Genomic DNA, 144,179 nt, shown 5'->3' with positions numbered 1-144,179 from the left:
ATAACCTCACATTTTGTCAATCTTGAATAAGTTACGCATTGGACTGGCTATGATACAAATTTCAAGGCCTGGTTAGTGACTCAGGGTAAATAAAATCTCAGAACCAAAAGTTTTCTTTGGGGCTCTTTTACAACACAACGTATGTAACAAAAGTAACTCCCACTGCTTGTTTAAATAATACCGATATTTTAGTATGTTTTGTGAAACGATGATTTATATCATGACTTAGGGACTAAGGGAATTTATATGGTTGTTAAATTAATCAACATACTGTCAAGTTCATTGAAACATCTGTTTCTGAGGGAAGAGCTTGTTTATAATAAAACTGCTCTTCCAAGCATAGGAGGATCAACTTGTTCACAATATTTAAAAATGTAAAAGTATATGTCAAAGTGCGGTTACAGGGGATTCATATTATGCCCCAGTGCTGGCTAAAGTCTTTTCAATATTTTTTTTTTATCCTTTTTGTCACTCATATGAACTGCAGCTTATAGCAGTGGTAATCATTTCCTGTGTTTGAAAAAGAGATGAAAGCATTCATGGATGAAAGCAAGTTGGATTTAATCTCCTTCGCTTGCATCCAGTGCACTGTACTGATCATTTTCAAAAAAAAATGAGAAAAAAACACAAGACTTAAGCTCATTTTTTGTCATGACAAAACTAGCTTCATAATAATCAGATGGCAATACTTAGAGTACACAATTCTAATATAATTACCAAGAGGAAATATAGAGGGGGTTGCAGGTTTGAGATAAAGAAAAGCCTGTGAATTTTTTGTATTAATGCCTAAAACTCTCTTATTTGTGCAAGCAATCAATCTTTCGGGGAGTAGAATAGTAATTCTAAGCAAAAAAAAAAATGACAAGCGTATGAGAGAGAAAGAAGATAATCTAAGTTTCATTCTGCACACAGCAGGTCAACGGTGATTGACAAAGCTCATCATAAAAATAGAGCTCTCTGTATAATCCCAATAGCCGAGTTCCATTTGTAGCTGTTGCGGTGCTAATGACATGTTTAACAGCTGCTTGTTGAGGTTCCAAATCAGCATTAACCTGCAGTACAGGGAGACAATATTTTTTTTAAAAAAACCCTTTAATATACTGACTTGAGGAATTATACACTAACCCTTCCAGCAACAAAGGGGTATATTATTCTTAAGAAATGAGTAGTAGAAGGTACTTGTGCACTAAAAACTAAAATCTGTGTATTTGCTCCAACCAGACCAAGATTACAGATAAAGAATACTATGCATGAATCTAAAAAAAGCAATTTGTAAGGGGTGCTTTGAAAGACAAATGGACTGGGCCAGTGGCGGAACTACCGGGGTTGCAGGGGTCGCGACTACGACCGGGCCCTGGAGTTCTGCCAGTTAGGGGGGCCCAATGGGTGCCGAGCGGTTGCTGAAAACGACCGCTCGGCACCTCTTGGGCCCCCCTGACTGACAGAAATCCAGGACTCCTCTGCTCCCCGCCGCTGCCGCCGCCTGCCTCAGCACTGCCCAGAGTACAGTGTTGGGAGCGTGAGGCGTTTGTCTCGGGTGCCGGCGCTTCACGCTGAGCGCCGGCATATGACGTCATATGCCGGCGCTCAGCAGTGAAGCGCCGGCACCCGTGACAAACGCCTCACGTTCCCAACACAGGAGTTGACGGTAAGTGACCTACAAAGGGGGGTAGGGAGGGAGAGGGGAGACCGTGAGAAGGGGGGTAGGGAGGGAGAGGGGAGATAGTGAGAAGAGGGGGGAGGGAGGGAGAGGGTAGATAGTGAGAAAGGGATAGATGGGTTGGGGGGGCCCTTAACAGATTCTCGCACCGGGGCCCTGAGGTTTCTAGTTATGCCCCTGGACTGGGCTTAGAGGTGGACCCACTAACTCCTGTAAAGCATCCAATTTTTTAATGCATTTTAAGAATGACCCATCCATGCTTTGCCTACAAAGCATGGATTGGTTAAAGCTTAAGGTTGTGCAGTGGGGAGAATGCAGTCACCTTTGTGCCTTGGGCAGCCTGGCCTGGTTTACATCCCTCATTCAGCGCCTGATGTATCCTAAAGGCCAACTTGTTGCCTGCCCATGGCACTGAGTTGATAGGAGGTACTGCCGTGAGGTTCTTTCCTATTGTTAATTGGCAAGTACCTGCATATATTCACTTAGTAATCCTAGGGTTGGCATAGTCCACATCACATATTAACAACTAAGCCTATGATTATTTATAACTATTATGGTTCAAATAGAACTGTCCGTATTCATAATTTTGTGATTTTAAGCACTGAAGAATAAACTCTAACAACAATTTGTGTCTTTTAGCGTAACTGCCCCCTCTCACCAGTATAAAATGTTTTCTTTATTTTGGGTGTCTTACTGTTATAAGTACCGTATTTGCTCGATTATAAGACGAGGTTTTTTTCAGAGCAAATGCTCTGAAAAATACCCCTCGTCTTATAATCGGGGTCGTCTTCTAATCAGACCTCAAATAGAGGTCTGATTAGGAGACTAAGATCCAGATCCCCCGCACCGCTGCAGGGGACCTGGATCCTCCTGTCGTCGCCCCCCCCCACTTACCGGTGCTTCCGGAGGTGAAGTTGGCAGCGGGGGTTTGTATGCGTCCGTCGCAAATACCTTCCCCGACTGTCAGAGATCAGAGTTCCAGAGTTCCTGATCTCTGACAGCCGGGGAAGGTATTTGCGACGGACGCATACAAACCCCCGCTGCCAACTCCACCTCCTTCCGGCTGCCGCGGAATGAGACGTCAACCCGCTGCCCCGGCAATACAGCAGGAAATTGGAAGCACCGGTAAGTAAGTAAGTGTGTGTGTGTGTGTGTGTGTGTGTGTAGGGCATTTCTGGAATGCCTTACACCCCTATATGCCACTCCCTATATGGCATATAGGGAGGTATAAGGCATTTCAGGAGGCAGAGTGGCGTTAAGGGGGCATTTAATAGTGCACTCTGCCTCCTGAAATGCCTTATACCTCCCTATATGCCACTCTGCTCCATAATATGCCTTTTAACCCCCTAAATGCCAGAGTGGCATATAGGGGTATAAGGCATTTCTGGAGGCAGAGTGCTCTATATAATGCCTTTTAACTCCCTTAATGCCACTCTGCCTCCTGGAATGCCTTATACCTCCCTATATGCCACTCTGCCCCATAATATGCATTTTAACCCCCTAAATGCCAGAATGGGATATAGGGGTATAAGGCATTTCTGGAGGCAGAGTGGCACATAGGGGGTCAAAAGGCATACCATGGGGCACAGTGGCATATAGAGGGTTAAAAGGCATATCATGGGCCACAGTGCCATATTGGTGTGGCAAGCCTGGGGGCAGATGTGCGTAACTGGGGGACAGGTTGGAAAATACAAGAAATAAAAACAAAAAATATATATTTTTCTCAATCATAGCTTTTATTTAAAAAAAATAGTTTACATGAATTAACATTTACTGGTAAAACTTTTTTCCTTTGGGGTCGTCTTATATTCAGGCTTTTTCTTTTTTTCCTAAGTTAATATTCAGATTTTGGGGGGTCGTCTTATAATCAGGGTCGTCTTATAATCGAGCAAATACGGTATTATTGGAGGAAGAGGAGATAAAACACATGTATGAATGCTCTTGGTAAATGAAAACCAACAGGCACATATCTTTATAATTGGGTAAAAGGGCATGTATTAACACTAGGGTTTGATTGATTCTGTTTGGCTTCTCTCCTTATTTCTGATGTTCAGTATGGGAATAAACTGCACAGAGTAAACCTGATCCATATAACACTGCCTTTGCAGCCTGATGTACATATGGATTTAGGTTTAACAATGGGAAAATGGGAGTACTCCATGTAAAATGTGCATATGGTTGTGTTTGTTTCATTTATACCACCCTGTTCTTTGGTCTTTTCCCATAGTCAATGAACAAAATTTGCTGTTAAGACAGAGAATAATTGTACTTAGAAGTATAATTTGATGGCTTAGTCTTTTTCGGAAAAATGGGAGCAGTGCTGCTTGAAATAGCAGATCTCTCACTGTGATATTATATTTACTTACTTGTAGCATGAGATTAATTAGTAATCAGTCAGAGTTGTGCTTTTTGTGCCACCTTTGACCTTGATTACGATAATGATCCAGCGTTAAAGACACAGCTGGCACTGTGTTATAAGAATCGGGGCTTTAAAAATACGAATAAATTACCATTTTTTTCCTTAGAAAACAAGACCATTTTGTCATTTTCCCTGAAAAAAAGAAGTACTCTGGGTTCCTTTGTTGTTCCTTTACGCAGACAGGCTAAGTAGCATTGCAGTGTACATCTGTTTTTTTTTCTTCTTGTAAGTATAGTACATGCTTTGCAGAAAAATGAGCTTTATAGGCGCTATGCGTACAGTAAATCCTACATTATCAGATAGCTCTAGCCTGATATGTACATCACCAACATTAAAAAAACACATAGATTTATATCTTATGAGGAAGCTTTAGTTAATGCCCATCTAGTTAAAACTATGGATTAAAGGATCTTTCATCCTCTGTTGTATGTAGCCTGACTCACTATAATTCAGTGCTGTGAGCTCTTTTTATTCTAGGTAGTTACTTGAACATAATATGTCTATTAACAGAAATATTTATCTTATATATGATACAAAGATTACATTTCCATAACTACAAAGTTAAAGGAATACTCTCTTTAACTGCATGTTCCCTCATATGCATTTACCTACCTCAAGCTATTTGCCATGCAGGAGATGTGTTCAGTTGAACATACCTCCCAACACGTGATATATGTACCACCAGTCAGCTTCAGTGCTGGCTCTGTGAGGTTTCTGGGGAGGTTTTTCAAGACCCCTGCAGGGCCAGAATGGGCCGGCCACTCTAGGGGCCAACAGAACAACATTCAAAGAGTTTTGTGGCCACGAAATTCAAAATGGCCATTGTGCGACCGCGAGATTCAAAGCAGCCGTTGTGCCACCGCGAGATTCAAAGCGGCCACTGTGTGACTGGAAAATTCAAAGCAACCGCTGTGCATGCACCATGACGCCTAGTGGTAATGCCTTAGTGAGGCTCCTCGCCCCCCCCCCCCTTTTCAAGACGTGATGGTCAAGGGGGCGGAGTCACACGGAACAGCTCCTCGTGACAGGGAGAGCATTTTCATATCAGAGGAGAGCAAGAAACTAGAAAAACAAACATTTATTTCCAAAGACTAGTTAGAGGAAAGTGTCTGTGAGTCTGTGTGGTAGAGCCTTTCCTGGTGTGTGTGTTTTTGGGTGTCCGTGTGGAAGAGCCTGTCCTGGTGTGTGTTTTTAGGTGTCGGTGTGGCAGAGCCTGTCCTGGTGTGTGATTTTGGGTGTCAGTGTGGAAGAGCCTGTCCTGGCATGTGTGTGTTTTTGGGTGTCGGTGTGGCAGAGCATGTCCTGCATGTGTGTGTTTTTGGGTGTCGGTGTTGCAGAACCTGTCCTATTGTGGATGTCAGTGTGGCAGAGCCTTCCTGGCATATGTGTTTTTGGGTGTCTGTGTGGCAGAGCCTGTCCTGACGTGTGTGTTTTTGGGTGTTGGCATGGCAGAGCCTGTCCTGACGTCTGTGTTTTTGGGTGTCGATGTGGCAGAGCCTGTCCTGGTATGGGTGTCGGTGTGTCAGAACCTGTATTGGTGTGTGTGCTTGGTTGTCGATGTGGCAGAGCCTGTCCTAGTATGGGTGTCGGTGTGTCAGAACCTGTCCTGGTGTATGTGCTTGGGTGTCGGTGTGGCAGAGCCTGTCCTGGTGTGTGTGTTTTTGGGAGTCTGTGTGGTAGAGCCTTTCCTGGTGTGTGTGTTTTTGGGTGTCCGTGTGGAAGAGCCTGTCCTGGTGTGTGTTTTTAGGTGTCAGTGTGGCAGAGCCTGTCCTGGTGTGCGATTTTGGGTGTCAGTGTGGCAGAGCCTGTCCTGGCATGTGTGTGTTTTTGGGTGTCGGTGTGGCAGAGCATGTCCTGCATGTGTGTGTTTTTGGGTGTCGGTGTTGCAGAACCTGTCCTATTGTGGATGTCAGTGTGGCAGAGCCTTCCTGGCATATGTGTTTTTGGGTGTCTGTGTGGCAGAGCCTGTCCTGACGTGTGTGTTTTTGGGTGTTGGCATGGCAGAGCCTGTCCTGCCGTGTGTGTTTTTGGGTGTCGGTGTGGCAAAGCCTGTCCTGGTATGGGTGTCGGTGTGTCAGAACCTGTCCTGGTGTGTATGGGGGTGTCGGTGTGGCAGAGGCTGTAGTAGTGTGTGTTTGCATGTCGGTGTGGCAGAGCCTGTCCTGACGTGTGTGTTTTTGGGTGTTGGCATGGCAGAGCCTGTCCTGACGTGTGTGTTTTTGGGTGTCGATGTGGCAGAGCCTGTCCTGGTATGGGTGTCGGTGTGTCAGAACCTGTTCTGGTGTGTGTGCTTGGTTGTCGATGTGGCAGAGCCTGTCCTAGTATGGGTGTCGGTGTGTCAGAACCTGTCCTGGTGTATGTGCTTGGGTGTCGGTGTGGCAGAGCCTGTCCTGGTGTGTGTGTTTTTGGGAGTCTGTGTGGTAGAGCCTTTCCTGGTGTGTGTGTTTTTGGGTGTCCGTGTGGAAGAGCCTGTCCTGGTGTGTGTTTTTAGGTGTCAGTGTGGCAGAGCCTGTCCTGGTGTGCGATTTTGGGTGTCAGTGTGTAAGAGCCTGTCCTGGTGTGTGTTTTTAGGTGTCAGTGTGGCAGAGCCTGTCCTGGTGTGCGATTTTGGGTGTCAGTGTGGCAGAGCCTGTCCTGGCATGTGTGTGTTTTTGGGTGTCGGTGTGGCAGAGCATGTCCTGCATGTGTGTGTTTTTGGGTGTCGGTGTTGCAGAACCTGTCCTATTGTGGATGTCAGTGTGGCAGAGCCTTCCTGGCATATGTGTTTTTGGGTGTCTGTGTGGCAGAGCCTGTCCTGACGTGTGTGTTTTTGGGTGTTGGCATGGCAGAGCCTGTCCTGCCGTGTGTGTTTTTGGGTGTCGGTGTGGCAAAGCCTGTCCTGGTATGGGTGTCGGTGTGTCAGAACCTGTCCTGGTGTGTATGGGGGTGTCGGTGTGGCAGAGGCTGTAGTAGTGTGTGTTTGCATGTCGGTGTGGCAGAGCCTGTCCTGACGTGTGTGTTTTTGGGTGTTGGCATGGCAGAGCCTGTCCTGACGTGTGTGTTTTTGGGTGTCGATGTGGCAGAGCCTGTCCTGGTATGGGTGTCGGTGTGTCAGAACCTGTTCTGGTGTGTGTGCTTGGTTGTCGATGTGGCAGAGCCTGTCCTAGTATGGGTGTCGGTGTGTCAGAACCTGTCCTGGTGTATGTGCTTGGGTGTCGGTGTGGCAGAGCCTGTCCTGGTGTGTGTGTTTTTGGGAGTCTGTGTGGTAGAGCCTTTCCTGGTGTGTGTGTTTTTGGGTGTCCGTGTGGAAGAGCCTGTCCTGGTGTGTGTTTTTAGGTGTCAGTGTGGCAGAGCCTGTCCTGGTGTGCGATTTTGGGTGTCAGTGTGTAAGAGCCTGTCCTGGTGTGTGTTTTTAGGTGTCAGTGTGGCAGAGCCTGTCCTGGTGTGCGATTTTGGGTGTCAGTGTGGCAGAGCCTGTCCTGGCATGTGTGTGTTTTTGGGTGTCGGTGTGGCAGAGCATGTCCTGCATGTGTGTGTTTTTGGGTGTCGGTGTTGCAGAACCTGTCCTATTGTGGATGTCAGTGTGGCAGAGCCTTCCTGGCATATGTGTTTTTGGGTGTCTGTGTGGCAGAGCCTGTCCTGACGTGTGTGTTTTTGGGTGTTGGCATGGCAGAGCCTGTCCTGCCGTGTGTGTTTTTGGGTGTCGGTGTGGCAAAGCCTGTCCTGGTATGGGTGTCGGTGTGTCAGAACCTGTCCTGGTGTGTATGGGGGTGTCGGTGTGGCAGAGGCTGTAGTAGTGTGTGTTTGCATGTCGGTGTGGCAGAGCCTGTCCTGACGTGTGTGTTTTTGGGTGTTGGCATGGCAGAGCCTGTCCTGACGTGTGTGTTTTTTGGTGTCGATGTGGCAGAGCCTGTCCTGGTATGGGTGTCGGTGTGTCAGAACCTGTTCTGGTGTGTGTGCTTGGTTGTCGATGTGGCAGAGCCTGTCCTAGTATGGGTGTCGGTGTGTCAGAACCTGTCCTGGTGTATGTGCTTGGGTGTCGGTGTGGCAGAGCCTGTCCTGGTGTGTGTGTTTTTGGGAGTCTGTGTGGTAGAGCCTTTCCTGGTGTGTGTGTTTTTGGGTGTCCGTGTGGAAGAGCCTGTCCTGGTGTGTGTTTTTAGGTGTCAGTGTGGCAGAGCCTGTCCTGGTGTGCGATTTTGGGTGTCAGTGTGTAAGAGCCTGTCCTGGTGTGTGTTTTTAGGTGTCAGTGTGGCAGAGCCTGTCCTGGTGTGCGATTTTGGGTGTCAGTGTGGCAGAGCCTGTCCTGGCATGTGTGTGTTTTTGGGTGTCGGTGTGGCAGAGCATGTCCTGCATGTGTGTGTTTTTGGGTGTCGGTGTTGCAGAACCTGTCCTATTGTGGATGTCAGTGTGGCAGAGCCTTCCTGGCATATGTGTTTTTGGGTGTCTGTGTGGCAGAGCCTGTCCTGACGTGTGTGTTTTTGGGTGTTGGCATGGCAGAGCCTGTCCTGCCGTGTGTGTTTTTGGGTGTCGGTGTGGCAAAGCCTGTCCTGGTATGGGTGTCGGTGTGTCAGAACCTGTCCTGGTGTGTATGGGGGTGTCGGTGTGGCAGAGGCTGTAGTAGTGTGTGTTTGCATGTCGGTGTGGCAGAGCCTGTCCTGGTGTGTGTGTTTGGGTGTTGGTATGGCAGAGCTTGTCCTGGTGTGTGTGTGTTTGGGTGTCGGTGTGGCAGAGCCTGTCCAGGTGTGTGTATTTGGTCATCTGTTCCCTGGCAGTTTACTTGTAGGAATAAATTGAACTATTACATTTTTACTTATCCGGAGATAAAACGCCGTCCTGAATTTGCAGTCACTTCAGAGGACAAAACTTCCTAGGCCCAGAAATCAGTGAGAGGAAAAGGAAAGGTTTTGTGTTATTTACTCTATTTCAATAAGCAGATCTTAAGGCCTGATTTCATTAAGCTCTACACTGGACAATTCCCTTTGGTTTACAGTCCTTTCCCCTTAAGGGAGAACCTTTTACATACAGACAGGCAGTACTGGAACTTTTTCATCTAAAAGTTTTTGCAGTAGCAAATGTTTTTTATTTGGGCCTTTTAACACTTTTGGTTTCTGGGATTTTAATATAAATAATGTGATAAAATAGAATGATTTATAGTTATTTGGATGGCAAATAGTGTGACTCGGGTATGTATGAGGGGTGTGTGTGGGTACAAAAGCTCGACCACAAGATAAAATATATGGGGCTGGTCCAAATGTTTTTAGGGCTGCTTTTTACTCCCGTCCGGCCCTGGACCCCTGTGTACATCCATAGAAAGAGCGCCCATTAATTTCAACGCAAGAAGTTTCCTGCCACTAAGAAGCCAATCAGTGTTGTGAAATTCCAGACAACAGAGACGGTCTTCTGCTGCAGTTTCTCTCTGAGTAATTTTTGGACAGATTAGATCATTGCATATGAAATTACTTTAATATGCAGCGGCTGCTTTGGACACTAAATTGTCCCTTTAACGTATTTGAGTATTTGAATATTAATAGTACTCACTGGAAATTCACTGTTTCAACAAAATATGTTTTAATTCAGACAAGACATTTACTCATCCCACAATGTTAAATATCAAAGCATTGCTACGTATTGCAGCATTATCACATACAAAACATTAGAATACAATTTTAAATGTGTCAGATGCTAAGTCAAAAGTTACAATGATTTATGGGAATTTCACTATAACCTGTGTGAAATACATTTTAAAAATGATAGTAATTTTAATTTTAATCAGAATGGTTACTTGAAAAGCATTTTTTTTTATTCTGGAGTTTGCGGCTGCTTTAATATAACATAAGATCATTATAATTCAGACTGTTGGTGCGTTAATACATTTTCTATAGGCTAGTGTATTAAATAAGGTAATTAAGAATTTATGACAGGCAAACAACTTCATCACCTATGCACATTAAGATATTTATATACAGTATCTCACAAAAGTGAGTACACCCCTCACATTTTTTAAATATGTTATTAAATCTTTTCATGTGACAACACTGACGAAATGACACTCTGCTACAATGTAAAGTAGTGAGTGTACAGTCTGTATAACAGTGTAAATTTACTGTCCCCTCAAAATAACTCAACACACAGTCATTAATGTCTAAACCTTAGCAACAAAAGCGAGTACACCCCTAAGTGGAAATGTCCAAATTGGGCCCAAAGTGGCAATATTTTGCGTGGCCACCATTATTTTCCAGCACTGCCTTAACCCTCTTGGGCATGGAGTTCACCAGAGCTTCACAGGTTGCCACTGGAGTCCTCTTCCACTCTTCCATGGCGGCATCACGGACCTTGCACTCCCCCACCTTTCATTTGAGGATGACCCACAGATGCTCAATAGTGTTTAGGTCTGGAGACATGCTTAGCCAGTCCATCAAGTTTACCCCTAGCTTCTTTAGCAAGGCAGTGGTAGTCTTGGAGGTGTGTTTGGGGTCGTTATCATGTTGGAATACTGCCCTGCGGTCCAGTCTCCGAAGGGAGTGGATCATTCTCTCCTTCAGTGTGTCACAGTACATGTTGGCATTCATGGTTCCCTCAATGAACTGTAGCTCCCCAGTGCCAGCAGCACTCATGCAGGCCCAGACCATGACACTACCACCACCATGCTTGACTGTAGGCAAGACACACTTGTCTTTGTACTCCTCACCTGGTTGCCGCCACACACGCTTGACACCATCTGAACCAAATAAGTTTATCTTGGTCTCATTGGACTACAGGACATGGTTCCAGTAATCCATGTCCTTAGTCTGCTTGTCTTCAGCAAACTGTTTGTGGGCTTTCTTGTGCATCATCTTTAGAAGAGGCTTCCTTCTGGGATGACAGCCATGCAGACTAATTTGATGCAGTGTGCAGTGTATGGTCTGAGCACTGACAGGCTGACCCCCCACTCTTTCAACCTTTGCAGCAATGCTGGCAGCACTCATAAGTCTATTTCCCAAAGACAACCTCTGGGTAGGACGAGTGCACTCAAATTCTTTGTTCGACCATGGCGAGGCCTGTTCTGAGTGGAACCTGTCCTGTGAAACCGCTGTATGGTCTTGCCCACCGTGCTGCAGCTCAGTTTCAGGGTCTTGGCAATCTTCTAATAGCCTAGGCCATCTTTATGTAGAGCAACAATTCTTTTTTCAGATCCTCAGAGAGTTGTTTGCCATGAGGTGCCATGTTGAACTTCCAGTGACCAGTATGAGAGACACCAAATTTAACGCACCTGCTCCCCATTCACACCTGAGACCTTGTAACACTTAGGAGTCACATGACACCGGGGAGGGGAAATGGCTAATTGGGCCCATTTTGGACATTTACACTTAGGGGGGTACTCACTTTTGTTGCCAAGGTTTAGACATTAATGGCTGTGTGTTGAGTTATTTTGAGAGGACAGTAAATTTACACTGTTATACAGGTATATACTCACTACTTTACATTATAGCAGAGTGTCATTTCTTCAGTGTTGTCACATGAAAAGATATAATAAAATATTTACAAAAATGTTAAGGGTGTACTCATTTTTGTGAGATACTGTATATATACATATACTACCAATACAGACCATCTTTACAGAGTAAGTCCCCATAGAAAAAAATATCCTTGAATATAAAATACAGTGTTGTATATTGTAATAGAGGTTGACATGGTTTTAGCACATTTTGTTTCGATGAACTTATTTTATCCCCAGACCTGGATGCCGCCATTGTTGTCAGCCATGTGATATTTTGAGTGACTTTCCCTCCTCAGTCACCACACTGATCTCATTCTTTATGGCCATTTTATTATTTGCCACAGGCAGTATAATATGAAGTCAGGCTGTTTTTTCTAGTAGAACACAAAAAGTAGAACTGTTTTACTCAAATTGTCAAGAACAGATTGCAAGCTTTCTCTAACAACTTGCAGCACGACACATGTACTCTATTATATCATTTAGGTCCCAGATTCTACCTCCCCAATCATTGAAAATTACACCGAAACTAGTGAACATCTAACTGGTACAGCTTATGGTATATGGTGCCATTTCAGTTGCCTCTGCTGCCATGGTAAAGAAAGCGATGGAGGCATGGAATTAATGTTTCCCTTGCAAAATAACTTGCTATTGAACCATATAAATTCTCATTTAGTACCTCTGTTTTTATATGCCAGCAGAAACAAAGGATGGTTTTCACTCAAGGAAACAGAATTTCATTTAATAAAGATGACAGTTAATAATTTAGCCATAGGTACAGTATACGTAGAATTCACGGCTAGTGCTATATTACATGATAATAATGTAATTGCAATAGACATTGTCTTTCTCACATGAAAAAATAGATTAAAATAAAGACAACTGGAGAAAAATACAATTGGTAATATTTGAAGAGAAAATATTCTGGCAGCTCTGAATATCATTCAGTAATAAATCTGTCAGAAGAGTTTTATAAAATCAGTGATTGCAGAAGTCAGATGATGTATTAACGCTTAATCCAAAATATCAAATTTGTCTTGTAATTAATGAATGACTGGCTGGCAGAAGGGAGCAATGACATACAGCATTACATTGACTGTGATAATACCACAGCTAAGAACAAGGGATTCTTTATTTTAGAGTTTGTTGTTTACTAGTAAGCAAAACAAACAAAAATATATTGAATATTTTGTTGTAATGATGCTTCTTTCATTGTCCTGGGATTATATCTAAAAGACAAAACCCCACAGATTCAGGCCACAATTCCATGTCCTTGTGATGTATAGCGATGTAGGTAAGACACAAACATGTTCCATTGGTACCTTCTTCCATGGCATGGATGCTGTAAACCAGTATTGGACTGATTATCAGTCTGACATTCAAACTATTTGCACACTTTAGTGCTTAAGAGTGTTTTTTTTTTAGACCCACATGTTACCTTCATATATATTCAATTCTTGGGCTCCAAGTCTTTGCCTAGGCAAAGTTTGCAATCCATTATTCATGCAGCATGAACAATGCCAAAAGTTAAATTCTTACTGATGTAAGGTACAGAGAATGCTGGCATATGCAAAAGCAATCTCTCTACCTGGTAGGCTGGAGGCCTCTACCTCTGTCTGTCTAATGGGAGAACAGGAGCACCTGTGTTTCAGGTGACACAGTAGCAAAGCTTAGGTAAGCAGGTCGGGTAGGATCACAGTTGTAGGGGATACCTGAGGCTCCATCTGTAATCCATTACATACAGTACATTCTATATTACAGACTGAAGTGTTTTTTCAATAACTTACACACCTGGGAACTTCCTGGCTCCAGCTACTCGGAGCTCCCCTTCCAGGAGGTGGGTAGGAGGTCTTGTTGACGTCAGTGGGCCATCCCACCGCCCTAGCCGGACAAGCTATTTTTAATGGGGAAATTGGGGTGGAATAGGCCGTGCCACAACGCTGCTTCCATGACCCATTGTTTCCCTTTAGTAACCCGGAGAAGTAGCACTTCACACAGAGTCTCTGGGGGAAAACTGGGAAGTGTAGTGGTGTTGGGCTTACCGGTTCTGCCACGGTCCCACATCGGTCGGCTGCGGGTGGGCGGCACGCTCGCGAGTACGCGCGTGCGCCCTCTCGAGTACGCGCGTGCGCCCTCTCCGAGCGACGTGCATACTGCACGTACACGGAGCCCTTACGATAAATTACTGCAGTTTTTCTGAAGTACCGTATTTGCCCGATTATAAGACGACCCTGATTATAAGACGACCCCCCAAAATCTAAATATTAATTTAGGAAAAAAACAAAAAGCCTGAATATAAGACTACCCTATAGGAAAAAAAAGTTTTACTAGTAAATATTAATTCATGTAAACAATATTTTCATATTTAATAAAAGCTATGATTGAGAAAAATATTTTTTTATTTCCTTTTATTTGCCAACCTGCCCCCCCAGTTATGCACATCTGCCCCCAGGGTTGCCACTCTGCCCCCAGAAATGCCTTATACCCCCTATTTGCCACTCTGCCCCATGATGTGCCTTTTAACCCTCTATATGCCACTCTGCCTCCAGAAATGTCTTATACCCTCCTATATGCCACTCTGCCCCATGATATGCCTTTTAATCCCCTATATGCCAGAGTGGCATATAGGGGGTTAAAAGGCATATCATGGGGCAGAGTGGCATATAGGGGGTTAAAATGCATTTCTGGAGGTATATATCTGCTAACAGCAATCACACTCCTATCAAGCCAAGGCAGCCAGTACATGCTGGAACCTGAGGATGATAGGGGTGTGAGTACAGCCTCCCTATGCCATGCTACCACCACCACCACCCTTACACATCCATGCTATCACACACACACACACACTCATTCACAAACATTTAAATACTCATTCATTCCATTAATCACACATACTTCACACATTAATCACAAAAACCCTCCCCCACCCCCTTACCTGAACTGCAGATCTCCCACTAGAAGACTTCTGCAGGGTCCCGGATGTGCATGCAACTTCTCTGGCCCCGCCCCCAGAGGAAGGAGGGGGGAGGCAGAGTTATGTGACACGCTGCTTGCTTCTTGTTCTCCTGCTGCTCGCGACCAAAGCCCGGTAAGTAGCATGGCCCCAGCAGACATTTGAGGTCTGATTAGAAGACGACCTCGATTATAAGACGAGGGGTATTTTTCAGAGCATTTGCTCTGAAAAAAACCTCGTCTTATAATCGAGCAAATACGGTAATACTGCAGTTTTTTGGACATGAAAAAACTGCAATACTGCACTTTTACTGCAGTATTACTGCACATTTACTGCAGTTTTACTGCATTTGTACTTCACTGTACTGCAGTTTTACTGCACTTTTTTTTTATATTGCAAACCTACAGTTGTGCTTCAATGCACTGCAGCTTTATTGCATTTGTACTTCCGTACAAAAATAACTGCAGTAAAACTGCAGTACAGTGAAGTACAAATACAGTAAAACTGCAGTAAATGTGCAGTAATACTGCAGTAAAAGTGCAGTATTGCAATTTTTTCATGTCCAAAAAACTGCAGTATTACTTCAGAAAAACTGCAGTAATTTTTTCGTAAGGGGGGGCGTGCGTGTAGACGCGGCGTGCTCACAGCGGTCGCATTCGTCTATGTGAACCGCCGTGAGCCGCCCACGACGGCAAAGTACTACTCCTAGAGCTGCCGCGGCGTGCCGGCAGCACTTGCAGAGTCATAAGTGAGGTGCTGCGGCACGCTCGCGACGATCTACCCCTGTTGATGGGTGCCAGACCCGCGGTACTTGCGGGTTTAGCACTCGTTTACGTGTTTTGTTTATTGCACCAACGCCATTCTTTGGCGCCGGTCGCAATTACGTCACGGCCTCTCCCATTGGTCCCCAGTCTGTTTTCCCGCCCTTGTTCCTTATTTAAACCCACTCCTTGGTTCTCACAGTGCCCGTTCAAAGAGTCACTGTATGTTACTCTGGGTGTTTGTGCTCTCTGCTATATATCTCATTTGCCATAATTGTGTACCAGACCTCGGATTGTTTCTTGACCTCGCTCCCATGCTGCCTGCCCCGACCTCGGATTGTTTCTTGACCTCGCTCCCGTTCTGCCTGCCCCGACCTCGATATCTCCTGACCGCGGTTTTCTGCCTCTGGCCCTGTATCGTTCTTCCGCCTTGGACTTTCTGCCTGTACCCTCCCTGCCGTGCATACGTCTCTGCATGGTGGTTCCATTACCTGTGTTGTCTAGGTCCCGACGTAACAGGTACGATTATTTATATAGTACAAAATAACATCTTTTCCCCATGCCGCAAACAGTTGTAGTATGCTTTGGTACATTAAATACCAATCTGCTCATCACGATAGGTTGAAAAATTTGAAAATAAGGTTACTTTTTGCAGTAACTGGCAGGCATTCATTTAATAAATAGAGAAGAACAAGCATTATTTACATTCAACTAGATAATACAAAAGGAAGGATTGATATTAAAACAAACAAAACCCATCCAATAATTTCACACCTTATTTAATGCTTATAATAAAATCTTTCCCTGCAGAAAAAGTCACACAATACTAAAATACCGTATTTGCTCGATTATAAGATGTTTTTTTCAGAGCAAATGTTCTGAAAAATACCCCTCGTCTTATAATCAAGGTTGTCTTATAATCAGACTGCAAATAGAGGTCTGACTATGAGACTAAGATCCTGAAAAATACCCCTCGTCTTATAATCAAGGTTGTCTTATAATCAGACTGCAAATAGAGGTCTGACTATGAGACTAAGATCCAGATCCCTCGCAGCACTGCAGGGAACCTGGATTCTCCTGTCTGGTAACCTCAGCTGCTGCCGGCACTTCCACCGGGGCTTTTATCAACGGAGAATTCTCTTCTCTGGCAGCCGGTGAACGCCTGCTTGATGGACACAGACAACCCCCGCCACTGCTGATACTTCCGCCGGGGCTTCTATGGCGGAGCACCAGCGTCACATGACCTTCCGGTGCTGAGTCATAGAAGCACCGGCAGAACTAATGCCGGGCCTCCACCCGCTGCCCCCACTAGACACCAGGGAGTCAAAAACACTGGTAAGTCGAGGGGGAGTGACATATAGGGGGTAGAAGGCATTTCTGGAGGCAGAGTGGCATATGGGGGTTAAAAGGCATATCAGGGAGGTAGAGTGGCATATAGGGGGGTATAAGGCATTTCTGGGTGCATAGTGGCAAGCCTGGGGGCATTAAATATGAAAAAATAGTTTACATGAAGTAATATTTACTAGTAAAACTTTTTTCCTATAGGGTCGTCTTATATTCAGGCTTTTTCTTTTTGTTTCCTAAATTAATATTCAGATTTTGGGGGTTCGTCTTATAATCAAGCAAATACGGTATGTAGCCCAGTTTAATATCGTGCTCAGATTTTAAATATTTCATATCAACTTCCCATGCATAGGGCTACATTGAATTGAAAAAGAAAAAAAAACATACTTTATTCTATAATACCATTATACACTTAATTTTGCACAGGTTTGAAATAGTTAGTACACCTAGCACTTTTTCACAGTAGTGTAGATTCATGTTAACGCCGATTGTAATATTTTGAAGTTTCCAATTATACCCATTTTCAATATTGACATCATATATTACGACTTAAGCACAAATTATTCCTATTGAGCAAACACAGGTGATATGCCTTAAAAGAAGAATGAACTGATCATCACAGTTGTATCTTTTATATGAGTTAATAGCTTAGAAATTGAATTTTTAAGGTGAACAATCTATAGAATCTGCAGCACTCAATCTGGTTCTTCTAATTCATTTAGAGAATGATAAAAAGCTCTGTGCAATGAACCTTGCTACTTTATGTGCAAATGGAAAGTAAAATTACGTATGCATCAAAATTAGTAATAGTAAATGTTCTGAAATGTTAGCGCTATGTTATTTTTATGACTTTGCTGATGTATATTCTGAAAAGGAATAGCTGTAGTTTATGGTTCAAGACTCATCACTTAAAAATCAATTCATTTTCAATACCAAGCATACCAATGCATTTCCTCATGCAAGAGTGACACCTAGTGGAAAAATAGTACACTGCAATAAAGATTTTCTACGACTGTGCAATTTGATGTTATTATTAAAATACATAGAAAGTGTTTGAGTATTGTATTTTGCTACTTTTACAGCTTCAATGTTTACATACACCATATATCTATATATCTATAAGTCAGAAATATAGACAAACACAATACAGTGTGCTAATAACACAACATTGATAATCTTTCACATCTTTACTGAATACGCCCATTAAAAAATCACAATGCTGTTGCAAAGGGTAGTTTGCTGGTCCACTCCAGGGAAGATTGGCAACTGTCTTTCCACTTTTGAATAATCTTTCTGACTGTAGAATGATGGACTTTAAGTTTTTTGGATTTGTGGGCAGCAGCAATTGCTCCTCTAAGATCATTGCTGATGCATTTTCTCCTTGGCATTTGATTAGCAGCACCTGTCTGCTATTAGCATCTTTTTTCCTATGGAAGCAGCAAGTGTGTACTTATTTTTGGACACATTGACATGGTGTAATATGTCTTGTGTTGTTTTACATCTTAGGTTGTATTTACTTAATTCTTAGAGATGCTAAGGAACAGATTGTTATTATGGCCTTCTTTATTCACAAGACTATATATATATATATATATATATATATATATATATATATATATATATATATATATATATATATGTGTGTGTGTGTGTGTGTAATTGGAAAAGTCCCCCTGGGAAAATGCAGTTATTAGTTACTTAACCCCTAAATGACAATTAACTGGCAGGAACATCACCCGAAAACAAAGGGTTAACGACAATTGAGGTGCCAGGGCCGTCATGACATCAAACGGGTGCAGAAATCGATCGACGACGAGGCATTCAGCAACACCGCGATCGGCATCAGGGGCCATGTCTGGCCCCTCCCCGGGGCGTCAACGTTAAAAGAGTCACAAGGCATTCAGTGACACCGAACTCCCACCCTAAGAATCGCGGTGACCGCTCCGGAGAGCAGTCACAACCGCCACTGCGAGTGATTTTGCCACTCGCAAGATGGCAACGTCCTTTAAAAAAAACCAATGGAGTTGAAAAGAGAATCTGGCTCCACTTGCAGGTTGAATACAGGTACTGCATTCAACCATGCAAGTCAATGGATTATTTATTTAACTTTTTTTTTTTTAAACTATTTTTTTTTAAAAAAAGAAGAAAAAAAATTGTTTAAAAAAAAAGTAAAATATAAAAATAATTCCTCACTGATATCACCATCAGGAGAACCAAAAAAATAATAAGTAAAGGCAAAAAATAATTTTATAAATATATATATATATATATATATATATATATATATATATATATGAAAATATTTTATGAGCAAGTTCTAAAATTAGCACTAAAGTTCTAAAATTAAAACAATTATTGCATGGAAAGAGTTAAAATACTGACATGTGAAATGCCCACGGGGTGTCTATTTTCAACAAATTTATGATTTGATTTGCTGGGTTCAACAATGTCCCAATTAACACCAGTGGAAATTTCCAATTTGAAAAATCCACATGCCCCAAATGTGGCCTTTGAGCTCCCCCAAAAGACCATGCATATGGGGTATCACTGTACTCAGGAGATGTTGCTGAACACATATTGGGGTGTTGTGTGACAGTGACATATACCTAAAGTACATGTGTGGGGAAAAATACACACAAAAAAATACTACTGCAAACTTTGAAAAAATGCTGGTGGTTAAATGTGTGCATGCAAAGAGTTCAAATACCAGCATTTGAAATACCCTGGGGTGTCTAGTTGCCCCCAAGCAGCCATGAAACCCCATTCATGTGGTGTATCACTGTACTCAGGAGATGTTGATGAACACATATAAATAATATAGTAAATAATATGATACAATCACAACAATGACATCTAAAGAAAGCCCTTCTTGTCCTGAAAAAAACCAATATATAACTTGTGTAGGTTTAGTAAACGGGAAAGAAGAAAATTACAGCTAAACACGAGCACTGCAGAAATGTTAAAACAGCCATTGTCACGAAGGGTACAAAAAATTAAATCAGCCATTGTCACAAAGGGGTTAATAGTAAAGAACAAGTTTATTTACTAGACTACAAACTCACTGCCAGGAAGGAACCCACCAAAATGTGGGTAAAATCAGTATAAAAATGACCATGCTTTGGCAGTACTAGGCAAACATTGATGAAGAGGCTCTGCCACAATACGTTTGTATTATATTCTGAGTGTTTGGAATTTGGAATACATTTTTAATTATATTTTTTACCGTACAGGGCTGTGCTATTGTTGCTTTCTTTTGTTTTCTCCCCCATATATATCCAGTCCCAATTCCTGGTGAGATTCTGAGAGAAGGGCGCATCAATGACTCATCTAAGAGAACATAAAAACCCAGACTAAAATGTTAAGAACTGCAGGCCTCAGTTGCTTCAGTCAAGGTCAGTGTTTACAAAGAAAGACTGACATCAATGGGAGAGTTGCAAGTCAAAAACCACTGCTGTCCATGAATTTGTTATAAAAAACACCTGGATGACCCCCAAGACTTCGGAGTATAATATTCTATGGACTGATGAATCCAAAGTGGATTTTTTTGGAAGACATGGGTCCCGCTATATCTGCCGCAAAGCTAACACAGCATTCCGAAATTAGAACATCACACCAACAGTCAGGGCCGGCCCAAGGCAAAATGCCACCTGGGGCGAATTTTAAAATGCCGCGTTATCTACCCTTCCTCTCCCTCTGTCCCTGCCCCCCCCATTATCTACCCTTCCTCTCCCTCCCTCCCTATTATCTACCCTTACCCCCCCCCCTGTACTTACCTTTCAGCAGTCGTGCGGCGAGTCTCCCTGTTCGGTCTCGGTGCCGGCTTGTAATGCTGAGCGCCGGAAATAAGGTAATCTTCTGGCACTCAGCATTACAAGCCGGCACCGAGACCAAACAGAGAGACTCGCCACAGAGCAGAGAGAGAGGAGCGGTTGCCCCACTCGGCTCCATTGTCGGGCCGGTCCTGCCAACAGTCAAAGACAGTGGTGGTAGTAGTGTGATGGTCTAGGGCTGCTATGCTGCTTCAGGACCTGAGGGAACATACCATAATTGATTGAACCATGAATTCTGCTCTCTGCCAGAAAATGTGCAACCATCACATCGTTATCGAAAGCTCAAATGCAGCAGGACAATATTTTGAAGAACCCAAGCAAGTTCACCTCTGAAAAAGGCAAAATTCCTCCATAGCCTTTGATAGCAGTTGTTGCTGCCAAGGGTGGGACAACCAGTTGTTAGGTTTAGGAGGCAATTACTTTTTCAAACCCTTTACCATAACTAAATGAAATTATCATTTAAAAGCTGCACTTTTTGTTACTTCATGTTGTCCTTGTCATATATTAAAATTAGTTTCATGATCTGAAACATTTAAATGAGACAAATATGCAAAAAAAGAAGAAATAGGGAAGGAGCACATGCTTTCTACAGCAATGCATGTCTGGACTGTTTCCTTGAAGTAAGACTGGAGGTTCGAAGATTGCCTTTTAGGTGCCTATTATTAGAATAAAGGCTATTTATGTCTCTACAAGTTTCTAAGAGATATACATCAGTCAGACAAACAAGGACTTCTGTACCTTCCTATGGGTGGATGAATGACCTCTTTCCTCCTATGATTGGCTAGTTGGAGATTCCCATCAATAACTATATGATAAATGGAATACTTTTTTGACAAATGGAGATCTAAAAAAGGCCCATTTGTAAGAGCCTAATCAGAATTCACTTGCATTATTCAAATTTGCTTTCTTTTTTTATATTAATCACTGAAAATTTAGTCCATATATACAGCGGTGTGGAAATGTTTTGACATTGCTGCATTTTTTTGGTATTGAAGGTTAGTGGATCTTCAACCAATCATTCAACCAAAACCCAAGTGAAGAAACAACGCACAATTTTTACATCCAGTCTGGCTGTTTAAAAAAGTAATTACACCATGTGGAATAATCAATACCTCAATACCTGCATTACTGGACAGTTTTAACTCATGTACTGAGTCTGACCATCATTTCAAAGGACTTTAGGCACTGGCGGAACTACCGGGGTCGCAGGGGTCGCAACTGCGACCGGGCCCTGGAGTTCTGCCAGTCAGGGGGGGCCCAAGGAGTGCCGAGCGGTTGCTGAAAACGACCGCTCGGCAACTCCTGGGCCCCCCTGACTGACAGAAATCCAGGATGCCTCTGCTCGCCTCTGCTCCCCGCCACTGCTGCTGCTGCCGCCGTCGCCACGCTGCCCAGAGTGCAGTGTTGGGAGCGTGAGGCGTTTGTCTCGGGTGCCGGCACTTCACGCTGAACGCCGGCCTATGACGTCATATGCCGGCGCTCAGCAGTGAAGCGCCGGCACCCGAGACAAACGCCTCATGCTCCCAACACAGGAGTTGACGGTAAGTGACCTGCAAAGGGGGGGTAGGGAGGGAGTGGGTAGATCGTGAGAAAGGGGGGTAGAGAGGGTAGATCGTGAGAAGGGGGGTAGAGAGGGTAGATCGTGAGAAGGGGGGTAGGGAGGGAGGGAGAGGGTAGATTGTGAGAAGTGGGGGGGTTGGGAGGGAGAGGGTAGATCGTGAGAAGGGGGGTAGGGAGGGAGAGGGTAGATCGTGAGAAGGGGGGGTAGGGAGGGAGAGGGTAGATCTTGAGAAGAGGGGGTAGGGAGGGAGAGGGTAGATCTTGAGAAGGGGGGTAGGGAGGGAGAGGGCAGGTCGTGAGAAGGGGGGTAGGGAGGGAGAGGGGAGATCGTGAGAAGGGGGGGTAGGGAGGGATAGAGGGGAGATAGTGAGAAAGGGATAGATGGGTTGGGGGTTGGGGGGGCCCTTAACAGATTCTCGCACCGGGGCCCTGAGGTTTCTAGTTACTCCCCTGACTTTAGGCCTGGGTTTTGAATAGGCTACTCCAAAAGTTCTTATTTCAATATATATATATTGTTTAAACCTTCTAATGCACACTAGCTAGATTTGTGGTGTGATGCAATTGCACAGAAAAGAGTGGAATGGCCTGATTTTGAAGAATTCTCTGATAGCAAAATTGAGGGTTCTTTCAATACAGCGTGATAGCAAGTTTCTTAATGCCCCAAATACTTTCCATTTGGTCAGTATGGCTCTGACAGTAGATAAGAGTAGTCTTTCGAAAATTGCATGATGTGGCTATGGAACTTTGTGTATTCACAAAACCAACCATATTGAGTTTACAAGAAAGGGGGGCAATATATTTTCACACGTGAGTACTGCATATTTAAGTTCCCAGTTTATCATGTTAATGAACAATCAACACACTTTGGTTTCATGTGTTTTCTCAGACTTCTTCTATATATTACTACAATGATGTGACATATTTTAATGCAGAAAATCAAAAGAAATGCTTTACACAACTTTATATGCAGAGTGTCACTCTGCTATACTTAAGAGTCCAAGGACTATTGTAAGCTAACAGGACTGACACAGAGGTCATATGAAACTGAGAGGGACCAGCAGGAGCATTTTTTTTAATATGTAACAAGGATGGTAGGGTTTATTTTAGTGTTATGGAATAGGGGGTTTAGGGGTTTTTCTACTGCACCTATTGATGGGGATAACTGCAATTGCCAGGCTTTATTAAATTAACCCCTTGCATACATGGTGTGGCACACTGTCTGCTTTGAGGATGTTCCTGGGCACCCCTTTTTCTAGGGTTTGTTTAGGGAGTTTGAAAATGCATTCATGGCTTACAAACACTGTAGGCCTTCATGAATTGTTCAGCATTGTTTTTAGGAGAAGACTTTCTCAAATGTGATCATTTGCGTTGCTTGATTCTAATAAAAACTAGCGTAAATGAACTAAAGAGATGAAGAGTAACATAAAAAGGACTATAACCATTTTTTTATTATCAGAAATCGTGTTTACAGCAGAATACAGCAGACATTCAAGAATATACAGACCTATCTGAAACAAGAATATAATTTATACATATTGTAAATGATGCTGGACCCCCATTTTCTGAAAATTATTGGGACTGCAATTTTACAGTGACTTACAGGGTTTAGTTGTAATTCCCTACTCCCTTCACCTCTGTTGTGTATTCACCAGTAGAATGATTGAGGAGAAACATTGTGTTGTGTCAATTGTATTAATCCTTTCCCGTTTCCTGTGTTTGTCAATTTCCCCTCCCTTGGTAAAGTAGCTATATAAACTATGCCCAAGCCCAATAAAGAGTGTTCTCTTGCATTGTGACTGGTGTGTGTCAGGGCTGGTGGAGCTGAGGATCACCTTTAACTCTAAGAACCGGAGCTGCTACCCATCTTACAGCCATCTATCGCTAAAAGGAAGGCAGCAGCGGCAGCCAGAGACGTCCCGCTAGACCCCCTCGTTCCAGTTACACATTTATTATTCCTTAAATATTCTCAGATTTAAGTGGTGAGATAATAATGGTTTTTGCTGATAGATTTAAATGGAAACTTTCAAAGCTTTCAGCATAGCTATATGTACTAAATTGAAGCTGCCCATAGCATGTATTGTTTGTCAATCAGTTTAATTGTTTTAGAAATGTTTGCTTTAATATTAGCTTAATGAAAAACAGGATCAGCGACAGCCAACGGTATAGTCTGCATTATCTAAAATATTTCCTGTCCTTAAGACAACTCCCAATCTCCTCTCTCTTCACCTTCCTTTACAAAGGCTTCATGAACCAATTGGCAACACTCAGCAACTTAACATTAAGGTAGAGGTAACTTCATAGGGAAAATAATCATGGAGAGCTTGAGAACAAGAAGATAACTTAACCCATGGTATGCATGTTGTTCATACTGTTTATTTCAATATTTGTGAACCATTTTGGGCTTATTTATCATGTAGAGCCCTAAATGTGGAAAACTGTTGAGACAGATCCACTTTAAAGTAACATTTTCAAAAGCATTCCTATTTCTACCTAATTAGTTTGAAAGACTACAATATTCTACAAGTAATCGCTAAATATTGGTTTTACAATGACAAAAAATTGTACAGACAACTAATACTTAACAAATATCATGTATTGCAAGTTAATGTATGTATTAAAAAGTATTCTGCTTATGCCAAAAGAAAATTATTTTGAACATCTAATTTACTTTTTCAATATAAATATATTAAAATTGTATGCATGAACAAACAGAAAATTACAGTACTAATACTACACTAATGTAAGTCTCTTTAATTCTGCATTACCAGACAAACTTAAATACTAACTATACATGGGCATCCTGCCTCAGAACCATTACACTTGTGATTCATTCTTGCTGACACAGGGACCAGCTGAACAACTGTATTCTATTTTAAGCACTATGTGTAGGTTTATGTGAATTCCATGGCAAGAACCAGGCTAACAGACAGGCTAGTAGCAAATGACCATATGAAAAGACACGGTTTCTATCCTGCATTTTTAAGAGAGCATTAACATGTATATTGAATTATATTATATATATTATATGCTTTGGTCTAATTCCAATAAAATTAGAGAATTAAAAAAGTATATGATTGTATTTATAGTTTAGGTTACATACACATAGATAAATGATTGGGTAGTGGCAACCTTTTGTTTATGTCGAATGAGGACTGTGTCCTTTAGTGTCCAGTGGAAGTGAGGTCTTGTAGATTTCAATTTCAAGCATTATTTGGCATGCACCAATATGGTATGCCCAACTAACAAGAAGAGCATTCCTGCAAAAATAGAGAAAAAAATTCCGACTGGAGCCAACATGAAGGACCATCCGTAACGGGTAACGACAGTAAACTGGGAGCAGTCTTGTTGTCTTGTATCCTGGTAACTTTTCAAATCTGACACACTCTGGACCCAAATCACATGCATGACAACAACTAGAGTGAACAATATACCTAAAATAGAAAAATGATTACTGATCAGCTTTAGGTAATCCATACACATTTTTTTTTATTAGTATTGCCATAAAAATATCATTTCTTTTCAAGTTGCTTTTTTAAATGGCTACCTCTCTGTAAGGCAAAAGGGGAGAGTGTTAGCCTTCTTGTGACCCAATAATTTCTTGAGTTTCTTAATGCCATCACCATTAATTAAGATTGATATTTAGAAAAAAGTAATCAAATGGACTATTTGAACACACACGACAGAGGAAGTCTGAAATGTTTTCAAAAAGGCATGAAATGTTTAATTAGTATGGCTTTTAAATAAATTTCTTTTTATATACTTGTTAGTGGGTTTCCTTTCAAAAACATCACTAACTGTAAAATGTTTTATCCTGTCTTGCCAAAGCTAGTGGAAACATGTCTAATGAGCCGAGACCCCAAAAAGATGTTGACATTTCATTAAAAAGGCCTAAGATGTAAACAGATAATTCATTAATGATCTTTCATGAAATGTTAAAGACTTAAATGAAGTAATGAGTGTGAACTTTAAATTCTCAGTTTTAAAACCAATGTCTCACCTCCTGTTCGCTCTATTTTAATGTCATTTATATTTTATGAGCACCTAAAGTAGATAATAACAGTGACTTTAAGCGAACTTAAATGGGTTTGCCCAAAATGGTCACTTTTTAAAAATATAGAACACCTAAATCTAAGAGCTGATAATCAATTTCTGACGTTATTCCTCAAGAATGTTTATTTATTTGGTGTTACTATACAAATATCTAAAAAATAAATGTATAACTACACAAAATACACTCAAAAAAGATATTCTTATTTAACAGCCAAGATGGTCTGGGTTTTTTTTTATTTCATTTTGAGATTTAACATACCAGTCTTGAATGTTATCTTAAGTGGTCATATATACCTGTGTGTGTTAGAGGCAACATGTGAAATCTGTATTTTCACAAATGCCTTGCATTCCTTTGGACTCAGTATGGCAACTCCAATTGATCATTCCATTGCTTTCCCTGTTATATACAAACTTCTATAACTATCTATAATATTTGTAGGGGCAGAACTTGACCATAGCAAGGCACTGCTTAGAGTTGTACTCCAGCTCCACTTAAACAAAGATTGTTCATGGTCCTAGATAGTGTACCTAATTAGGGACTGCCACGTTAGCGACAGATGGCTAGGAGCCTTAGGCAGTAGCCTACCAGGACTTTTGGGTTATCCCAATAAGCACATATTTTGAAGTCTTTACAGCTTGCCATTAGTGAGCTATAATGCCTCTGGTTTTGCAACTGGGTAACCACTAAATCCAGAACCACTAGTGGGCTTTGAAGAAGAATCATTATATGTTTTATTTGTAAATTAAGTAGATAAATTCAAGACATCAAACAATAATTAGTTTTATTTCACTGAAATGTGCAAAATAGTCACCTACCCGACGTGATAAAAAGGCCTCCTCCTGCTTTATAGAGTCTGTGATTTGTAAATGGAGCTGCACAAATAATAAAGAAACCTCCTGCTACAACAGTGACCACACCAAGAAGCATGAATACTGTCCAGAACCCACGGTACACTGGAAGACAATAAAATTACTTTTAGAAGTACCTAAACCAAGACAAGTTATAGAATCTAAATGCATTTGAACTGATAAAAAAGAAAAACACAAATTACAATGCCTTTCAAATACTTTGGATCTCATTTAATATTCTGGGTTTCTTATCGTATTGTCACTGTGGGTGATATTAAAAAAACCTTTGGATGTCAAAGAGAGTAGCTATGGTGGTTTAGTGACAGATTAAGTAAATATGTAGTGAAGAGTGAGTCAGAGAGCCAACTGTATGTTATGACACTATAAATGGGTCTGATGAAGTTATACATGGCATTAACATACTGTATGTAACCGGTGTAACGTTTTATAGTCAGGAAAGAGAGTATTGATGATGTAATTCAAGACTAAAGAAAATGGAGCAATGGCAGGGAAGGAAAATTAGTGCAGAGATGTACCTAGGACTACTAATAACAGACGACATTGTATTATTATGGATATGTATGTGATTTGTCGAAGTATTAATACAACTATCATGTGTTTACAGGTAATTGAAATTCTAAACATACCGACTGCAGAATGATAAGCTGCTGATGTGTTGTTATTGGTATCATCTCTGTTCATTGGAAATGGCGACAGGTAAGCATGGGTGCAGTTCTTGGTTGGCGCTTGGTTGGCTAAAAAAATGAATACCATATAAACAACTAGCACACTCTTCAAAAAATAGTAAAACATAATGCACATGAAACAGATTCCCTTTAGTATTGCTTTATTGATGAATAACGACGGACTCACATTTTGCAGGAATCCTTGAACCGAAATTAAAATTAGATTAGTTGAAGCAATATCAGGCTGGGCCAAAGTAGAAAAAAGACGTATAGTTCCATATGCTTTCGGTTTCTTCAGATTTTTTTACTACAAATGTTCTATTTTTTGTGAAAATTCATGCAAACATTTAATAAGTAAATTTCAAGCCAACTCACAGGTGTGGCAGCAATTTCCCTGAGGAGGCAGAAATTACCATTTCTGTAACCATTAACTACTGTACTAAGATGGGGCATAATGAATATGATACAAATAGTGACAAATATATAGTCTAGTATGTTTCAGGTTTAATTTATATGATGACCTGGCAGCTCCCCATTGTAGGTTATGTCACTATTGGATGTCACTCAAATAAGATTTCAGTCCACCTCAGTTACAAATTTAATATACCTTGCTTATCACCAGTACAGTACTAAAAAAAATCACTTACCCAGCAAAATTTACTAGCGTTAGTACATAGAGCAGTTAATACACGCTGTTTTGACCTTTTGTATTAGATGAGATCGGGCCTTAGACTGGACTAATTTTTAGTGAGTATACTTCCTTCGTCGTCATCATACCTAGGAACTCTCCAGGTTTGACCTGGAGAACTCCAGGAGAAGCGCCGCTTCTCTGGGTCAAGAAACAAATCCTCTGGGTTGCGGGAGCCCCACTCCCGCCCCGCAATGTTGTCATAGTTCCTCAGCAGAGGATTAAGAGCAGCCTTTTTCTCCTTTGTGTCATTCTGACTCAGCTGTTCCTTAATGAGCAGTGGTACTTCTCTGTTACCAGGCTTTTTTAGCAGCTAGGCCCATTTCCTCCATGCCCTTGTGTTTGTTTCCTGTTACCGAGTGCACTTCATTGTTCCTGTGTTCCCGTGTATTACCTAGCTTTGCATGACTACTCTTCTGGCTCCTGACTACTCTTCTGGCTCCTGACTACTCTTTTTTGTTTCCCGACCTTCATATTGCTGACCCAGCTTGTCTGATTACCCGCTCTGGCTTGATTGACTCTGGCTTGTTATTTGGACTTCGATTTTTGTTGACAAGTATGCTATTCTGCCTGGTACCTTAATAAAGGTTTTTTGCATTTTACCTTTTTGTGTCTGTCTGGTTGCTGGTCCCTTACGGATGTCAGCGGGAATGGCCATTGATGTTGGCAGGAACTCCCGCTGACATCAGCAGGAACACCCGCAACGTCAGCGGGATCGGTCACCAACGTCAGTGAGGAGTCTTGGCCATGTCCTGCAAGGGTAGGCTCCGGGTAGCCGGAGCCAAAAAGTTTCCAGCTATGCTCGTCTTAATTTAACTACTCTGTATTATATCAGTGAAAGTTCAAAAAAAGTATATCTTTTGGACAAACAATTAACAATGGTCTGGTCTCTTAACAAAAACAGTAAGTAAAATCTGTGACATTAAGACCACTATTGTACCTTGTATTTGAGTGACATCTGCAACTTTTATAACTTCACTGTAATGTTTATAATGAACAAAAACCTGTCCACAATGTCCTTGCTAGGGCCTACACAGAACATACATACGGGTTATACGCAACTATTTTGAATACTTGCGGCTTATATGGTACTGTGAGCCTGCCCTTTTCTTTTACATCTCATTGGGAATGAAATAACAAGGTCTTTTACAATGGAGATCTTTTACTTCAGTGAATTTAGTCCATTACATTTTAAAGCTTTTTTTTAGGAGCCGATGTACTTTAATTTATAGAAAATCTTTTTGACTTTTGTGAAAAGAACCATTAACCAGCTCAACTATTCACTTAATGGGGTATATTAAATTGGGTAAATTTGCTATCTGCAGGCCTGTTGACTTTGAGAAGGAAATAATTTCATCATTTTGTATTACAACATAATGGAGATATGAAGTTTATCTGAAACGTGATCTTATTACCTTCAGTGGAATAGTTCACTCAAGTAAGAACTGCATTGATTGCTATCAAAAGAGCTTCAAACGTTTAAGTATAATCACTATATATATATATCATATATCATGCAAAGATAGCTATTGAAAACAAAAAATCTACTTTTCAAGTACTCTTGCACTTTGCAATGCTGCTTTGAATATCTTGTCCAGGATATGTACAACTGCAGAAACAAACACCAACTGCAGCAATGCCCACATGCATACATTTGGCATGCACTACATACATACACAATTATTACAACAGAGACTAACACTTTTTACATAAACTGAAACAAGAATTTCAACTTCTACCGTAGGGATTTAATGGGAAACATTATTCCCTTCCATCTCCAGCTACATTAGCAACATCCACACTTGCTGTGCAATCTGAGTGAGTTCAACTGGCATAAAGGGTCCTTTCAAAGCTCAATTAATTTCAAACATGCGGTTTTCGGGACCCGGTTAAACTTTTCCTAAACACTTTATAGCATTGTAACAAATACAGCGTTTGCAGGAGATAGCTTCCTAATTCCTGTAAAATTATCCTGCTACTTTATAAAGTAAACACATTTGTTAGGAAGTGTACACATTATCCTTAAAGGGTACGTCTATCAAAGAATGTATAAAATATTAAAGATCAGCTCCACTTTCTTATTACCAGATTTGAATAGTTCAAATACATATATAGTGATTCCCCTACATAAACCCCTCCTCTTGACTTATAGGGTTTGCTATTTTACTAAAGTCTACTGTTGCAAATATGACAACTTGTTCATCTCAAAAAAATAGGTTTAAATGACTTAAATTCGATTTTGATTATTTAAAGATATGTTATGGTAAATACTAAATATCTTACTGAACCAAAAAGTCTTCATGCTGTTTGTGTCATTTTTAATAACGCCGCTAAACCAACATCTCCAAAAGAAACCCTCATGGTGCAAGAAGACTGGGTGATTTTCATCGATCTGTAGGTAACATAGAAAAAGGAACAACATTAGCTTTACAATCTATATTTAGTTTCTAATGCAGAAATATAGATTAGCACAGATGAAGAGACGTAAATTATAAAAGCTTAGAAAGCTCCTTTTAAAGTTACCACAAGTTGGAGAGCTGTAAGAAAATCCATGGCATTGCAAATTACCTGCTCATGGAAGCTCTGGATAGAGCTCCAGTACGAATGGTTGAGGTCTCTAACTAGACCAGAGGTTGTCCAACATTAGAAAGGCATTAGGATTCAAACGATCTACTGTGTGCCACTGGTCATATGTAACAAATGTTCATAGTTTAGAAGCCTACTGGATAAAAGATAAGGAATTCTTTTTTTCTTCTTATATTGTATCCAGTCAACGAAGTCTCTAAAAACATATATTCTCTCATTTCAACACTCTTTTTTCAGGTCAGCCTAGAGTTCTTTGAGTGAATTTAAAATCCATGGGCCACTGCTTAAAAAGTACTGCTTTACATAATGCAACATTATAACAGGTATTTTGGAATTAAAAGAAAAAATAAGGATAAGCAAATACTAACCCCTTCTTTATTCTCAGAGCAGTTCTCAACTTCCATGGCAAGAAGCCAATAATCTGTTCCAAATGCCACCAAAAAGATCAAAATTCCTAGTGCACCAAAAAGACCACCAAAAAATATACCAATACTCAGCTTCATTTTTAACCCACAAAATAACAAATATAGCTAAGCAAAGGCAACAAAAAAACCAATTCCTTGGGCTAGTGCAAAGAAGTGCTGGTAATGGAAGTTCTTCTGTGTTCTGTAGTCACTAAATGGGCAAAACTGTTTGTTACGAAGTAGTGGTCAAAGCACACTCCAAAGGGACCTATTTCAGGACTCTGATTGAGCAGCATTGCTATGTTGCTGTGACAGGGTGTGGCAAGTCAAAAATAACTGACCTTTCTGAAGAGTCACAGAATGATATGAATGATGATCAGTTGCTAGGACATGCTTGGAGAAGATGGGCTCAAATGTCCAAGATAAGAATGCAGAAGCATCTGGAGTACACAGTGTTTACATTATCACCAAGCAGAATTGTAAAAATATGTGCACATTTTCATTAAAAAAAAATTGTAACGCAAGCAACAGTAAGCTTACAGTAAAGATAAACCATACTTTATGCTTTTATGCCTATGAACTATGGAACACTTAAACTCTCAGTAAACAAATTAAAAAAAAACAAGCAGCTGTTAAACACTTTTTATTTTTGTTTTTTCGTTTACGTACAGATCATATACAACGTAATCTTGACATGCTCATCAAGAAAATTTCAAAATAAATATCAGTTTTGTTTCAAAACTGTTATCCTCAGCAATTATTTATTTAGTTATTGCAATAAACATTCAAATTAGCAGACAATATACAACCTAACGAATAATTTATGCTGTTTAGTTGCATTCTCTGCAAATGAAATATTTTAAATAATGATGACATAAACCCATATTTGTTGGTTTATTTGGAAACTTCCTGAACCAGGATCTCCTTGTGATTATATGAGAGAGGTATGGATAATCTCAATCTAGGGTTTTAGAGGACCACTTTGGTTACAAGGTTGACGTGTCCATACCTCTATATCAGTCATGTAGGGTAAAAAGACACATGCATGATGTTCATGATGTTTGATCTTCAAACTTCATAGTGGGGGCCATGAAACAAAATGTGAATTGTTGGCTGGTGGGAAGGATTGAGATGGTATCTCTTCTTTAAAGTTCTTCATAGAACCACATCTGTTCACTTATTTCCAAATACTCACATATTTGTTCCTTCTGCACATACAATGTCCACTGGTCCTCTGCTCGAATCTCTTACTATCATGCTCCCATACAAGACTTCTCAAGGGCTGTTCCTATGCTACATAATGAAGTCTGCTTATCAAACTCTACCCTAGTTTACCCTTCAAAAAAATCTTCAGTGAAACCTAACCAATTGACTCTCCTCTCCCTACCTCCCCACTCTTAGTCGAACTCCTGCAGTCAGGTCTTTTCTGACATCCCATCTTACTCTTCAGTTAATCTATACGATATCAGCATACCTGGGAAGTCTCCGGGTTTGACCTGGAGATCTTTGGGTGAAGCACGGCCTCTCCAGTTCAACACCCGAACCCTCTGGATCGTGGGAGCGGGGTCTTGACACGCCCCACTCCCCGCCCATTTCCCCTTTAAAACAGGGTGTTTTCAGTGGGCAGTCCTGGCTGCGTCCCCCAAAAGGGAAGGCTTTGGGTAGCCAGAGCTAAGAAGTTTCCAGGTATGGATATCAGGGCCGACTTGGAGATGACGAGGCAGCTGGGATATCCGCAGCTGCAGCTCACATTTTTATGCTCATGCAGTGTACAGCCATGCATATCCCAGCGAGTATGGAGCAGCAGGTCAGGTGTGCCAGACGGCTCGATGCATATTTAAATACTCACAGGGTACATTCTTTTATAGGGACAGGGTGCAGGGGTGTCTGAGTCATTAGACTGTCCTTTTAAGCATTTACTATATTATCACCAATCCTGATTCTCTTCTAAAATGGACAAAGATGAGATTTGGAGGGTTGGCCTAGTCGCTTACCCTCTAGTTAGGTACTTGAGTACACTCACTACCTAAAATGATGATGTCAATGTCATATTTAATTTTTAGGGCACATTTTTTTTTTTTGTTTTCTTATCTTTACTGTCTTCCATTGTCTATTTCTGTAGGGTAAAATGACTGGGACATGTTCCCCTGTAGGTGAGGAAATTAGGAGGTGTGCAGCCCTGTGCTCCAGGAGAGTGATTTAATGTCTAAGATTACACTTTTCAGAAAACTTTCAATCAAATCTTCAAAGATCAAACACTTCGCTGCTGCTGCAAATGGTTTATTCCAACCTCATATACATGTCTATACAGAGGCAGAAAATACACCCATCATTACATTCATCCAGCAACCTCGTACACCAAAGCTTCGCACGTCTCCAGTTCCTGCATAAACTGTTACTACTAGTTCCGGGATCGCGATTACATCACACTGACCACACACCAATTACGCAAGCAGGATGTATCCTTGCCGGTAGCCCGTAGTCACCACAGCGCAGGCGCGGTAGGGATCGGTCGCTCGTGTTTGCGGCTGCTCGGGCTCGGTGTCACCGGACTGGGGCATTTGGTGGCAGAGGATGGAGAATGGGGACTACCATACCTACCAAAACATCAGGGGAGAGTGTGAGCCCGGGTGGGCGGAGCTTGCAGACCTGTCTACACGTGGTGGGCTTCCTGGTGAGGGCGTCGAGTGTGAGAGGGTTAATGAATGAATGAGTAAATGAATGAATGATTGTCATTGACAATATTAATACTAGGTGACAATCAGTATTATTGACTTCCCAATGTCACTGTAGGGGTATAGAAGAGTCACAATTACGGCCAGCCAAAAAAGTAATTCATATTTTTTGTTAATTTTTAATGTTCTATCCCCTTGGTAGGCCATTCGAATATTTTCAGTGACAAGTATATATTAAGCTTTAACTTTAATAATCAGACAATTAACATAGGTTACCTTTTATAGAGAGTGCATTTTGGGTAGTAATGTGGCATCCATTGTACAGCGCTGCGGAATATGATGGTGCTATATAATAAATAACAATAATCTGTGATTAAGCGCTGACACAGACGAGAGGTGGAGGTGCTGGAAATAAGAGATCTGTGCAGCCAAAGAGACAGAGCATCAGATACTGGTGATTACAAAGTGTAGGTCATTGTGAGAATGTTGTGTAATTTGTTCAGGAGGTTGCCTTAAAACACACAGGAACAGGTGTTTCGGAAAACCTTAAAATCCTAATTTAGTGTAGAAATTAAAAGTGTTTTCTGAGCCTAAATTGCTCACAAATAGCTGCAGTTTAACATCTTTGTATCCAAAGGCTTTGCACGTATTTAATCCTAAAAATATAAATTTTTTTATTTTTTTCTTCAATGACACCCCCCGTCATAGAAAGTACGTAGAAAGGATTTTCCTGAGCCAGCTATAGACCATGTTTTTTGTAAGGGGGTGCTAGAAATATGTATTTCCCTTTATTTGCCACTCTGCCCCAGTTATGTACATCTGCCCCACAGATATGCCTTGTACCCCCTTTATGCCTTTTAATCCCCTAAATGCCATTCTGCCTCCATGACATGCCTTTTAACCCCCTATATGCCACTCTCCCCCTCCAAGTATGCTTTATACCCCCTATATGCCACTCTGCCTCCCTGATATGCCTTTTTACCCCCTATATGCCACTCTGCCTCCAGAAAACCATTGAACCCCACCCTCATGCCACTCTAAACTTACTAGTGCATCCCTTTACTTGTGACCCATGTTCAGACTTCCTGGTGTATAATGGGGTAGCCAGTGGGCGTCTGTGCGATGCACACCTCCGCTGCTGGTGGACAGTACTTCCACCGGGGCTTCTACGACTGAGCGCCAGCATCACATGATGTTCTGGTGCTCCACCATAGAAGCCCTGGTGGAAGTGCCGGCAGTAGCAGAAGTTGTCTGTGCGCATCACGCAAACGTTCACCGGCTGCGGGATCCGTGCAGACAACCTCTTCCACCGGGGCTTCTATGGTTGAGCATCGGAACGTCATGTGCATACCTGGGAACTCTCCAGGTTTTCACCCAGAGATTGCCGGGTGAAGCACTGGTTCTCCGGGTCAAGACCCAAATCCTCCGGGTCGCAGGAACTGGGTCTTGACACGCCCCACTCCCCACCCATTTTCCCTTGAAATAGGGATGTTTCCAACAGACGTCAGCGGTACCTCGCCCTTGACGTCAGAAAGCTGTCCTGGCCGTGTCCCGCAAGGGAAGGCTCTGGGTAGCCAGAGGCCAAAAGTTCCCAGGGATGCTTCAACTAGACACAATGGGCCTCTCACAATGTTACAAAAATCAGTAAGGGTCAGAATTCAGAAACAAACTGAGATTCTTTGCTCTGCTGCTTCCATACAGATGGTGTCCAAGCCCATGATGAGCAATAATGCTAGCCAAATGGGCAAGCTCGGTAAATCCAGTGGTGCTTTGTGGGAGCAGGCAGCAACCAACTTTAAACAAGTTCTGTCACGTATTCTGTTTCACTGATGAGTGAGAATAAAATGGGATTACTGTCCCTTTAAGGAACAGTGCCAGCAGTTTGAGGTTAAACAGAAGTTAGATGTTTTTTTCCCATTAAAAATAAGAATATTTCACAGTGGATTCTGAATAAATTCTGTGGTATCCCAAATGTATAGGTAAATCCTATTAATAATATGAGTTAAATACCTGACCCATCCATAATTGTTATGTCTCATACGACAGAGAAGACATGGTTCATGCTTATACATACTTGTTTTTGTAAATTAACATGATTTTTATTTCCTTCTGGAGGGCCAGTAAGTAGTACATGGCATTCTTGTTCCCAGAACGTGACTAAGAATCCACACTAACAAGCAGTCCTCTCTTGCGCGTGCCAAGCTGGATAAGGTCTGGCACAGTATGCATACCTGACCTTGTGCCTGACCTGGCACAGCGATATTTTTATATTTGCTGTTTGACGCAACATTTTACAGAGGTCACGAAAGGTATTTTCTTGTTGCCCTGCTTTTAGACTTATTCCCTTTCTAGGACATAGTCTGAGAAATCCACTTGCATCTGTTGGTTGTAATTTTTTTCGCTTGTCATATGAAAACCAAACTTTATTAGCGATGCTATTTAAGGGACTTAACAGAATACAAGGCTGGAGAAACTCCAAACCACTGGCTATTAACTGGGGATAATATAACCAAATGTTATGGGACTGAGTCTCTGAATAATGATAAAATATTGTTATATAAGATTATTACCTCGCATTATCATCAGTACGGGGGTATGATTGGCAAGAATTTTGGATTCACTGCTCTCGTCTGCTCTGATCACATGCTGTTCATATTGATGTATTTTGAAGACAGAATGGTACCTAATAGGACTGATGATGATAAGGGGTATGGGAACATATTGGGCAACACATTGGGGCTCTGTAATCGTAAAAAGGTTAAAAACACGTACGCTGAGAAAAGTATAATCATAAAAATGAAATGTGCTTGCTGAACTAAAAAAAAAAATAACTTTTTACAAAACTTGTTATCTTGTTATGAATTAATTTCCAACTATTTCACGACTCTGCAGCCCTTTTTTCTCAGGGAATTCTAATCTGTTAAGACAGTTTTCAGCTTTTATGCCATTTAGAGGCCTGTCACAAGCAACAGATTTAAATACAAACTGAAGTAAATGATACAGATGTTTATAATACATTATTTTGTTTTTTGATAAGTTGTCACTGTTTTGTTCTGTCTTCTCCATATTCCGATGGATGCCTGTGAATAAATTTGGTCCCCAAGCAGCTGCTTTCAGGGACTGTCCGCATGAATGTGTGTGTGATTTTGTTAGTGGGTTTGAGTGTGTAAGTATTTGTGTGTGAGCATGAATGTGGTTGTGTGTGTGTGTGTGTGTGTGCAACCATAAACATGTATTAGTGAGTGTGTATGTTTGAAAAGTGTGCCAGTAGCTATGTGAGTTACTGGGAGGGGGGGCACAACGCTTTTTTTTTATGTGTGATGTGTTGGTATACTACTCATAATATTTTATTTTCTTATAGGATTTATTTGGTGTTAGCATGATTGTGCCATTGTTAAATCATCATGTGAAATCACTTGGAGCAAGCCACACTACAGCAGGGATAATAGGTAAAGTAATAATCAGCTATTACAATTTGCAGATAATGTGGTCAACATGCAATAAGGAGGCAAATGTGTGAATCTGTATGAATTTTGTACACTAACATCTCTCCATCTGGGAAACACTATATATCAATGTAGGCGCCAGAGTGATTCTCAAAAACTCCTAACACCATAGCAATTGTTTGCTTAATATAGTACGTTGTATATTGATTTGTAATGGATGATGATTTTTACTTTACTGACAAGTGGAACAGACTCCCAACAGAAGTGCTAGAGGCTAATACAGTAAGGGAATGTATATATGCATGGGATAGGCATAAAGCTATCCTGAATCTGAGAGGAGACCAATGATTAAGGTTTGAGTCAGAAAAAAAAAACAGGCAGCCTAGATTGACCGAATGGTTCTTATCTGCCCTCAAATTTTTGTTTCTATCTCCACAACCTCAGAAATGTATACTTGAGATCATATACCAAATTACTAAGGCCTTAGTAAGATTTTTTGTGATTGCCTGCTGTGATTAACATGGTAATAAGTATGGTAATGTGTATTTTGTGAGTGTACTATATTCTATGAATTAGAAACAGCTGGGTTTAAAGGAACTAACATATTTCTTGGCCAAACCTTTATTTTGAAGACATCCAAAAATATATCCACGTGCAACCTAGCAACCCTGAAACAGCAGGATGAGAGGGGTATACTCTAGAGCTGCTATCGTCTTTTTCTTGAAGGGGGGCTAAGCAAAAGACTGCAGAGTATGTAGTTGTCCAGTGTCTAGAAAGTGACCTTGATGGTATTGTGAAATAGCAGGTGATAAGTGGCTGACAGACAGGCGCACATGGAGTTCTAGGCTTCAGTTAGCATAAATGTTATACTATACTATTTTGAGCCTATTAAAGATCCTATAACTAATGTAAAGTACAGTCTCAATATAATACTCAAAACAACGCATCATAGAATCCTGTTATGCTGTGTTGATGTGTACTCTTTACCCTCTCTTAGGTTCCTGCTACGGCGTACTGCAGCTGTTTTCCAGCTCTATAGTGGTAAGATTTCTGCTCCCAGTCTTAGATTTATTCTTATTCATGTAGTCTGCATTATGCTTTCTTCCCAAAGAAGCATGACACAAGACATAATGTGCTTTATATGTGGAAATAAAAAGCAATATATCTTATGTATATACAGTGATGTAACTACTGATTGTATTATTCATTGGAATGATGATTTTGTAAGTGGGTGTGAGCTTGTATGTAGAAGTATAAATGTGTATGTGTGTTAGCATGAATGTGGTTGTGTAAGCATGTGCAACCATGAATGTGTATAAGTGTGTGTGTTAAGATGAGTATGTAAGTGTGTGTTAGTGAGTATCTGTGTGTTAGCATGAGTGTGTATGTGTGTAAAGTGTGCCAGTGCCTATGTTAGTTACTAGGGGGGGCACAAGGCTTTAACTGATTGAAATTCAGCAAATTAGCCATTATGCAGGGCCAGTTCTGCACATCTAGCAGGAGAAGGTTGCTTTTTTTGACCCTTCATTATGTTGAAACCACAGCTCCCTTGCAAGCTCATCTGCCATCTTTGATTTTTTTCGATTTAATTCCTATATATAACATTGAAATGCTTGGGGTTGGTGCATGATTTCATAAAGTCTTCTTAAATTTAGGAAAACTTGAATTTGATTGTTTTAAAATATTAATCAATAGGGATGGAGAGTGCATTTAATTTATAATATATTGTTTAAAGCAAATCAACCAAAAGCATGTTTTTTGTTTTCTTTGCAGGGAAGTTGGAGTGATGTAGCTGGAAGACGGTATTCCCTAATTTGTTGCATTGTAGTCAGTGCTTTGGGATACGCTCTTCTTGGCGTATCCACAAACATCTATATATACATTATTGCTAGAATACCTATAGGTAAGTAAACATTCAGAAGGCATTCCAAATATTTTTGGATTATGTATTTAGATTTGTTTTTGCTGGGGGATGTTTTTACTATGAATGTGTGTATCAAGTTATATTTTCTAAAGATTGCAATTTTTGGGCATTTTGTTCTCCTTTTGTTTCAGTTTTCTAAATCAAGTGTTTTAATAATGTTAAATGTTCCCTCTTTTAAGTTGAATATATGCATACCGTATTTCAAAATAACCTTTTTGTCTCCTCCATAGGAATTTTTAAGCACTCGCTTTCTATATCAAAAGCATTCCTTGCGGACCTGGTGTCAGAAACAGAGCGCCCCCTGGTAATGGGAAGATTTAATGCTGCTTCCAGCATGGGTTTCATTCTGGGTCCAGTGGTTGGTGGTTGTCTTACAGAACTGCCTGGTGGATTTTATATTACCTCATTCCTATGCGCTTCCATATTTGTTATAAATGCAGGTAAGTGGACACTGTGGAAACTCCCAGAAGTTTATTAAACCCTGTTTAGCTCATTATTAATGTGTATTTTCATAACCCAAATGCATTACTTTATCAATATTTAGTAACGTTGGCCATTCCCCAGATTATTCTCACAATTGAAACATTTCCGAAAACCAACATTGGGGCAAAGTTTATAACCCAGCAAAATTTACAGTCTTCAAAAAAGAACGTGTTTGCCGTCAACGCTTTTCTAGGTCCTTTAAATGGCAAATGGTGTATGTTTTCCAGTCTAATAGGGTGAGCGGCTAATCTACATACAACCCTTACTACCTTCCTGCAGAACCAGATTTAACATGCAAGACATCACCTGTCCTGATCGTTCTGGAGAATCTCACTCCCAAATACACTGGGGCACAATATTAAAACTGCTCCTCTGCCCGAGTGCATGGTAGCTCTCACAAAAGCAAGGACAAGAGTAATAGTGGGCAGAAACTGTAATGCTATGAGCAATGAAATGATATATGTGATGTATACAGCGACAGAAACTTAGGTGTAGGAATAAGGTGCTTCCGTTGATATTTTCTTTTTTTGTTGCGTTTTATTCAACCCCTCTGCTGTAAATAAGTAACAGCTGATTGCTGTGCCTGGCTTTATTGACGAGCCTTCTCCAGAATGGCATCTACATTAAGAAGACATTCATAGCAGCCCAACACTCACACAGTGATGTGCAGTCCTTTACAGGACATACAGCACACCCTGTCATAGTTAAAGACAAATCGATAATACTAAAGTGACTTCCCATTCATAATTTTATAGCTTAACCTTTAGTTTGTTTCGTAGAAGCCAGGCAAATCTATCCACATTCTAATGATTCCTATCAGGGAAACTTTCCCTGCTTACAATATTCTCTTAACTGCAGTTTCGCTATGCATCGGACGCTTCTTATTTATTTACTTGTTCACAATTACCCCAGAACATGTTGCCAGACGTTTCCCTGCATATCTTTACTTTGACACTAGTACGTTCATACTTGCAGATCTGTAAATGATCTGAGTACTCCCACCGCTGGGTATTAGTATGATCACCAGCTGGCCAAAGAAGCAACAGATGGCATTTTGATTTCAAGTACAGCTATCAGGCTAAAAATGAACCAAGAAAAGAAATGGCACAGGCTAAGCAAAAAAAAAAGGACCTCTAGGAACCTTAAGGGATCCCCTTGCATGAAAGGGTTTTCATCCCTATTCTTATGGTACATAAATACGCAAAATCTATACAAATATTGTCACATTTTTTTGCTTTGATAGTGTGACGGTCAGATTGGATTTTTGTGTTTCTGATTATGTAAATGCATTTTCTTGTTTTACTTCTCTTAACTGTAATTTATGATTATTTCTTGAAGGCTTAATTTATTACTTGGTTTGTGTCATTTCCAAACAAACTTACTACTTGCCTTGCATTCTTCTAATACACAGCTTAACACATATATATGTGACAAACTCTGTAGCATGAGGGCCATACATGTCACATTTAGGGGTCCTAAGCACAGTCCTCTAGGGCAATCAGAGTGAGGAACACCAGCTTTGAACAAAACAGCACTTTATTTTAACTCAAACCCCCCCAAAAAACAAATCATAAACAGAAAACCTAGCTCCCAATTGGAGCCCTCTCTAACTAAGCTATGCTGGTCCAGACTGACCAGCCTAATCACCCACTAACTCGACCTCCCAGCCAGACCCAGCTAAGCCAGGCTCTGGTAAACCTCCCCCAGGCAGCACCTCCCCCAGGCAGGTATTGCCTCACTTGGCTCAGGGATGGTCTTCTTCAGGGCCTCTCCTTACCCTGGGAGCGCAGGGAAACTTCCTCTTCCCCTAACAGTCTCTCTGATTATCAGGCTCCAGGGGTTTTTAATGTCCAGCACCTGTGCCTGATGCCGGCTCCATAGGAATCCCTGACTGGATCCTGCAGACTTCTAACCTCCTGGAAAAGCCGGCATGGATTTTCCACAGAATGGGGAACGGAGCATTGGCCCACCCTGCTCTCCAATTGTTCCACCCCAGGGACCCTTATTTACGATCTGGATAGCACCTGTACCCAACTGCCACACTAAGCATCTCCCTGGGGTTTACACTGTCACAATATAGAATTACATTTGCTTCCTGAGCATCATGGGAGCTGTGGTGCTAAAACAACTAAATACCCCATTATATGGAATCAACAAGTATTAAACAAAACGGTATTTGTAACTAATGAAAATATTGTGTATTTATATAGCATTTATCTTATTACACAGGACTGTACACAACAAGTAGTTCAACACAATATTGGACTTAGACACAAAAAAAGGGAAGAGGTCCCTGCTCGAACAAGTTTATCTAGAACAAATATTATTAATTAGCACTGGAAATAATAATGTAGTTTAATTATTTGCAGGTCTTGTTTGGACAATGCCACGGGCTGACCTAACAAGGGATACATCCTATTCCAGTCCTTCAAGTATTAGCAAAAGGACGACCAATATGTCTTCTGCAAAGTCTGACCTCCTGTTGAAGACTTCCGAAGAGAATGGCAGAGCTGTCAATACTTACTCTGCACAGGCTATTTGGACTCAGGTGGTTTCTGCATCTAGGAAAGTTACTAGAGTTGCTTTGTCTGATATGTGGGACATCTTTTTAGTACGTTTGCTAAGTGCTATTGCTGTCATGTTGTACTACAGCAATTTTTCCTTGGCGATGGAAGAAAGATTCCATATGACTCCCAAGATGACTGGCTACTTAATAAGCTATGGCAGTGCCCTTGGAGTTCTTGCTGGCTTTTCACTTGGACCTCTTTCCAGCATTTATAAGCATAACTCATACATGATGCTGTTACATTCTAGCATTGTTACATTTGTATCTATACTGGTGTATTCACTGACACCAAAGATGTGGGTGGTTGTCTTATCATCTACCTTTTTGGCATTTTCTACAACTGTAGGGCGGACATGCGTTGTGGATATAGAACTTACCCAAGGTAACAAACATGGAAGTGGTACACTTATAGGTGTTGGACAGTCTGTAACATCGGTGGGGCGCATAATTGTTCCGCTCTTCTCGGGAATAGCACAAGAATATAGTCCATCTGGACCACCCCAGATTGGTGCAATATTGGCATTATCATCTATGTTTCTTATGTACAAAAGTAAATCACGCTACTCTGTCGATTCAGGCAAAAGAGTGAAAGTGGAATGAAACATCTACATTTGAAAAACAGCCAAGATAAGTTAAATCTTTGACTCTCAGTAATGGAGAAAGAAATGCATTAAGGGATAATTCCTTTACTGTTGCCAACCAGTCATAAAATAGGTAGCAGCGAGGACAGAAAACATCACATAACTATATCTCTCTATGTGCACATTTGCTAGGAATGTTACTAGCCCGATGTGCATATATGTGAATGTTACAATCTACCTATCGCAGACCAAATTTGTGTTACTTGCACGAATGCCGATAGATTGAGTTCCTGATATTTTATTTGACTGTATTGTTTTGGATTTTTAGATAAGAGTTTTCAAATGGAAATATTGTATGTTAATATAATCTACAATCAACAGCTTTTATGTAAAAGAGAAATTGTATTAGTGTAATTGTTAAAATATTGGTTTCTGTGAAATCTGTATGCCATGCTATATAAAATTATAATATATTCCCCCTGATTTGTTCTCATGTTCTGCTTAGTTTTTTAATAAAAAAAAGTCCTATTTATTCTAGTAAAATGTGATTAGCATGCCTTTTAATAAGATCATGATAAATTGTTAATCACTGAACTTCAATACTATGGGTATTAAAAGGAGGATATAAAGAGTAGAAATTAGTATTATTGACCTGTCCGGGATCAAATGCTTACGTTACATTTTTTTCTACATTTGCCCAATAAAAGGTATAAACAACTAAAGACCAATACCGCCATATAAATGTTTATATAGCCATTAACAAAATATAAAGATTACATTATATGTAATTTATGTTATTGTTTCTCCAACAAGCCCCAGTATCGTTTACTTCCTTCTTGTGTTTGAGGATGACAGTATGTACATAGCCTATAAGTATACCTTTCCTAGTGTCAATAAGGCCCCTAACAGCTTGCATGGGTAGGGCCTTGCCACCAGCTGGTATGATCTTTACATATCACTTCAAAAATTAAGGAGGGATTCTCACAATTGTTTACAATATATTTTTTTAATAAAGCATTGTATGTAAGTAATGCATAATGATAGGGGTTTCAGCTAAACCATTATTCATTTTTCACATACCAAAATATTTCACGTGGCTACTCGCCTACCTGTGCTTGTGAAGCTTGTCCTCCTGGAAATCAGAACACTGACAAAATTACATCACATGCAACATAGCATGCAGCATAATCTCATAAATATGGATGACATACACAGCATTTTATAGTGTCAGAGGATCGATTGACTGCTTCTGTACTTAATGTAATCACAAAATGAGTACTTTTTGAACCAGCATTTCTGGACAAAGGATGAAAGGGCAATAGCACCGGGAGCACTCGAATTGGCATGTATAGAGACTAAGTGCTTCTGTCAAACAGGCTGTTACGGGTCAGCCACTGAATAAATCTCTGAAGTCTGTTCATCCCAGGGAATGTTGGCAGGAGATTTGTGGCTTCAACTATCTCACTTCACTTTTTATTATGAAGGGCCAACACTGGCAGGTTTATCCAGCTAGAAGGGCTAAGCTTTACCATGCATAAGGTATAAATTAATAGATGAGGAGATTTTGAAGAAATTCTCATGCCAGCTCTCCCTTTAGTGAATATTCCCCATTATTTCTTACTTCCCTAAAAAAAAATGTAGGTGAGGATACTGAAATTAATGAACGCATGTTTACTTTCTACTAACATTTTCATCTTAGTGTGGTTTACACTGTAGAGTGCACATGTAGTGGTGACAATAGCTTCTCAGTAATACAATGAACCAACCAAAGTGTAAAATCTCATCTCATTGAGTCGTGGCACTCCAAGAAAGGTGGGGGGTTGGGCTACCACCCTAGGCCTAGTCGGCTTAGGCCAGGATAGGTCATGGCCCCTGGCCCCTGGATAAGCTGACATATCTTTCAGTAGGTTAACACCCCCTGTTATCCCGCAATAAACAACATAACTTGTTTTTCTCCTGCTTTTTTATTTATAGCACAGCTTGTCAGGAGTAATTACATAAGTTACAGTTTTAATCAGAACAGTATCACAGTTCTCTTCATATTGTGGCTACATTTCACAGGTTTACAAAATACTTGCACGTCTTTCACAGGTTATTTGGAACCTGCTGCAACTCATTGTCACAAGTCGTACATAGCTTCGTGGTTTTGGATAATTACGTACAAATATGCACACAGAAAATTTTACTTCCTCACCCCTATCAGAAGCAAAGCACCTACGTAATGTTTTTGTTTCATAGCATATTATCCCAACCTTGCAATTTAGAAAATATCAGAGAGAGAATAAAAGTTATTGATTGTGCTTGTAACATTTATGAAAGACTTAAACAAGACCAGTGTATTTAGAGGTAACTATTCAATAAATGACTTATTAGGAGTGGAAAACATCTATTCTATAGCACTTTCTCCCCCGTACGCAAATTTCAAAAGTTCTCTAAAAACCCACCTTGAGTGATTTTAAGTCGGTTCAAGGATCTCCCTTGAACCCGGCTTAGAATCACTCAGGGGAGCCGGAGGTCTGTTAAAGACCTCCGATACCGCTCCCTTGCGATCTGCGCGGCAACTGCTGCTGTGCGCCGGGGTTTGTTGTCAGATCCCGGCGCACAATACTGAAGCCGCGCCCACCGCCATCTGTGCCCTCTGAACCGGAAGAAGACAGAAGAACTGAAGAAGAGGAACGAAGAGGAAGAAAAGGAGCTGACTGCTGTAAGGAGAAAAGAGGAAAGGTAGGAAAGCATTCAGTTTCAGTGAGAGTGGGTTGGTAAGTGTGCATTGGTAAATGTGTGAGAGTGATGGGTGTTATGCTGTACCATTTCCAATGTCTTTCATTATATAATTATGCTCTAAAGTACATCATAACTCCCATCACTCTATACTGTTCCATACAGTGGCAGAGCTGGGAGACAGAGGCCTTGCACCCCCACCGCAGGACTCCTGAAAGGTAAGTGAACTTCAAAGGGGGGAGAGGGTAGATAGGAGGGGGTAGATAGGGAGAAGGGAGTGAGAAGGGATAGATAGGGCAGAAGGGAGTGAGAAGAGATAGGCCAGAAGGGAGTGAGAAGAGTTAGATAGGGCAGAAGGGAGTGAGAAGGGATAGATAGGGCAGAAGGGAGTGAGAAGGGGTAGATAGGGCAGAAGGGAGTGAGAAGGGGGGAAGGTAGATAGTGAGAAAGAGGGTAGTAAGTATATTGGAATAAATAAACAGCGAGAATAAGTGAGAGAATAAATAAATGTGTGGATACATTGTGAGAATTAGGGAAATAATTAATGAGTTTGTGAGAATGCATTAATGAACAGTGAGAATGAGTGAGAGAATGAATTAATGTGTGGAAAAATTGTGTGAATGAGTGAGAGAATAAATGATTGTGTGAATTAATTATGTGAATGAAAGTATGAATTAGTGAGTGACTGTAAAAGTGTTTGTGTGTATGATAGATGTATAGTTGATTTGTGGAAAGGCAAAGATGGCACAAGCAGGATGTTTGAGCCTTGGGGACCAAGATAACACAGGCAGGGTGGTTATGGGATAAAGATGGCACAGGCCGGGCTGTTTGGGGACAAAGTTGACTCATGGTAGGCTGTTTGGGGACAACGATGGCAGGTCCTATGTGTGTAATCTGGGTGCTGGTCAGGTTCTATGTGGGCAGTGTGGACGCCAGGGCTGGCTTTGGGTTGTGCAACCTATCATCTATGCCTGTAGTTTTATCTCTACCTTTATTGCTAAGTTTTTATATGATTTTCAGTTGATCTATACCTGCAGTGCTATGTTTCCATACATTATTATTGTATACTTGCAAATAGGGCTGAAACAACTAATCGATAAAATCGATAATAATCAATAATTAAAATCATTGACAACGATTTTCATTATCGATTATTCGAATCGATTTTTATCGATTATAGAAAGAGTTTTTTTCAGAGCAAATACTCTGAAAAACTCCTCTCCTTATATAATCCGACCTCAAACAGAGATCGGATTATAACACTAGAATCCAGATCCCCCGCAACGCTGTAGGGGACCTGGATTCCCCTCACTGTCGGCCGGTGGGTGTCCGTGCGATGCGCACAGACAACTTCCGTCTCTCCCCTCCACTTCAATACACCCCTCTGACTGCTCCCCCCTCCCATACACCGCTCTGCCTCTCTCCCGACTCCCTGGTGTTTTGTGAACCTCCGTTGCTGACAGGCACTTTCACTGGAGTTTCATAGAAGCCTCAGCGTAAGTGAAGGTGAGTAACGGAGGCTGTCTGTGCGCATCGCGCAGAACCCCACCAGCTGACAGAGAATCAAGGTCTCCTGCAGAGGATCATCCTCTCTGTCTGCTGGTGGGGGTCTGCGCGATGCGCACAGACAGCCTCCGTTACTGCCCTTCACTTACGCTGAGGCTTCTATGAAACTCCAGTGAAAGTGCCTGTCAGCAACGGAGGTTCACAAAACACCAGGGAGTCGGGAGAGAGGCAGACTGGTGTATGGGAGGGGGGAGGAGTCAGAGGGGTATATGGGAGCCACCCTCCCATACACCACTCTGGCTCCCCCCTCCCATACGCCAGTCTGCCTCTCTACCTGGCTCCCTGGTGTCTTGTGAACCTCCGTTGCTGACAGGAGGCAGAGTGGAGTATGGGAGGGGGGAGGGGGCAGAGTGGTGTATGGGAGGGGGAGGAGGCAAAGTGGTGTATGGGGGGGGAGGAGGCAAAGTGGTGTATGGGAGGGGGGAGGAGGCAAAGTGGTGTATGGGAGAGGGGGAGGAGGCAAAGTGGTGTATGGGAGGGGGAGGAGGCGGCAAAGTGGTGTATAGGAGGGGGAGGAGCCAGAGTGGTGTATGGGAGGGGGGAGGAGGCAGAATGGACTATGGGAGGGGGGGAGGCAGAGTCGAGTATGGGAGGGGGAGGAGGCAGAGTGGTGTTTGGGAGGGGGGAGGAGGCAGAGTGGTGTATGGGAGGGGGAGGAGGCAGAGTGGTGTATGGGAGGGGGAGGAGGCAGAGTGGTGTACGGGAGGGGGAGGAGGCAGAGTGGTGTATGGGTGAGTTATAGTGGTGTATGGAGGGGTATAATGAATTTCAGGGTAGCAGAGTGGTGTATGGGGGTGTAATAAATTTCAGGGAGGCAGAATGGCATATCTGGGGGAGTTAGAGTGGTGTATAGGGGGAGGCAGAGTGGTGAATCAGGGAGTATAATGAATTTCAGGGTGGTGCAGGGCATTTATGGGGGGCGGAGTGGCATATCAGGCTGCACAGTGGCATATAGGGAGGTATAAGGCATAAATGGGGCAAGTGGCATATTGGAAGTTATAAGGCATATAGGGGGTATAAGGCATATTGATATTAGGCATATCAGGGGGGCATAAGACATATCTGGGGGTAAACTGTATATCAGGGGGCTCAGTTGCATATCACTGGCATATAAGAAGCATAAGGCATATCGGGGGCACAGTGGAATCTCTGGCATATAGGAGGTATAAGGCATATATGCGGGCAGAGTGGCAAGCTGGGGTCAGATGTGCATAACTGGGGCAGTTTGGTAAATAAAAGAAAATCTAAACAAGGCTTTTTTCTCATAGTTTTTATTAAATATGAAAAATATGAAAAATAGTTAACATAAGAATTAATATTTACTAATAACTTTGTATTAAAACCTAGTTTGAGAAACACTGTGTTTGGGTTCTTGAAGCTTTTATTATTATGCCACTAAAATAAGAAGGTGAATAGAGAGAGAGAGGCCATTGCAATAAAGAGATGAAAGTGTAAATTGTACGTTTTTATTACATTATTTTAAATTTAAAAAAATTGCATTTTTTTATCCGATTAATCGAAAAAATAATCTGCCAACTAATCGATTCTTAAAATAATCGTTAGTTGCAGCCCTACTTGCAAATACGGGATTTGTATGTCTGATTCTATGCCTCCAGTGCTGAGTTCACATGTGAACAATAAAAATAACAATATTAATATATATATGTGACAGCAATCACACTCTTATCATGCCCAGGCAACCAGTACATGCTAGAACCTGGACATGATAGGAGTGTGATTGCTGTTAACAATTATATATATATATATATATATATATATATATATATATATATATGTGTATATTAATATTGTTATTTAATTTTTTTGTCCTATTTTGGTGTGTTGCTTTAAATAAGATTTTTTTTTATGGTGGGGGGGTCATATTCGGTTTCGGACAGGTAAATGCTGCATTTTCAGTTTTAGTCCAGAATTCGTTTCGGTGCATCCCTACTACTAAGCCAGACAATTAAGTGGTAGGCCTACACCACATCAATGTTTGGCTTAGTATATAGTGATAGGAGTTATGCTGCACTATTGTCAATGTCTGGCTCAGTGTATAGTGATAGGGATTACGCTGTACCACCGTCAATGTATGCCTCAGTATATAGTGATAGGTGTTATGCTGTACCACCGTCATTGTCTGCCTCACTATATAGTGGTAAGTGTTATGCTGTACAATCGTCAATGTCTACCTCAGTATATAGTGATAGGTGTTATGCTGTACCACCGTCAATTTCTGCCTCAGTATATAGTGATAAGTGTTATGCTGTACCACCGTCAATGTCTGCCTCAGTATATAATGATAACAGTAATGCTGTACCACCTTCAGTGTCTGCACCAGTATATAACGATAGAAGCTATGCAGTTTTAAAGTGTGTGTGTGGGGGGGGGTGCCAAATACAGGATCCGCCCCAGGTGCCAAATACTCTAGGTATGCCCCTGATGCCAGCCTAGGTAGTAAAACAGTTGCTTAACCCTTCGCCTAAGCTCTAAATAATACAAAATAAGACCAATGCCTGGCTTTATGTAAAGACTTTTCCCATATTTCTATATAAATAAAATGCGCATTACCTTTCCTGTGTTTTTACTTAAAATTTGCATTTAATCACTCACTCCCCAAGATCCCAAAAGTTTAAGCCTTGCTTTATATTAAAGTCCATTCTCCAGTAATAGGTTAAAAGTATGCATGCATGTTATTGAAATAGAATGCCTATAAAATTACTTAACTATAGGACGGTTGTTTGTTGTAAATTTCCTAAGGTGGTTCAGGTTTATCTCTATAACAATACATTTATTTTCCCTGCCACTCCTAGGGGTGGAGATCCATGCACACCTAAAATACAAATAGTATGTTACTATGGCACACTATCTGATGTTAACATATGTATAAAATTATTTGTAATTTGATGATACATTAAAAAAAATACATAAGCAAATTTACAAAGGAATATTAGAGTGTGAGATAAGCTAATTCTATAGTATCTGACTTCTAAGAGCGCCACAAATCTGACTGTGTTGGAACAATTATAATTTTTGACCAGATAAGCATGGCCACAAACTGGATATGATGTCTTGCCTTATGTTGCTGTCAACACAATTGCTTTCAGCCATAAACCTAAGAAAGTTGTATATATATATATATATATATATATATATATATATATATATATATATGTATGTATATATTTTAATTTGGCACTAATAAGTGTACTTAGTGCTTTACAGTGTACAGTATAATAAATATATACACTATATAACTGAACTGTAAGAACAGATGTTTTGATCACAGTACAATAGGTGAATGCATTAGGAAAGGTAGTCCCGAAGAGCTTACCTAGATAGCTTGGAAGTACTAAAACATATGCAATGTGTGTTTTAGTGTTAAGAATTGAATACAAAATCGCTGATTTAATGAAACCTTAAAAATGAGAATGCAGTCCACTTCCTCTAGGTGGTACTACAACCCTGATTTTCCAATTCCAATAATTTCATGATTTTCAAGGTACAAAATTAAGTCTATATATACTATATGGACGAAAGTATTAAGACGCTTGACCATTACACCAACAGGAAATTTTATGGCATTGCATTCCAAATACACATAGACGTTAATATGTAAACGACACAAACAACATACTCATACCGTGAAGGAAAAGATTTTTTGATCCTCTGCTGATTTTGTACATTTGCCCACTGACAAAGACATGATAAGTCTATAATTTTAATGGTAGGTTTATTTGAACAGTGGGAGACAGAATAACAACAAAAGAATTAGGAATAACGCTTTTCAAATACGTTATAAATTAATTTTCATTTTACTGAAATAAATATACAGGTAATGAGCTGAGATTAGGAGCATACTCTTAAAAGGAGTGCTCCTAATCTCAGTTTGTTACCTGAATAAAAGACACCTGTCCTCAGAAGCAATCAATCAATTAGATTCCAAGGATGTCAGGGACAAGATTGTAGACCTACCCAAGGCTGGAATGGGCTACAAGACCATCGCCAAGCAGCTTGGTGAGAAGGTGACAACAGTTGGTGCGATTATTCGCAAATGGAAGAAACACAAAATAACTGTCAATCTCCTCCGGTCTGGGCACCATGCAAGTTCTCACCTCGTGGAGTTTCAATGACCATGAGAACAGTGAGGTATCAGCCCAGAACTATACAGGAGGATCCTGTCAATGATATCAAGGCAACTGGGACCATAGTCACCAAGAAAACAATTTGTAACACACTACGGCGTGAAGGACTGGAATCCTGCAGCGCACACAAGGTCCCCCTGCTCAAGAAAGCACATGTACAGGCCCGTCTGAAGTTTACCAATTAAGTGAATGATTCAGAGGATAAGTGTTGTGGTCAGATGAGACCAAAAGCTATTTGGCATAAACTCAACTTGCCATGTTTGGAGGAGGAGGAATGCTGCCTGTGACCCCCAGAACACCATCCCCACCGTCAAACATGGAGATGGAAACATTATGCTTTGGGGTGTTTTTCTGGACAACTTTACCGCATTAAAGGGACATGGGTGAGAACCTCCTTCCCTCAGCCAGGGCATTGAAAATGGTATTCCAGCATGACCCAAATCACATGGCTAAGGCAACAAAGGAGTGGCTCAAGAAGCCGCACATTAAGGTCCTTGAGTGGCCTAGCCAGTCTCCAGACCTTAATCCCATAGAAAATTTGGAGAGAGCTGAAGGTTCTAGTTGCCAAACGTCAGCCTCGAAACCTTAATGACTTGGAGATGATCTGCAAAGACAACTACAAGAAACCTCTGACCTCTGTGATGGCCAACAAGGGTTTTGCCACTAAGTACTAAGTCATGTTTTGCAAGGGGTCAAATACTTATTTCACTTATATACTTAAAATGCAAATCAATTAATAATTTATTTGAAATGCGTTACTCTGGATTATTTTTGTTGTTATTCTGTCTCTCACTGTTCAAATAAACCTATAAACTGATCATGTCTTTGTCAGGGGGCAAACGTGCAAAATCAGCAGGGGAATCAAATAATTGTTTTCTTCACTGTACAGGCTATGGAGAAAACAAGCTATTTTAGCTAAATAACTAATCTAAATGTAGTAGTTTCATCACAAAATATTATGTATTCATAAGTTGTACATACGTGAGCTTTTGGTAGTGTACAAATAGCATTTCCTTCACTAGTTAATAATAATATTAATAAACTGACGATATGACTCAATATAGGCATAACTAGGCAGCAACATGGTGCCATAACTGAGGCTATTGCTGACCACAAGAATACCCTGTGAAAGGCAGCAGGATGACCTGCCATACATGAGATGAATAAATTCTCATATAGGAAGAATGCACACAGAGCGCTGACTCAGTTTGGACACCCCCCCCCCACCAGGCAATGCCCTCACAAATCTGCAGGTAGTGGGCTCGGTGCCCTCCAAGCTGGAGACTCTCAGGCAGTGCTGCAGGTGCTGCTGCTTTTTTTCTGGTTAGGAGGAGCAGTGGCACCTGGATAATACACAAGTATCCATTCTAATACTACGTAGAATCCCAGATGGCAGTGTAAGCATCTTCTCACAGGCTACTAATATAGGGATGCACAGTCATCAGAACATGGTTGTAGCAGCGTTAGTGGGATGTAATAGGGTGGTATGTGTCTTCCTCAACCTGGTTGCCCAGGGGTCTGGGAGTTTGAGGGTTCTGTGCAGTATCTTAGCTCTTCCTAGCACTGCACTCTCCTGGACAGAGTGTTCTGATGTTGTTCCTGGAATCTGTTTAAGACACTCTCTCAGCTTAGAAGTCACAGCCCTGAACGCCCCTATGACCACTGGGACCACTTTGGCCTTCACTCTCCACATCTTCTCTAGTTGATCTTTCAAGCCCTGGTACTTCTCTAGCTTCTTATACTTCTTCTTGCTGATGTTGCTGTCACTTGGCACCACCGCTGTCCTCTGAACCTTGTCTGCTACCACAGTGTCGGTTGATTGGCCAGTGCCTGCTTGTCCGTTTGAATCTGTGCTATTCTTCACAACTTTCTGTGGAATCTCCCATTTGGACTTTAGTCTACACTCTGTGTATATGTTCCTGTACACAATGCCAGCTACTTGGTTGTGCCGTTCAGTTTACGCTGTTCCTGTGAGCATCTTACACTCCACCACTATGTGTTGGACTATCTCAGAAACCTCTCTAAATAGTCCGCAACTTAGGTCCTGTCTGGTGCGGTAGATGCCTGACGCTATGGATCTGGTGCTTAGTGCCTCCTCATGTGCTGCCATTATTAGTGCTTCAGTTCTGTCTGGCCCTGTTCTGCCACTGGTGGTATTTCTCAATGTAAGCCACCTCAGATGTTTGCCAGTGGTACATTCTGTGCAGGGTCTTGGCTTGCCATGGACCTTCCTTCCATGTCTGTTGCTGGTTTAGGCATTCTCTCAGCAGCTCATGTTTGAGTGCCACCTTACTGAGATACTCCCAGATTCTCTGGGTTTCATCCAAGACGGTGGCTTGACGCTTACCAGACCCCGACCATCTTCTTTACGGCTGGTGTACAGTCAGACTTGGGGTGGAAACCTGCATACATTTCATCGGCAGCCTCCATATCCTCTTTTGGCCAGCTGATTGTGCCAACAGGGTATCTGATGACTGGCAGGATGTATGTCTTGTTGGCACAGACCTTGTTCTTCCCATTGGGCTGGCTCTTCAGGATCTGCTTTACCCTTTGGTGGTACTTGAATGTTGCTGCCTTCCTTGCCTCCTCATCATGGTTCCCATGTAACTGTAGGATACCAAGATACTTGTAACTGGTTTGTATGTCTGCTATGTGCCCTACTGGTAGTTCCATACCATCTGTCTTAAGTATCGCCCTCATTTTACTACAATCCGGCCATACTTCTTGAGTGCGAATGACATCCCAATGTAAATTCGTGTCAGTTGGATCAGTGAGTGGATGTCTCGTTCACTCTTGGCATACAGCTTGTGATGAGTTGGCTGAGGGAGGTTCAAGCATATGCAGAACAGCAGTGGGAACAGTGCATCACTTTTGTATATGCCGCATCTGATGGTCACTTGTGCTAGCTGCCATTGAGTTCTTGAGGAAGGTCTTTAGTATCCTGTTGACTTTGTGCATATATATATATATATATATATATATATATATATATATATATATATATATATATATATATATATATATATATATATATATATATACATATATATTGTATATTGTTATTGAAAGCATTAATCACAGCTATGCTCACTCATTTCATGCACGAAGTTCAGTGAACACAATGGTAAGTATTTTCACCTACCTTGTACAAAGCAAAAAGCCACAACTGCTAAGGATTTTCAATAAAACACCCTCTGATCCTTGTAGGATTCTGGTGGAGAACATGACCAACCACTCCTGTATCATATTAGTGGCAGCCTCTTCAGTGAAGCCACATGTGTTTGCTGTAAATATTTCTGTAGTATTAGCAATCTACTAATTATTTTATTTTGATTGTGATTATTTTGATTGACATGTGAACCTACGGTAACATAGTCAATAAAATTAAGCTATTTGCAGGCGTAGCCTTGTTTTCCCACTTAACTACTAATTCATTGGGCATCAGGAATGCTTAAACAGATGAGTTGTATTAGTTCAACAAGAACAGACAGAACAGAGGTAATCAGGGCCATAACTAGAAACCACCGGGCCCTGGTGCAAATAAATTGCCCAGGGCCACCTAACTTCAACAAATGGTCCATGCCTTCTTTGCCCCTTGCCCACCTTCCAACATACAACATATGTAAACACACTTATACAAATTACACACACTTACTCATACTCACTAACACAGACTTCATCTCACTTACACAATTACACATCCATGCTCATACACTCACGTACACAATTACACATCGATGCTCATACAAACACACAATTACACATCCATGCTCATACAAACACACAATTACACTCCCATGCTCTTACACACACACAATTACACATCCACTCTCTCACACGTACACATCCATGCTCACACACATATACAAAAGTACACATCCGTGCTTACACACACACACACACAAGTACACATTCATGCTCACACACAGACACGTACACATCCATGCTCACACACACACACACAAGTACACATCCATGCTCACACACATACACACAAGTATACATCCGTGCTCACACACACACACAAGTACACATCCATTCTCACACACACATACACACACAAGTACACATCCATCCTCACAAACACACGTACACATTCATGCTCACACACACAAGTCCACATCCATGCTCACCCACACATACACAAGTCCACATCCATGATCACACACACGAGCAGCATCGGTTTCACTGCGGGGGCATGTTATGTCATATGACCCCGATACGTTCCTGTCTCCCCGTGACGGTTTAAAATAGTTTAGCAAGGGCCCTTTCAACCTGGATCGGTGCAGTCCAGGTCAGAAGGACCTTTTCTAAGCAATTTTGAACCGTCACAGGGCCAAAGGAAGAAGGGGTCTCCTAGGCCCCCTAGAGGCACGGGCCTGGTCCCAGCTGCGACCCCTGTAGTTACGCCAGTGGAGGTAACGCAGTTGCACACAACATATTAAATGTTACAAATATCCCTTCTTAATGGTGTAGAGGGAAAGGATCTTCCCTACACATCACCTTTGCCTATTAGTTCACTAGGTTGCAGAAACTGAGGATATAAATATATAGGGCCATACCACATGTCCAAAGCCACTGAAATATAGATGTAAGTGAGCTGTGAAGCAGACAGACCTATAATTTGATGCATGGACCCCTTCTTCCAGTGGTTGCTCCACAATATTGAAGGAACTAACTGGCCTGTTGAAAATCTTGTTATTTGAAGTACAACATATAATGCTAATTAAGGGAGGATTCTGTTGTTTTAAAGTGTAAAACCAGTTCTATAGCATTCTGTATATTCTATGTCTGGCATTTTTCCTGGATGATACATAGCACGTGGCATCAGTAATGATATTTTTTTTACACGTCAATGTTCCATACCCTAGAAATGTTACCAGATAATAGCTCTCAAGTATCAAAGTGTGTGTTAATGTTATAGCATATCCATTGTAGAGTATACTAACAATAATTCATATTCTGCATCTCCTAATTATATGTTAAAAGTTTAATGAGTATGCAAGAAAATGCTATATAAATGAAGGAAGCACAACAATAAAACCAAGGTAGAGGTAATTTATATTTATACAAAGTCATAATATTTTAATTCAAAGCTTATATAATGTTCTTCCAAGACACGCCTGATCTTTGGGTTTATAGCAGCTCCACCACAAGTTTAAAAACTCTGTGCTGTATGTACTCACCTCTCGCTCATCCACAAGAAAAATCACCAGAATTGCAATAAGTGAGCTGTACGACGCTTGATGTTTTGCGGATCATTTTAGAGGGGAGGCAAAAGTTTGCCTGACTGTGAGTAAGGCCCTCGGACTAAAGTACAAAAGCCTGCATACAAACAAGGCACCTGTGGCACATGCAGTAGCTGAATACAGGCACTCAAAAGGGAAGGCCTTCCATTCATTTACCTCTTTAGGACCCACAGAAGGGTGGAAGCTGGCGCTACCTATAGGTGTCAGGTAAATATAAGGCAGAGTCCGGTATGCAAGCCAGGGTCAGGGTATCCAGAAAAGCATCAAAGTCTATTTAAACAAGCCGGGTCACAACGATTAGAAGCTCAGAAGAAATCAGAAACACGCAGAGACGAAATATACCGAGTTTTGAATGTTCCTGGGCTGGTGACGTCATCGGGAGCGTGCACGGCCTCCTCCTTCCTGAAGCAGAGAAAAAGGAGGCGGGGATCACCCGCGCCGACTAGATGCGGCATGGACGCGGCGGATGATTGACCCGCGTCCATGCCGGCTCGAGACGGCGAGGACGCAGAAGAGGACCGACCCGCAGGTATTCTGGTGAGTGGCTGCGGGTCAATCGTCGGTATGATTGCTGACAATAGGCTAGGTAGGCGCAGGCCTAGAACGCAGATAGCTTGGAGGGGCGCCTCCTCTGCGGCAGGCTGGTTGCCCGCTGCTGGAGGAAAAGGGCCTGTTGGGGGCATCATTGATCTCCCTCTTACCGGCAGTGCTCCAAAACTTATTCCTGAGCTCTTACTCACCTTGGATTTCATTGCTCCCTCGGGATGCTGCCGGTGAGTGATCATGATGCGCCCAACTATAAAAATAAAACATACTGCCTTGTTGACCTCAGATACAGAATGATACAGGTGCATAGCGACAGTATTCTGTAAACTGGACTGCTTTACTAGAGGCAGATCGCTCTATAGGTACACCACATATATATATATACAGTATATATACGGTGTGTGTATATATATATAACATGCACCCCCATCTGTCCTGATTTACGCGGGTCTCACCTCCGGTGCAGCTGCGGGGGGGGGGGAGCACAGCCATCCGATCAGCAGCTGCAGCCTGCAGACTAGCTGGGAGAGCGCAATCTCCCTCTAGTCGACTCAACATTAGAGAGCGTGAGGTCTGTCACTTCAGACCTCCCTTTACTGCTTTACTGCTCCCAATTGGTCACACAAATTATGCCAAAATAGTATATACAAGTATATCCAAGCACATATATTAAAAAGGGGGAATTAGGTAGTACATAACTGTCTTATTAATAATGTGATTTTATATAATTTAGGAGCCTCAGAATGAAAGGGTGGAAGGATCTCTCTCCTTAGATTACTCCAAAAGGTACCAGTGACAATGTCACCAACAGCAAGTGCACACAGAACTAAGACAAGATGACATCCTTATCCACAACAACCCACACGCATAGCCTATGATCATGCTTACGCTTTAAAAACAGTATAAAGGTATATCTTATCATCAAGTTGACTAAAGCTGAGAAAATCACTAAGAGGGGACAGAAGGATTAAAAGAATCCATGCCATCTCTGGTGGGGAAAACATAACAGAGAATGTTATTTGGCCTGCTTCAGATCTTCCTCCTGCTATTCTAGTTACCCTACAGGTACCCTTTATTTCAATTTCTCCTTCTGAGACACAGGCTGGTGGGACAATTTATTTATCGGCAAGGATGTTGCTTATGACTAAAGTTCTAGGTATTTAATACAAATATATGTGTCTTTATTGTCACAGTATCTTCTTTTGGTTAGTCTAATGGGTCTACTCACTAAAGGAAGAGTTGGCAAGCGAGTGTGAAGGAGAATTGTGTACTATTAAGAAGATAGCTTAGCTGGTCCTGGATAATGTATAGTTAAATCAGTGAGATGTCCCCACCCTTTCACTTATGCATTATGCAGGGCCAGCTCAGCCATTTGGTCCATCAAATTGGATAGTGGATGAGGGAATTGAAACCACAACTCTCCTGGCAACTATCCCTTTAGTGAGCAAACCCCACAATATTTTCCTCTGTTGAAAATGTGTTGGCAGATAGAGTATTTGTAAAACAAATTCATCAAGAATCAAACTGACATTTATCCAATATATTGTCATATTTAATATTTATTCTTTTCAATTTCCTAATAATAAATATATGCTACTTAATAATCTTCTATGGAAGAAAACACAATTGTTAATATTTGGGTGGCCTTGGGTGTGGTTTAGTATCTTTGTATTTTCTTTTCTGATTCTCCGCTTCAGAGGCTCGTCTGGTTCGAGGCGGTGGCAATGGTGCTATGTTTTCCATGTCTGGTCCCTTGTCCTCCCTTAAAGTTTCAAACCTTGTCTTGGGCAAAAGAGGTTCTCGAAAACCAGTAGGCATTTGAGTTTTGTTTAATGCATGTGTTTCTTCGTCATTATCATGCATTTCTCTCTCATTTCTCCACTCAAAACTGGTGTAGGGCTTCCGCTTTTTTCTTTCTTCTTGTAGGATTGTTGCTGCTCTGGGATGAAAGTTTAGTTCTAGGGCAGAGTCACCCTGGTCAGAATCTGTGTCTCCAACTGTAAAATATAAACAAAGAGAACAGGTTGTACATATTTGCATTTATGTTTGTATGTACATATTCAAAATGAATAGTGCTAAAAAAAACAGGAGTCTACAGGGGACAGGTAGTTACTATGGTTGTCCAATGATCCTTTTAATGTTTCCAATAAAAATGCAGAGTGAAGATTTATTACTATAAAATCTCACACATAATACCGTTTCTATGATGTTCCAGAAGAGAATGTAAAGAAAACACCAGTTATGTTATGGTTTTAAAGCAGTAGCTATACTAGCTATAGTAGCTATACTATAACATACTTTATACACACAAATAGAGCATAGATTAGTATCTGCAACCTGCAATATTTCAAAAACAGCACCTTAAAACATGCTCCTTTTCCTGGCCTTAGTTAAAAGATGGATAACAAAGAGAACACTAACAAATAAATTAATATCATAAGATATAAAAAGTGTAATTGTACTTATTACAATTAAAGTACTTGAGTGTGAAAAGCCACGCAGAATAATATTCAACAAAACCAAATAATGTGGTACAATGAAATCTAAAAAATCTTACTGTATATGTGTATATCCAAAAAAGATGCAATTTTAAACTACAAGAACAGAAATAGAAAATGAAAACATAGCTTAAAATCTTTAAGACTTTTGTAGTTGTAAAAGGGATAATAGTACACAAACGCGGTGGCACTTTTAGAGACTGATAGGACAAACGGGGATAGGAATAACACAAGGTCCAATGGTTAGGTAGCCAGGTAATATTAATATGGTGATATTGTTTATATTTCATTTTACCATATAATTTTGTTTTGTTGAATATTGAATATTTTGTGTGGATTTTCACACTATAGATGTTGAGTAGGAATAAGTACAATCACAACTTTTTACATCTTCTCATAATTTTTTATGAATAGTGCACATTTTAGTGTTCTCATTGTTTTCTGTTTCTAACATGTTTTAAGTGATTGTAGCACCATTATTACACTGTGAAAATGTTATCGTCACTTTGACTATTCTGTTTATTATTCTTAGTTAAAAGATGTTAGAGTAACTTCATACTACTGCATAGTTAATTTGACCATCTCAAATTTAGATCGAATAAGATTTGTAATTAACTCCGTGACATCATTAGTAGGTATACAATCAAACTGGAGAATTTACTGATCCATGTTTACATTATAGCCATTAGACAAGATAAAGTGTTGCCAAGGATCCATAATGTAAAACAGCAGGCACACCTAACTCATCATTAACAAAGTATCTGCTTACCAGTAACCTAAACAGAGCAAACTCATGCAATTAAATTACAACTCTCAAGATAAAGAAAACTTTTTTTCCATTAACATCTACAAGTCTGTTTGTGACTGACCTGTAAAAGACGTTGTCTTTCTTTCAATTGGTGCGTCAGAAAGCTTGGTATGACCAGGAAGCGACAAGTATCGCGCATGGTGAGTTGTCGCCTGAAAGGAAAAGGTCACAAATGGTAGCAATGTTTATTCCTATCACTCTATTAACTAAGAAACTAAGATCTGTGAGAAAAGTGGGCCGTTGATACTTCATTGCTAAGCCCCTTCCGTCCTTTAAAAGGTTCAGCAACTTAACTAGCGAGGAAGAAATAACTCAATGGGGAGAAATGGGCAGATCCCAAGACAAGACAGTTATGATGGTGGTTCCTACTTGTATACACAAGCTCACAAGAAATACATTAACTAAAGAAATCCAAGAGTATTTTATAGGAGGTTGGTAAACTTTTCTAGGTTGGGGCAACAGTAACCTGACTCATGGAATTCCATGCTCATGGCGTCCATAAAAGGCACTTCAAATAGCATGTATCAGTCAAACGTAATAACGTACTGGCCTGGTCCTTGACAAAAGGCTGTTATGTTTCTTCAGACTCTCCCTCATACTGTGTCGACGGCGAATAAGTATTTCTTTGGCTTGTTTCTCATTAGTCCCTGCTGCAAGGTTGTGCCTGTTATAGGAAAGTGTCTGGATCCAAAAAAAAACACATCCAAGGTAAGAAAGATGCATTTGTTACGGCTTTTCATTGTGAATACTGCTGATGATCAATAAGCCATTTTTTTAGTTCACCATTATCACCGATAAATGATCTGAAATGGAATGAATGGCTATGTAATCGAGGCATATACACTTACCCGTTGGCGTATTTGGTATAGGTTCTTTGTTAACATATCTCGCATTTCGTTCACCTCAGTATGGGAAAGGCGTTTCACCTTCTGTTTTTCAAAGGTTCTGACAAAAAAAGAACATAAGACAATTACTGTGGAGTATATATAACCACATTAGCAATAGCATTTAGGATATCATTATTCCTGAATGGCAAGTGCTGCACACTGTAATTCATAAGGGGTTTTTAATGTAAAGCTTTCCTCCAATAGCTTTTCTGGTTGTTAGAATAATTTAGAAATAAATATAAATATATAATGCTCTTAAATCTTACACCATACTGACCAGTTAAATGGAATTTTGAAGGGGTCGCGGGTCGGTCAGTATTTACAAAATCTGGACTGATTATACAACATAAAATGTGTAATACACTGAAATTACTTAACACATAAAAAATATAGCCATTATCATGTCACAAAGTCATGTAATAGATTCTTTTAGGTCACTGAATTTGCAGTTTGTGTCACTTAAAGATGGTACTTACACCAGTGATGATAATGATGGATCTCTGCTCATGCCTGTCTCTGCCATCTCAATAGCTTGTTTTATCTCCAGCTTTTTATATAGTGACACTATACTCGATGTTGGCTCATTATCCCGAATCAAAAGTTTTCGCAGATACTTGTCAAACTTTTTAAATCTGTGTAGGACACAATTAACACACGATTGAAAGCACTGGTTAGACTTGTAAGTTTGATGGTTAAGAAAAAGACTGAAACACAGTGGATATTATATAAAAGAAGTGATTCTGGTGCACTTTGAAAAGTGGTCTCATCAAAACATAAAAAAACAATTAGTAGAATCCACCTAGCAACCTCTGTATATAGCTTTTCCTGCTTTCATTTTGTTTAGTGCTCTGATAAATGGAAAACAGCTCTTTAATGAAATTGTATTTATTTTACAAAAAATCTATTGTAAATCTACATTAAAACCTGAAAATATATGCTAAAGGCAAATAGAAGTTTCAACTATTGTTTTATAGAGCATTCACAAAATATTACATACTATGGCTATTTGTATATTATGATACATATACTTATCAGCTCTTAAAAAACACTCCAGCTATCACATGCACTACAACGCATTTGCTGCATGGTCCTTTTACATTTTTTTTCGTGATGCTGTCTTTGCAAATGCATGGGGGGATTCTGCGGAACACATCTCTCTGCGCATGATATACTTATCGCCAGTCATCTCCAGTGCCGCTTTGGCGAATGCTGCGGGCAGAGTTCTATTTACCTAATTGATATCAATGGGAGCAATCTCTTGATTGGCTTCTTGATGCAAGAAATGTTGGCTCACTGAAGAGAAGGGCATCAGAATGTTTTTTTGAGGGATACATAATAAAGTAATCACAGAGCACCGTAATATGCATTCTTCTTTAATGGGAGCGTCAGGGACATTTGATTCTATACAAATATCCTACATCATTTTACTGTAATAATTTACTTTTCCTGAATTTAGAATTTGCCTGATAGTTGGAGTTGTGGCCTTAGTAATACCCCACTGACTTACTTGTCTCTGCAGTAGTTGTGTCCCCAATGCCCGCAGACATCTTCAATACCAGCCTTTACATGGTCCAAAAACTGCAATTGGAAATAGAGGTTAGCTTTAGATTATTAGATCATTTAGTACTGTATCTCATTATGCTCATGAGCTGATGTCACGCCTACTCAGTAACATATGGCGCTCTGTGGAGAGGGAAGTAAACTGCCTCTATACTGTGTAGTCTATATAAAAAATCCTGTATACAGATAGAGGTACAGGGGAGAGATACAATAAGGTAATGAAGGGAGCAAAATATTTGCAGTTGAAAATAATTTATTGGCACAGAAGTGGAAGCCATTTAACCAGAAAATAATATTGTTGGATAGTCCTTGAGAAGAGAAAGTGTACAAATGAGTGAATACATGATATTGTTTATAATTTAATGTGTGAATCCCTAAAAAAACACTCACCAATGAAAATCTGCACCAGTGAATTAAAAAAAAAAATTAAATGTGGTCCCTCATAGTAGGGAGACAGCAAAGTGTATTTAGACCATGTCCCTGGCCAGAAGCAAAGGGATTAGGACACAATGGCACAAATACAATTCGACTGAAACCTAGGAATTTGGAACAAAACTAAAAAAATCTGCCCAATGCACAGAGTGAGACTTAGCTAAAAAGTTTTATTACTACAATCCAACAATTACTTTTTAAATGGGGTTCCCCTTTACCGCCAACAAAATAATTCCTTTACTAACAGATTAGAGCAAAATAACAATGTTTTTAATACCCTGTTATGAATTTCTTCACTTATAATCTGCTGCTTCTTGTTTGCTTTTTTCACATTTAAAAATTCCACCAGTGGACGAATAGTTATTCCCTAAGAAAAGAAAAAACCCAGAAACAATAATTATTTTACAATCTTTGATGATAGTATTCCTCTAGTTTAAATGGAAATGTAGAAGTATACAGTATGTTACTTTTGTTATATTATGATCACTGTTGGATAGCTAATATTACTGCAACAAGGTTTCAGAATGAACATTGTTGTGGTTCTGGGCTATTTTTTTGTGATTTCTTGTGTTCTCGATTTTACATTGTGTTCTAGATTTTACAATATGATGTCATATCTCAATGCCCTGCATCTGTGTACTTGTTTTTTTACATATCCAAATTTTATAAATTTAGTATAGCGTTAATTCTATTACACAGAATAAAACAACAAAGCGTTAATTCTATTACACAGAATAAAACAACAAATGGTGTAAGGCAGTGATGGTGACCCTATTGCATGCATGCCCCAACAGGCATGCCAAGTCCTCTGTTGTGGCTTGCGCCCAAGCAGCTGAGTGACCGGTTAATTTTTGAAATTGTACCAGAATAGAGGGGTCATACAGACCTCTGCTTCACTGGTCCCTCTCAGGCTGTTGATGCTGAGTACTGGGATATGATGTCATATCCTGACGCTCAGCACTGAAGTCACGTGTACCGGGATGGAGCGCTTATACAGAGGTCTGTAGGAACAGACCTCGCTCTCCCATTATAGGAATTAAGAAAGGTCAGAGATGGGGAGACATAGTAAATAAAAATGAAGAGGTAAAGAGAAATATATAGGAGAGAAAATGAGAGAGACAGGGGAGAAATAGAGAGAAGATTAACGGGGGAGATAGTGGCAGCAGCAAAGGGGTTCCATCTGAGATGCCCCCAATCACCTGGGCCCCAAATACTACGCCATTTGGGGCCCATCTTAAAACTTAATGAGCCCTAGGGAATAAGGGTGTTTTACTCACTTGAATAAAAACTGTGAAGAAGATAACCACAATCACTGAAGTGATAAAGAGTTTTTTCCTAGGGAAAACTGAATCGGGAAGCAGAAATACGAGTGAGAAGCAGATTGCTCCTCGAAGTCCTCCGTAGGCAATTATGAACTGATCTTTGAATGTCAAAGTTATTGTACGAAACCAGTTAATTATGTGGGTCAAGATAAATACACCTGGAAGAGAATGAACAATTTTAATTCAGATGGGAATCTTGTCAACATTTAGCAATTTAATCCTACCATATGATTTAGCATATGACTAGCTGACAATTTATCAGGATTTTTTCAAGAAACCTTGTGATTGCTTTACCTATGACTAAATGAAAGCAGCATACTTTTTATGCATAGATGGACATATAGATTGGCCACAGTTTTCAATAGCTGTCTGTCTCAAAAAATATTTATATGCCACTACTTTTTGCTATGAGGAGAAGAAAGTGGGGAACAAAGAGAAGAAAGGGACAGAGGAAAATAGTGTCCATAATTTTTATGACAGGCATATATGCTAGTTAATGTATAACAGTTTGGTAAGAATTTATCATGTGATTTCAACGTACCCATTGCTCGCCAAACCAGGCAGAAAAACAACGTGAAACAAACAAAAGCCCAATTCCACTCATGGTTGTTCCCAACTGTAGAAACACCCATGAAAATAAAGATCAAGGTCTCACTAACACTACTAAGCATCTTCATAAAATATTTGATTGTAGTATATGATTTCTGGGAGACATTCTCTTCTACATATTTATTCATAGACATGGCACATGTAGTTATGCTGTAAAAAAAAAAGTCCGTCAGTTCACACAGCATTGGCTTCTTTAAAGACTGAAAAAATGGGAAATACATATTTCACAACTATTTCTGGAAACGAAATTCAAAATATTAGTCATGTAATGTTATTTTGAAGATTTTGATACTGACTCAATGTCAGTGGAACCCTAAACTGCCAGGATTTGCAGACTTACTTTGTTGAATCATCTGCATTACATTGGGGATTTCAATGTGAATATGCTAGGGGCAAATCCTTTATTATTAAGGGCCAACTCAACCCTTCTTACAGGAAAAAGTTGCTGAGTTTGGCTCTTCAGAATAAACAGTCAATACATTGGGATGAGCTGTTTCAATTCACTGTATCATCCTTGTTGATTGGTACAGCAATGTAATTCACTCATCCAGCACTGTGGAATGTGCTGGCGTAGTATAACTCAACAAATAATAGGAATAATCCAAAGTGAACTCATTAAAAGTGAACAGATGGAGTTATACTGGAATTCAGCTGGAAGGAACTGCATGTAACACCTAGTCAGCAGCACCATCTCCCTTTGGCATTAGCAGGAACCATCCGTTTCCATCACCATCAAGCTCTCTAGGCCACTGTCTTTTGCATGTGACTTTCATTACAATCAAATCACCTTTACCCAAGCAGTCCCCTACCTTATGTCTCAATCTTCCTCAACCTCCTAATAGATTTTAAATTTACAAGAGTAGGGGTCTCTTCTCTTCTTACATTTGTTCATGTTATTATTAATCTTAACGTTATGGTTAAATCTGTATTTCCTTTCATTGAAGTATTTTCACTGACCCTTTATGAGCAGTAAGTTGTTATATATACATTATTGGTACTAACAGGTGGCTATAAACATTACTTGCATAACTGAATGTGGCGTAATCACAATCTTATCTGTAAAACAAACCAATAAAAAAGATGTCATGACTCTCAAGTTGGTTTTTATTGCATGCTACTGAAACTGTGCAGTTGATTACATTCATGTATGTCTGTTTTGTTCTTTTCTATTATTTCCTAAAGTGGCAAAAAAATAAATGATGTTTAGACGTTCCACTATATGTTTTTACTTTGGAACTAATACGCAGTGGAGTAACGGAAACAGTCCTAGATGAAAGGGGCACTCTCTACATTACAGGAGTTTGCGCTGCAGACTGTCATAAGTTGTCTTGTTAGAGCCATCTTCATACCTAAAGGGGATAGGAGCAAACTTGTCCCCATGCCCCCCCTAGTCCCATTCCAGCATGATGGGAGCCTGACATCCCATGTGCATGCTCATGTAAGATGAGTATGTGCAGCAGTGGTGATCACTATCAATATGATATATCTTTTTACATCATAGATGTCCTCCGACGTTTGGACAATAAAAAGTATACGTCTATGGCCCAACTCTACCTTCTTAGACCCAGTCGTGGGTATCTCCAGTACTGGGTTGTAACCTGTCCTTTGAAGAACCTCAGATACAAGTGCAGAGCTCTTTTTCCACCTGATATGTTTATTCATGACTTCAACTATATAATAAGGTTTTGATTTTTTCATGAACCTCTAGTGTGTGTTAAATTGAATACTTACGCCATGATACCTGAGAGATGAAACATTTCAGCTGTCAAGTATGACAAGTAACTGTACAGAAATACAAAAAGGGGCTCAATAACACGGATGTTGCGGGTAAAGCGGGTGGTGAACGCTGCTACAAATCCAAAAACTAGTCCAATTATAATTCCTCCTATTCCAACCAGAAAAAAATTCGCGATTCCAGAAAAGACATCAATTGTTTCGATGGTTTTCATTTTGCAGAAAGTTTTGAACAAGTTATAAAGAACCTGCAAAGAGAGAAGCAAGCACATAACTATTGTGTGACTAACTATACAAAAAAATATTTATATGATTAATTGCAATTTTTGCTGTAATCCTTTATGTCCATTGTGTGGCACTGATCATGGTCAATGCATAGCTTCCTGAAGAAGTATACAATTCTTCCGTATTAAATGTTACGAAATTTGCTAGCAAAACCTGCCCGTAGTTACCTTAACTTTCTTGAAAGGTTGTAGTGGTAACAGGATTGAAAACTTTAAAGGCCGTCATTTAGGTACTCATCATTGAGCTTCATTATTTAGTCTCATTTATCCACAGACACAAAGCGAAAGTGCTGTCCTGTCACCTGACCAAAGGTGGAAGTGCTGTCCTGTCAAGTTGGGGGTGGAGTTAATGCCCCAAAATGGCAGCACACAGACGTGTGTAAAATAATTATACAATATAAGGACAAATTAAAAGGAAATGGTTGTCATAAAAGATTTTAGAATAACTAAATTCATTAATGAAAACTTCATGTAGTTTGGTTTTTTTGTTTGTCATTTAACCTCAAGGCGGCAGAGGTCTGTGTCTCAGAGTGGCAGGGCTGTCATTATCTTATGACCTAATTGTCCTTAAGTTCTCCCTCTTCTCCTCACCCATCCTTACATGATTATTGGGTAATCATACCAAAGTTTAGAAAAAGGTTAAAATACATTTCCCTATTTTATACATAAAGGGTGTTTTTTTTTTTATAAAATACAGCTGTATACAGTAAAATTAAGTGTTCATAATTATAAAATATGTGATGGATAAACTTTAAATATTAATTATGGTATTAATTATTACCATGACTCCCTAGTTATATAGTGGGGCTTAAGTGAAAACACACAGTATATATGTCCTAAAATGAGCTCAGAGATCTTCTTATACGAAAAGGAGAGAGTTCTGATTCCTCATGATAAAAACCAACATTAAATAAATAGGTGCGTGTGTGAGAAAAGTTTTTTGGGGAAGCTAACCACACACAACAGCTCACAACTACTGTACATACCACTGACAAGCATCTCAGCGAAATGGGATACAAGAGGCAGTAAAAATCATGCTTGATATTTGTAATATTGATGCAATGCAAAAGTGAAAACCATAACAGAGCCTATAGCCTTTTAAACACAACTTATTTTATATTGTTGTGTGCCGGGGTCGTATGTTTGTAATAGCAGATACTCTGAATAGGAATTATACCTTTCACTTCATGAATGCAGTTTTTCCAGTCTTTCCCAGTTCCTTGACAGCAGTTTCGGTTGTGCCTGTAATGCTTTCGTAACTGACAAAAGCATTCATTCATTTGTAAATGTACACATAAACACAGCTAACAAATGACGTGAGCCACTCAATGACAAAAAGTCAGCAACCCTTACCGGTGCAGAAAATTCAGCATCTTATCCCGTTCAGCAGTAAGCAATTACCTGCCTTACATATTTCACCTGTTAACTACACTTTAATAGGATATGCCACTTTCCCCAGATCATACATTTTACGGTTCTATGTCCTAAATCAACATGTAAAGATCTTTACAAATTAAAATAGCTCCAGGACATGAACATGATCAGTAAGGTTACACTCCATATTTCACAAATTTTCCAATGCAAATCGATAGAAGGTTCATCAGAATCCTCTCTATACATTTGGTCTGATTTCTAACCCTCCAGCTATTTGTTCCGTTGGCATATGAATTTTCCAGGGGTCTAATGAGAACCCTTCATGTATGCACATGTGGCCCTCCCATTGATTCCAGTAGGACTGCTTTCTTCCCAATGTTTGGCAGCTTTTAGCTTTATTGCAGAGATAGAAAGGGGTTGTATGCTGGAATGCTACAGCACTGGAGCTTCAGTGTCTTCAGCAGCTACCCTTTCAAACACAGAAAATGCATGTTTGGAGCTGTAGACCTTTTCAATTTAATAGATTTAACTCAATACCAATAAGCAAGACAAACGTCTAACCAAAATGCAGAGACCACAGTCATATGTATAGAACAAAACCATCTTGTACCACTTTTCTCATTGTATATTCCACCTAGTGACATTCTGGTCTTTTGTCTCTATGGAAAATTCCAGCCTGATTGTTTCAACTCCAAACGCTTAAGGACATTTCAACAAGAAACGAACAGTGTGGATTGTACAGACGTAACTAAGTATAGCTACAATGATGTTTTAGATTGTAGAATAGCAATTAAAAAGGACAGATGGTTCTTTTGCATTTGCCTATTTAAGAATACTCTGTAGTTTACATAATGCCCAAGTAGTACCACTAAATAGCGAATATTTTACTTTACAGTTCTATTTTGTCTTAAAAAACAGAGGTTTCAGAAGAAGGGCTTTTTTGGATATGCATTTTATATTTATTTCTTAAATTAGGGATCGTGCACTGATTAGTAGCTGGGTAAAAGAAGACAACATTACATGCTAAGGTGCTACATCATACAATATATGACCAAAAGTAAGTTGACGCTTGACCATCAAATCTATATGAGCTTATTGCACATCCATTTTCATTCACACTTCTGTGAAGGCTTTCCACAAGTCTGTGTGGAAATTTGTGCCCATTCAGTGAAAAGAGCAGTTGTCAGGTCAAGTACTGATACTGGATGAGAAGGCCTGCCTTGCAATCAGCATCCCAAATGATACCAAAGGTGTTCAATGGAGTAAAGGTCATGGCTCTGTGCAGGCCACGCCAAACTAGCCAAATCACGTCCTTATGGCCCACGCTTTGTGCACAGGCGGACAAAGCAAAATGTCTAAGTGAAAGATGCAAATAAAAATACTACCCTATAAGAAAAAAAGCAGCGGAGGTTGTCTGCACGCATAGCGCAGACGTTCACCGGCTGCGAGAGAGGAGGATCCAGGTCCACTGCAGCGCTGCGGGGAATCTGGATCTTACTCTTGTAGTCATACCTATTCGAGGTCTGATTATAAGACAACCTCGAATATAAGACGAGGGGTATTTCTCAAAGCATTTGCTCTTATAAGCAAAATGCGGGCAAATACGGTAGTTTTCTGCAAGCTACTACAGTTGGCTTCAGCACTGCCTTTATGGGACCTTTGTTAACACAAAGTAACACTGACTGAGCAATGTGTTACGTGTGTTATAGACACATTTTTGTATGTGTGACTCTCTTGTAAATCCATGGCCTTTAAATTTTATTATATTAATATATTGAAATGTTAGGGACTACTCTTTTACTTCACAGCCGTTACTTATTGTTTCTTTTTTCCTTACAGGAAATACTAGCTGAGAGAATGACAGCCAAGTGAAACTTTATCAGTTTGATCGGAGTGTGTGAGTTTCTATGAGGAACAGGTGAGACTGGTTCAAGCTGTGCCTAGCTCTAAGGAAACTTAGAAGAATATTTTTACTGGATTTGGCAGGGGGATTTGGCTATGTGGCTGTCACATTCTATGGCAGTATTCAATGTCTCAAAATAATTCAATATCAAAATTATATTCAAAATGGTTTGAAAAGTAATTTCCGTTACTTTTTATGGCATATTGGATTATGAGAGCTCATCTCCCTTTGACTTCAAAGGGAATGCTACTGAGCATATGCAGGAAGCACTTCTCTTGCTTACATTTCCTGGGTTTGGAAAAGGCAGCCTGGGAACAAGTTAAATGAGTCTAACTACAACAGCTATACAATACATACACCAATGAACTCCAAAATGCATAAAAAAAATATAGTTTTGGGATCTAGACTGTTCCTTTAAGGACTTTCTTGAAATCAGATGCTGGGAACACTATAACATCATATTAGGTTACAATACAAATAAAGCACTTGGAGACCCTGACAACTAGACCTAAACCTAGAGGAGAAACACTGAGCATTCCCACACCAAGCTTAAAAACTAAAATTACAGTTACGTTGCCTTGGATATACTTTCTTCATGTAACTTTGCCAAGGACACCTTTGACCTGACAGCGACATTAGAATCCATTCCACTTAACACTGACGTATTTGAATAATGGGAACGGGTCCAAAGGTTTAAGCCATTCAAGTTTGAAAAATCATGCAAATATTGTAAATTTTAGTTCCTGTTCAATGTTTCAACATTTTGTTGTTTTATCAAAAGGCACCTGCTACACGATCCGTAACGGAAACATACTCTGCTGGAAATGTGGGCAGAGCAGGGAAGCGGGCACAGCTGGATACGAGACAGGATTATGTAGTACTGCTGTGCTGAACTGAACTTGCTTGAGAAATTCAATTAGGACAAATTAGAATATAGCATTGTTTTCGAAACAATCATGCAAAATCATATTAAATTATTCGTAATTATTCTTGGGGTTATATACCGGAGTGTACATATTGTCATCACAACCCAGACCAGATTAAAAAAATTATAATAAATATAAATCAACTGGAAATTTCCATTGGTGTCTAAAGTGATTGTTTCCATTTTAGAATTGTTCCCCAAATTGTTCCAATTTTGCTGTTCCTTTTTATTCAGCATCGAATAAATGCTGTTTCTCCTACAGATATGAGGAGCAACAAATCTATAAAATAATTGATTTCACATTTGGTGTATAGATTTTTTTATACAAATTTTAAAATTCTTTTAACTATATCAAATATTTTATAGGTTCATCATCTTTCCTGCTAACAATAAATAGACATTTTCTTACATGACTAAAGTAATATAATGTTGTCTCTTTTACAAACATCTATGCATCTGCTATAGTGATTTTTGGTATAATCAATGAAATAGATTATGAAAAGCACAATTTTTTTTTTTTTTACTCACCACTGTTACTGCGTCATTTAACAATGATTCTCCAAAAACTAAAATGTAAAGTTGTTCATTGACATGAATATTTTCAAAAACAGCCAGGACAGCTACCGGGTCCACAGCTGAAATGAGGCTCCCAAATAACAGGCACTGCAGCAAACTAATGTCCAACAGACCAAATGCTTCAATCTGACATATGCCAAACAAACATATACCAATTCCAATGGCATTCCACAATGTGCCCACCACAGCATACATGAAAATGGTGCCCGCATTGTCAAAGAAGGCCCTCGTAGGTAAAAAATAACCAGCATCTAGTACAATTGGTGGCAGGAGATACAAGAAAAAGACATCAGTCTTCATTGCTGGTGGAGACTTCTCATTGACTGCGAATATAATCCCACCAAGAAGTAATCCAACAAGGATCAGCAGGCAGCTCTCCGGCACAATTGTGTGCAGTTTGCGGTACAGATGAAAGCCTGTATGGGCAAAAAATAAATAACATTAAAACCAGGGCTAGCTCTAGCTCACCTATATGGTGTAGGACCAATCCTAATTAAAACATCAATTAGCTTTGAATTAGAATATGGTGACACTCTTCTAAATTATTTATTTTATGGGATCGCCAAAAAATAGGAACATGAGTTGCTTTTTTAATATATTCACATCGTTCACATGATATAGGTAATGTTGATGTTGTGAAGACCAATCAATAATCTTATTTTCTGGTGGTATAACACACTGCTATACATACATATACGATGTTAACATACTCCTTTTTACAATGGAAAACCAATTATTATATTGATTCCTAAGTGAAAAAAAACCCATGATTCACATAATGTTATTTATATAAGTATTATAAGTAGTCTTATAGATTCTAGGGGGCTTGCTTGGAACAGCAATGTAGCAGTTCTAGGGCTATTGAGCAGACATAGCCATGCTATGTCACCCTCTCTTGCTGCATTCTAAACTCATTTTTACCAAACGTTAATCCCTTGTCTCTGAATGTAACACCTATGTTCAGAAGACACTCTAATTTACCTTTCCTCTCTTGGTCTCTCCCCTCTCTTTTTACTCACCTCACTAACATGTCTCTATTGCTCCATATTTCCAAGACTGATGTCTCGATCACTGTTGAAAATTCCAGTCTACCCCAGCAGACCAGGTTTGCTGCCATGGTGTTGCACTTGAATCTGTACTCTCCTTCACCCTTCATATCCAGTTGCTCCCCAACTAATACCACCTTCACTTGTGAAATATCTCTCAAATTAGTTATTTCCTCTCACAAGAGACTACTGAGATACTAACTTGTCTCCCCTCTCCGGCCATTGTTCTGATTCATTCTTAACATCTCCTTCAGACCTATCTCATCCTTCCTCATTTGCTGCCCCAAAAGAGCTTATAAAAAAGCTTTTAATAACACTGATGCCATTTATTGTACTTATCTCCAAATAATCCCCTAACTGCCCCTTCTCACAGTTTATGTTTCTCTTCAACTATTAACACTCCTTCCCACTTTCACCTCTGGGATTTTACCCATGCTGTACCGACTCTCTGAAATTCCCGAACACATACCGTCAGAATATTTAGTACAGCTTTAAACTCAAAAATTCACCTATTCAGATATTCATACAATCTCTCCTCCTCATATCTTCAACCTTCATTCTTAAAGAAACCTGTTCTCACCTTTTAAATCTTCACCATACCACCTTTGCAAACAATCAAGCAAGCAACTTTCCTTCTATCTCATTTAACCTCAACCTCTTAAAAGACTGTAAGCTCATAGGAGCAGGACCCTCTTCTGCTTCTGTTACTATATATTTTTAGAATATGAATGTTACTATTAATTTTCACTCTCCACTTATTGTAATAGCATTGTGGAATATGATGGCACTCTATAAATAAAACATGACATGTATTATGTATATAATGATGAATGGGGATCGGCTGGAATTGGGCAGTTCCTCCTGAAGTTCTAATTTGAAACTGTCCCATCAAAGTAGCAATATTTGGTACCTATAATTAAATATTACGTATTAATTCTTTTGCATAAATGGAAACTTTTCAGGTCTCATATGCAGATTCTCGAGCAATTTAACATTGCTGTCTATGTTGGTTGTGCATGAGATTTTCTATCAGAACACAAACAATTTAATTGTGAATTGCTTTCAATATTCACTCTATATCACTCTGGGTATAAAAAAGGTACAAAGACAGTGTTTTTCTGTATGCCATTTAAACATAATTTACTAAAAAATTCTAAGTACTTTCGTTCGGTTTAATGAAATCTGTCTAGATTTGTAACGCGTATGTACCACGCCCATGCAAACAAATTAACCAGGCTTGTACTAATGTTTTACTGATTTAAGATATCATATTCATTGGCCGGCTTTCTTGAGTGTTTGTACACAATGTGTCATTGTTGGCACTCCACTGTTTCTGCTTTTCCGTGATTTTTGCTTTACCTGTATTAAAATCATTGCTGCTCTCCAGGAGGGAATTTTTTGTAACCCCAGGTAAAGGTCAATTTACACATAAATCTCAATGATAATAACAGCTTTGAATTGGATCTTGATCTTTGTTCTACATTTGGCATGGCTAGTCTTTCAGTTATGCTAGTTCGTTGCAGGTTAAATCCAAAAAAAGATGTGAACATATTATTATGCTGCATGCATAATCATGTGAATAATTTCTGTTTTCTCAAAACACAACTCTAAATTTAGAATAAAACCAATTATGTATATCTATTGTAAATGTTCAGTTTCTGCAAAAACATACAATTTTGAGTTGACATTGGTAATTTCATATAATAACATTCCATATAATAAATAATTTTAGTTATATTTCTTTAAAAAATAAACATTTAAATTATTATTATTATTTATTGTTTTATATAGCGCCATCAAATTCCGTAGCGCTGTACAATGGGTAGACAGGACATAACAAATAGCATGTCACATAACAAACTGACTTACAGAGACAACAGGTGAGAAGGGCCCTTTATTTAATGTTTTAAAAGGGGGAATCCACAACTGTAAATTTGTATAAAATATTAATACACTTTCCCATTCACAAAAGATTCATTCAACAAGTTATTACAGGTCAAGTATTATCCGTGATTATCTAAGAACGTGCTTTTAAATTTAGGCTCACTGTAGTTTGGGGATTATAGTTTATGTGCACCTTGGTATACAGCTATATACCCTTTACCTCACCAGGTAAGAGACACACAGTGTATGTGCTATGTGTGTGATTGTGTGTGTATGTGACTGTGTTTGTCTGAGCTCAATGTAAGCTGCAGTCAGCACCAGGTAAGAAACCCACTGCGTGTGTGATATGAGAGTGACTGTGTGTGTGTATGTGACTGTGTTTGTCTGTTCGTGTGACTGTGTGTGTGTGATGTCTGGTAATCATACCTGGGAACTCTCCGGGTGAACGCTGCTCCAGGTCGCGGGGTCTTGACACACCCCGTCTATTTTTTCCATTAAATGGGGGTGGTCAGCGGGAACTCCCACAACGTCAGCGGGACCACCCACCATGTCAGCGGGACAGTCCTTCCGCAAGGGAAGGCTCCGGGTAGCCGGAGCCGAAAGGTTCCCAGGTATGCTGGTAATAGAGGGGTTAATTTTGCTCCATACTGTGTCCCTGAATAGCAGAAATAAAATGTGGTCACCCTAACTGGGGTAGCAAATGATCGGGGATGTTTTAAGAAAATTAGTCTGGCAGACTGGAGCGGTGAAGGAAAAGAGCGGTGGAGGACATTTATTAGGGAACTGCATTTAGCTGCCCGACTTCTGCTGGTTTATTAACGAGAGATTACGGCCTATTAAGGTTTTGCCATCATCATAACAAACTTGTACATTTGGATTATAAATGATCTACAAATATAACATTGCTTTTTCTAAGAAGCCTTCAGCAAGCAAAAACTATTTGTGCTCTAGATTGTTTTCTAGATGCTATTTTTAACACTAACATGGTTATATGATGTTGTCAGTAAAGTTGCCAGGCTGGAAAGAATATCATGTGGAGAGCAATCTACTACAAAATTGTCAGAAAATCTCATATTACACTCCTGACAGCAAACCTACGTTTACCAGGGACGCTGCAGGGGATAAACAGAATAACAAACACTACAGAGAGATTCTAATTTTATATATATATATATATATATATATATATATATATATATATATATATATATATATATATATATATAAGCTCTGTGGGACCGTGTGGAACACCAGACGCACAGGTGCAAGTTTTGTGTTTTAGACCATGCGCAAAGTTTAATTTTAGCTTCATTGGCAGGTAACCATATACTTCTTTCCTATGCCTGCGTTGTCTATTAATGAACCTAGCGCTAACTGCTTTCAAGTAATCCAGATCTACATGTTGTACAATTCATGGCAAGTAATAAAAGACAATTTCAAAATCACAATTTGACACATGAAAAGTGAAAATGTTAAACGAGAGTACAAATTTAATGGCTACATCATAAAGATTACTAACTGACAAAAATCCTTCATTTGCCCCCTGTGTTAATTTTTACCACATTGTAAAGTGTTGTTCATTAACTTAGTATTAACAGTAAATCTAATGCATGAAAGGTTTACTTTACTGAGAAGGTGGCAGATAAGTGGAACAGTCTACTAGTAGAAGCGGTATGTTAAAGAACAATGTGAGTACTTTAGTATGCATTCTTCCAATACAAAAAAAAATAAAGCACACTCCTGACACAGAAGATGGAGTCCTGCTGCTGTAGTTGCCCACCTCTAAAATAATCTGAAAGTTTTGGCTACCGATTATGATTATATAATGATCCAGACACTAAGGGTGGTACAGTATATCACTTATCATTATATAGTGATCCGGACTCACATGATGATAACATTATTTAGTGATCCAGGCACAGGCAGGCTGTTTAGGGGCAGAAATGGCACAGTCAGGCTGTTAGGGGTAAAAGATGGCACAGACAAGCTGTTTGGGTTAAAGGTGGCACAGACAAGCTGTTTGGAGCAAAGATGGCACAGACAAGCTGTTTGAGGACAAAGGTGGCACTGTGGGAAAGTTACTTGTGAAGCTGTGATGGCCCGGGGCAATTTTTGGACAGGGCCAGTGTAGTTCCTTCAGCTCAAAACCAAGTAAATAATACAGTTGTACTTAATTGAGTCCCTTTGATTATCTATCTATATATATATATATATATAGCTATATCGTCGAACTTGCATTTGCGAGGTGGCCCTGGCACTTGGCCAACAGCCGTATGATGACATAAGTGTTGCCAATGGCTAAAAATAGGTGCCCTCATACATTTTGTACGGTCCTGTAGCGCGTGGCCGGGTATATCTAGCCACTGACCACACACACAGCAGCACCCGATCTGCCACTAGAGCCAGCTCACATGTGTCATGCTTGATTCAGGCTGGGCACAAGTTTTGGTGTTTTTATGCAGTGTTAAATAGTAGAGGGAAATAGCCATTTTGGGCACATGTATAGCTTGATGAGCTTTGGCTACACCGTATTTGAGCCCAATGCCTGGCGTTACTCTGGATCATACATAGAGGAGAAACATATGCTGGATCAGGGCCAGTCCAAACTCTTCCTCTAGCCTACGGTCGGGCTTGGCTCGGGCGCTAGCTGGTTCACCCACCTCTTGTACTGCATAAGGCAGTAATTCATACATATTATCTTCAGGTTTTTTATTGTCTAAACATTCTTTCATACATACTTAAGAGCAGATTTGGGTCACCATTTGTGCATCTTTTCACTTAATTCATTATATGGGGACGCAGCTACTATGCATGGAGCTCTAATGCTTGTTGTGGCTAACAGCAGGGGCTCCAGTTTAACAAGGGTTCTAGGCAGTAGCCTAGGTTGGCTTGAGGATCATTATCCTATAAATGTCCTATAAACTTATTGTACAATAGTGTTTGTATAGGGGTTTATTTACTTTAGAATTCATCACTTTAATTACAGAAAGATTTTAAAGAGCAATTTAGCTAATGATCTAGTCGATGGTTACTTAAAAGAATGCCAAATGAATGCAATTAGTGTCCGATTGCTGTTATCATTGCTTGCTTTGTCTCTGAAGGGTAAACTCGGTATGAATAATTCATACCTTATTACCTGCCAACAAGCTTTGGTTTGTTGTACTAAAACTATACAGGTCTCGGGGCTGGAACTGAAATTGTTATTTTTAGTGTACATACTGTATACTGTAGTACCATCAAGTACTTAATATTATAGTAGACATACAGTAAGTCACAGTCTACATTAACACATTTATGTATAATAAAATAAAATATATTTTTTTAGTATTTTGAACATCATTTATCAGACACTTATTTTTTCTTGTTATGTTGCATTTATAAGCGTTAGTCGTTTTAAAATTCATTCATGGATTTTAAAAGAGATCTTATTCTGTATTTTATCAAATAGCTTATCAAAATGGCCAAGCGCAGATTTTATTTTAATTTGATATATACCTGTCAGTTATAACATTATGACCATCTGTCTAATATTGTGTAGGTCCCCCTTTTGCCACCAAAACAGCCCTGACCCGTCGAGGCATTGACTTCGCTAAATCTCTGAAGGTGTGCTGTGGTATCTGGCACCAAGAGGTTAGCAGCATATCCTGTAAGTTGCAAGGTGGGGCCTCCATGGATGCATCTTGGCATCCGTGTGATGGAAAAGAAAATTTGATTCATTAGACAACGCCATCTTCTTCCATTGCCTTCGCCCCCACGTGCATCAATGAGCCTTGGCCAACCATGACCCTGTCGCCAGTTCACCACTTTTACTTCCTTGGACCACTTTTGATAGGTACTGACCACTGCATACAAGGAACACTCCACAAGAGCTTCAGTTTTGGAGATGCTCTGAGCCAATCATCTAGCCATCACAATTTGGCCCTTGTCAAAGTCGCGCTGATCCTTATGATTGCCCATTTTTCCTGCTTCCAACACATCAACTTTGTACACTAATATATCCCACCCACTGACAGATCATGATGTTATGGCTGATCAGTGTATTAACCAATCACTAGATTATTCAGCTATGTGCCGAACACATCTGCCATGTCATATACTGCGAGTTAGCTACAGCACTAGCGTGACATGCGTTCAGGGAGTGGTCTAGCAAGACCACCTGTGCACATGTACGAAAAGCATTCCTACGGGTTTTGATGAGACCGCTTTTATGTCACTGATTAGCTTCTCCAAGCAGCCAATCAGTGGCATGGAACATCAGACCATGGATTAGGTGTATCACTGCAGCTTCTACTAAAGGTAAGCAAATTAATATTAATTTGTATTTCAAGTTTACTTAATGCATATTAATATACTAAGTACTTTAATATGGATTGTTTGTTTAAAAGGCCACCTGGGACACTTAGTGTCCTTTTAAGAGGCAACCTAGAACAGGCCCACACTGGCATTCTTGCAAACCAGGTAACTGTCCAATGGGCCTGTATCAGATAGCACACCTCTCTTCTATTGTGTCAGATCAAGTGCTGTACACAGCATGATGTATTAGAGATGACATTTTCCGAAATCTTTTTACTTAGGGCCCTAAAAATCCTAGAAGAACCTCTGCCGACACCACGTTAGTCCACTGTTTAAGAGTTAGCAATAGCTTTGGCTGTTCCTGGAGTATGTGTAATAATCTGTTTAGTCACCAGTCACATTTGGAGGGTATTTTGAGGGTGTGTAATGGCACACATGCCCTTCTCTAAATAGCTCATGTAACGAAGCGGAAGGTGAATATGTAACAAGGAATATGTTAACAACTCTAGTTAAAAATAAAGAGCTTACCTCTCCATTCCGGGTCAGGACGCACATACAATTCATTTATATGATTATATGAACTATGGAAGCCTAGTCTGTGAACTAGCCACATAAAGAGGGAGTGCCAGGGAAGTGGCTACACATTTTCATAGATCTAATTATATAACTTAAACCTTTATGTATCTATGTATATATTAAATATATTTTACATGTATAGTGTCACGATAGTTCTCAGAATGTATTTTTTAGAGGAGTGATATGGTTAACCCTGTATTTCCTGCCTGTAGAGTCTACTGTAGCCTAGAGCATGTTATGAGTAATCACATCAAAAGATTAAAACCGGTTTTTACTAATATGGACAGTTATATCTTCAAAACAATCAGTACAGCATTTCATTATGTCGCTTAAACCTCAACCGATCTTGTGTATATGTCTGTTGTTGTAACCCTGCATACTAAAAGAATCAAAACCGGTTTTTACCCCCTGTGACCCATCAGGACAGGTATGTCCTAGTCCTAGATCAGGTGAGCTAAATAATTACAGTAAAGTATGGCATTGCTAAGTGGCATGGACACTCAAACACAGTCATTGTAAGTAACACTAAGCCCAGCCAAGCTGTTCTTCCTAAATGGGAAACTTTGTGGTGTGACATTGGATCTCCTGAGAACGGGGCTCTTAAATCGCCTCTGAGAAAGCAGTGATCCACTCACCGATCTTGGCCAAGGAAGCCAAAAGGATCCATAGCGTGATCTCAAAGGGCACCTGCACATGCGGGTAATCCAAAGTGAAGACTGACAGCCTGGTTTCTGCAGGGGTCACCTCGTTCCTGGGAGCCAAGGGAAAGTTAGGACTGGAGCCACTGGGCGACAAGGTGGCTGTCACTTGGGGTACAAAACCCCAGCAACTTAGGCACACAAGCCACAGGGAGACCCCGGAATGGAGTGGCACAGGGGGTAGCATCGTATACGTTACGACCCTTCCAAAGGGTACACTGTTCTTCTAAAAGATCTTCTTCACAGGAGCTAACATAGAAGAGATGTGCATGTGTGCAGCTTGGTGGGATGGCAGGTAATCCAGATAGAGCAGCGAAGAACAGGTTGCAGAAAAGCCTTGGGGCTCCCTGTCTTCCCTGCCTCGCTGCATTCAGTATCAGGTGCACAGATACAGAGCACGCCCAGCGCTGGCTGCACGGCTCTGCCTCCACGACTCCTCCTTCACTTCATCGATGTCAAAGACTCTCCTCGGCTTACAGGTTTTCATTCAGTGCAGCCTCACTGCTAACATAAAGAATGCAGCCGAACAGAAACACGAGTGGCTTAGTAAGTAAATGATCGAGGATGTTTAAGAGCCCTAGTTTGTATACCTGTAGGGGCAGACATTTGCAGGTGTGTCTAACAGTAAAAGAGATCATTCATCAGATGTGTTTGTAAAGTACTGGAACTCCAGTCTGGGTACAGTAACTGCCATCATGCTCATCCACACAAAGAATGAGATGTTTGCTTATACCAGAGATTGCAGAAGAGTCTATCCATGTGTTTTAAATACAGTAAACCTATGTCAGCTATTTGACTCCTAACATATATACACTAATATAAAGAGAGTGGTGTCAAGTAACTAAATATGATTTTAAATATATTGTTTCAAAGTGATCATGCCATTATAGAACACAATGAAATGAATGCGAACACTTCACTCTAGGTGGCAGTCATACCCCTCAAAACTCCATCAACACCAAGATAGATAAAAGAAAACTTAAAGTAAATGGAATGAACTTGATTTAGTTCTGTGGTATAATATTTAGACGTTAAACATTTTCATAAAAACATTGTTACAATGATAATTGCTAAAATGGTTCTTGACATCACTGCTTGATTCATGTATACCCCTCAACAAAGTTTATTGAGTTAATTAGGGATTGAACTCTACACTTTCATCATATTTTAGAGAAGAGAGTTGGTGAGCACTGGCAATCAAGGGTGGGGAGTGTTGTATGGGTGGCATAAGGCTTTTCTGGAGGCAGAGTGCCCCATGATATGCCTTTTAACCCCCTGTATGCCACTCTGCCTCCAGAAATGCCCTTTAACCCCCCTATATGCCACTCTGCCACATCTTTCCCCTATATCTTTTTATCTTTTTTTCTATTCTATGTGAAACAAAAGAAAAATAAGGTGCAACTCCTACTGCAAATCAATCATTTAATAATAAAATGATATGCCCCACTAAGTACCCCTGACATGGTTCTTACTTGTAACTTTTGTAATACCTTTCAAATACAATACAATTAATATTTTATACACTACAATTAATATTTTATACACTACAATTAATAGACTGAAACCAAAGATTATGGCAAATTAGGGTTCATTTATTATTTGCAACCAAAAAAAGCTAAGGTATAGAGCATATAATGTGGCATTCCCTCTCCCCAAGGACATCTGCTGAGTCACCCTGGGGGAGGCTTGCCAAAGCGTTATCAAAATGGCCCACTCCAGCCACACCCTGGCTTGCCTCTGGCAAAAGCCCCATTTAGCTCTGAAAAGAAACCTGACCATGAAGTCAATGCCATTTCCAGGCCCAACCACAAAGTCAGTGCCCAGTTCTGGCCTGAATCATTACCACTGAGAAGCGAGCCATCTGGAGCATTTGGTGTAGCCTGAGTCTTCTCTGGTGTTTTTCCAGTCACCCTCTGGTGCTTTGCCATGATGGGATCGGTGGGTGTCTAAAAGTATTTTTCATACTAAATGATGGTTTATATATATCATTATTATTTCAAATGAAAGCCCAACTTGTGCTGAATAAAAGCAATATATGATGTGTGGGGGTGCACTAAATGAGAGTTGAAAAAAGCCATAGCAAAAGCACAAAAACTGCTGTGGTCCTTTAGTGCAAACATGGTAAAAAAAACGGTCCTGAAGGGGTTAAGACACGGAGTGCTGGTATATGAAACATAGAAACATTGAAAGTGATGGCAGATAAGAACTATTCAGCCTAACTAGTCTGACCAACCGCTGAATATATTCCTTAGTTCCTGGCTTTATTTTATATCTAGCTTAGATTTATGCAAATCCCATGATTGCTTAAACTCCTTCACTGTGTTAACCTGTGCCACTTCTGCTGGAAGGCTATTCCATGCATCCACTACACTCTAAGTAAACTAATATTTCCGGATATTACTTTTAAACCTTTGCCCCTCTAGCTTAAAGCTATGTCCTCTTGTTGTGATAGTATTTCTTCTTTTAAATAAACTCCCTTCCTTTCATGTTTATTCCCTTTAAGTATTAAAATGTTTCTATCACACCCCCCCCAGTACATCCGTCTTTCTTCCAGGCTTTATATGTTAAGATCCTTTAACCTTTCCTGGTAGGTTTTGTCCTGCAATCCATTAACCATTTTAGTAGCCCTTCTTTGAAGTCTCCAAAGTATCTGTATCCTTCTAGAGATATGGTCTCCAGTACATTACACAATACTCCAAGTGAGGTCTCACCAGTGCTCTGTACAAAGCCACTTCCCTCTTTCTACTCAATTAAGGCGCTGATGGGTACAGCTGGGGAGCATTGTCCTAGATTGACCCTAGGGCAGCACAAAAGGTAAATACCATATTTGCTCAATTATAAGACGAGTTTTTTTCAGAGCAAATGCTCTGAAAAATACCCCTTGTCTTATATTCGAGGTTGTCTTCAAATAGAGGTCTGACTACAAGACTAAGATCCAGATCCAGCCCTGCAGGGGACCTGGATCTTCCTCTTCAGCATCCGGTGGAGGTCTGTGCGATGTATGCAGGCAACCTCCGATGCTGCTGGCACTTCTGCCGGGACCTCTATGATGGAGCGCCGGTGTCACATGACCTTCTGGGGCTTATTCATAGAAGCCCAGGCGGAAGTTCTGGCAGCAGCAGCGGAGGTTGACTGCATCGCTCAGGAATATCAGGGAGGCAGAGTGGCATATAAGGGGTTAAAAGGAATATCAGGGAGGCAGAGTGGCATATAGGGGGTATAAGGCATTTCTGGGGGCAGTGGCATATAAGGACGTATAAGGCATATCTGGGGTGTTAAAAGGCATTTCTGGGGGGCAGATGTGCATAACTGGGGGTAGGCTGGGAAATAAAAACAAAAAATGCATTTTTCTCAATCATATTAATATTCAAATTTTGGGGGGTCATCTTATAATCGAGCAAATACGGTACATAGATGATGTTAAACCCAAAGCACAGAAATGCTCAACTCTTACTCAAACCTGGTTTAGTGAATATAATTCAGGGTTTTGTGTGAGCTGTTTGATTAGTGAATACTATAATCTAAGAAAATGCCAAGAACTGCATAAGGTCTAAGTCTCTACATCACAGCATGGACAGGATATGAGCTATGATGAATTTGTAGACAATTTAATTTTTAACCCCTTCAAGACCGGGACGTACCTGGTGGTACGTCATCGATGTTGCGCGATCCAGCGTCGCTATGGACTCTGGGATCATGAGGGGAGGCTGCTACTGACCGCTGGGTGTCCCCAGCGATCTGTAGCAGCCACTCCCCCTCAATTCCGTGCACGTGATTGCTTTACAGCGAATCATGAGCACGTAATTTAAATATTTTTTTTTTAAAAACTGCGGTCTTCAAGGGAAGACGCAGTTTGCCAACTCCTGAAGGGGTTAAAAGTCACATTTCATTACCACAAATAAACATTGCTACAGACAAGGAAGCAGTGTGTTCTTTATTGGCAACACTAGATGTCACTGTTGTTCTTTACATTTAAATTACAAAGCCATTTGTGAAATGTGATGTCAGAGGCTGAAATTAAACACATACCTGCAGAGCTATCTGGGTACATGCATTATATAAGTCTATATGTTTATATGTCTACATAAAAGTCCTAATGCAATAATTGCTATATTGGCTTCATCCATTACTAAACATATGTCTAGATTATCATCAAGTATTCATATGCTACTAACATATTTTGAGGAACCAGGCGTAGAACACAAACAGTAGGCCCTGTAAAACAATTGAATGGAGTAACAACAGCAAAGAATGGTTACAACCAAAAATAAGGCTGAGAATAGAATTTAAAGGGAGCGATGCAGAAAATTGTTGTTTCCTGCCATGCGACACAGGTTCAGGTAGTTCTCTTTTTACCTAATGGAACATAGCTGTGTTATCATCTTTATCTCTAGTGCATTGAAAGGAAAAAATGTTTTCCCATTGCAACATCTTGTGAGAAACCTGTTTGAGTTTCAGTTAATCAGCAGTAATACACGTAATAAGTGGGCGTGATTAGCAATTTCATTTTAATGCTTTCAGAATGTATCTCATTTTTGCTTAGCTTGTGTTTGTTAACCCGATGTTGGACTCTGAAGTCAGATATATATATATCTCTTCCAGGGGGTACTGAGATGTTGAGTTACTTTGTACCATGAATGTAGTATAAATGTTTTGGGGTTTCATTCTTTGTTGTTGGATAGACAACTAGCTGCAGGATACAACTGTATAGTAATTTTGTTAGGTCATGTGCCTGGTGATAAAAGGTGACAAGTCCAAAGGGGGTTGGTACGTTTGGACTTGGCACCATTTATCACCAGGCTTTTTTGCTGTTTTCAGCCTTGTTTCTAGGTTTGGTTATTTACTTTTGAGCACTGATGTACCATTGCTGTATGTTATTTCATTTGTTCCTTTTTACTTTATTGCTGTGGTCATCCTTGTTTTTCTTATTTGTGCCTTCATATACATTCGTATTTCCATCTTAGTTCCTGTAGTCCTGTGCCCTTGTTCATAGGTACCTTCCTATATGTGTCTTGGTGCCGAGATGCTTTTTTTATTATATATATTTTTTTATATGTATTTAAATCATATTGTCTAATAAAGATTTACTTTGTATATACCCTTTTCTCCTTACGTGCTCTCCTTACATTAGGTTTTGGTGTTTATATATGTACGGTGCACGTATCTCTACCATTATTGGTAGTTTGTTCGTTTTTGGTGATTATATATATATATATATATATATATATTGATATTAAGTTGTAGTGAATTAAAGCAAACTTGTGCCTAAATGGTGTCCAGCTAAACCAGAGCCATAAGGTACACAAAGCAAATAAGCATTTACCTATTTTTTAACTCCAGGTATTGAGTGACAACCCAGGGCTGCTATGGAAATTTTTTAATTCTCAGTCTGACCCTTATCAAGTCTATATCCATTATGTAAGACACACACAATCAAAGAGAATGGCAAGATTGCTACACATGATGCCATGAACAGAACTTTGAAAGTAGGAAACACAACAAAATTTAGAGTTTATTAAAACACTTAAAAATACAACTACAAAAGAAAGCAAGAACATTGAAAAATGTAATTCATAAGTAATCAACTTCCTTTTTCTTATGAAAACAAAGTATTTTTCCCCTAAAACCTTTACAATTTAATAGATGTGGGCTTAGATTCTTCATAAATATAGTTTTTCCAAAAAACTTCATATTAACATTTATTGTAACTAGATAGATAGATATAAAATGACCATTCTTGTTTTCATTTGATTTTTTGATTGGTAGAGTCAAGTCTTTTGTATTTTTATTAAATATAGTACTTTTATATTTTTTATTTTTTATAAAACGTGTTTTTCCACAATCTTAGCAGAAATAGGAAATTTTGCAACAACCGGAAATATTTTTATATATTTTTATTATTTTGAATAACTTTAAAATGTGATGTATTTTCTTGCAATACAATATACACTAAAATATACTGGTATATTTCAAAGGGAATTCATGAACTTGCTAGTTCCTTTTTAGACCTTATAGGTCTATTTGCAAAGGTTAAAAAAAATGTTTTGTATTCATACAGAGCAACTATACATATTTTACACTGCACATGTGAAGAGATTAATTAGCAAGAAGGAAGAGTGGCTGCATGCTTCAAAATACACGGCTCTTTAGAGGGATCTACACAAAACCAAACATGGAGGATTATGTAACTAAATGTTATAAAACAATCTGCAATCAATACATGTTTGCAAAAATATAATTTAAGGTGTTATAACGGGTAGTAGAAGTATTATTAAACACTCATCTACACACACCAGACAAGCCAGAAGGCTTGCTTTTCCCTCAGAAATCTCGTGGTGCTTTCACAACCACAAGGGATTCTGGGTAGGCACATGCAAACAAGGTTAACAATTATCACCTTTGCCTCTATATACATATCTGAAATTATTTCACAATAGCGTTTTGTGCATAAATTGTTATTTGGAATGGTCATGTCTGTTTGGACTTCTTAGATTACATCTTGTAGAAGATTCTGCTACTTCATTATCACTGTCTTCATTAGACTCACTGTGGACATCTTCCTCAAGCACCACATCGAAGTATGACCTTGTGTTTGCTGACTGATACCTCGATCTTGCGAGTAAATGTCTTTGAGGTCCATTTTCGTTTGAATGCCAGGTTCCAGTTCTGTTAGGTTTGTTGCTACTCCTTTTCAAAGACGTCATCTTACATGGTGATTTTGCTTTAGATCCCAATATTTCACCAAATACTGAGTCAGTGTCTCCATCAACATCTGAAAGAAAGAACAAGTACATCTATCAACTAAACAGAAATGTACAAAATGTTAACACTGCTGTTGGTAAAGTGGTTTTACCATAACAGTTTTTTTAAAAAGTAACAATAACTTCATGACTATAAAATATGTAACATGAACTTCAGTTTAGCCAAATAAATTATTTTTGTTTTCCATAGCTATCAGGATACAGTATAATTCATGTATTTTCTAGAGTTTCTTAACACACTTTTAGAACTGCAGCTATCAGTTAAGGTATCAAGAATATATCACAAGCTGGGTGCATATAGCTATTGGTCCAGCTGACACTAAAGTCCGTCAGGACCTGTTAGACAAGCTCAATTACAGTTGAAAACTTCTGCTCTTGTTATAAATACTTTAATTACAGATATTAAGGTATAGTCTGAAGATATCCAGCTACTCATAATAACATGGAATTTAACATTATTTCTGATTGTGTAGGTATTTTTTTACAAGTAAACCCAGACCTAGATCTGTTTGGATGTTCCTAATTCTATTTGTTTGAGAGATTAATTATGTTTACCTGTAACCCAATGTTGCTGTGGATCTTTTGCTGCAGCTTTATAACCATCATGAGGAAGGGATAGAAAACGTACATTTTTGGTGCCAGTCTGCTGTTTATAACGAGGGGGAAAAAAACATATGATTTTAAGACCGTAATATTGTCAAGGCGTTATTATAATTATTTAATTAAAATATTGTACCTCTTGATGTAAATAGTTGACAAAATATAGATTTATATGTCAAAGACTTGACAGCTAGTGATTTAAACTGGAAGCTGCAGGATATGGAAAAGGGGTACCATTATAAACATGACTTTTAGTAACAGTACCTGTCTTCCCCATGGAAGGCTGCTCCCTTTCTTCATACTTGAATAGCGTCGGATGAAAATTTCTTGGCTTTGTCGTCGACTTTCATCCGTTGGTAAATTGTATTTAATGTACGAAGGTGTCTAAAACATACATGATGTAGCTAAATGCTATGATATAAACAACCTGGCAATATATATATATATATATATAGTTATATATTAGCATATTTTAAAATATTAGAAATTAGAAGCCTAATTCTGGTACAAAATATTTTTTTTTGCAATTATAATGTGCTCAGGCCAGGCCACCTTCTTCCACGTGCTAATGTGTATCAAGCAGTTTTCTCAGGTTGAGGTGCGTCCTTTAAGGTAACAATCAGCATCAAGGGACTACTGCAACCACCAGAAGCAGAACATAGAAATAGTTGCAGCTGTGGGACACTTCTGTCATTCCTGCTGCACTGTCAATGCCTTTCTTTAGTATTGTATTTATTCTGCACTATTCATTTACTGTTGGAAAAAAGCTTATGTTATCGAAAATATTATTTGCTTACAAAGATATAAGGAAGTAGAAAATGTCTAGTCTATGATATATGCACGAGTTCACGCCAATACACTTCCTCTATGTTATTCTATATATATATAGATGTGCAAAGGGTCAAGCCTGGGCCATTTTTAATTATGCAGTTTAATAGGCGTAACCTGCTTGAAAAGTAACCAATCGTAATGATGCAAGCTATTAGCAGTAGATAAGAGGTTATATAAACCATGTAATCCAAACATGTAATGAGACAATGCTTCGACTTTTGTGTGTTGTGTGCCTTGTCTCGATTATGCGCATGATCTAAATAAAGGAAAACTATTTCTGAGGAGAATTCGACCATTAATTCAACCAACATTTACTCTCTTCTCAGAAGAAAATTTCCCCAATGGCTTCTTCTATATGTGAACTATACTTTGAAATGTTAGTATAAGTGTGTCGGCTGGGGCATGGAGTATCAACTGGGCTAATTTGAGACAATAGATATTTTGTATACGGAATACAGAATGGTGATTTGGGGACATAGGATTCATTTCTGACCCACCAGCCCCCTCCTTTAATAGTGTGTCCATGAGAACTCTGTTTTTTTCTTAGTTTTTTAAATATTTTTCTTCCTAAGAGCAACACCAATGAAAACAAATAATAAAGGGATTTTTGTGTATTTTAGCATACGTGTAATTATAACCTGTGTCACATTTTGTCAACTGAGGTAATTCTGATAAAAACCTAACTTTTAAATAATTAATCCCAATTTCCGATTTGGGAGAAATCTGCATAAAAAATATAAATTACATTTCTTTATTCAGGACTTTACTGATCTTACCCTTTGACGGACTTGATAAAGGCTATTGGTCAATATATCCTTCATCTGGTCTACATCTTCAGGAGACAGATTCTTAGCCACTTTACCGCATGTAGCAGTTCTGTATATTTTACAAAATTAGAAATATTAGAATACCTTGACTAAATACTAGCGCAAAGAGACTGAGTATGGGCCCTGTGGCTCACTGACTATTGTGTGTGCTAAAGTTCCTGACCCCTGGAAGGAGTATGATATTTAATATAGAAACTATAGAGTGAAAGATTAAGAGTTACATCTGATCTTTTCAGGTTTTTGCAGTTGTGCCCTTATCTTTGAAATTTAAATTGGCATATCCCTGAAGTGCAAAATTACTACATGTGAAGGTAATATTTATTCGGGGAAATAAATGTGACTATGTTTATATTTATGTGATCGCTTTTAGTATCCGTTTACATAATCCTTTTGGATGAATCAGGGATCCAGGAAACAATCAATATTAATCTTATAAATCTCTTTGATTTGATTTGGATAAATCATGATATAACCAAGAATATCAAAAGTGAGAATACAGTGGTTAACGACTTATTAATTTCTCTAGATAAATGGAAGAAAAATACGAAAATTAAAAAAGGAGTACAATTTTCAGCTCCTATAGAAGTTTTAAGTAATCATATTAGAGATTTAAACATAAGTAATTGGATACAGAGTAATATAAAATACATATCAGACCTCTATAATACAGATAATTTTTTAACTTGGACTTCTATGAAAGAGAAATGGGGAATTCCAAATAAGGAATTTTTCAATTATTTAAGAATAAAAAACTTCCTTCAATTAGTCGGAATAACTCGCTCTCCACAACTTGAAATTTTTTTAAATAAACATTATAAATCACGTTTGATCCGTAAAGTCAAGACATTGAAAGAAAATTTAGAAACAGAAGTGTCTCTACCCAATAAGGAAAAGTGGGAAAATGATACAGGAGAATTATATTCATTAGAGGATTGGCTACGAGCATATAACGAAATTAAGAAAATCTCACATTGCCTTGATATGCATGAATTATACTACAAAATTGTTCACAGGTGGTATAGGACTCCTATGCTGATCTCCAAATTTAACAAAAATACTACTAAACTCTGTTGGAGATGCGAGGAAAAAGACGGTACTATGTACCATATGTGGTGGGAATGTAGAGAGGTAGCCAAAATCGTCGATATTTTATTTAAGGTTATAAAGCAACTATTAAATCTCGACATAACACCATCCCCCCAAATCTTTCTATTCCATATAGGTTTAACCAATTTACAAAAAATGCAGAAAATCCTAATACTCCAATTAGTACTAGGATGCAAAAAGGTTATAGCTAGGAATTGGAAGAAACCAGGAAAAATCTTATGGGAAGAAGTTTATACACAAATCCAATTCCAATGTCAAATGGAAGAAGGATATTATAGGAGTACAGGAAATGGAAATAAATATTTGGAGATATGGTTACCATGGATTACATGTGCACCTTCCATAGCAATTTTACGTAATTAGTTAAAACCAATTATATTTATCCTTTTATAAACATATAAACGATACCTGTATGAATGACGAAAGAATGTTCTTAATTACCTAATGTTTATTTAATTCTTGACTTTCAGTAATAGTATAATCGAAACTAGTCAATATAATAACTGAGCGTTAGAAGTATTTAAATCATCAATTTATAACGATCTACATATTAAAGGCTGTAGGCCTTTGTAAGATTTACAGTTGAAAGTTTGATTTACATAACACGCTCTTAAACTACAAAACTAACTAGAGCTGAAACAAGGAATTATATAAACATAATGTATTATGATTATGTATAATATGTATGTCTTATTTATGTTTTACCTATTTATGTATTTATGTAAAATCTGTATGTACTTAAATAAAAAAAAAAAAAAAAAAAAAAAAGAATACCTTGACTATATACTAGCGCAAAGAGACTGAGTATGGGCCCTGTGGCTCACTGACTATTGTGTGTGCTAAAGTTCCTGACCCCTGGAAGGAGTATGATATTTAATATAGAAACTATAGAGTGAAAGATTAAGAGTTACATCTGATCTTTTCAGGTTTTTGCAGTTGTGCCCTTATCTTTGAAATTTAAATTGGCATATCCCTGAAGTGCAAAATTACTACATGTGAAGGTAATATTTATTCGGGGAAATAAATGTGACTATGTTTATATTTATGTGATCACTTTTAGTATCCGTTTACATAATCCTTTTGGATGAATCAGGGATCCAGGAAACAATCATTGTTTTGCCACTGATCCTCGATAAGAAAAGCTCTTTTTAGTTTACTCGATATGTTACTGAAGCAGAAAATTAATGTTCTTTGATACTTGCATAAATCACCAAAATGACCAGGTTCATCCTACAGTGGCATTTGATGCTCACTTACCCTAAGGAAGTTGTGGAAGCGTCTCTGTTCATACCAATGTTTGTCATTTCAATAGCTTGTTTAATTTCAAGCCTTCTATGAAGAGAAACTATGCTTGACTTGGGCTGATTTTCACGGATAAGCGCCTTTCGTAAGAATTTGTTATCAATCTTTTTTAACCTGAAATTTATAGAAAGAAAATGTGATTCTAAAGTTTCTCCTTCATTCACATTTGTGGAACTGGCAGGCGTAATGTACTTCAAATGATTTTGCAGTAAAAACACTGAAACTGAAAGCGATCACCTATCACGTTTAATGTTTACTTCACAAATGATAGAGCCTGTTGTATAACAGTATCCCTTTAATTGTTAATGGGGTCTATGACTATATCTAGGGCTGAGGTCAAAGACAATGTTGACTAAGGACTACTGTATTATGCCATATAGCACCTATGCTGCATTCTCTCCATTGGCTTCCTATTAAATGGAGAATCTATTTTAAGATGAACTTGCTGACATTTAAAGTCCTAAAGAACCAGGGCCCCTGTTACCTACATCCCAACTCACCCCCTTTGATCCACACATTTTTCTCTTCTTTTAGTGCCCACAATGCGAACAAAATCAGGCTCCAATGCATTCTGCCATGCTGATCCTACATGCTGGAACTCTGCCACATTCAGTCAGGGAAGCCCATCTTTAGAGACTTTTAAAAAAAAATACTTAAAACTCTTCTTTTCTCCCAAGCGTTCCGCTAATTCACGTTTATTGTTCCACATTAATATCCAATTATGTAACTACATTAAATTAATTTATATATTTACCCCTGTAAAGCTCTTTCAGTCCCACTCAAAAACGCCTGTTGTTTTTCAGTGACACTATAAAAACTCAAATTTAAGCTGACTTACCTACACACAATTCTGGTTCAACCTTCTTAAAGAGGCTATTGAATTACATACTAAAAATATGATTTTTTTTTAGCTTCCAGTAATAATTACTACATTATATAAAATCATAAATTCAGGACAGAATTAGCACAACAAATTAAACTGTGCTTACTTTTGTCTCATCTGGTAGTGTCCCCAGTGCCCACAGATATCTGCAATTCCAGACTTCACGTGATCCATTAACTATTTTAAGGAAGGTGACAATTGTTACATAAGTGCAATAGTCCATATTGAACTAAATAAAGCCATTAGTAAATATGCAGCACATTAAAATTACTAAATATAATAAAATACAATTTACATTTTGTCCTATTTTAGACTCTTGTGCATGTTTTCTGTCAACCTGGTATTTTTTTTTAATATGAATTAATGATTTTAAAATAAAACCCAATCACAAAAATTACATTTAAATTCCAACCAATTATACCAGTTAGGCGTAGTTATATATATTACCTATTTAACATTTTACAACCTTCCAAATTATCATTATGCAGACCCTGTGGTCTTTTATACATATAAGTAACACTAGATTGGAGCTGTTAACAAAAAAAGAAATATAGCAGAATTTTTTTTTCTAAAATCCTTACCCTTGTATGAATTTCTTGATTAACTGTTTGTTCTTTAGGTGTCTTTTTGACATCTAGATATCTGACTAAAGGTCCGATGGTCATACCCTGCAATTGTGTACATTTTGTTTTAATGTAAAGTAAACTGAGAATCTAGAATGAATTGCCCTATTACACTTGAGTAAACGTCTCCATGACTAAACAATACTCCAATGATTTTATCCTAAAGCCCCATTGCTAGTTTCTTCATAGAAAAATAATTTCATATTGGAATATGTTATGACTGTACTGGCAGATACCCATATTTTTTATTGTTTTAAGCCAAGCTAATTAATATCCCACTGTGAGTCACTGTGACAACATGGTCATTGCTTTCTGATGGGTGATTGTATTATTAAATATTAGTGAATAGCAAATATGTCAATCTGGTATCTGTTACTACAAAATACCTTGTGTAACTAAGCAAATGAACAGCCCTGACCCTGGCTCATTCTGCCTTCTTCAGTCTGATAGCACCTTTCTGAAAGGTCTGTGTGCCATTGGCAGTGAGTGGCACAGACTAGGTTCAATGCTTCCTTCAGGTGGGGAAAGTACATCTAAAAACAATCAATATGTTCTTAAATAAAATAAAAAAACAAAGGAAATTGTCTGTTGCATTTATTTGTTAAAATATATGTTTAATGCTATCGTTATTAGATCATCCATGATGTATAAAGGGGTAATTCACATGTAACAAAGGTTTGCAAAGTGTCCAATTAGGAACACAATATATAAGCATCCTAACAAGTTCAGGAGACAAAAGAACAGCTTAGCTTGACAAGAACTTATTGCTAGCTTTCAATGAGTTAATTTACTGAGAATTAAGTTAAGCAAAGAAGAACTCTGAGATCACCGAAAAATGTAAATTTGCTTACAAGGTTAAGCTAAAACCTACTGCACTCAAGATGAACCAAGTTACAGCTAGGAACTGAAACGTATGAATTGGCAGCAATTAAACATAGGTAAAGAGCAGTGGCTTCTAACACAAACCTCAAAGCACATTAACAAGGCAATATTTAGTAATTTTTCTTACCTTAATGAATACTGTAAAGTATATAACTACTATGGTAGAAGTAATAAACATTTTCTTTCTCGGAAAAAGGATAATGGGGAGCAAAAATACAAGCGAGAAACTGCTGGCACCCCGTAAACCACTGTAGGCAATGATAAACTGGTCTTTGAGAGTGAAAGGGAATGTGCGGAAATGGTTTCCTATGGAAAATAGGAGAAAAACACCTGAAAAACAGAAAACATTGACAAATACATAAAATCAGTTGTCAAAATGAACATACATGATATAAAAACTACAAATAAAGTATGATTTTAAAAAATGTTATAGAATACAAGAAATTATAAAATATTAGGTCATGTAGGAATAAATAAAGAAGATCCTTAGAGTATCTCAATCCTGAAAAGCTTGTATCTCACAAGCAAAGCATGGTTCCATATACCTGACTGTAGAGTACATGCTTAAGCCAATTACCCATTGTGGCTTTGCTTAGAGATTTCGAAACTGATTCCCTACACTGGTCTAAACCTCCCTCGTTAGTAGAAACTATAGATCTATAGTTAGTAGATCTATCAGATCTATTGTACATATGGGGGTAAGCATGTGCAGATGTGCATGTCTTTTATGATGCACCGCATTAAGAACAGTAACTTTTTTAATACATGTGATCATAGGTAAAATGTACTATAGATCAGCATCTTGTTAGACGAGGACGAGGATTTGCTATCCTACTGATTTCCAGTAGATTTGGCTAGCATTTGGCTAGGCTAATATACAGCTTACAGAAAATAGTATATTATGGAAAAACCACAACAGTTTACAAACAAAAACACCGCACTACCTATAATAACATATTTTTAACAACATATTTGTAATCTGATATTAGTACTATAAAAATTGATGGGAGTTTCGCTTTACTAATAGAAACATAGAATTTGACGGCAGATAAGAACCGTTCTGCCCATCTAATTAATAATAGAAACAGTATTTGATGGCAGATAAGAACCATTCAGCCCATCTAGTCTGCCTGTTTTTAACCCCTTAATGACAAAGCCCGTACATGTACGGGCTCAAAATGCATTGTTTTCAATGGGTTTAGGGACCGCCCATTGTCCTTAAGGGGTTAAAAAAACTGAAACCTTATTTGTCCCTTGGTCTTGTTTTATAACCAGGATAAGCCTCATGCCTATCCCATCCATGTTTAAATTCCTGTATGAACCTCAGTAGTATATGGGCCATCTTACTCAGTGCACGCCATATCAGACAGAAGAGTAACGTGAAGATCACAAACGCCCAGTTCCACTCGTGATTTTTCCCCACAGTAGTGACGCCCATGAAGATAAAAATTAGGGTCTCACTGACACTGCTTAGCATTTTCATAAAATATTTAATTGTCACATTTGAATTCTTGGAGACATTTTCTTCAACGTATTTTTTCATGGTCATTGCACACGCTGTCATGCTGTTGGAGATAAAGATTTAAATGTAAGTTATACCAAATAAATCTATGCAAAGGGTGTAGAACATATGTCCAAAATGACATGCATATTGATTTTAAGCAGTTTCTGTTTAGTGAGGCTAGGCAGCCAGGTGTAATAGTGTTTACTCTTCAGTGCTGAATTACCCTATTAGTAATGGCTTTATGAAATATTGCCAAGCATTAAAACCACTTAAGTGGATACTAATGTTCAAACATAGTGTCCTATTGCGGAAGGAAGACCCTTGCCTTGATAAAAAGGCAATCCTTAAAACAGTTAAAGAACAACCTTTTCGATTCCTTATTAGTTTTGGCAATTTCTTTGGGAAGCAGTAGAGATGAAATAAGGTTTCAGCTTGGATTTAAACTAGGGTATCTGAATTGATGTGCTAGTTCAGGGAAAGTCTCCCAGAATTCACCATGAGTTGACTTTAGTTGGTCTAAAGAAAAAAGAGCAACTTTAGTGCAATTACCAGTCAGCTGTATTTAGTAAATTAGCAAAAGGTGAAAGACATCATTTTCATAAGGTATGATTTTAAGAAGATTATTTTTTAAGGAGCTGGAGGAGGCTACTCAAAATAAAGATAAATGTGGAAACAATTTTTTGGAACCAGGTCTATGTTAGGACATGTTTTAAGAACATTTACACTTGAACACTTTTTCTTTTTTTTAGGCAAACTGCCCAATTTACCTGAGATCAATGAGCAATATTACACAATAAAGCTAAAACTGCCTCATAAATATAGTAGTCAGATTAGTCCAAGACCAAGTATTTTGTATGGTTGACATATTCAATGATATTATATTATCAAACATTCAAAAAGTGATCTCAGATGAGAATGTGACCTTTGCTAAGCTCAAACAGGATCCCATACATATAAACTATAAGCAATACTCACACATCCCATACTCATATTGTAAGCCTCTCTCAGTACATGGTGTGTTCTATGCTTTCTACAAGCATGCAGCTACTGTCCCCCTTGCCCTACTCTGAAAAAAAACCTATCACTATGAGACCCGCCAACAAAAAGGAAGCTATTTACTGAATTCTTCCACATTTGAAGATAAACAATGTATAATAAAGTAATAAACAAAATTAAAGTGTTTATCACACCTTGGTGCACCTGGTATCTTGTGTCAATTTTGTGCATTTGTAGGAACCTCAGATGAGGGTCCCCAACGAAGCAAATTAAAATGAACGGCAACATCTCTTAAGTTTCGATAAATTTTGTTTTGGTGCTCTTTGACAAGGTATAAGGAAAGAGTGTAGGAGGGTACATATAAATGATTGATAGGTAGAAATAACAAAACAAATCAGAAGGGTGGTCTCATTGATGATTATGGTTGTGATATTCAGGCCTTCAGCATTTACAAGGGGGGGGTGCAGTTATAGGCTGATGGAAGCGCAGTGAGTTTTATTTCTTGAAATACTTAATTAAGTAAGCTGCACACTTACGCTACCAGCAAAACCTTTTCTTTTTGAACAGCGCAAATAATACATAAAAAATAATTTATAGCAAATTAGGCAGGGAATTTTCTTTTCCAATTTTTACCAGTGACTACCATCGATTTGGAAATGTCTGTTAAAAGGAGCGATTCCAGTTTTCATGGGCTGGGCAGAGGCGTCAGCAGGCATGTACAAAAAAGTATTCGGATGAGCCCCTGGTATACCAGTCCCAAGTAGGGCGACGTCTTCTTGCTCGAAGTCAGAATTGCAACCAGCCGCAATGAAGCAGCAGCAGCTGTATTAGTGAACATCCTGGCTGTAGTAGCGCTAAAATAGTCACCACCTACCAGCGTGAAGTCTCGACCCTGAACCCACAGAGGCATCATGTTCTGGTGCCTTGGTGGGTTCAAAAGGCAAAGACTGTTTTTAAGCTATTTTATGGTGAAGCGCGGAATAAAACAACTCGCAGAACCATCACAAATGCCACTGGTCCCGCCACCATTGCATATTTTCCTAAAATGGGGGGATTCAGTTTTGTGGCTGAATGCGTCTGTCTGGCTGTGCTTACACTGCCTATGTGCTTCAATGTACTTTCTTACTCTCAGAGATCAAATATTGTTCTTTATTCTAATATGAGGTGAGGAGATTCAGTCTTGTGGTTGGATGTGTCTTTCTGTCCGTGCCTGCACTGTGCCCTGCCTCTGCAGCTCAGTGTCATTCCTTACTTTGGGAATCAATTCTTCATTTTTTTCTAATATAGGGGGAAATTTAGTCCTGTACAATCCTGAACAATCTGGATGTGTCTGTCCTGCAGTGCAAAACCAAGTCTGGCTCTCTTCCTAAATCTTGAGCTCTTGATGCTGTAAGGGAAAGGTGAGTCCAGAAGGTGTCAGGGACCTCCCACACGGAAACATCCTCCCAACCAAATTCTATTTCCAAATCAAGAAAGGCCTCTGAATATGTCTGAACCGAACGGTTGGGAAATTTAATTTTTGGTCCGAAAACGACCACAAAATCGAGTTTGCTTGCAATTCTCATTACAGTACTTACTCAATTAAGCTACCACACCAGCTATTCTATGTCCAGCATGCTGAATCTAGAGTTAACATGGTACTGACAACAACTACTAAACCCCCATTATTTACAAATTGACAAAAAAATAAACAATTTTACTCTACTTACGCCAAAATGCCAGAAAGATAAAATGCTTCCGCAGATAGGTAAGACAAGTAGCTGAACATGAAAACAAGAAGAGGCTCAACAGAAGAAATGTTCTTTGTGAATCGAGTTATGAATGCTGATAGAAATCCAAAAATGATTCCAAAGAATACTCCACCAATGCCAACCATAAAGAAACGACCTATGCCGGCTAGAATGTCTACAGGCTCTATGGTTTCAAAGGTGTGCATCTTCGTAAAGGAAATAAAAATATTATACAAGACCTGTAGGAAAGAAGTAAACAGGAACAATTAATATTTACAAATTCTGTAATAGTTTGATCGGCTTGGTAAAAAGGCAGACATTTTGTGTTAGTATTTTTTTTATAAACACATGAGATGTTCACACAATACTACTATATGGTATTTGACAGAATCACTTATAATCAACGCTAGTCAAAATGTATACATATTGTGAGGTTTCCTGACCAACTGAGTCTGATAATAAAACATTTTATTTATAAAACATTTCAGACTTTTGCAAATCAATGGTTTTTTTTAAAAAAAAGAGATACGCTGTGCATTTATACCCTCTGATAACACACAATTTAGGTATAAATCAATAAAAAAAACATTCTTTATATTTCTGAAAGAAAGTTTTCATATATTGCTGGCAATATAGCTAAAAATAGCTAAAAAACCAATGTGGTCCCTCTATTCTAGGTCTTGAGAGGCAAGTTGGGCTATTGTGGTGTCTGGTTCCTCAATGAGCCAGCGGGAGAGACTAAAGATCTCCCTTGGAACCAGTCCATTTACACTATAGAGGTCTCCTACGAGTGCTGTGTGTGCCTTTAAACAGAGCAGCAGGATATGAAATCACAGCACGACACTCAGAAAGGAGTATACTCAGCAGAAAGTGGGAGTTATTTTTTTACAGGTAGGTCTTGGAATGCTGCCCTGAGTCAGCCCTAGTGCAGTGTCCCACATAAGTATACCTCTGTGATCAGTGATGTGCAAAAAACATGCACAACTACAGTATATTTTCATGATTTCAAGTTCACCCGTTTTATCGTTTGCTGACTGCTTTGTTAATACATAAAAATAGATCTGTTATCTGACCAATTGGAAAGCCATTTTTCAGTAGATCTGTACATAACAGATGTTTTCTCCATGGATCAATAACCATACATATTGTATTTTCAAGAACACAAATAGAACATACTCTACTACGAAAAGCACTGGCTCCTCAAATAATAATATATTAATGTGGCAGGAAATACACAGTCCTAATCTAAACACGTGCTTGCTACTAATTTAAAAGCTAACTTATTGTACACATAATATAGCCTTTTTGTCAACATTATTCCTATATGTTGGCAAGGATTTAAAGGCAGTTATGGCGTAAAGCACAATTACCGTAAGTATCAGAATACATGGATTGCAGGTCCAATACATGATTTTTAATGTATTATTTATTGCTTTTACACACACCCCACAAAAATCCTATAGGCTTTTACACTTCACTCCTACTTACCCTCCAATGCACAAACATAAAACATCCTATGAACACCCCCCCCATTAATCCACTTGGAATCAGGCATATCTACATTCCTTTGTTAGCTTAAGTACATATGTTTTCTCCAAGTCATGGGTATCCACAACTGTCCTTGGCTTCAAAGAGGCAATCCAACAATTAACCTTGTGTATCACTTAGCAAAATATTATGTATCAACGTCTAAGCCTGTTGAGAATTTTTATTCATGTATTAGTCTAGAAGAATTTCCTATTTCCTATTTTTAGCAGAATACTCTAACCAGACTGGGCACCCTTGAGAATATGAGCTGCCTCAGTCGTAATGAACTTGAAATGTTTTCCTATGAATATTGACTTTGCTAATTAATGTTAGAAGAATGGTTAGTGAGAGAAAAATAAAAGTTGTATTTATGAGGAAAGAAATCTCAAGATAAAAATGCACAAGTAATACCGGTAAGTGAAATTTGTGGGCCTTAAGTGATTTTGCGGTTGGTGGTGTCTTTCAATCTAGAACACTGATGTGACCTTACTAATAGAACTGTGTTGATATGATGATATTGATATTTCATATAGTGTGGTCTGGTTGCAACTGAACTGCTATAATACCTAATGATTCACCAATAATAGCAACTAGATTTCTGTACAACACAAGACAACTAAAAATTAGAGGGGACATTGCCCGTGAGGCTAATCACATATCTCCGGCACTGTAGAGTCTCCTAAAACATTCCTGTAGTGTAGTGAGGCTGCCACTTGGCTTCTGATCTGACTAGCAGCCATGCCCCTACCTGTATCAGAAGTCTTGTTGAGCTGTACAAGCGCGACTTTGGTTTAAGGGGAAAGCCACATGCTCACAGTAAAACACAATGTAGTGAGTTACTTACCACAGTTATTCCATCATTTAACAAGGATTCTCCAAATATCATCATATATAACTGTTCGTTGACGGAGATTTCTTCAAAGACGGCAAGGACTGCCACAGGATCCACAGCTGATATCAGACTGCCATAGAGCAGGTTTTGTAGAAGGCTTACATCATTCAAGCCAAAGGCCTTAATCTGACAGATTCCATATAGTGAAAGGCCAATGCCAAAGGCATTAATGAGAGTCCCCATTACCGACCACCAGATAATTGTTCCAATATTTTCAAAAAAAGGTCGAGTGGGTAGAAAGTATCCACCCTCAAGCACGATTGGAGGCAAGAGATAAAGAAAATAAATGTCCGACTTCATAGCAGGAGGGGCCTTGTGGTCTGTACCAAAAATGATTCCCCCAAGCAATACACCTATAGCTATCAGAATGCAGCTCTCAGGCATTATCGCTGGCAGCTTGTGGTACAAGTGGAATCCTGCAATAAATAGGTGAGATTTGTGTCATGACAGATAATTCTCCTGTAAACAATCTCTGCCACTCACCCAGTAATCATTTAGTGGGATCATAAAGCAAAAATCCAAAATCAAGCAATAATCTCAACATTCTGAACCAATGGTGGTTTGTGTTAAACACTCAAGGAATTCTTGAATTTACTTAGTGGAAACCAAAACTTGCTAAGAACAAACATTATCATTATTCTTTGACTCTGTAGTTGGTAACAGAGCCGGCCTTAAGTGTTCTGGCGCCCTGTGCGGACTACTCCTGTGGCGCCCCCCATCCCAAAAAAGGAAAGGAAAAAAATCTTCTCACTATCTACCACCTCTGCACCTTCTCACTGCCTTCCCCCCCTCTGCCCCATCTCACTGCCCCCTCTTTGCCCCATCTCACTGCCTCCCCCCCTGCCCCTTCTGACAGCTGAGCACCGGAATATGACATCATATTCCGGCGCTCAGCATGAAACGCCGGCACCGCGACGGAGTCACGGAGAGTGAGGGGCGCCGAGAGGTTGCTGAAAACTTCACAAGCAACCGCTCGGCGCCCCTGCCCGGGACTTAAATTAAAGCATCGTTTTTTTTGTTGTTTTAACTTTATTTAATATCCTCCATTGTAACATACAGTAAGCATCTCTTTCCCTTTAAGGGAAGAGGACTCTGGACAGGAACAGGAAGTGTGGGATTAGCTTGCTGGGAGCTGGGACATGGAAGGAGGAATATGGTGGTGTTAAGAAACAAAATAAAGAAAGTTGCTGTTAAAAGTCATCTCTGAGTGTCTGCAGTTTTTGAGAATATTACAATTGGCGACGAGGAGAAGAATTGGTGACCTGCTGCACACAGACACTATTCTGCTGCACACTGGTGAGCACAGCTAAGATGGCAGATTCCCTGCACATGTTCCCAAAGTTTGATACAACTGATGTTAATAACCTGGCTCATAACTGGAAGAAATGGCTTACTAGATTTGACAACTTTCTGGATGCTATGGACATAAAAGATGATAAAAGAAAAAGAGCTTTATTACTACACTATGCTGGCACGGAGGTATATGACATATTCAGCACACTATCTGCTGCAGATACTGATACATACTGTGGCTGCTCCAAAGCCTTAACAGATTATTTCAACCCTAGACAGAACATCAGATATGAGAGATACAAATTTAGGATTACTAAGCAACTTCCAGAAGAATCCATGGACACATATGTCACACGCTTAAAAGACCTGGCCCAAGGATGTGCTTTTGCTGATGTTGATGATGAAATTATCACACAAGTTATTGTATCTTGCACATCATCTACTATACGCCGCAAAGCATTACAGCAAGACTATACTCTGCCTGACCTTCTTAAAATGGCTCGTGCCATAGAAATTGCAGATTATCAAGCAGCTTCAATAGAAAAGGAACCTGATTCACATGTGCATCAGATGCGACATAAAATTACACCTGACATCCGCACAAAACAGAATAAAACATGTTACAGATGTGGGAAGAACTTTCCTCATATAAATAAATGTCCAGCTTTAGGCCAAACATGCAGTAAATGTGGGAAGGAGAACCATTTTGCTGCTGTCTGCAAATCAACAAATACCAAGACTTCGTTCAGCTCAGCACACAAAGCTAATGTGCAAATGTTGCATGAAGAGGCAGAGGAGATTTCCACCACGACGGGTGACTATGTTTTCATTACTTCCACTGGTAAATCTGCACAGTCTCCTAGTGTTACACTCACTTTATTCAGCACTGACATTGCATTTACTGTTGACACTGGAGCATCAGTGAATATCTTAGACAGTGACACATATGAACTATTGAAATTGAAGCCTGTTCTGGAAAGTGTTCACACTAAAATCTTCCCATACGGTTCACAAACCCCACTACCTACCATGGGAAAATTTGATGCTGACATTAGTTACAAGGATAAAAGTCAGAGGACAAATTTTTACATCTTACAAGGATCTGGAGGCTGTCTTCTTAGTTACCATACCGCCATGACCCTGGGTCTCATCCAGATCGTTCATACGATAGTTGATCCCGATGACAAGGATGTACAACATATGCTAAATGAATTTTCTCCTTTGTTCAGTGGCCTTGGAAAATTGAAAGACTTTCAGGTACATCTTCATGTGGATGAGAACATTCGCCCAGTTGCACAAGCTCATCGGCGAATTCCATTTCATCTGAGACAAAAAGTAGAAGAAGAACTCCAAAGTTTAGAAGAGCAAGACATCATTGAATGTGTCACTGGTCCCACTCCATGGGTTTCTCCAATTGTGGTAGTTCCAAAACCAAAATTTCCTGACAAGGTGAGACTTTGTGTTGACATGCGCCTTCCAAACGTTGCCATTCAGCGGGAAAGACACATCTCTCCCACAATAAATGACATTATCCATCTGCTAAATGGCGCAACTGTATTTTCAAGACTGGACCTTAATAAGGGTTACCATCAGCTGGAATTGAGCCCGGAATCCAGATACCTGACAACATTCTCTACACATTTAGGCCTCAGAAGATATAAACGGTTAACATTTGGGGTTTGTTCTGCTGCAGAAATCTTTCAAGATGCTATAAGGAATGTAATTCATCATATTCCCAATGTTTTCAACTACAGTGATGACATTCTAGTATTTGGTAGAACCCAGGTTGAACACAATTGTGCATTACGTGCTGTTTTTGAGTGTTTATCATCTCAGGGTCTTACCTTGAATAAACAGAAATGTGAATTTAACAAAACTTCCTTGGAGTTCTATGGTCACATCTTCTCGGCAGCTGGAATGCAGCCTGATCCAAATAAGGTACAGGCAATCAAAATGGCCTCAGTTCCTCAGAATGTCAGTGAAGTTCGTTCCTTTCTTGGCATGTCCAGCTACTGTGCTAGATACATTGAAAACTTTTCCACACTTAGTGCACCATTACGAGAACTCACCAAACAGAGCTGTGAATTCAAATGGTCTCAAGAATGCCAAGTCTCTTTTGATGCTATTAAAAGTGAACTCTGTTCGACAACAACAATGGCTTATTTTGATCCAGATTTACGCACTGAATTGATTGTGGATGCAAGTCCAGTGGGACTGGGAGCTATCCTAGTGCAATATAAAGCTAACAAGTCTGATCCATTCATTATTTCCTATGCCAGTAAAAGCTTAACTAGCACAGAAAAAAAATATTCTCAGCCTGAAAAAGAAAGCTTAGCAGTTGTCTGGGGATGTGAGCATTTTCATCTGTTTCTCTATGGAGCTCCTTTCACCATTGTAACAGACCACCAGGCTTTACTTACCATTTTTGGAAATCCACGAGCCAAAATGCCTGCAAGGATTGAACGGTGGGGTCTGCGACTACAAGGCTATAATTACAAAATTGTTCATAGACCTGGAAAATACAGCAATCCAGCTGACTACATTTCAAGACATCCCACAGAAGTGAATCAACCTACTCATTGGTCTACTGAAGACTATATCAACTTTGTCACAACTCATGCAATACCAAAGGCACTTTCAGCTGCTCAGTTTGTGGCGGCGACTACAAATGATAAGACACTGTGTGCCTTAATCCACATCTTACAGAACGGAAAATGGCATGAAATTCAAAGAACAAAATTTCCAGATCCTGAAATAAATCTCAAGGAACTGAAATCATTCTCCAATGTAAGGGCAGAGCTGTCAGTCACAGAGGAGCGTCTCATTCTCCGAGGCACCAAGCTGGTTGTTCCTAAGGCTTTACGCCACTTAGTGATACAAATTGCTCATGAAGGCCATCTGGGAATTGTGGGTACAAAAAAACTTCTCCGGGAAAAAGTATGGTTTCCAAGCATGGATCAATTGGTTGAAAACACTATAAAACATTGCTCCACATGTCAGCTAGTTACCCATTCCTCAAAGTCGGAACCTTTACAAATGTCTCCTCTACCTAAAACTGTCTGGGAGGAAATTGCAGTTGATATCTATGGGCCGCTGCCTAATGGTCAATACATTTTGGTGACTATTGATGAATATTCAAGATTTCCTGCAATTGCATTCATCACGTCAACCTCAGCTTCTAGTATCATACCGGAGTTAGACAATATTTTCTCATCATTTGGCATTCCAAGAGTAGTCAAAACGGATAATGGGCCTCCATTTAATAGCCATACGTTTGTACAATTTTCAGAATATCTTGGATTCACTCACAGAAAGATAACACCCTGCTGGCCACAAGCAAATGGAATCGTAGAAAGATTTATGCGCACGTTAGGGAAGAGAATTAAAGCAGCTCATTTGGAGCATATACCATTGAAGCAGGCACTGTACAGATTCCTGCGCAACTACAGAAATGTACCACATTCAACAACTAATGCTGCTCCTGCACAACTACTTTTTAACAGAACCCCTCGCATTCGTATTCCTGATGTGGCTACACATACACTACCAGATAAATCTACTGTAAGATCAACAGATATGCATAACAAGGAGAAAATGAAACGGTATGCAGACAAGAGACGTCATGCCCAGCCATCTTCTCTTCACAGGGGTGATAAAGTTGTTGTACGTCAAAGGCCGCATAATAAGACGACTCCAGTGTATGACCCAGCAGAATACTATGTAACTGCCAGAAAAGGAAGCATGGTTACAGCGGAGCGAGATGGACACTCCATAACTAGAAATGCTTCACACTTCAAAACTATACCTACAGCAAATGTTGTTGAACCACATCAGACCGGCGAAGCTGTTACTGCACACAGTAATGCTCCAAAGGACATAAATAGTTCATTGGAAAACGATGGTCTCAGCCATACAAGACGCTATCCTGTGAGGGAAAGAAGAGCCCCATCAAGATTAATTGAGGAGGCATAGTAATGATAATTTAAATCCTATTTGGGGATTATTAACCTTCCAATAATCGTAATGTTGTAATGTTTATGTTTCAAAAGTTTTTTTTGTTTTTTGTTTTTTTAAAAAAAGGGGGTGATGTAACATACAGTAAGCATCTCTTTCCCTTTAAGGGAAGAGGACTCTGGACAGGAAGTGTGGGATTAGCTTGCTGGGAGCTGGGACATGGAAGGAGGAATATGGTGGTGTTAAGAAACAAAATAAAGAAAGTTGCTGTTAAAAGTCATCTCTGAGTGTCTGCAGTTTTTGAGAATATTACATCCATGTTGAATAAAGTTAAAAAAAACTTTATTTAACATGGAGGATTTAAATAAAGTAAAAAAAAAAACAAACAAAAAAACCCGATGTTTTAATTTACGTCCCAGGCAGGTGCCCCTATTGCCATGGTGTCCTGTGCGGCCACACAGGTCGCACACCCATAAGGCCGGCCCTGGTTGGTAACAACTCAATGTTGACCAAATACAGGATAGTATTATAAGATTACTTTCAATATCTATTTGCTTTTGGCATATGTTTTTCTTTTACTTACAGACTGTGTAGATAGGCCAGGATGCATTAGAAGGAGAAAAAAACCATGGAAAGAGAATATAATAATCCTAATATAATAATATAAGGATTGGGCAGAGAGTAATACAGACAAATGTGAATGCTTACAAGAGAAGAAGAGGCATTAGAGTAACTAATAAATACTGCACCCTGTTGCTAAACAGCACCCTTACATGTCAATATATAGATGCCCCCAAACAGTTTGTCTTTTTCCTCTAAAAGCTTGTCAGTGCTATATTTGCCCCAAAAATCTTTTAAGTCCCCCCAAACAGCTTGTCTGTGCCTTTTTGTCCCCAAACAGCTTGTCAGTTCCCCCAAACAGCTTGTAGGCGCCGTCTTTGTTCTCAAGCATTTTTTCAGTGCCCCAATCAAATTGTCTTTGCTATATTTGCCACCAAACACGTTGTCAGCGCCCCCAAACAGCCTGCCTGTGCCATCTTTGCTCCCACCAAACATTTACACACCCATGTACACATACACATTTATGCTCACATACTAATAGTTCACTCTGGAAACTATTTTAATTTTTACTAGGTACCACCATCTCAAGTGATCACACAGAGCTTCTGATCTTCTTTTCGTGTTGCTGAGTGCCTCGATATCAAGGCTTTTCAGCAACACAGGCTGACCTAGGGAGGCGATTGTTCACCCACCAAAAACACATACACTCAAAAATAGGAAAGGATGATTTCATAGAGATCCATAGGAGAATCTCCAAAATTAAGAAACAGCCACAAATGTGATCTCCCAATCGACACACATGTAGTATAGTTTCACTTGCCCAACCAGGTACAGATCATATACATATAAACTGAAAGCTTAAAGGGCATTTTATACAAGATATATCTCTCCTGTTTAGAAGATTTGCTTTGTCCTGATTAGTCAGTCCTGCTTATTATGATTACATTGCAGCATTTTATATAATCCATGTAACTGGAGAAAATAAATCATATTTGAAATGAAACTTGTATTTTAATTAGTAAAATTTGAACCGACCAGAACAGTCATTTTTCCATATCTATATTATCAGATCTGCATACATTATTTTTCTCTCTCATTTCTCTTTAGCTCTCCCCTGCTCACTATCACCTACCCATTTTCTCCCCATCTCTTACCTTTCTCACTCTGCTTTTTTCTTCTTTAAGTCCGGTGGTCGGAGTACAAGGTCGGTTTCTTCTGATTCAGACCTCTGCCTCATTGCAGATGTCATACCCTGGCACTCATCATTAATCGTCAGAACACAGTGTTAGGGAGAGCTTAAACAGAGGTCTGAAGGAACAGACCACAAGCTCACTTTATTTTGGAAGGTTACGGGGAGATCCGTAATCTCCCTAACCAGCCCTGAACCTGGTAGTTGAAATTGCTGATTTCCTGGAAGTACCGGGACAAGCGTCTAAGTTCCGGGACTGTCCCAGGACAACAGGACAGTTGGTAACTATACATCTGTATAATTTTGTCTACCTTGATACATTATGTTATTATGGTGTAAGCCAGGATGCAGGTCCTACTAAGGACTAGGGACAAGATCTATGGAGGTGGGGGGATGGGATACTGCCGCATTTGGGCCACAAGGGTCCCAAAGGTACACAACTGCTACTACTGCTTTTTCTGCACCTGGCTTTCACCATCTACATTTCCTAAAATAATGAAACAATGTTTAAATTGTATTGTAGTATGATTTTGAAGTTGCTTTTAAAAGCTTAACAAGAAGTTCTGATTTAAACTGAATCTACTGTAAAGTGAAAATTACAGCCACTTAAGAATCTGCAGCATCATAGATGAGTGTAATTATTATGACACGCATGTGATTCTCTACTAGAAGCACCGAATATGTAATACAACACTCATTACGTACCAATTTTCGCATAGGATGCCAGTATAATCCACAGCGTGATTTCATATGGAATTTGCACCAAATCATAATCCACAGTGAACGCATGAATTCTTGCATTTTTCTCACCACTGTTGGTTTCTGGAGACTCTGTGGGCATCTGTGTGAGACCATTAGTACTTGTAATAGTCATTAGCAGTAGTGGAAGACTGAGAATACTCATATTTAATATATCATCAGTTCGCTCAGCCAGAAGCTCTTCCACGGAAAATGTATATGTTTTTTCTCGTCGTCATGCCTGTGTCCAACTACTCATCCAATATTTTTGCCGCCTATGAAATACATGCAATTAGAGAACGAGAAACAAAAAAATGTTTAACAGCATGGAAACATGTAGCCTGGTATAATGCTGGGAAAAAAATCTAATATTCTTCTTTGCAGAATAGGAGTGACTTTGTTTAAGTGTTTACTTTAGATATGATTCATGTTCTCCAAGAAAAAAATAAAAGACATTATCGTACTGTCCCAGATTTTGTTCTTGTCACCAGTCCTCCCAGTAGGTGCATACTGCAACTGTGCCATACTGAAACCTGATACACCTAGGTCACTCAGCGCAGAAGTGGTGTGGGCTGTTCAGGTGTGGTTAACAGATTTCCAGGGCTTTGTTTCAGGTGGAAATGTTACCACCTTGTGGACAGAGGTTGTAATTATAGCTTGCAAAAATTAAAATATGCAGTCAGAAGGTACTAGACACCAGATCAACCCATTAAATTTACTTGCATGCTAAGATCTTTAGATCTTATTGAGTATTATGAAATCTATCAAAGAACATTTTTTTAAATGAAACTCAGGATTTATGGAGTAAAACAACAAAACTGAGAATTAGCTAGCTATAGTAGACCTTTGCATCAGTATTCCTCCAGATTTTCCCTTGATAAATTTAATGCATATAATTCCATAGAAGTGAACAATGATTAATTTAAAGCTGAATACTGCTCACTGTGAATAACACCATTATGTTACTTGCTTCGAAAGCAAATAACGATGCAAGAAATGGAAAACGTAACTGGTAATTATAGGTTTAAATTATTATTATTATAATTTATTGTTTTATATATAGCGTCATCAAATTCCATAGCGCTATACAATGGGTAGTCAGGACATGCAGACAATTCATCCACATATTAACTCATGCTCTCCCTCATTCAGACAGTTCATCCACGTATTAACTTATGCTCTCCCTCATTCAGACAATTCATCCACATATTAACTCATGCTGTCCCTCATTCAGACAACTCATGCTCTCCCTGAATGAGGACAATACATCTACATATTAACTCATGCTCTCCCTCATTCAGACAATTCATCCACATATTAACTTATGCTCTCCCTCATTCAGACAATTCATCCACATATTAACTCATGCTCTTCCTCATTCAGACAATTCATCCGCATATTAACTCATGCTCTCCCTCATTCAGACAATTCATCCACATATTAACTCATGCTCTCCCTCATTCACTCAATGCATCCACACATTAATTCACACTCTTTACTTATTTCAATATTCTTACTACCCTCTTCCTCACTATCTACCCCCTCTCCCTCCCTTATCACTTTCTAGCCCCTCCCCTTTCCCTACTACCCTCTTCCTCAATATCTACCCCCTCTCCCTCTTTCTCACTATCTTCTCCCTCCCTTATCACTTTCTACCCTCTCTCCCCCTTTCTCACTTTCTACCCCCTCTCCCTCCCTTATCACTTTCTACCCTCTCTCCCCCCTTTCTCACTTTCTAACCCCTCTCCCTCTCCTTTCCCTACTCACTATCTACCCTCTTCCCCTTTGTAGTTCTCTCACCTTTAGGTCCAGCGACGGGAGCATAAGGCTTCTATCTTCCTGCTCTGCTGCGGTGCCCGCTGCTTCACTGCTGAGTACCGGAATATAGCTCAGCATGAAATGCCGGCACCGCAACGGAGGTAGAGGCCTCGCGGAGGAGAATGAGGGGTGCCGAAGACAGCATTTAAAAGAAGCTCACTGGCGCCCCCCTTTCAAATGGCGCCTATGGCACGAGCCATAGGTGCCATACCTTACATATGCCTCTGCAAAGCATGGGTTTGCAGTGGTATGAGAGCTGTTTGTCAAGATGGCCAGTAAAAAAAACTAGCTTGGAAGTGAACATCATTTAGATGCTTTTCCTTCAGGTACTCCTAAAATGAAGTCCAGGCTGGTCCAGCATGCATTTCTATATAGAGCACAAAGGGATGCAGGCTGGAGAATTAGGAGCAGGGACAAAAGAGATTATAAAATTTAGATGGCTTTAAGTTAGAGTGACCAGACGTCCCCGGTTTCCGGCGACAGTCCCCGGATTGAGGACACTATTCCCGGACAAATAATGTTCCCAGACGTGTCCCCGCATGCAGGGCCGGATTAATGTTCATTTCCGCAGGGGCCCTGCTGCTTACCCGTGCGTTGCTCACACACAATATGTGAACAACATCTCTTGAATCTCCCCAGGGGAAGCAGGAACCCAGCGGAGTCATGGGAATTTATCTCAGTCACATGACCCTGCTCCGTTCCTGCTTCTTCTGGGTAGGACAAGAGAAGTTGCTTGCACAGAGTCCGAGCAATGCAGAGGGAAGCAGCGGCCCCTGCAGAAGTCTGCAAGTGTCACAGAGCGATCTGAAGTTCAGGTAAGGGGGTGGGGGAGGATTATGAATAAGTATGCCTGAGTATCTATGAATGATGGAATGAATAAGTATCTCTGAATGAGTATATGAATGAATGAGTATCTGTAAATGAGTATATGAATCAGTGACCAAGTATCTGTAAATGAGTATATGAATGAGTGGATGAGTAAATGAATGAATATGTGTGTGATAGCATAGATGTGTAAGTGGGGGGCATGGCACAGGGAGGCTGAGGCTAGGATGCCACATGGAGGCTGTTTGAGGCTATGATGCCACAGGCAAGATGTTTGGGGGCAAAGATGGCAAGTCCTATGCTTCCAATCTGAGTGTTGGGCAGGTCCTGTGGATTCAACCTGGGGTGCCAGAGCTGACATGATACTAAAGAGGGGGCAAGGGTATGGCGGCATTAATTCACAAGGGGGTGTTGGCTGGGGGCATCACATAATCAATATTAAAGGGGGGGCTGGATAGTGAAATAAATATACAATGTAGGGCTAGCTTCACAAGGGTGTGGGGGCATTAGGGTGACCACATTGGCCATGTTTTCCAGTACACATAACTTTTACATATTGCTGACCAGCCCAGATAAAATGCTGCCCTGCAGTATGGGGGATGTATAGACCCATGGAAGGGAACCAACTAGTCAGATATACATCCCCCATACTGCAGGGCAGCATTTTGTCTTTGTGTTTGGGTGTCGATGTGGCAAAGCCTGTCCTGGTGTGTGTGTTTGGGTGTCGGTGTGGCAGAGCCTGTCCTGGTGTGTGTGCCTGGATGTCGGTGTGGTGGCGCCTGTCCTGGTGTTTGTGTCTGGGTGTCCGTGGGGCAGAGGCTGTTCCAGTGTGTGTGTGTGTGTGTGTGTGTGTGTGTGTGTGTGGCGGGGTGTCGGTGTGGCAGAGCCTGTCTTGGTGTGTGTGTGTGTTTGGGTGTCAGTGTGACAGAGCCTGTTCTAGTGTGTGTTTTTAGGTGTCAGTGTGGCATAGGCTGTCCTGATGTGTGTGTCTGGGTGTCGGTGAGGCAGAGGCTGTCTTCGTGTGGTTTCTAAGCTCAGAAATCAGTGAGAGGAAAAGTAAAGGTTTTGTGTAATTTCAATCTGCAGTGTTTCCCGCTGTCGTCAGGTCTATTACTTATATTTAGCTTTATAAATTTTCTAAACCATCTGATGGGAATAATTATATTTTGCTAATTACCATCACACAAGATCATGACCCATTTTGGGTCTCTGTCTCTATCCCTTCCTCTGTCCCGCTTTGCAGGGGCAGAGGAAGGGTGAGGCGAGAGCGATACTCACCTCAGGTGTAGCTCCGGGGGGGGGTCGCCCACAGACGCCCGATCAGCAGGTGCAGCTTGTAGACTAGCTGGAAGATCACAATCTCCCTCTAGTCGTTTCAACATTAAGGAGCACTTCAGACCTCGCTTTACTGCTCCCTAATCACTACGTGCCGGCAAATAATGCCGAGCACGGGGATATGACGTCATCCCTGTGCTCGGCAGCAATAGCCGGCGCATAGTGATGAGAGAGTAGTAAAGCGAGGTCTGAAGTGATAGGCCTCGCGCTCCCACCACAGTGTCAGGCTCCATCCATCGCAGCCTGGAATACTCAAAACTCTGTGCTGCTCATTTCCTTCAGTCACCACTAGCGGCTGCCCTTCTCACTCTGGAGCCTTTTCACCTGATCAAGCCTGCCTATATAAACGTGCCCAGCCCTTCAGCCAGGGCCTTTGCATTGAAGTTAGTGGACCGTTTTGCTCTGGCCCTGTACCTGATCCTGACTTGCTATTGGCTTCCTGTGTATCTGATCCTGACTTATTCCTGGCTTCCTTCATACCTGATCCTGAATTGTTCCTGGCTCCCAAGCCGAGTGCCCCATCCAGCTGGCTCCCAAGCCTAGTGCCCCATCCAGCAGGCTCCCGAGCCGAGTGCCTCATCTAGCGGGTTCCCGAGCTGTTTGCCCCATCCAGAGGGCTTCCTGCTGTGCGCCCCGCTAGAGGGCTTCCTGCCAAGAGACTTACCACGTGTATTTGTTGTTCATACCATCATCAGCAATAAAGATCATATCAACGTATTCTGCCTGTGATTTGTTTCTTTGCGTCTGTCTGTTATATCCCTCTAGTTATTATGCGTTGTGGGGTACAGACGGAACCCCTTGTATCCCCTGCACCTGGGCTCCTACCAGACCTGTTTACCCTGTTTGTGACACACAGGATACAGGATGGAGGTACAAGGAAGAAGGATGGTGGAAGAGGTAAGAGATGGGGAGAAAGGGTGGTAAGGGCAGTGTATGTATGTGTTTGTAAGCTTGTGTGTGTGTATGGGCCGGTGTGTGTGAGAGCAGTATAGGTTTTTGTTAGCTGGTGTGTATAGGCAGTGTATGTGTATATATGTGTGTGTAAGGGCAGAGTATGTGTATATGTGTGTGTATAGGCAGTGTATGTGTATATATGTGTGTGTAAGGGCAGAGTATGTGTATATATGTGTGTGTAAGGGCAGGGTACGTGTATATGTGTGTGTGTGTGTAAAGGCAGTGTAAGTGTATATGTGTGTTTATGGGCAGGTGTGTGTAAGAGCAGTGTACATGTATATGTATGTGTGTGTGTAAGGGCAGTGTACGTGTATATGTGTGTGTGTAAGGGCAGTGTATTTGTGTGTGTAAGGGCAGTGCATATGTGTGTGTGTAAGGGCAGTGTATGTGTATACGTGTGTTTATGGGCAGGTGTGAGTAAGGGAAGTGTATATGTGTGTGTAAGGGCAGTGTACGTGTATATGTGTGTGTGTGTGTGTAAGGGCAGTGTATATGTCTGTGTGTTAGGGCAGTGTATGTGTGTGTAAGGGCAGTGTATGTGTATACGTGTGTTTGTGGGAAGGTGTGTATAAGGGCAGTGTATATGTGTGTGTAAAGGCAGTGTATGTGTATATGTGTGTTTGTGGGCAGGTGTGTGTAAGGGTCCTGGGAGGGAGGCTAACATTAGCCTTTTTTCATTTAACAAATCTCTGTTGCTGTGGACTACTCTTCCAATGATGCTCAGCCAGCATTATGGTGGACACCTGACTGGCTGAGAATCATGGGAATTTTTGTTCACAGCTAGCATCTGCAGCTTTACTGTAGCTGCACTTCCCATGACGCTCAGCCAGCATCATAGAAGTAGTATGTCTGGCTGAGCCTCATGAGAATTCAATGTGTTGGTTATTTTTAATATGCATGACTGCTGACAAAAATGAAGTGTGTCTTAAGTGGTGATGCAAGCGCGACATTGTAAAGTGCAATTGCTTGTATCTGTTAGTTCCGCGAGATTTTTAAAAAAAAAGTGTCCCTCTTTCACATTTTTAAATGTTGGTATGCAAGATGGCTAAATAACATACCAAAAGCCCAAATTATGATAAAAAGAAATTGCACTACGGAAAAAAGAGTTTCAGGAACAAAGTGGAATTTTAAGAAAAAAAATTATCAGAAACACATTATCCAATAAAACTATAAGCTGAAAGTTTAGAGCAGGTGAATTGGATACATAGGGAGGCACTATTAAAATGTACAACAAAAAAAGAGAGATTTTACTTTCCTTTTCTTTACAAAGCTTCTAACATCAAGAGTGCAATCAGTAAGTGTTGACCAAAATAGTGACAATAGAAAAAATCTAAAATGTTTTTTTTGTTTTTCTGTTGGTCATGTATGTATTCACTAATGTAAATTTTTTCCCATAGAATCCTTTTTGTTTTTTGATTGTTATGTAATGGTTTTATGGTGTTTCATTATGTTGGTGTAATAGAACATAGTTGTTTATATAAGATTGAGTATGGAGACTGTTCTTATGGCGCATGAACTGTGATTAAGAGGTTTAAAATGCAATATATGGTAAATGCCGATCCGCAGAAATATAGAGGTGCACAAGAGATGTCTTTTTTTACTCCTGAGTAAGCCAGTTTTGTTACAGATAAAATGTGTTGAATATCTCCCTGCAAGTGTGGCCCTGACAGCTGGAGTCAGAGGATGCAATTTTTTTCACTCCATACGCTGATGTGGCATCTTTTATTGATTTAATCAGATGTGCCTGAACAAAGATCACACTGGGTATATTTCACTGTCTGTTGTTACACTATAAATATATATATATTGTTACACTATAAATATATATATATACATATATATTTTTTCTGTATATATATGTGCCCCCTGACAGTGGACCAGGACAGATCCAGCAGGGCAGAAATGTCAGGGACTGACTTTAAAGTTACTGAGCTCTACACTATGACCCATTGTACAGCCAATGTTTGTCTATGTAGTAGCTGCCTATGAGCTTGATTTTATACACCTGTTAATAATGGGTGTGGATGAAACACCTAAACTCAATAATTAGGGTGATGTCAACATACTTATTGTCATATACAACAGCTGCATTAAAGCTGGGGTTATTAATAAATCGATTATTCTTTGTCTGGGACTTTAATGTAGAAGCCTTTAAAAAAGCTGGTACTAATGTCGGCAAGGAATAAGAGTTTAGTCACTTGTTGTAAAGCCAAATAAGCATTGCATTTTCAGGTACTCGGTTATAACAACAGTGGTTTCTTAAACTACTTTTTGCCCAGTTGTTTGGACCTACCAAAAAAATTCAACATGCATTAAAAATTGGGATTAGACTGTTCCTTCAAATAAGTGATAAGAAAAAAATACAGCTAAAAGCATGGCATACACAGTATATAACATTGCTGTTATTACAATAAGGTATAATCATTATTAAACAGATTAATCTATTGTGCCATTTTTTTAAACAGTCCCCTCAATGAAGAGTAAAACAAATATCAATGTGTATGTTATGTAAGTGATGTATTAGATATTTCACCAGCTTTTTGGTAGCTCTCCTTTGAATGCCATCTGGCGATGGGGGCCTTCAGAAATGTACAAAATACAAAATGGCACCTTTACGTCAGGGAATCGAACCCTCCCAGGTAACAGGCAGAGATACTCAATCATAATCCTACCATAATCTTTTTCTATGCATCTAGCCATCTACTTCTCCTCAAGTATCGATCTATGTGTCCTGTATTGATTTTGAGAATATAATATGTTTATGTTCACTGTGATGTCCATAATATTACAGGCTCATTGGTTAGGTTTGAATATATTTAATTTATTGCAATCCAAAAGCATCTATATGTAGGTAGGCACATTCTAGCAGGTGTGACAAACCATCACTAAGACTGATGTGGTGTCTGGAGTAGGAAGTACTCGGAGCCACATCTGGATTGATAAGCAGGTTTTATTTCCACACTCAATGGCAGAGTTATAAAAAGAAATACTTTCTCATCTGAGCACTTCCTCAACCATTGGGCAGCTTGTCTGCTTTCAAACTTAAATTTATACAGATATCTTAAAGACAGCAACCTCCCTCCTGCTCTGCTCACAAATCTCTCAGTCTCTAGGCGTAGCCTGCTCTTCGTTGCCCTTATTACGTTCACAAATTGCCCCAAACAATTATTAGATACATGAGTCCCACCATGTCTGTGCGATGCGGAACCGCCCCATTAGGATACTTCACCTCTGGGATCCAAAATACACAGAAAAAAAAGTATAAAAAAAACTATACTATACTCCCCTGGGGCTGTATTTTCCCACTATCAGTACAAAACTGTAACACTCTGGGTCCTAAATACACACCTTTCACATTACCATACAGGATTATTGCTCACATAGTGTCTATATCAGTAATAACTTGATGAGTTTATAAATAATATTGGTCAAGACATGGTTATTCTTCTCATTAGTGCATCTGTCCACGTCCTTATTTCTATTTAAAAACACCTTTTGTACTACCGAAAAACGATGGATGGCAGGGTTGAACTTGATGGACTTGTGCTGTTTTTCCAACTGTTCTCCTCCCTTGATTACATTAAGCTTTTCTTTGGAACATACAGCTTTGTATTCCTCTTTCTTGATGCATGATGCTACTAGAGTTGAGTTGTAAAGAAAACCTAATAGTCTTTTTTCAATTGACTTTTGTCATGTTAACTAATTTATTTTCTAGAACATTGAAATGGATTTCTTGGTAGTTGAATCATCTGCTTTCTGGTTATTAGGATTTTTTCACTGGCATATAATACCTGATCTTATTCCAAAACTTAGTGTCATAAAAAGAAGCATCAGATCCCGGTTTCCGATGGACCACAGGTAGAGCATTTAGGGCTTTCTTGACAACATTTGGCAAGGTCTCTGGTACTTTATATGGCTTATATTTAATAAGAATTAACTTCAGTGGCTCTTCTAAACAGCAGGTAACAGCTGCTTGTAACTCAAACAAGCTTGGCCCACTGAGGTATTCCTGAGAAAGAATGAAAATGACTCGTCTGCTCCTCTTTATGATTTCAACAACATCTTCAATATAAGCTGCAAATTTAAAAACAAATGCAAATATGGATAAAATATTAATTACATTACATTTTACTTATACTACTATGACAATAGAGGAGAGTGAAAATTAATAACATTGAAATTGACAAAATTCAAAACTAACAATATAATTAACATATGTTAAGACAACTTATGAAAAAAGTTGACAGTGCTCTGATTTTAAAGAAATCCAAAATTGCAACCCAAAATTTGGGATCACTATAATGCATCCAATGGTGTTTAGCTGAGTGTTCGTTGTTGTTCCAAGTCCGGACCATAATATCTGTACAGTATGTATTTTTATTTGAACTATTTATTTGTTTAATGGTTGTTTTAATTGCATTTTTATATTGATCACAAATGTTGTTGCAATTTTTTATTTCTTTCAAATCTGCTATCACCAAATCTGTCTAAATACAGTAAGGGGTAGACTCCCTTCTAATTTTGCTTCTAATTTGTATATATACATAGGGATTAGTAGGGGTTATTCCTTTTATAATATTAGTTTTAATTAGACCTTGGCGCCGGCCAACTCTTCGTGTTCGTCTTCATGGGGAAAACAATCTTCGTATTCCATGAAGGAACACACAGTAACATTCCTGTGTTTGGTTCGGGTGAATATTCGTGTACATGCTTCGTATTAACGAGGTAACCCGTACGCAGCAGCTTTGGCACCAGGATTTTAAAGGTGCGTGCAAGCAACTCTATTGGTCACCGGCAAGGGCCTGATCTGCCATTAACCAATGAAGGACAGCTGCTCTTCATTGGTTGATGTCAGACGAGCTCCCTGCTGGCGATCAATAGATGGCCTCCCCACTCCAGCAGTTAAAGGTCCGTGTGAGCGTCTCTATTGGTCGCCGGCAGGGAGCTTCTCTGGCCTTTAAGTCCCGGGGCCTGGGCAGCCTCAATCAGTGTCCCCCAATTGAAACGTCATGTACCGGCGCTTAGCAGTGTGGTGCGGTGCACAGCAGAGCAGCGAGACAGAGGCCTTGCGTTCCCACCACAGGACTTTTGCAACGTAAGTAAACTACAAAGGGGGAGAGGGTAGATAATGAGAAGAGGAGGTAGATAGTGAGAGGGGGAGGAGGTAGATAAGATAGTGAGAAAAGGGGGGAGAGGTAGCTAGTGAGAAAGGGGGTAGTAAAAATATTGAAATAAATAAAGAGTGAGAATGAGTGAGAGAATGAATTAATGTGTAGATGCATTGTGTGAATGAGCGAGAGCATTAAAGAATTAATGTGTGGATGCAATGTCTGAATGAGTGAGATAATTAAAGAATTAATGTGTAGATAATGAATCATGTGAATGAAAGTGTGAATTAGTGAGTGACTGTATAAGTGTTCGTGTTGTATCACAGATTTATAATTGATTTGTAGAAAGGCAAAGATGGCACAAGCAGGGTGTTTAAGTCTTGGGGTCTAAGATGGCACAGGCAGTGTGTTTATGGGACAAATATTGCATAGGACGGGCTGTTTGTGGACAAAGTTGACTAATGCTATACTATTTGGGGACAAAGATGGCAAGTCCTATGGGTGTAATTTGGGTGATGGTCAGGTTCTATGTGGGCAGTGTGGCCGCCAGGCCTGGCTTTGCGGTTTGCAACATGTGATCTATGCCTGTAATGTAGGTGGTTTTAGCTATACCTTTAATGCTGAGTTTTTATGTGAATTCCAATTGATCTATACCTGCAATGTTGGGGTTGTGTGTTATTTTGCTGATCCATATCTGCTATGCTATGTTTCCATACATTATTTATGCATACCTGCAAATACAGGGACTGTATGTCTTATTCAATTGATCAATACCTGCAGTGCTGTTTCCATTTGTTTATTTGATCTAAACCCTGCAATGCTGGGTTTGTGTGTTCTGTTGATCTATACCTGCAATGCTATGTTTCCATACATTATTATTGTATAATAATTGTATGTCATATTTAGTTGATCTATTCATGCAAGTGCTGTTTTATGTGATGTTCATTTGATTTATACCTGAACTACAGGGAGTAGTTACATACCAAGTAAAAGAGAGGTATGAGGGGACAAAGGGACTCTGGGGATGATTACGGGGAAGAGGACCTCTCAATGTCACGGTAGGGTCAGAAGGAGGGAAGACTGCACTGAGTGATTGCATACTAGGGAGTGTGAAGCGGGGCCCAAGGAAATGCTTGCGTAGGGTCCCGTTTTTTTTCAATGTAAAATGTATTGGCAGCAAGATCTAATATATATATATATATATATATATATATATATATATATATTGTCTGCAGGATCTAATATTTATATATATATATATATATATTGTAAGCAGGGTCTAATATTTATATATATTGGCAGCAGGAGCTAATATTAATATATATTGTCAGCAGGGTCTAATATGAAAGAATGAAACTGCCAGTTCAGCTGTTATTTTGAAATCATATTTCAATCATGGTCTTTACTTCAAAGAGATAAGTGCATATTATGTAGTTAAAAATGCATGTCTAACATATATATGCATTTATAACTACATAATGTGTACAATCATTACAGACATGAGCAGATTCAGAGTATTAACCCCTCTATTACCAGACATGAGCAGATTCAGAGAATTAACTCCTCTATTACCAAACATTACACACACAGTCACACAAACAAACACAGCCACACATACAAACTCATGTCTGTAATGCTTGTATGTTTATTATTAAATCTGAAATCAACATGGTTTCCAAGGCTTTGTAATAATTAATATATAATAGTATAGGTGAATCAGTGTGTGAGATATATTTAGTATTTATGCGTATGTGAAGGTGTATATATATATGTGAATCAGTATATATATCGCATTTGCTTGATTATAAGACAACCCCCCAAAATTTGAATATTAATTTAGGGGGAAAAAAGCCTTAATATAAGACTAGCCCCAGAAATGTGTTATACCCCGCTATATGCCACTCTGCCCCCAAAAATGCCTTATACCCCTAATATGCCACTCCACCCCCCCCCCCAACTTACCAATGCATCCCTAGTCTTTCCCCCCGTGCTTCAGACTCCCTGGTGTCTACTGGGTGATGCAGGTCCCCTGCAGTGCTGTGAGGGATCTGGATCTTAGTCTTATAGTCAGACCTCTATTTGAGGTTCGATTATAAGACAACCTCACATATAAGACGAGGGGCATTGGCTCTAAAAAAAAACCCTTGTCTTATAATCAAGCAAATATGGTCTATATATATATATATATATATATATATATATATATATACATCTGTATGTGTAATCTCATGCGCTTCATAGTGTGTCCCTGAATGGCAGAAAAAAAATGTGGTCACCCTACTTTGGTGAGGCTGCCTGGGACATATAAACACAATGTATGCCACTTAATGATTTCTAAGCTCCTGCAACATGTGCGTCCACAGTTGCATGCACCCTCTAGTTCATATAAAGCTTTGAGCATGTATTGCTCACCATAAACATATTGAATCTAAATATTAAATATAACATATGTTTGTTCTACTTATTTGGAACAAAAACCCTCAACAACCCCTCACCTCCTCCTGGCAGAATGTCTCTATCAAGGATACAGAGCTTGTAATTATATTTGTCCTCTAGTACGCTCGGCAACACTTGAGTTGCAAATTTTTCTTCATCAAAGCTGTCTCCACAAGTCAATGCATGAGTTTCAGAGCTCTGCTTTGCATATGAAATGAAAGCATCAAATTCTTTGGAATCTACAAAAACAAGTACATATGTTTACAACTTTGCCAGTATGCGTGAATAAGTACCGTATGATTCAACTAGCAGTATTTTCTGGGTAGTACTATCATTAATCAATCTGCAATAGTAAGGGAGGAGTCTAATTAGATATTTTTAATAGGAATTGCATATAAATCAACAGAATGGTAGGGAAAACATACAGCTAATCACATGCATATAGGACACAGATAAGCACATACACAGAAATGTTGTACTGTGGAATTAAGTATTATCTACCAAGAGGAATACAAAGCTGTATGTTCCAAAGAAAGGCTCAACGCTGGAATTAAAGGGATTGACACCCATTTTCCACTCCAGCATTAAAGAGCTGTAGAAGTTTTGTACTCCAGCATTAAAGGGGTTAAAACATATCACTCCAGCATTAAAGGGGTTACACCCCATCCTCCTATGGGTGCTTACACCTTTCTTGATACAAATATGTTGTGTTGAGGCCAGTTTTTCCTGTTTTGAACTAAGCAGTCTTATTTAATCCCCTACCTATAAGGTGACCCTTAGACCAGTGTGGCTGCTTAAGGTATTAGCGCCATCCCTGTATATCTTGTTTTGTAGATCTGCAGAATTTACCTCTAATAGTCTCATCCTTTGCATAGTGGTTTCGATAAAGCAGCACAATCTCAATCCAGTATAAATACAGCATCCCACTGCCGGCTAGCGCACACAGAAGAAGTGTCACGGATATAGATAGTACATACACAAAGAATACTCTATCTGCTCAGACAAAAGAATTAATGGGGAAAAAAAACAGTTTAGAATTTTTGCACTTTCCTGTGGGTGGTTGTGGTCAAAGAGCATTGTAGTGAGAGACCTAAGAGAAAACAAATATGAATCTAAACATAATTATAGTATAATTGGCAATGCTATCTTGCTGCATAAGACAACAGGCAATAACAAATTAGAACAAAGAATGTATAAATCATCATGATATGTGAGGCAGAGTTTGAAAGAAAAAAATCAAAAACAAAAATGGAAATACACTAGTTTGTACAGTAGGTGGAGGCAGTATGCTGACAATATTTACAATACAAAAGTAAATGTATTTAACACTAGTGTAATCATTTTAAGGGCATTTAGCTGAACACCTTATGGAGCTGGGTTACTCAACACCTACAGGACCAGAGTAGTTGCAATATTTTGCTACATTTGTATTTCAAGTTTGGCAGATAAGAACCCTTGGGTCCCTCTAGTCTGCCCATTTTTCCCGATACTAGGTATTCAAACCCCTGTCAGTCCCCTATCAGTCTCTTCCTTTCAAATACCCTTTTCCAGAACAGCCCCGGAGGGAAAGAATTGGACAGAGGGGCCCCATGAATGTAGTGCGGACGAGGTACCCATGGTCAAGCCTGGTTAAGGGGTTAAGGCATGACTAGGCAAAATTTTGGCACTGAAAGTGTTAAGAATTAGTGGCACGTGCAGGGCCAGAGAGGAGGGGGTAATTAGCCTCCCTGAGGGGTATAAAAGGAAGGGTCTTTTCACTACAGGGGCAATTATTTTAAAGTGAATTTTCCCGCCCATCCCTCCCCTCATTTTCGGCCTTTGCCGGGTACTCAGGTTTTTTAAGCTGGTACGGTGCAGGAGTTAACCATCTAGGTATGGTTACTTCTGGTGCACAGAGGTATAAGTGCAGGACACTCCAGGGGCATGCGCCCCTGTGAATCGTATGGTCATGTGACTGCTGCGCTAGGGGACGCCAGCAGTTCCAGCAGGGATACAGGTGGTTACGCCCATACCAGCAGGTTACTTATTTGGTTTTTAATTGGTTACAATTGGTTATATGTTTGCTTTCATTTTGACGATAAATATTGATATATTGTGTCAAAATGTGTTGTGTTAATATTTGACACTTTGTAAAACATTAATAAAGGTTGAGTGTCGCGGTGCTGTAGTTATTTTAGTCCGCACCGCGGACAAATAATTCCATCTGACGATTAATAAAATTTTTGAAATAAAGAAGTGTCTCTTGTTTTATTTGTAAAGAGGTACCGAACACTGGACGCTACTTCATTCATGATATGGTTTGTTATATACCCTTAAGTGTTTAAAAGTTTCTATTATATATGCTCTCTAGCTTTTCTTCCAAGCTTTTCATACTAAAATCCCTTAGTCTTTCCTGATAATCTTATCCTTCAAACCCCTTACCTTTTTAAAGCCCTACTCTGAACTCTCCTTAATGTATCTATATCTTTCTGCTTGCCTTTTCCCACGTTGCATTGTCTGCTTACCTTTAAGTCATCAAAAATTATTACTTCTAAGTCCCTCCATTGTCACAGTTCCCCAATGATATATTCCTCTTTGGTATTTTTATGTCCCAAGTGCATTATTTTACACTTATCAACATTAAACTGCAGCTGCCACACTCTTAAACATTCTACTAATGTATTTAAATTATTTGCCAATTGACATATTCCACCCAGAAGGTCTATCTTGTTGCAATTCTTTGTATCATATGCAAAAAAGACATACTTTACCATCTAGACCTGCTGTAATATAATTAATAAAAATATTAAAAATGCTCTGAGCTCCTTGAAAAGAGGGACATCAGGGGAGGAAAATGCCCTTGTTTAATCATGTGAACTTTTGCAAGGTATGAAATAAGCCATTTTATTGTGTTTTGTGCATACTGTTGTACCTGTTTGTTTTCTTAGTAGAGTAATCTGTGCTATTGCATTTCCAACTAAATTCTGAGCATAGCAACGATAAACAGCATTCAGATCCTTTGACGTTATTTCATCCAGAGTCGTTGTCAGGACACAGTGAGTGCCCACAACATCTTTTTCATTGTTACTTCAAGAGAATAAAGGAATATTCAGAGAAAGCACATAGACCAGTTCCACAAACAAGTTAACAAATTCGATTAATTTATACATAATTTACTACAAAGAAACTAAATCCCGGAATCCCCTTACAGTGTCACTAAGAAAGCATTGTTTCCCTCCATTTACTTAAAAGAAAGAAAATAAAAACGCTTAAAAATAGGACTGTGATCCAAAATATTATTTTAAATGTTTTATTCATGAGATTCCAACAAGTTACAGGTAAAAGAGCAGGAAGTGTACCTTGTGTTTCCTAGCATGTGAAATAACTATATTGATTAAAAAGCAAGCATCATCAGCATACCCAATGAATGCTCCGAATTTTACCAACATCACGACCTTTGCTAGGTCTCTTGTTCATACTACAATGTCTTTAGGCAGGGGAGTGGACTTACTCCACACCCAATTCACATTTTTCAGGTCCAAGGTGCCCAGTTGGTTGTAGTAGAGCCCAGGAACAGTAAGAAGCTTACCCATGCAAGTACACTTTTAACTATTGAGACATTGTAGAGTACATGCCTCTTAGAAAGCAGAACACAGTACATAGCCAGTTAAAGGGCCGGGCAGGTAAAGGTATTTTAGTAACCATTGCCTACAAGTGTTCAGAGCTTTTACATTCAAGACCAGCAAGAACATGAACACTTGTAGTTACACCATATCTCCACAGGGGCAGGGGACCTACACCTTTCCCAACCCACCTAAGGCAAACCTGGGGCTATCCCTACCCTTGTCTACAGATAACTATCCTAGAAGAAGCAGAGCTCTGGAAAGTTCCCAGGTATGGTAGTCAGACAACTGCTTTGTCTGATATATAAATGTTAATATTTTTTATCAGCTTAATGTAAGGGACAAAGACTTCCAAGACCAAATAAACATCAAATCATTTAGCAATTTATAAGTATTTATTCTAGCTCTTAGACATATGGTATGCTGAGGGATATAATGTGTGTTGATAATTATGTATGTATATTATGGCACTGACATTTTCCTTTTATTTCAGTGTAATTCTCATCCAGTATCTTTGCAACTGATGCAACTATTGTGAAAGATAATTTTGTAATCCATCAATTCAGACAGATGCTAATGACCTTTATGCGATCACAGTTACTATAAATATTAACATTCTTAACATACAGAGTTGAGCCCATTTTATGATGCGGTTCATGATTCATGTTCGCTGTTTACTCAGTGAAATAAAACACGAAACAAAATGAAAGACAAAATACAACACTCATATCAAGGACTCCAAAGAACAAACTTGTTTACATATATATATATATATATTATACTGTTTTTTCTTACCAATTTTGTGTTTGTTCAATGAGCTTTTCTTTGGATTGGGGATGCTGGCTTGTCCATTTTATATGTGGCTTAAAGTTCTGCTCATAGCCAAAGCGTACTCTACATGTAAGTTGAAGAGGGTTTCCTGAAGAAACACAAATAAGAGATAATATGCATTATAGTTGTATGCCTTATGAAGAAGCTGCAGCTCTCTCCATCAGTTATTGCTGCTGTTTGGCTGCTTGCAGCAACCAATTAGTGTCAGGAAAGATTTCCCATTAAAAATTAAAAGCGCATGTGCAGAGGTTTTTTCTTTAGACTTCATTGTGACGTTCTCCAAGCCAGCACTGGTATAACAAATGGCAGGGCAAACAGCTGGTGAGAGGGGAAAAGGGCAAATACAGCATGATAATTGAAAGCGACTCCTCATACCTAAACTAATTTCTTAGATACTCGTATGATAGGTGAAGTAATCTTCTGTATTTTTAGATTTTTGTACAGTCCTGATACAAAAGCCCCTTTCCCACTGCATATGTCACTAATAGTAAAGCTAAACTCTAGCTAGTATGTGAAGAAGCATTGTTTAATTATGTTATAAGACTTTCTTTGATCGCTCCTGACTGGCCCAGGGAGCTTTAAAATCAATGGAGGACTGTGCTGTTAAGGCATAGTACAAACAAAAATGCTTGGTCTTGCAGTAAAATGCATATTAGTAAAAAAAATAAAAATGAAAGCAATGAAACTGTAAGTCAAACCGTAATCCTTACCAAGCTCGGCTTCAATATGACTGCCATTTTTGGGTTGTAAAATATTAGGAGCATAGCGAGTGTTATTGGCTGCAATATAAAAGAATACATTGCCATTTAATTATTTTTCAAATAGAAATTAATACATTAAGCTGAATTTCTACTCAGTAACATTTTATATATGCTATGTGTCCCAACTTTAAACATTATAAAAACCACACATTTTTAAATAAGAGTTTGCTCATTACTGTCTTTTTTATTACTATGTGTTACAGTACACACTGTGTATATGCATATTCAATGGGAAATTAACATGGAACCACTGGATTGTAATTACATTGCTAAATTTGCGTGGAAAAAAAAGTTGAAAAAAGCAGGCAATCCATAAATTAATGTATTTAAATGCAAGTTGGAACTTTAGTTGCAAGGTGATGTGTGAGCCAGAACTTCATTTTGTTTTCTTTTTTTAAAGCGACGCCCTACCAATGTACTCCTCAGCTAAAACAGGCTTTACTACACGTCTCTCCGCAAATAGTCAGGTCAATTGACACCAGAACAGGCAGTAAAAATTCTCTTTATTCACGTATAAACAGACAAATAAATTTAGCTTTTCCTCAGCCTGAAAATATGGGTATTTAAGGGTATGAAATAAACTCCCACTTAGTCTTCCTGGCAGACTTTTATTGCTGGTGTGATGTAAAGATAAGAGATCAGTGTAACTGGAATATGAGTGCGTATATCACTGTATCTGTGAGGAAGGTAATGCTACTACGTGCCGTACTATTATATTATTGTGCAATGTATGTTATTTATGCCAATGATATGTGGCAGATTCCTAATCAAAACACTTCCTTCATTTTTAATAATTGATACCCTAAACAACAGCCCCTGTACTCTCTGTGCTAAGACAGTGAAGCATCACCGCCTCTATAACACATACTTAGTTCAAAGCCACAGTCCTACTCACCACCAGTGTCAACTTTGATAGAGGATCTCACAGTAGTTTTGCTTCCATTTGTATAAACAACATAATCACATGTATAAAGTCCTGAGTCTTTATCGTAGATTGTATTCAAAATAATGTCCTTGTTGGTTAATTTCAATGATGGTCTTTCATGCCTTACTATAACTTTTTTCCCATTCTAAAAATGAAAGAATTAGAGGACACTATGTAGTTAGTGTTAAAGATAAACATACGGTTAAGAATTTTGTTTGACATTCAACTAAATAATTATTGACACTTAGCACAATAAATAAATCAAATTAGCGCACACAAATGCTTCCAATAATACCAACAGCTTAAACAAATTATAACAAGACTTGTTGTATGTATAGGTATTTTTGTCTATGTATTTGTATAAAGGATATATTGTATCTCTGTATTTGCTAGTGTCTGTTAAGTTAATCAATGGAGCTTTACTGTATACCTTAAAGTAGACCTCACTGCAACTCTTCTGTTTTCACATGTTACACAACCTAATTTAATGTAATACAACAGGAATATACTCCATCTTCAGATGTATACACACCATTAAAATGACATCATTAAATATAATAGGAATGGCCAAAATAAACCTAAAATGCTACAGAACCTCAGAATCAGTAAACATTAAATCCATAGGATTGACAAAAAAACAGTAAGACAATTGTGAAACCTAAAGCCTTTTAATATTTTGGAGACAAATATGAAGATGTCAGTCCAACATATAAAGAACATGTTGTCATAACTACTATTAGAAAGATGTATTAGGTTGGATACCAATTTTATAGTTCCTTGGGGTACTTTGTATTTGGAATGATCCTATTGAGACCCAGAAGATTTCCTACTGAATAACAGGGCAATGATGCGTGGATATTGTAGGAAGCATCAGACTGTCTCGAGACCAATTTTTAAAGCACTGGCCACGTGTCATTGAATGACTTGATATTAAAATTTCATATTCTCAATATAGCTGTTCTCAATGAAGCCATTTTTGAATAAACTCACCTTGTACCATGCAACATTTGACATAGTAAGACCTTTGTGACAACTCAATGAAGGACAGGAAATGGTTCCCTTTGTAGTGATGATAAAAAAGAGGGTTTGTGGTCCATAATTCACACAGTTTTCTTTTCCTTTGACATCAATACTTATTTTTAAGCAAATATTTTCTGTCCTGTATTATTTAACAAAAATAATCACATTTTATGATTCTACCCTCATGTAGAATTTTTTTACAGTTTTATATTAGATTGTTTTTTACTTGTAAGCACTTACTTGCAAATATAAATTCCAGAGTTTTGTTTTACTATTGGTAAAAACCAAAGTACTTTTCCATCCTTCCTTATAGATGAGGCATTGTTGGTTTGAATTTCATTCAGGTCCCCATGCTCGTTTTGAAAGAACCAGGAAATCTTGTTTTTGTGAAATGATGACTTGTTGTAAATATACTGTGGTTCAACGGATGGAGTAACACACGTAAAAAAAAATATCTCTTCGGTAAATGCCTGATATCTGAAACTTGGACTGTCGTTCAAACAATGTGGAAAATCTAAAATCAAAATGGGAAAAGTAAATAAATAATACTAATGTTTGACAGAAAATATACTGATAATTAACCCTGTTAAAAATTGTAGTTTCTACACAGATAAATTACATAGGTAAATTATTCTTACTGAAAACTGTCCATAGTGTGTGTGGGTATTCACATTTATGTTTTTCAGGAACACACAAAAGCAACTGCTTTTGGGGGTGTACTTTGTCTGAAAGCAGTCTCTCATAGGGTTATCATGCAGTAGTCCTTCTAATTCTATAATAGACTACTCCAATTCCATCTCCCCCATCAGTGATAGTGGTTATGCTACACACACTTGTCACGAAGAGCCTGCAATGCACAGACCCCACATAAAAAGCGTGATGGAGAAAATAAATTGATTATAAGGTATAAGTGAAAAGGGCAATGAGACACAGAGGGATCATATAATATGTATGTGTATGAAATAATGTGTATAAAAGGGGAGCGATATAATATACAGATGGATACACAAAGATGGAGGGAATTCTTACTGCACCTGGTGGTAAGCACAGGGGTGCCACTGGGGTTAGTGGTACTTGGAGGCAGTTTTTCTTCTGCGCACCTTGTAACTAAAACACACACACATACTAACATGCAAACTCTCCCTAACACCCACTCATGCTAACACTATACATTATTGATACATACTGTACATGCAGTATCTCCCTCATGTGCATCACAAAATGACCCTAGGCTCACCCCTGACACTCAAATACGATATACCCACATATATTCATGCTAACACCTGTAACTATAACGCAAATACACCCTGACATCAAATGCTAACCGACACACTGAAGTGTCATTTTCTGACTCTTATAGCTCAAAAATGCTTGCACTTATATGCATGATTTAAAATGCACAGGAGCCCATGTAAAATTAACTCCAGCATGCATCTAACATGAAATTAGAGCTGGAGCATTCTTTTGGTAAAAAGCAGTTCCCAAAGTTGACTTTATAAGCCCACTACGGAAGTCCACAAGTTCATTCAAAGCTCCCCTGTGAATGGAGATGCTACCAATGGACTTTAATGGAGTTGTACTGTCCCTGAAGTACTAAATGTTTTGAAAATTTTGGAAACAGTGGCTAACTGAGTTGGCTTTTGAGGTTGGACTAAAATGATGCACCATTGGAAACGTCTAAGAATACGATAATGTAATGAACGCATTAAGTAACGTGTATGTGTTAACAACCAATCATACAAATTAAAGCAAACACATGTCTAATATAAATGTTTATTCTTTCTTTTAGGCAGGGAAAAATACTGTTTGTACAAGTCCTGCATGTTTAATGAGCCTGTCTCCACACCCTCAACCACTGGTAGTCAAAATGATTTAAACTCACAACAACAAGGCATATTTACAAGTTCATAACCAAATATATAAAAATGAACTAGCTTGCAGAAAGTAACTAGCGGGAGATTTAGCAAGTGTTTATATTATTAAGAACCAAAGACAGAAAGCTACTGGAGCAAGACAAATATTATACAGTGTACTGAATCAGGACTTTAACGGACACAAGCTATTTCTGCAGAAAAGCAACGTGACGGCCAAAAGAAATATCTTACCTATCTTCTGAACAGCCCCTGTCGAAAATGTTATTGTAACGATGAAGATGAGAAAGCTATGAAAAATCCAGGACATATTCTCCACATTTAAATGCCTTTTAATCCTTATATATAGCACATTGGTGTTTCAAACTCAGCATGGCACACTAGAAGAGTCATAAAAATAAAAGTATAAACACTTCCTTCTCTTTAAAAACCAGAGTTTCCGTTAAGCATAGAAGAGTAGAATATAGAAGGAAGTTAATATGCGGATCCCCTTGAACTGCCTTTAGAAAATAAATTAATAAAGTCGATCAATGACTTCATGTGGAAGTCATGTAGCTGCATGCCATTAAATACAACATATAACTTAATCAGAGAAGTAGAGTAAACATGAAGCAGAATAAATTTGTAGTTTTTAGATTGAGGGAACTATTTAAAGTCTGAGCCTTATTAAAGAAGAATGCATATCAAACCACTTTGTGAGTTCTTTAACCTCGTTTTCTTTAACAACGCATGTTGGTGTAATTCGATAACAAGTTGTATTCATCGGGACTATACTTAAAACACTGAGATTGATACTGAAAGAAACATTAAGGAGCCCAGAAAACTGATCTACACAATTAACTGTGATTACCCATTCAAAGGGGACCCACCACATCTGGAAAAAAAATTGCCCCCCAATTACGCTATTTGCCGCCTGCCCCGATCTGTGCCTGTCTGAGCATTTATGAGATTGTTGCCACCTGCCCTGACCTGTGCTTGTCATATTATTTACGAGATTGTCACTGCCTGCCCTTGACCTCTGGACCGTCTGACCATTCTTCTGTCTATTTCCCTTTGTGCTGCGTTTTTGGCGCCTGACCTTCGTGCTTCTGCTGCTGCTTGGGTGGTCTTGCTAAATGCTAAGAGAGTCTATTACTGTGATCCATTACCCAACTCATCTTGCTGACATAAGTATAATTTGAATCTTGCAAATGATTAGAGCAGAGACCGACACTATCCAGGAAATAAGGTACCATATGTGCTTCCAATAGCTGCTCACAGCTCCTTTTAAAAATGAGAAAGGTCTATGTCATAGTAACAAAGAATGATAATAATAATAATATGCATAACAAAAATAATCTGATCACAAAACAAAAAAAACTACTTTAAAAACATGAAAAACACACACATATCAGATTAACGGTTCTGACCATTCCTAGAAATGGCTGCTGTGGTAAATTTCGTAATATACCAAGAAAGGTGATGACACATGACTAAATGATGGAATTATGCGCCTTTTTTCACATTGAAATGACACCTTTCTACTGATCAACGGGTAACAAAAAAGAAGATTTAAAATAGGTCAACAAAGCACATAACACATGTAGAATTGTTAAATTCACAAGCATTTACAGATAATGAATTGGTTTGAAGTTTGCATCAGACAATGAAATAAATACATATGACATGTATGACATGTACGTATATTAATGCTTTTTAAAAATTAGAATGCTGACAATGAAAAAATATTTTAATATAAATATACTGGTATATTATATAAACATTTATTACATTATAGAATGTATAATGCACAATTACAGGATACAAATATATATAACAAATACTACAGATGTTCCTCGTTTTACGATGGTTTGGTAATGGGCACATGGGCACAGACTGACCAGATGTCCAAATGCCAAAAAATGCAATGGTGGCCTTTTACCTCCCAAATAACCCAACAAACCCATGCATGGGGGGTACCGCTGTACCGGGGAGAAATGGTTTTGAAATAGCAAAACACTACCGTATATTCCGGCATATAAAACGACTTTTTAACCCGTGAAAATCTTCTCAAAAGTCGGGGGTCGTCTTATACACCGGGTACTGAAACTTACCGAGCCGGACTGGAGAATCACGAATCTCTACAGGAGGGGCGAGCAGAGAAGCCGCCTCCCCTGGGCCGGTCTTCAGGGCCGCGCCGAGGTAGGTGCAAGATCGTGATCTCCCCAACTAGCCCTGATCAGCGGGCGCCCGATGAGCAGGGCTGGTTGGGGAGATCACAACCTCCCTCTAACTAGCCCAACATTAGGGAGCTCGAGGTGAAGGGGACCTGCATCCTACTCTCCGATACGCTCAAACAGCCTCCCCTGCCGACACTTTCCACGGGGGAGGTGCCGGCACGGAAGGTTGTCTAAGCGCATCCCCCAGACATTCACCGGCAGCGGCGATGCGCGTAAACCCCCGCTGCCGGCACGTCTGCTCGGTGTGCTTTAACAATCTCCCTTGCCGGGAATTCCCACAGGGGGAGTCCTGGCAAGGGAGATTGTTAAAGCACATCGGGAGTCTGCACTGGTAAGTCTAGGGGAGGGGGGCACATCTCGGGGGGACACAGAGTGGCAGCATATCTCGGGGGGACACACACAGAGTGGCAGTGTGTGTAAAGGCAGGGGTGTGTGGTGAGGGCAGTGTCTAAATGTGTATGTATGGACATGCGTATGTTAGTATGTGTAGATATATATATATATATGTGTGTGTAAGGGCGGTGTATGTATGTATATGTCTGTGTATGGGCAGTGTATGTGTATACGTGTGTTTGTTAGCTGGTGTGTACGTGTATATGTCTGTAAAGGAAGGGTTGTATGAGGGCAGTGTATGTCTATACATGTGTGTGTGGACAGGCGTATGTTAGGGAGAGCTGACCCACCCAATCCAAGCAGGCTTTGTATACAACAACCAGCCAATCACCAGTAAGGTACATCGCTTGCCGTGATTGGCTGGTTGTTGTATACTGGGTAGAGGGGTAGTCTTATACGGCGAGTATAGCCCAAACTCTATATTTTAACTGGAAAAGTTAGGGGTCGTCTTATACGCCCAGTCGTCTTATACGCCAGAATATACGTTGCTTGTAATTATTGCCCAATAACTTGCAGAAAAAAGCAATAAAAAACATAAAAACTCTAAACTCAGGACAAATAGTAGAATCTATTTAGCAGTTTTTTTCATTAGTTTTTGCAGATGAGTAAAAGATTTTTCAAATAAAAGTGACAGAAAATCACCATATTTTATCATTTTTTATAGTAAATTAGATGATATGATAAAAATAATGGTATCTAACGAAAACCCTGCTTGTTCTGAAAAAAACAATATATAACATGTGTGGGAGCAAAAAAAAAAAAGGTAAATACAGTTCCCGCGCAGTCCCGCAAGGCTGCCTTCTCGCTGCTCCCTCACAGTGTCTCTTCTCTTGCTCCACCCAGGAATAAAAAGAGAGGAGACACTGTAAGGGAGCAGTGAGAAGGCAGCCTTGCGGGACTGCGCAGGATTACCGGGACCCGCAGGTACAGTGCCTGACCGCCCGCTCCCGCCCGCAGCACCAGAAAGACCGCCCGCGCCCGCAAGTTTTTTGACGGGTCCCGCCTCCCAATGCAGTCTTCTAGTGTGAGGCAGCCAAGTGTCAGATGAAATTTAATACTGAAAAAGTGCAAACTTGCATTTTGGGCAAAAAATAAATGTGCAAATTATACCTTAAATTGGGTTATGTCCGTAAAATCATTAACCGAAAAGGGCTTCGCAATAACTATAGACAATTAACTTTGCAATAATGTTGTTAGTCAGCTGCTGCAATGGCCAGTAAGATCCAGTAGTTGGGTTTACTTAGGAAGTCATTGAGTGGTCCATTTAGGGGTGTTTGTCCTTGATTAAAATATATTGTAATTAATTTCTTGCTTTTCTCTTCTGTTTTGTTATTGTATTCAATAAAATTTGAATTAAAGAAAAAAAACAGCTAGGCTATATTGGTAAATATATATATAATTGTATATTAAGCCAAACAAATCATGTTAAACATTTTTTATTCCTGAAAAATGGAAATCAACAAAAAGACCAAACCTGGAGCTTCACTTTAACATTATTCAAGAAAGCCCCAGGCGACAGCATGGTGTCAGAGGGGCGCATGACTGAGGGGACGGCAGGCAGCCCTCTCCCCCTCCTTTTTTCCTGTTTTGCAGAAAAATCTGCTGAGTCATGTTTTGGGGCTGTCAGTAAATGTTGGATTGAAGGCCCTGAGCTAGCAGTTTATGTTTCTTTGCGGTTGGTTATCAGGCTGGCATAGAGCAAGGGTTAACCACATTTAGGTGTGGTTTGACTTGCGGTGCACAGGCCCTCAGCCTAAGTGCAGGACACTCCTTGGGCTTGTGCCTTGGTGAATCCAGACGTGACAATGGCTGCCGTGCATGGGACGCTGGTGGTCTCAACAGTTTTACGGTTTTACACCTGTGCCAGCTGGGTCGGTAGTTTACAGTTAGGGGTTGCATTTTGTAGCCTTTAGATTTTTGCTAACACTTGTTAGTTATATTTAAGGCTTGTGGAAGGCGAAAAGCGGACTGTACCGTGGCCAAAATTTTCCATTGTTGACTTTATAATATTGTTATTATTATTATTATTATCCTTTATTTATATAGCGCCAACAGTTTACGCAGCGCTTAATACAATACATAAATTCAAGGGATATGACAAGAATTGACAGACTAAGACAAACCGATACATTTGGTGGAGAGAGCCCTGCTCGCAAGCTTACAATCTAGAGGGAAATGGGGTGACAAACATAAGGCACAGAGAAAGGGTGAGAGGTAGTGTGGTGGTTGTATCGATGACAAGGAAGTTCTAGCAGCTAAGATGGTATGCTTCTCTGAAGAAGTGGGTTTTTAGATGTTTCTTGAATGTCGGGAGGGAGGGTGAATGCTGAAGGTTCCTTGGGAGTAGATTCCAGAGATATGGGGCAGCTCGAGTGAAATCTTGTAGACGGGAAAAGGAAGAGGTGATGAGTGAGGAGGAGAGCCTTAGCCCATGGGAGGAACGTAGGGATCGAGTAGGAGAGTATTTGCTAATGAGGTCAGAAATGTACGGAGGAGCAGTATTATGGATGGCCTTATATGTCAGTACTAGGATCTTAAATTTAATTCTAAAGGTAATTGGGAGCCAGTGGAGGGATTCACAGAGGGGGGAAGCAGAAGAGGAGCGACGTGCAAGGAAGATGAGCCTAGCAGCGGCATTTAGGATAGACTGTAGAGGAGAGAGTCGAGACAGTGGAGTGCCAACCAGAAGAGTGTTGCAGTAGTCAAGACGGGAAATGATAAGGGAATGAACCAGGGTTTTTGTGGATTCTTGGGTGAGGAATGGGCGGATACGAGAGATGTTTTTTAGGTGCAAGCGGCAGGATCTGGCGAGGGACTGAATGTGAGGGATGAAGGAGAGGTTTGAGTCAAGGATGACCCCAAGGCATCGGGCCTGGTTAGTAGGAGAGATAGTCGTGTTGTTAATGGTGATAGAGAATTCAGGTAGTGAAGTGGAGATGGAGGGAGGGAAGATAATGAGTTCAGTTTTGGAAAGATTAAGTTTCAGGTAGTGTTGTGACATCCATGAAGAAATAGCAGACAAGCAATTGGTAATACGGGACAGGAGAGATGGAGAGAGATCAGGAGAAGACAGGTAGATTTGGGTATCATCTGCATATAGGTGATACTGGAGGACAAATGAGTTGATTAGTTTGCCAAGAGAGGAAGTATAAAGAGAGAACAGCAGAGGGCCAAGGACTGAACCTTGGGGGACACCAACCGAAAGTGGAAGGGGTGATGATGTCTTGCCAGAGAAGTTGACAGAGAAGGAACGGTTAGACAGATATGAGGAGATCCAGGAGAGAGCTGTATCTCGAATGCCTATAGAAGCAAGTGAGTCTAGAAGAAGGTGGTGATCAACAGTATCGAAAGCAGCAGAGGGATCCAGTAGAATTAGAATAGAGTAGTGACCTTTTGCTTTGGCAGAGAGCAAGTCATTGGAGACTTTTGTTAGAGCTGTTTCAGTAGAGTGAAGGGGTTTGAAACCAGACTGTAGAGGGTCAAGGAGGGAATTAGAGGAGAGGAAGTTAGTGAGGCGATTGTACACAATCCGTTCAAGCAGCTTAGAGGTAAAAGGAAGCAGAGAGATAGGGCGGTAGTTAGTCAAACAGACGGGATCTGAGGAAGGATTCTTTAGAATGGGTGTGATTAGCGCATGCTTGAAGGCAGATGGTACAGTTCCAGATGATAGAGAAAGATTAAATAGGTGGGTAAGTGATGGACCAAGGGATGGACATAGAGACTTTGTGAGGTGTGAAGGGATGCGGTCAAGGGGACAGGTTGTTGGGTGAGAGGAAGAAAGAAGAGTGGCTATCTCTTCTTCGGTTGTAGGGGAAAAGGCAGTTAGTATAGTAAGAGTGGAGAGAGTGGTGTTGAGTGGTGTAGGAGAGAGTTGTAAGGAAGAGAGGTCTTTTCTAATAGTCTCGATCTTCTCTTTGAAGTGGGTAGCAAGATCTTGGGCAGTGAGAGCATTATATTATTTACTTTGTGTTTCTGTATTTATTTGGGGGGAAAGAGGGCAACGCATTGACGCTACCTCAGTCATGTGCAAGTATATACATAACTTCAACATTTGCATATGAGTGTGTATGAAAATTTGTGGTATGATGTAATCCAGGCATTTTTAAAATCATGTATTCTGAATGTTGCAATAGCAAATTTCCTCGCAGTGAAGAGTTTGTCCTGGGTTCATGCTCAGAGCAGAGGCAAGGTTTTAATACTAATTACTTAATGTCACTGTGGAGTCCATTTAACCGAATTTTCGTACAAGTGAACTCTTTCTCCTATTTTTTTTCTTTGTTAAATGCAGTTGCACTTTACATATAGAGATTTATATATGCATTCCGAAATGAAAGTATAATTCCTAGAGTATGAACAATGTGGCTAGCAGTCCACCAGGCAAAAGTAATGTGAGTGTGTAGATATAGAACAAATTTGAAATAAAAAATTAGTGTTAAGACCAAGATCGAAGGGCATATTACCATTGCCCCCCTAAAATCTGAATTTTTGCTTTAAAGGAGAATGGCTTACATAGAATAGAATGCAAATTTGACGTTGCTTCCTATTTGGCAGGTGTACATTGGAAAAGGTAAATATACTCACGATGGATCCCTGAACAAATGTAAAGTGCCCCCCTTGATCTAAGACAGTAGATTCTACCTGACAAGAAGTATGTGTAGTAAATAGAATAGTTTTCAACTGTGATTTATTGTTATAAAAATATGGTAAAATATCTATCTCAGTGCTTTGAAGCCACCAAGCCATACATTTCCTAAACTTTCTCAGTTCCCTAGCTTTCTTTCCTTTTATATCCAGGTTCCTGAAATTCTGCGTAACTAGGTCTACAAAAAAATGTAGGATATGAAGGAATGGTAAATTGAGTATATATGTATATTAGCATGGGCGTAACTAGAAGCCTCAGTGCCCCGGTGCGAGAATCTGCGCGGTGCGCGCGGCTTCACTGCTGAGTGCCAGCATATGATGTCATATGCCAGCGCTCAGCGTGAAGCGCCGGCACCGATACAGACGCCTCACGCCCCCACCACTGCAATTTTATGTGTATTTTGGCATCTGATTACAGCCAAGCTGAAAAGCAGGTAAGAAGGAGTGATCCTCCTGCTAACATACCGGTATATCCTTGCTCTTAAACAGTCTAGCTTTCGTGTTTGTTGAATGGGGACAGAAGGCACAATTCCTATAAAAACTCTTTCAGCATGCTCTAAGTTTATAAATTGTTAATATTCAGTAAGTGTCAAAATGCTTTTAGAGATGTGCTGTTGGTAAGATGGATGCATTTTCTTTGAGGTGTTATAATTGACATGGGGCTTCATGACCTACTTAGCGCTACTTACATCTCTAGGCTGATTAAAGATTCAATCTATGTTCTTATCTCTTCTGCATGTTATTTCCGTTCTCATACACACATATGACTTCAAAATGATATAGACATCAGAAATTAATTTTAGCCTTTTGCTTTTACAGATTTAATATATTTCTGCTTTTACTTTCCCATATGCATTAATTATCAATTTCATCAGAATGTAAATGTGAACAAAGAAGATGATGAAGCTCTCTCTACGTGTTTCGCCAATAGTCCGTTGGCTTCTTCAGGAGAAAAAACAAATGATGTGTATATTCAATGAAAATAAGTGATTTGATTCATGTGCGTGCCTCCGTTAAATACACGTCGACCTGTGTAATTTGGTATAAATGTGAATACTGGGTGAATATTCAAGCAGGGGAGGGCTGGGGGGCAAGTCTAGTCAAGTGGCCTATTGTGCCACCGAATCAGCCTACCATCGATGCCCATCTTTTCCTGATTTTCTAACGCATATTGATGTAATGTGATGGGATTGGGAGTACATCAGCACACTAAAAAAAGCCATGAAGCCACAATTTAGTGCCACTAATCCTTTTTAATAAAATATGCAGATTGAAATATGTATAACTTGTATGACACAGTCCACAGTATTTCTCTACATTATGATCCATTGTCATCAATACAAAATCAGGTGTGGCTAGCACGCATCCATGTCGGACACTTAAGGCATCCATGTCGGAGGCTCTGGACTCATCTCCCGATCACAGCAAAGTGAAGTGTACCTCTCTTAATGCGAAAGGTTTGAATATTCCCTATTGATGCTCTAACCTGTGGGATGATCAGAAGCACTCTAAATCACATATAATGTTTCTCCATGGGACCATTTTAAACATGAACACCGCCCAAAGGTCAAAAGACTTCCCTGTGTATGAATGTGTTTTAGTAAAAACTTCCATGTTTGCATCTGTTTTGCTGTGGACCTAAATAATCAGTTTTTACTTGGTTAGTTTTTTTAGCACACCGGCCTGGTACAGGGGTTTACGGATACCTACAGAGCCAGGTAAAATGCCTCCTCCAGTTTGTGTTCCTGATCCGCAAGTGTATTCATCGCCAGTACTCCCAATGTTGGGGAGTGGGTGAGCCAGACTGGGCACTCGTACAGCTCAGCAAGCCCTGACTGGGTTCTAGATCATAGTGTGTCAGACCTGAATGTCTTTGTGTTAAAAATGTATGTATAGACTGAGGCTCATCTTATTTTTCAGTTAGTCAACGTTCATTTGTTCTAGTTACTTATCACATGCAAGAACAGTTTATTATAATAGTCCTTGTTTATTTTAGCTTTGCATTTATTGATTATTATTAATTTACCATAATTATGCAAGTTATTTTTCAGCTTTATGGACCATTGTTTTTCTCCCATTTATGGTAAACATATCTTGTATTGGAGATGCCCCTGCTTGCATTGTCCTGTCACTAAGTTTAGTATTGGTTTTTCATACAAAACCCCTGGTTGCCTACCAATGAGCAACAACACATACACTACGTTTGGGATCATGGAGAGGCAGGAAGCCCAGAATTAGCCAAAAACTCATTGAAGGTTGTGGTCGGGGAATGGTGTTAGAGAATTTACAGATTAAGGACAAATTAAAGACAGGTTAGGAAAAATAAGATCCAGGATATGTTCTTCCTTGTAGCACTTAGTAGGGGAGTTAGCATGCTGCATTTTGATTTTGATGTCACCAGGTTGAGCGACCAAAACAATTAATGAATTTATTTATTAAGCAATACAGCCAGCAATGATGCAGCTGCACAATGGAGTACATTTTAAAAATGATAATTAATCAATTAAGTAATACAGTCAGCAATAATGTAGATATACTGCAGTGAATGGAAAAAGTTAAATATCTGTAGATGAGAGAAGAGAGATAAAATTAGTTCTGAAATCACTATAAGCAGTAAATATTGGCATTTAAGTAATTGACGCTTAGATGAAAAATGGCGCACAGACACATAGCATGTGCTTTGGGGGACTAGGACCTCACCTCCATCCCTTGCCCAGTTGGGTAAGGGGTTAATAATAAAATAAGAAACTGTACTTGCACATGTATACCCCCATGCCCCCCAACTCCCTTTGCCCCCCACAGACACCCACCCCTTCCCTCTTTCCCTCTAAGTAAAGTTCATGTTATTATGTAATGTTCCAGTTGCATTAGTGGAATTAAAGCTCAGAATACCATTTGGTAATTCACCATGTTTCTCGTAAAAATACTATGTACCTCATAGTCCAAGTAGTGCAACCACCATACCACAGGAGTTGCTTTTCATAAATAACCCTCAATATCTTCATTCAAAATAGTAATGCCAGCAGGTCCTATTTTGTTACCATGTTTGTGTGGTGCTTCAACTATATTCTCCAAGCCTGCTAGAAATGTATAGACATTAGTCTAAAATCCAACTTAAATCCTAAAGACAACCTAAAATTATACTCAGCAGTAAGCATGTTATGCACATATTCCACATCCAAACTACTCTACATCCAACAATATCAAAGGAAGTCTTCCAATTAATGTTTGTAGGCTGTTCCCTAAGTTCATAAGAGCCAATGCGGTACAGCTGGTAGTGTGAGCACTGTTATGTTTCTTTTAATATTTCTTTTCTTTCTTTAATTGCCTAGTAATCATTCTGGAGTACAATGCAGTGGGTTTTTCAAGTAGTTACACATCTAGAATCCATGATTAATTGTTTGTAATTTTTATTAACAGGTATGTTAAAGGTCTTGGTGACCATATCACCATATTGCTGGCTTATTTATATGAGCTCCATGATATAAATGCATATAATTGAGCTGTAATTTCATCCACATATTCAGAGTCATTGTTATTCAGATCTACAACTGAATAAATATGAGAAGATGGGGGAACCCTCAATGTAGCTTGCAGGAGACCCCAACATCTTGTTTTAAACATTTGACTAGGCATATACAGTTAATAATTGCAATATCCTCTGACTACACATACTGTATATATGCAACACGTTTGCTCAACAACGTTCTAGCATACATACTACCTGCGGATGTGACCACAAAGTGTGTAACTCAAGAAGCTTAACAAAACGTGCTTTTGCGGATATGACTTAGGAATACTGATAAAAACCACACATTATTTAATGCAGGAAGTGAAAGGAGGTCAAGTAGGTTCTTTAGAACTCATTTCAGCTGCAATATGATGCTATTTCAACACTAGATACAAACAGGCCAAATGTGTAGGCAGGATTCAAAAATTAGTGCTGGTGTAGAAATATGCATCAGGAAACTTCACGTGGTATGCATGAATCTCAGTCAGCTTTTGTAGTGTGTTTAACGTGTATTCTGTGTATCTCTCTTGTCCTTTACTCTGTTTAAACAAAAATGTTCATGAACAAACCAGTGTTGCACAATTATGTATTAACTGGGTTCACCTTAGGACATGGAGGGAAGGAGGTACTAAGAAGGCACAAAATGGGGAGGACGGAGGATAGATTTGAGAATGGATCAAGCACAGGGTATGACATCATATCCAGGCATTCCAGGTTAGAAGAATGCACAGCCTCAAGTAGGTGGTACTGCAGACCAGTGGGCTCTGGGACTTGAGCATTCAGTGGGGTCATATAACATTGTGTGACCCTGTAGTAGTCGTATTAGGATTTGGACTCCAATTGCATGCAAGCAGGGCTAAAGTCAAGCACCACAGCAAGTAGAAATATAAACATGTGTGAATTTGTCAGTGGGTTGCACTGAAGGGAGTGAATGTGTGCATACAGGAAGAGGGAAAAGGAGCCTGTACTTGCCTCTAGGCCAGAAGGTGCCAGTCCTCCCCTGGAAGGCTATTATGCCTCTCTGATTCTCTTATTTCCCCAACAGACCCATTAAACAGCAGTGCATCAGGGAGCTTTATTGTCCAATTTATTGACACAACACATTTTTTAAGCTTGATTGATTAATGTCAAATTACCTTTGGTTACAGTCCCACATTGGGTGTAAATCAAATATGTCTCGTCCTGATGTGTGTTATTACTTTTGCTCTTAACTTTCATTTCCCTTTTATAAGATATAGGAATTGTCCATTGTCAATGGAGGATGGAATGGAACCTCCAACCACTTTATTGTATCATGTATTTTTTTGTGTTGTAGTCTAAAGCTTAATTGCAAAACATTTGTGTTTGTTGCTAATCTCTTCAATCCTGGAGTGTAAAACTTGCATTTATTTGAAGCTATCCTCTTCGTTGCTTATGTGCAGCTTTCTATAGGTATATGTTGTTAACACATATGCCGTGAAGACTGTGACCAAGGGGATCCTGGAAGGCAGAAACCTCTGTGAAAGCGTAAGAGAAAGTTTTGCCCAGATACCCAAAGATAATACTTTGGTCTCATTAATTCATATTTCATTTCATTGTGATACATTTTGTAGAATATTTGAGCTTTCTAAACCGTGGGTTAACTCAATTATCAAAAATCCTATATTAATATCCTTCTATATGTGTTATCTTTCATTACATGTCCCTAAAGAACAAACCATGGAAGAGGGTCAAACTAAATAAATAAATATGAAAAATTAATTATTCATTAGAAAACTTAATTAAAAGGGTAGTTAGTCAATAAGTATGTGGGAAGTGAGAGAAACATTGTGACATTAAGTGAATTATGACAATAATATGCTTAGGTCCTTTACTTACAGATTTTTAAATCTGATTGTATACGCACATAAATTGTAAAGTACAGCCTGTATTGAGGTGTTCTAATGTCCCCCGTGCTATGTTTAATGAATAAATCTTCATGAATAAAAATATATTTTTATTTTTATTGTTCTACAGTTTTTATTGTTTAGTACACATAAATACTTCATAGTCAAAAATAGTCAATTTTACTGAATCATTAAACATTCTGTTTAAACTAAAAACCAAGTTGCCCCATTAAGAGAGCATAGGAACGCAAGAATAAAGCAAGTGTACAGAAAGCTATTTCTCCCAAAATTATGAGATGATAATTCCAAATAGAGGACTGCATTGAGGAAAACTTGCGGCGGTCTTGCTGGTGTTGCGGGCCGTCAGACACTGTACCTGCGGGTCCCGGTAATCCTGCGCAGTCCCGCAAGGCTGCCTTCGCGCTGCTCCCTCACAACGTCTCTTCTCTTGTTCCGCCCAGGAACACATCGGAGTCACGTGATGTGACATCACTTCCCGTGACTCTGCTGTGTTCCTGGGCAGAACACGAGAAGAGATGCTGTGAGGGAGCAACACAAAGGCAGCCTTGCGGGACTGTGCAGGAAATCTGCAGTTCAGGTAAGGAGGTGATTGACCACATATGTGGCGGGATTGACCACATATGTGGCAGGAGCGGGCGGGATTGGACACATATGTTGCGGGAGCGGGCGGGAATGGAACACACACTTTACATGAGCGGGCAGGATTGGATAAAAAATCAGCGGGAGCAGGCGGGAGCGGGATTAAAAAAATGCAGTCCCGTGCAGGGCTCTAATTCCAACTGCTGTAGACTTTGGTCCTCATGATGTTCAGCTCATTAACATATTCACAGCTGTTGTAGAATAAATCCTCTGTACAATCAGGTGTTGCTGACAGGGCTGGATTAACCAAGGAGCACATGGAACAATTGCTCCAGGGACCAAGATTGGCATGGGGTCCTGAGCCCCGCATCCAGTAGTAGTTTACTGGATTTGTAGTAGCGTCAGCTGTTCCACTGCTGTGATAAAGTGTCCTGCCTGTGACCTCTGGAATAATGTGAAGGACTGTCAGACACAAACAGAGAAGAGTTGGTTCTATAGCAGGTATGTATATTACTTGATCAATCCAGCACAGAATCAGCTCCTCTCTCCGTAGCTCCTCTCTTGTGTAGTAAAATTATGTTCAGCCCTACATTATATATTTTTTTAAATGTATACTAATATGAACATGGTGACAATGTAGAGGAATCTATTTTATTTTACATTAATTATGTTTTTCTTATATGGAAAAATAGTTGGTGTCGAAGAAAAGA

The 144,179-nt window shown here is 39.5% G+C and overlaps 6 protein-coding genes across 6 annotated transcripts in view; 1 reads left to right on the top strand and 5 right to left on the bottom strand.

The window, feature by feature from the left end:
• Positions 1–24,333: 24,333 nt before the first annotated feature.
• Positions 24,334–31,350, bottom strand: TMEM182 (transmembrane protein 182). Its single transcript, XM_053455116.1, has 5 exons — positions 31,208–31,350; positions 30,537–30,645; positions 27,527–27,634; positions 26,847–26,984; positions 24,334–25,411 (listed from the first exon to the last, which is right to left on the bottom strand). Exons 1-5 carry the CDS (start codon positions 31,340–31,342, stop codon positions 25,188–25,190), a joined length of 714 nt encoding a protein of 237 aa, XP_053311091.1. The 5' UTR covers positions 31,343–31,350; the 3' UTR covers positions 24,334–25,187.
• A 2,287-nt stretch (positions 31,351–33,637) lies between these two features.
• Positions 33,638–43,398, top strand: MFSD9 (major facilitator superfamily domain containing 9). The gene is made up of 6 exons (XM_053455115.1): positions 33,638–33,917; positions 37,280–37,367; positions 38,362–38,405; positions 39,138–39,267; positions 39,519–39,728; positions 42,141–43,398. The coding sequence occupies exons 1-6, from the start codon at positions 33,825–33,827 to the stop codon at positions 42,935–42,937; spliced, it is 1,362 nt and encodes a 453-aa protein (XP_053311090.1). The 5' UTR covers positions 33,638–33,824; the 3' UTR covers positions 42,938–43,398.
• A 15,277-nt stretch (positions 43,399–58,675) lies between these two features.
• LOC128473064 (sodium/hydrogen exchanger 2-like) lies at positions 58,676–81,128 on the bottom strand. The gene is made up of 12 exons (XM_053455107.1): positions 80,492–81,128; positions 72,010–72,473; positions 66,993–67,243; positions 65,194–65,411; positions 64,608–64,810; positions 63,608–63,697; positions 62,846–62,916; positions 61,815–61,970; positions 61,300–61,396; positions 60,998–61,132; positions 60,513–60,603; positions 58,676–59,142 (listed from the first exon to the last, which is right to left on the bottom strand). The coding sequence occupies exons 1-12, from the start codon at positions 80,739–80,741 to the stop codon at positions 58,775–58,777; spliced, it is 2,394 nt and encodes a 797-aa protein (XP_053311082.1). The 5' UTR covers positions 80,742–81,128; the 3' UTR covers positions 58,676–58,774.
• Positions 81,129–87,009: 5,881 nt separating this feature from the next.
• On the bottom strand, positions 87,010–108,844 carry SLC9A4 (solute carrier family 9 member A4). Its single transcript, XM_053455989.1, has 12 exons — positions 108,722–108,844; positions 100,972–101,435; positions 98,580–98,839; positions 95,718–95,935; positions 94,498–94,700; positions 93,447–93,533; positions 92,972–93,042; positions 91,938–92,096; positions 89,523–89,622; positions 88,180–88,299; positions 87,871–87,958; positions 87,010–87,326 (listed from the first exon to the last, which is right to left on the bottom strand). The coding sequence occupies exons 2-12, from the start codon at positions 101,401–101,403 to the stop codon at positions 87,010–87,012; spliced, it is 2,055 nt and encodes a 684-aa protein (XP_053311964.1). The 5' UTR covers positions 101,404–101,435; positions 108,722–108,844.
• An 8,212-nt stretch (positions 108,845–117,056) lies between these two features.
• Positions 117,057–128,486, bottom strand: IL18RAP (interleukin 18 receptor accessory protein; the record flags this gene model as incomplete). The annotated part of the gene is made up of 8 exons (XM_053455988.1): positions 117,057–117,760; positions 121,290–121,469; positions 122,080–122,223; positions 124,142–124,296; positions 125,628–125,751; positions 126,374–126,442; positions 127,320–127,494; positions 128,340–128,486. Coding segments are annotated over 8 exons (1,305 nt in total), but the record flags the coding sequence as incomplete, so codon positions are not given.
• A 15,173-nt stretch (positions 128,487–143,659) lies between these two features.
• IL18R1 (interleukin 18 receptor 1) overlaps positions 143,660–144,179 on the bottom strand; it is a 22,840-nt gene continuing 22,320 nt past the window's right edge. The window contains exon 11 of the mRNA XM_053455987.1: positions 143,660–143,931. Coding sequence (XP_053311962.1) covers positions 143,660–143,931 — 272 coding nt within the window. The remainder of the gene's footprint in view (positions 143,932–144,179) is intronic.

Source organism: Spea bombifrons, chromosome 2, assembly GCF_027358695.1.
Source record: "Spea bombifrons isolate aSpeBom1 chromosome 2, aSpeBom1.2.pri, whole genome shotgun sequence".
In the NCBI taxonomy this organism is placed as follows: Eukaryota; Metazoa; Chordata; class Amphibia; order Anura; family Pelobatidae; genus Spea; species Spea bombifrons.
The sequence above is the reverse complement of the archived record's forward strand: the minus strand, read 5'-3'. Positions and strand labels throughout refer to the sequence as shown.

What these genes read in the sequence shown, in the direction of transcription:
- TMEM182 (XM_053455116.1), bottom strand. Translation starts at nt 31,342, where the DNA reads ATGAAGCTGAGTATTGGTATATTTTTTGGTGGTCTTTTTGGTGCACTA. An exon ending in GCTCTGAGAATAAAGAAGGG is followed by an intron (nt 30,646 to 31,207) that starts GTTAGTATTTGC and finishes TGTTACCTACAG; the next exon opens with ATCGATGAAAATCACCCAGT. An exon ending in AGCTTATCATTCTGCAGTCG is followed by an intron (nt 26,985 to 27,526) that starts GTATGTTTAGAA and finishes ATTGTCTTCCAG; the next exon opens with TGTACCGTGGGTTCTGGACA.
- MFSD9 (XM_053455115.1), top strand. Translation starts at nt 33,825, where the DNA reads ATGGGGACTACCATACCTACCAAAACATCAGGGGAGAGTGTGAGCCCG. An exon ending in TACACGTGGTGGGCTTCCTG is followed by an intron (nt 33,918 to 37,279) that starts GTGAGGGCGTCG and finishes ATTTTCTTATAG; the next exon opens with GATTTATTTGGTGTTAGCAT. An exon ending in CATATTTGTTATAAATGCAG is followed by an intron (nt 39,729 to 42,140) that starts GTAAGTGGACAC and finishes AATTATTTGCAG; the next exon opens with GTCTTGTTTGGACAATGCCA.
- LOC128473064 (XM_053455107.1), bottom strand. Translation starts at nt 80,741, where the DNA reads ATGCTACCCCCTGTGCCACTCCATTCCGGGGTCTCCCTGTGGCTTGTG. An exon ending in TATACCAAATACGCCAACGG is followed by an intron (nt 61,133 to 61,299) that starts GTAAGTGTATAT and finishes TTTTGGATCCAG; the next exon opens with ACACTTTCCTATAACAGGCA. An exon ending in TTTTGTCAAGGACCAGGCCA is followed by an intron (nt 60,604 to 60,997) that starts GTACGTTATTAC and finishes TTTTCCTTTCAG; the next exon opens with GCGACAACTCACCATGCGCG.
- SLC9A4 (XM_053455989.1), bottom strand. Translation starts at nt 101,403, where the DNA reads ATGCCTGAGAGCTGCATTCTGATAGCTATAGGTGTATTGCTTGGGGGA. An exon ending in TAAATGATGGAATAACTGTG is followed by an intron (nt 98,840 to 100,971) that starts GTAAGTAACTCA and finishes TCTTTCCTACAG; the next exon opens with GTCTTGTATAATATTTTTAT. An exon ending in ACAGCAACATTGGGTTACAG is followed by an intron (nt 87,327 to 87,870) that starts GTAAACATAATT and finishes TCTTTCTTTCAG; the next exon opens with ATGTTGATGGAGACACTGAC.